Source organism: Notamacropus eugenii, chromosome 1 (genome assembly GCF_028372415.1).
Source record: "Notamacropus eugenii isolate mMacEug1 chromosome 1, mMacEug1.pri_v2, whole genome shotgun sequence".
Classification (NCBI taxonomy): Eukaryota; Metazoa; Chordata; class Mammalia; order Diprotodontia; family Macropodidae; genus Notamacropus; species Notamacropus eugenii.
The window spans coordinates 636,234,253-636,356,148 of record NC_092872.1 but is presented as its reverse complement, the minus strand read 5'-3'; the positions used below and the strand labels follow the sequence as shown (position 1 = coordinate 636,356,148).

The 121,896-nt window shown below is 37.0% G+C and overlaps 1 protein-coding gene and 1 long non-coding RNA gene across 7 annotated transcripts; one reads left to right on the top strand and one right to left on the bottom strand.

The window, feature by feature from the left end:
* Nucleotides 1–248: 248 nt before the first annotated feature.
* On the bottom strand, nt 249–56,807 carry LOC140520920 (uncharacterized). Of its 3 annotated transcripts, none has more exons than XR_011972704.1 (5): nt 56,679–56,807; nt 5,881–5,955; nt 5,681–5,778; nt 4,142–4,246; nt 249–607 (listed from the first exon to the last, which is right to left on the bottom strand). It is a non-coding gene; the product is annotated as an uncharacterized lncRNA (long non-coding RNA). The 3 variants fall into 3 exon arrangements; XR_011972705.1 differs by lacking the exon at nt 56,679–56,807 and adding an exon at nt 55,461–55,653; XR_011972706.1 differs by lacking the exons at nt 5,881–5,955; nt 56,679–56,807 and adding an exon at nt 55,461–55,682.
* ETAA1 (ETAA1 activator of ATR kinase) lies at nt 51,854–66,719 on the top strand. Of its 4 annotated transcripts, none has more exons than XM_072635381.1 (6): nt 51,854–52,031; nt 57,594–57,731; nt 58,001–58,077; nt 60,777–60,883; nt 61,121–63,210; nt 65,538–66,719. In XM_072635381.1, the coding sequence occupies exons 1-6, from the start codon at nt 51,938–51,940 to the stop codon at nt 65,654–65,656; spliced, it is 2,625 nt and encodes an 874-aa protein (XP_072491482.1). In that variant the 5' UTR covers nt 51,854–51,937; the 3' UTR covers nt 65,657–66,719. The 4 variants fall into 4 exon arrangements, with proteins under 4 accessions (XP_072491482.1, XP_072491483.1, XP_072491481.1 ...); XM_072635382.1 differs by lacking the exon at nt 51,854–52,031 and adding an exon at nt 55,554–55,642; XM_072635380.1 differs by lacking the exon at nt 51,854–52,031 and adding an exon at nt 55,979–56,422.
* Nucleotides 66,720–121,896: the final 55,177 nt, after the last annotated feature.

Here is a 121,896-nt window from a genome sequence, read left to right as displayed (position 1 = left end):
ACACAATAGAATCAGAACTGCAAACAGACTGTGAAGATACAGATGAAAATGATCACATCTTCTTTTAGTTACCGGCTCACATTGTTTGTAACCAGTTTGACAAAGCAAGAATGGGGAAGGAGATGGGGCACGGCCACAGTATCATGAACTAGAAGGGTCTCTTTCCTGATCCTGAATCTTTTGCTGTGGTCTAAAGCAAGTAATTTTACCACTGTTTCTAACTCTCCATTTATAAAATCAACAAAATCTTATATCTATTATTTATTTGGGAATCATGAAAATAATATATGTAATGAACAATTTTATAAACTCTTCTATGCTTAGCAATTTATTGTTCTAACTCCAGATATAGGTGAGTGATTTATTTAAAATTAAATTTTAAAAATGTGAAATAAGAGGAGGTATGCCTTGAAAATGGGTTTATTCCCAAAGCTGGCAAGAAAAAAAAATCTTAAGAAAATAATCTTTTTGCAACCTTCCTGGGTATGAAATATACATCTTTAAGTCTAAGAGAGATGAAATCTTGTCTCGACAGGTTTCAGATCCACTGGAATTGATTTGATGAAGCCATTTAAAATACCCAAGCCTGTTGCTCTCCAACCTGTACCTGCAGAATAAGGGAAGGATGTGGTTATTTAACTTGCCTCTTTAAAAAAAAAAAAAAGCAGTTGGTTTTGCATGTAAGTTGAATTTCCTAACTGTTCTGTCTCCAAAATTTTAGTCAATCTCTTTAAAAAACATATTTTTTAAAGCACCTCCATGTCTTCCTTTTTACCCTAACCCTCTCCCTCCCTGCCTGGCTTTTCTGAATACCATAGTTCAGAGTGAAACCCTCTGGCAATAAGGACAGCACAGGAGTGATAATGTATTTTCCTTCCTTCCAGTCAATGGTAGCACTTGAGCCAGCAATGCATGCCAGCTCAGTGGCAGAAGGATGCTTTAATATTTTCTAGAGGTAAAAGGACTGGTTCAATTTACTGCCTTGGCCAACTCAGCAGTTTCATTCAGTTGTGGCACAGAAATGGATGTTTTAAACAAAGTTAAAACAAAAGGGGGGGGGGGGAGAAGAAAGAAGAATCGGCCTCTTGGTTTTCTGAGTTTTGTGTCATGAAAGCAAGGAAAATTGATTCTTTCCCTCTCCTGAGAAAATGCTAGAGCTCTCCACAAAGGAAATAAGGAGTTAAAATGAGTAATATCAAATAAAAGCAGAGGCCTTAAAGAAACAACAAGCAATTTATTTCTATGGTAATGTAGGCTCTCTGTGGAGTAAGTAATGGGGGACCATGGAATAATACATTTATCCTTCCTGGATAGCTGCTGATCTTTTCCATTCACCTTTGATAGCAAAAAGAAATGTCTCATCCATAGTGAAGCTGGCATCAGTGCTAAGAAAGCCTCAGTCACTTAGAGTGCCTGTTTGGCGAGACAATCCTAACACTCCCATTTTTAATGGATGGTGCATCATCCTGCTAAGGTAATAAACCTGAAACCAAACAATAGTTCTATCCAAATACTTGTTATTTTAAGGAGAGGGTCAATGTGATTTGTTAGCTTACAAGAGCAAGGGAGAGACTATTTGCTGGAGTTTAAATAAAATTGATTTTCTCAGCTTCAGGACCCAGATCATTCATTGTGCTAACAGTGTTTCAAGGCCCACTGAATATACAATTTATAAAACTCAGTATCTATTTTTTTTTGAAGATGCTTTGTTTGCTAATGTTAATTCCATCTCACTGTGGTTCCATAACTTCACATTAAAAAAAAAAAGTGAGGTAAACTATACTAGACCTTGCGATAGGCTAGGGACCAAGAGAGCCATGCTTCTGTTAATAGTCACTAAACATTTATTAAGTACCTACTATGTGCCAGGCACTGTGCTAAGTTCTGGGGATACAAATATATATTTTTTAAAAAGACAAGCCCTCTCCTCAAGGAGCTTATAATCTAATTGGGAAAAAAACACACAAAAAGAACCTGAAAAGAGGTAGGGGAAGGGAGAAGAGTGAAAAAGTCAGTCAGAGAAATCCCAAAGGAGTACAGAAATGCTATGTCTAAGCTGAGATTTCTCCTTAAATGGAGGTCAGGACTTCATGGCCCCACCCTCCAATCAGAGAGGCAGAGAGTAAGGATGAGGCAGAGTACTAAAGCTGATGAGATCTTACAGGATGATGAGGTTCTGTCAATACAGATATGGTTGATGTATGGTTGATAAGTCAGTTAGTGGTAGTATAGCCACATGGGGAAATTGGGTAAGAAGTTTAACCATTTTAATTCAGTTTATCTATAAATAAAATTTGAATAATGATGCTTATTCCATAAAGGTACTACAGAAATTAGTTTAGTAATACTTTCTATTTCTTTTCAAAGTACAATGACTATCATTTGAAATACATTGAGGGAAAAGAAAAATTAAAAGCAGTAATTAGAAAAAGCAAAATTTCCTGTAAGTGAATTGGAGGTCCTTCCATTTCTCTGCATTTCCATTCTCTTCTTTCTAAAACAACACTACTATCTTCAAAAGATGAATGAGAGAAAGACCAGAGCTCCATAAGTTAATGCTTGCCCATGGTTCATCTATCTGGAGTTAGAGAAAATGCTAACAACAAGACAGGACATGAATCTGACTGGGCTTAGTCCATTAACAGTTAATCAAAGCCGATTACTATGGAATTTTTCCTACTATGATTAAAAAGGTACCAATAAGATACTACAGAAGTAAAATCTTTCTTCATTATTGGATCACTTTGAATATTTAATTGTTGAAAATTATCAAATAAAACAATTAAAGAATGTAGGGAAAAGCCAAGTTCTCTCTAAAATCACTAAGGTTACTGTCAGCCTTTCTCAGATAATACCAGCAAGAACAACAAAGATAATAACTGGCATTTATAGAGTGCTGCAAAGGCATTATCACATTTGATACAACTTTGAAGATCAACTGCTACAAATATTATACCCATTTTATAGTAGAGAAAACTGAGGATTAGAGGAGTTACCATATAATATGTGACCCAGGGTCACATATCTAAAGAGCAAAATTCAAATCTAGTTCTCTCCTGACTCACTGTACCAACCGGCTCCCAATAGAAATCTATGAAGATTGGATAGTTTATTAAAATGAGGGCCTGAAAAGGAATGTTTTTCATGAAGAGTGTAGCATATTAATAAAAGAAATAAGGCTTATTGACAGTTATCAACAATTAAAAGATTACGTCTTCTTTTTTCTTGGACATAACTGGTATACCTTGTCAAGATGAATATTCAGGGAATCACTTTGCTCTGTTTTTTATTTAATTTTTTTCATTAATATAGTCCACTTCCTCTGTTCCATCTTTGATTTCTTATCATGGTGTGAAGACCACCTTGCATACTCAAAGGCTATGCTAAGACAGCATAAGCTCAGACAGATCTTAAACTAGAAATGCTTATATTGCAAGCTCAGTAATAGAAGGAGAGCTTACCTACCTAAAATGAGAGAGCCTTACCCCGAGAACATTAAAGACATGGTGATTATTTCTATTTGAACTCATATAAATAGGGAGAATACCAACGCTGCTGAAACCATAAATCTTATGAAGCATTGATGGATCTATATTATCTCTTATAATATAGAAATGCCTACAGTCTTTTGAGGGAAGAGGTGGGATAAAAATTCTAAATAAATAAAAAATAAAGTATGGGTGAGGGGAGGATTGATCCCTGACCAAATTCCCAGAGAAGGATATAATAACAAAAAGTAAGGATAAGATATCAAGGTGTTAAACTTAGTATAAAAATGTTTTTCTTCCCCCCCCCTCCCCCCCACTCCCCAGCTTCCTCTACAAAGTATGAAAAATGTCTGATTTAATTGGTAGGAGAACATGACCATTGACTGAGGGAAAAAAACTGGCCATGCCTCCTGATAGTCCTTAAAAAGCCAGTATGTAGCTCTGCAATTACTCCATATGAGAACCAGCAGTGGAGGACGAATCCAGTCTTTGAAAGGGAGTTGCTTTTCATCTCTCTCTCTCTCTCTCTCTCTCTCTCTCTCTCTCTCTCTCTCTCTCTCTCTCTCTCTCCTCAGAATTATAGGGGGATGTTTTGTAGCTGTTAATCTTCCTATGTCATGCTTTAAGCTTATTATGTCTACTGGTTCACTTACCAATAGAATCGGGAGTGCTTGTAAAGTATAATAATAGGGGCCCACAACCTAAAGCTATCCCCTTGAAATCCATGGGTATAATAGTCACTCCCCTGGAGACCAAACCTGAAAGAAAAAAAAAAACCCTGAAAACTCATGAATTGTGGAGGTAGATCAGAGGGAGCAACACAAAAATATTAGCTTTTGATAATGTTACAAAACATAGTAGAAAAGGCATACTAAACATTATCTCTTCAACTAAACAGTTTTTAGGTATCTTCCATCAGATAATTTACTTTGTGCATTTTTTTTTGCATCAAAAATAAGCATCTATAGAGTCTCTGACTAAGATTGAATGGACCTTGGAGAAAAGAAGACCCAGATCTTATTATATATATAGATATATAATAACTGTATTCAAATATTTAAGGGGCTACCATATGAAAGAGGGATTGAACTTATTCTGTTTGTCCCTACTGGTCTAAACAAGGAGAAATGTGTGAAAGTTTCAAAGAAGGAAACAAGCTTAATATCAGGAAAAATTCCTAATAATAAGAGTTCTCCAAAGGTGGGTGGGTTGTCCTATGAGGTGATAGATTCTACCCACTGGAGCTCTTCAAGGAGAACCTAGATAACTACTTATCCAGCATTACAAATTAGAGATTCATTTCATGGATTGAACTAGATGACCACTGCGGTTCCTTCCAAAATTAAAATTCTATGATTATATGACTCTCTGGCTCATTTTCCAATTGGACTTTATTCAGGACACTATATTGATGAAATTGAGCCCCAGAACGCTATGGGGACTTTTCAATGATATCCATGCTTCCTTAAAAAAAGATTTGTCCAGTCATTCACAAAGGAAAAATAAAGTGGATGAAGACTGAATATTGCATAGATTATTCTATCCAATTGGATAATTAGCTCATTAAATTCATCCATTAATATCCCTTGGGCAGGAACATAAAGAGTTAATGAGCTATACCCAGAATTGAATAGAAAAAATAAAAGATCATATGTGTTCTAATTTAGGTAAGTGAACATCATTTTTAATTATCTCAAACTGCATATTACCAGAAGCCCATCGTTGTAAGAGTATTATTGTCCTGGTGATATTGTATGACTATGGGTCATAGATTATGATTTCAAAAGAATCACAAGTAAGCAGAAAGATAAAGGAAAGAGGAAGGATGGATATAAATATGCTTTAGAATATTATCAAGATGATTTCTGTGTACATGTTAAATGGCATCAAATTCATTATCAGTGAAATTTATGATTGGAAAAGAAAGTAGACCAAATTTGTAGCAAGAGCTAAGCATAATAGAGGGAGGAAACTTAGATGTTTTGCTGGCATCCATTTAAAGAACCTGAGTAAAGCTTCCAACACTCTGAGAGAGCCTCCTTGGTAGACTTATGAAAAGGCAGGAAGATAAAAGGCTTGGATGCATGATGATCTGAACTGGTGGAGGAAGTACTCATACCATACTCATTTTGCCCATGGGACAATAAATACATTGAAGCATTTTCTGAAGCCAATTTTTAATCCCAGGTTACCTCAGTAATACTATCCAGATATTCAAGTAAGAGGATCAGTTACCAGCCATGTGCTCTTGAACAAAGTGCTTAACTTTTCTGAGTTTTATTTTTCTTGTCTGCAAAACACGAATAGAATATTATGATTCATAGCCAAAAAAGCACATAGAGTTCATGCAGTCTAACCACCTCATAATGCAAACGAGGAAACTGTTCCTGACCTTCTAGATTTCAGAATCATGCCTGTATTACTAGTTCATCCTAGAACTTCCCACAGCACCTGGATCTCCCTTGCCCTAGAAAATAATATATAAGTAAAACAATTAAAATTCTATGTAAGTTCATGTTGATTGTCTTAATTATTATTATTTATCTCACTATCATTTTTTGGTGAAATGATATATTACTATGCTATGTTTCTAACTTTTCATTTCATAATCTTTGGCATTTGATAAGTGTTGTTTACTTAAAGTTAACCCTTTTGTAATTTCTGGTGGTTATGATTCACACCTGAATTGCTTTCATGAACTCTTCTACTTCTTTAAATGAATTTGTATGATTTGGTCATTCATTCAATATTTTCCTGTAGACATGCTGGTTGAGTTCATTTGTATATTAAATATGTGTGTGTACATCATACATATATATACATATATATGGACTCATCTCCAGTGATAGATAAGAAAAAAAGAGATGACATTGCATCTCATCCTATTCTCACATGGTTTTATATATTCTCCTAGATTATAACATTTTGAAATCATTTCATCCGTAATGTAGCTTAGATATTATGAGTTTTTGAAATGGAGAAATCTATTTGAAATGTTATTCTTAAATTTTTACAGATCAATGTTGTATCTGAGTCATTGTAGCCAACAATTCTATTTGTGATAATGGTCCAGTTTCAGTAATTTATTAGATGAATTATCAAGGATAATTTAAAGTATATATTTAAAGCATGATGATTATTGTCTGTTAATTTATGAAATATCAAGCTCTTAGTGTATAATTTTTAGGCACCAGGTTGTGTCTTGCTAGGTATTTATTTTGTAGGTACTAAAATTTTGCAGCCTATAGTGAGGCATTACACTAGTTCTATCTTTTCCTCTTCATATAACCTGTATTGATTAATAAATCTGAACTTTTTAAGGGTAGTCTGTATGTAATTGCTGGTGTCAGTGATCTGGTGCTGAATTGCCCTCACAAATCCCCTCTATTTTTTTATCTTTAAAAAAAATTATGTAACTATTTGATCAATGCTCATTTGTCAACATATTTTTGATTGAATTCAAATATATGTCACCCTTAGAGAACCTTGGGACTCAACTCTTTGATCTTGGGCACTTAAGTGCCCTATCCAGAGGTAAACTACTTCCAGTTACATCAAACAAATACCTTGCAATATATATATTCTACAGCCTTTCTTTTTTTGGTGAAATTATGCCTGCATGTTCCCAAAATATCTCTGAATATTTTTAACTAGTTTCTAATGTGATCTGAGAATATCTAGTAATCTGCTTCCTCCCTTTCGACTACAATATATTCATCTTTACAAAGGTTTATCATCATCATTCTTTCTGTTTTTCTCTCTAATTCTCACTTTTTTTTTGGTGGAATTAATATAGAAATGGCCCTGGGACCATCACTATTCTGCTATTACTCTTGAATTTAATGTTCTACATATTATTATAGATAAAATAGCTAGTCAACGTTGTTAAGCATGATGCTGTCCCAGAGCCATTTCTATATTAATTCCACACACAAAAAAAATAGGTGAGAAGAAGAAAGATGGTGATAAACTTATGTGAAAATGAGTATTTCTTAGTCAAAAGGGAAGAAGTAGATTTCTAGATTTCTCAGATCACATTAAAACTAGTTAATTGAAAACTGTTACAACCATCATTTCCTCAAGCCAATTGGCTATGTAAATAAGAGATCTTAGGAAATATCAATATTAGGAAAAGACATGTAATTTAGAAAGCAACTCTACTTTTAAGTAAAAGATGGAAATAAGAGAAAACTCTAAAGTCAAATATAAGGAATTTTTAAAATTATTCTGTTGATTAGGACCTTTTAAGACCCTTGATCTTTTTCTCATTAGATTGTAGAGTTAAAATGATTACAACTCTATTGCCTTCTAGAAAATATTTATTTAGAACACAGCAAGAGAAGTTTACACCTAAGAATACAGCGGAATTTTTTTCAGTTTTCCTTCAAAATTTGCAGTAAAGAAGTTTATGTTTATATCATAGATATAAGATATAACATCTTTTAGAATGTAGAAATTTATAAATAAAACTAGAAAATCTAAAATAACTTCACAAAGTCTTTAAATACAGTAGGCATACCATTAGTGGCACTAGTAAGAAGTTGCTACATTAGAAAGATAACAGTGAGGTTAATTTTAACTCAGCTAAGGTGACCTTATATGGCAACATAAGTGAAGCAGAATTAGACTTATTAGTATATGAACAAAGTCAATGCCTTTAATCCCACTTATAATTGTATTTACATGTGAAAAAAACAGAGAAAAATAAATTAAATTACAAGTTCATTTTCTCATAAAGAGAACTTTGAACTTTTCCATGTCCAAATTCCTCAGATTGTGTCTGGCAAAGAAGAAAACTTCACATGTGATTAAAATAGTAGGCAATCTGATCCTCAAAAGAGCAGAACTAGTATCATTGGGTAAAAGGTAAAAAGAAGTAGATTTCGTCTTGACTGAAGAAAAAACTGTGTAATAATTGGAATGATCTTAAAGTGGAAGGAACTACCCCAGAAGGTAATTGGACCCTTCTCAATACAAATCTTAAAGCAAAGACTTAATATACAGTCAGTCAGTATATAAGTATTTGTTAAGTATTTTCTATATTCCAGGCACTGTGCTAAATGCTGAAGACACAAAGAAAGGCAAAACCAAAGTTACTGCCCTTAAGAAACTCAGAATCTAAAGGAGGAGACATGCAAATAAACATACACACAAGATATGGCAATAACAGAATGTAATCTCAAAGAGATTTCTTAGATATGCTGTATAAAGTTGTTCTTTTTTTCAGGTATATGTTACAATAGATAATGTATTGAGGTTCCTTCCAAATGTAACCTTCTGCGACTGTGATTCAGTGATTTGTTACATTGTAGTGAACAAAATGCTTAGCTAGTTATTACCTTACCTTATCTGTCTTTTCTCCATTGATTTTAAGGAACAACATAGGCACTGAGTTCAATAACATTACCTTAAAAACACTGAACTAGGGATAGCTTCTGGTATCACCCTGGAATCTCCCATCTAGCAATATACATTGAGCGTAGCATATACTCTGGAATCAAAGGTCAGAGACTCTTGTCCCAACTCTGCAGGCCATTATTCAGATTCCATAGGTTTTTCTCTGGATGCGTGTAGCATTTTCCATCATGAGTCTTTTGGAATTGTCTTAGATCACTGTATTCCTGAGAAGAGCTAAGTTTATCATAGTTGATCTTCACACAACGTTGTTGTTACTGTGCACAATGTTCTGGTTCTGCACACTTCACTCAGCATCAGTTCATATAAGTCTTTCCAGGTTTTTCTGAAATCTACCTGCTCATCATTACTTACAGAACAATAGTATTCCATTACATTCATATACCACAACTTGTTCAGTCATTCCCTAATTGATGAGCATTCCCTCAATTTCTAATTATTTGGCACCGCAAAAAGAGGTGCTAGAAATATTTTTGTACACGTGGGTCCTTTTCCCTTTTCTCTTATCCTTTTGGGATATAGACCTTGTAGTGGTGTTGCTAGATCAAAGGGTATGTACAGTTTTCTAGTCCTTTGGACATAGTTCCAGATTGCTATCCAGAATGGTTGGGTTAGTTCACAACTCTACCAACAGTTCATAAATGTTCTAATTTTTCCACGTCTTCTCCAACATTAATCATGTTCCTTTTCTGGCATATTAGTCAATCTGATGAGTGTGAGGTGGCACCTCAAAACTGCTTTAATTTATTTATCTAATTATATCTATTATATTATCTAATTATATCTATATAATTATATATATTAGACATAGATTATTTAGATATAATTATATATATTATATATAATATATATTATATATTTATACATATAATATATTATATATTATTTAGATATAATTATATCTAATTATATCTATATATCTAACTTATTTAGCTAATTAATTTATCTAATCAATAGTGATTTAGAGCATTTTTATATGACTATACATAGCTTTCTTCATCTGAAAACTGCCAGTTCATATACTTTGACAGTTTATCAACTGGAAAATGACTTGTATTCTTATAAATTTGACTCAGTTCTCTATATATGTGAGAAATGTGGCCTTTATCAGAAACAGTGGCTGTAAATATATATATCAACACACACACACACATATATATATATATACATGTATATATCAGCTTTCTGCTTTTTTTCTAATCTTGGTTGTATTGGTTTTGTTGGTGCAAAACTTTTTTAATTTAATGTAATCAAAATTAGCCATTTTTCATTTTGTAATGTTATCTATCTTGTTTGGTCATAAATTGTTCCCTCCTTCATAGATCTGACAGGCAAACTATTCCTTGCTCTCCTAATTTACTTATGGTATCACCGTTTATGTCTAAATTGTGTACCTATTTTGACTTTATCTTGATATAGGGTATAAGATGTTGGTCTATACTTAGTTTCTGCCTTACTATTTTCCACTTTTCCCAGCAGCTTTTGTCAAATGCTGAGTTCTTATCCCAGAAGCTGGAGTCTTTGAGTTTATCAAACAGTAGAATACTATAGTCATTTCCTAATGTGTCTTGTGTACCTAACCTATTCCACTGATCTGCCACTCTATTTCTAAGCCAGTGCCAAATACTTTTGATGATTACTGCTTTATAATGTGGTTTTCAATATTGTATAGCTAGGCCACCTTCCTTTGCATTTTTTTTATTAGTTCTTTTGATATTCTTTACCTTTTGTTCTTCCAAAAGAATTTTGGGGGTTTTTTTTAGCTCTATAAAATAATTTATTTATTTTCAGTGTTCCACAATCACAGCCATACAACCTAGATTATTTCTTTCCCTCCCCCTCCCTCCCTGACATGGCATACAATTTTATATAGGTTCTACACATACATTCTTATTAAATACATTTTCACCATAGTCAAGTTGTATAAAAGAATTAAAATGAATGGGAGAAATCATGTAACAAACCAAAATGTAATACAAAAGAAAATGATCTGCTACAATATGTGACTGAATTCCATAGTTCTTTCTCTGGATGTGGAAGGCATTTTGCCTTAAAAGACCACTGGGAATTTTTTAAGTCCTTGCATGGCAATGAAGTTCTAAGTCTACCAGAAAAACTCCTTGCACACTGTGGTTGTTGCTGTGTACAAAGTTCTCCTGGTTCTGCTCCTTTTGCTCAGCATCAGATCATATAAGTCTTTCCAGGCCTCTCTGAAGTCTTCCTGTTCATCATTTCTTATAGCACAATAGTATTCCATTACATTCATATACCATAATTTATTCATCCATTCCCCAATTGATGGGCATCTCCTTGATTTCCAGTTTTTGGCCACCATAAAGAGAGCTGCTATAAATGTTTTTGTACATGTGGGACCCTTTCCCATTTTTATGATCTCTTGGGGACAGAGTCCTAGAAGCAGTATTGCTGGGTCAAAGGGTATGCACATTTTTGTAGCCCTTTGGGCATAGTTCCAAATTACTCTCCAGAATAGTTGGATCAGCTCACAGCTCCACCAACAATGAATTAGTGTTCCAACTCTCCCACATCTTCTCCAACATTTATCATCTTCCTGTTCTGTCATATTACCCTATAAAATAATTTTTAGTAGTTTGATTGGTATGATACTGAATCAGTAAAACTAATTTAGGAAGAATTATCATTTTTATTGTATTAGCCTGGCCTACCTATGAGCAATTGATATTTTTCCTTTTGCTTAGATCTGACTCTACGTATGTGAAAAATGTTTTGTAACTGTGTTCATATAGTTCCTGGGTTAATCTTGGCAGGTAGACTCCCAAATTTTTTTTGTCTCCATTTATTTTAAATGGAATTTCTCTTTCTCTCTCTTGTTGTTGGACTTTGTTGGAAATATATGCGTATGCATATATATATATATTTGTACATATATATGTGTATGTATGTATACATATATATGCATATATAGGCTTATTTTATATCCTGTAACTTTGTTAAAATTGTTCATTGTTTCAAGTAGTTTTTAAGTTGATTCTCTAGGATTTTCTAAGTATATCATTATATTATCTACAAAAAGCAATAGCATTGTCTCCTCATTGCCAATTCTAATTACTTCCATTTCTTTATCTTCTGTTATTGCTAAAGTAAACATTTCTAGTAAGATACTGAAAAATAGTCATGATAATGGGGATCCCTGTTTCACCCTAATCTTATTGGGAATACTTCTAGTTTTTCTCCATTACATATAATGCTTGCAGATGGTTTTAGATAGACAATGCTTATTATTTTAAGGAAAGCTCCATTTATTCCTATGTTCTCTAGTGTTTTTAATAGGAATGGATACTGTATTTTGTCAAAATCTTTTTCTGCATCTATTAAGATAATCATATGATTTTTGTTAGTTTTGTTATTGATATGGTCAATTATACCAACAATTTTCCTAATATTGAATCAGCCCTCCATTCCTGGTATAAATCCCACCACGTTATAAGGTATTATCCTGGTGATAAATTGCCATAATTTCTTTGCTAACATTTTATTTAAAATTTTTGCATTTTCCCCTATATTCATTAAGGAAATTGGTCTATAATATCATTTCTCTGTTTTGGCTCTTCCTGGACTAGGTATCAACACCTTGTGTCTTAAAAAGAATTTGGTAGGATACTTCTTTGCCTATTTTTTCTAAATAGTCAATGTAGAATTGGAATTAATTTTTCTTTAAATGTTTGACACAATTCTCTTGTAAATCCATCTAGTCCTGGAGATTTTTTCTTAGAAAGTTCATCAATGACTTGTTCAATTTCTTTTTCTAGAATGGGATTATTTAAGCATTTTATTTCATCTTCTTTTAATCTGGTCAATTTTTATTTTTGTAAATATCCATTCATTTCACTTAGATTGTCAGATTTATTGTTGTACAGTTAAACAAAGTAACTCATAATTATTCTTTTAATTTTCTCTTCATTGGTTGTGAATTCTCCTTTTCATTTTTGATACTGGTAATTTGATTTTCTCCTTTTTTTCTAAATCAAATTTACCAAAGGTTTATCTATTTTATTGGCTTTTTCAAAAAATCAGCTCTTATTTTTATTTGCTAGTTCAATAGTTCCTCTTTTTTTTTTTTTACTTTCAGTTTTATTAATCTCATCTTTGATTTTCAAAATTTCTAATTTGGTATTTAAATGGAGAGCTTTAATTTGTTCTTTTTCTAGCTTTTTCAGTTGTGTGCCCAATTCACTGATCTCCTCTTTCTCCATTTTATTCATTTAAGCATTTAGAGATATAAAATTTCCCCTAAGAACTGATTTAGCTGCATCCCATAAATTTTGGTATGTTGTCTCATTACTGTCATTCACTTAGATGAAGTGATTGATTGTTTCTACGATTTGTTGTTTGACCCATTCAGTCTTTAGGATTAGATTATTTTCTTTTCAATTAATTTTTAGTCTATCTTTCCATGACACTTTATTACAAGAAATTTTTATTGTATCATCATCTGAAAAGGTTGTGTTTAATACCTCTCCCTTTCTGATTTGGAATGTGAGGGTTTTGGTTTTTTTTTTGCTCTGACACATGATCAGTTTTTGTGTAGGTGCCATGTACTGCTGAGGAAAATATACATATCTCTCTATACCCATTCAGTTTTTTTCAGAGGTCTATCACATCTAACTTTTCTAAAATTCTAGCCACCTCCTTAACTTCTTTCTTATTTATTTTGTGGTTAGATTTATCTAGTTCTGAGAGAGAAAGTCTGAGGTCCCCTACTAGTATAGCTTTGCAGTCTAGTTCTTCCTGTAACTAAGTTTCTCCTCTAGGAATGTGGATGATATACCACTTGGTGCATATATGTTTAGTACTGACACGACTTCATTATCTATGGTACCTTTGACCAAGAAATAGTTTCCTTCTTTATCTTTTTTTTTTTAATTAGATCTGCTTTTTGCTTTGCTTTGTCTTAGATCAGGATTGCTATCCTTGCTTTTTTTTTTTTTTTACTTTAGCTGAAGTATAAAATATTCTGCTCCAACCTTTTACCTTTACTCTGTGTGTATCTCTCTGCTTCAAGTGTGCTTCTTGTAAACAACATATTGTAGGATTCTGGTTTTTAATCCACTCTGCTATCTGCTTCTGTTTGATGGAATAGTTCATCTCATTTACATTTACAGTCATGATTCCTACTGCCTTTCTCTCCATTCTATGTCCCCTTATTTATAATTTTCTCTCTCATTTTTACCTTTCTCTCCTCACCAGTATTTTGCTTCTGATCACCACCTCAGTCTGCCCTCCCTTCTTTCAGTCCCCCTTCCTTTTCTTTCCCCTTTTCCTTCCTACTTCAGCCCTCCCTTCTATCAGCCCCCCCCCTTTCTTTCTCTTTCCTCTATCCCTTCCACTTCTGCTAAGATAAATTTCTATACCCAACTGAATGTGTATGTTATTCCCTCTTTGAGACAAATCAGATGAGAGTAAAAATCAAACAATGCTCACTCCCTTCCTTCTTTCCCTGTACTGTAATGGACCTTTTGTGCTTCTTCATGTGATGTAATTACCCTATTCTGCCTCTCCCTTTCCTCTTGTTCCAGTACAATCCTTCTTTTTTTACCCTTAATATTTTTATATCATCACATCAAAATCAATTTGTATCCACACCCTCTATCTATGTATACTTCTTCCAACTGCCCTAATAGGGATGCAGTTCTCAAGAGTTACAAGTATCATCTTCCCATGTAGGTATGTAAATAGTTTGATTTTATTGGATAATATTTTTTTTTGCTTTTCTCTATTTAATATTTTATGCTCCTCTTGAATCTTGTGTTTAAAATCAAATTTTCTGCTTAGCTCTGGTCTCTTCAATAGAAAAGTTTGGAAAATCCCCTATTTCATTGAATGACCATCTTTTCCCCTGAAAGACTATGCTCAGTTTTTCTGGGTAGTTGATTCTTGGTTTTAATCCAAGCTCTTTTGCCTTCCAGAATATCATATTCCAGGCCCTCCAATCCTTCAACGTAGAAGCTGTTAAATTCTGTGTAATCCTGACTATGGCCACACAAGATTTGAATTGTTTCTTTCTGGTTGCTTGTGGTATTTTGTCCTTGACCTGATAGTTCTGGAATTTGACTATAATATTCCTTGGAGTTTTCATTTCACCATCTCTTTCAGGAAATGATTGGTGGATACTTTCCATGACTATTTTACACTCTGTTTCTAGAATATCAGGGCAGTTTTCCTAGGTAATTTCTTGAAATATGATGTCCAGCTTCTTTTTTTATCTTGGCTTTCAGGTAGTCCAATAATTTTTAAATTGTCACTTGTGGGTCTATTTTCCTAGTCAATTGTTTTTCCAATTTCACATTTCTTTTTTTTTTCCTTCTTTTGATTTTGTTTGACTGTTACTTGATGTCTCATGGAGTCATTAGCTTCCACTTGCTCAATTTTAATTTTGAAGGAATTATTTTCTTCAGTTAGCTTTCATACCTCATTATCCATTTGGCTAATTCTTCTTTTAAAGGAGTTGTTTTCTTCAATGGATTTTTTTTCCTATTTGACCAATTCTATTTTCTAAGGAGTTGTGCTCTTCAGTCAAATTTTGTGCTTCCTTTTGGAAGCTGTTGACTCTTTTTTTATAATTCTCCTACATAAATATCATTTCTTTTCCCAATTTTTCTTCTAACTCTCTTACTTGATTTTTAAAATCCTTTTTGAGCTCTTCTAGGACTTTTGGGCTTGAAACCAATTCATATTCCCTTTTGAGGCTTCAGATGCAGGCATTTTGACATTATTGAACTCTTCTGAGTTTGTGTTTTAATTTTCCCTGTCATTATAGTTGTGCCAGGGTTCCAGGACTGGCAATTTGTCTTCTTTTCTGGGACCAGCGTCTTCACAGCTGATCTTCTGTGTGACTAGCCTGCTGAGTCATGACCAAGGGGCCTCGATTGCTGCTCTGTGCTGTGGCTGATTTGCCTGGACATCATCTGTAATGGGCTGTGCTCTGCTTTTACCCAAGTGAGACAGACCTTTCCTGAAGTCCTTCTAAGTTATCTTAAGCTGGAAAATTGTTTCATTCTGTCTTTCAGTGGGTTCTGTCACTCCAGAATCCATTTATAGGCTTGATTCAATGTTGATTCTGAGGGAAACTGGAGAACTAAAACAAGTTCCTGGCTTCTCTCCACTACCTTGGCTCCCCCTCCCCTTCTACAACTCCTAAAAATAATACAATGAATCTTAAAAACAAGATAGAAAAAGCAGAAGCAACCTGGTTACTTTGGTCTAAATGATGAAAAGATAACAAAGTCTCCCTGACTCCCTACCAGGCTAGGAATAGTATAGTTAGGAATGAGAAGACAAAGTGGAAGCCTGGAAAGAGCATTGTTTTTCAGAATCAGAGGACCTGCATTCCAATCCCACCTGTGAAACTTACTGTCAATCGAACCATTAGCCAAAAAAAAAAAAACCTTGCCTGGTTTATCACCTGTAACATACACAGGTTAGACTAGATAGCTTTCTGAAGGCCTTTCCATGGGATCTATGACCTATAATTCCAAGAAGAAAGGCAACTCTTTATGCCTCTTCATTCTATTTGTCAATTCTAATAACAAAAAGCTAGACTTTTTTGAGGAATAAACAAAAATGAACAAAAGCAATTCTTGGGGTAAAATGTCAAGGACTTAGCATTTGCTAAAAAAAAAAAAAAAGACTGAGAAATCTAGAGAAGTGTTTTCTGGAAAATGAGGAGTGATTTGGAATCTTTTATTGGGATGGTCATTTACTAGCCTTAGAAAACAGGATTGTTGGGAAAGTATTGGGAAATGGAATAGGGGCTTCTTTGACATAGCAATTCAATAGGAATATCAAGAGAGTTCCTGCAAGAATAGGTCAATTTCATGAAAATGCTTACTGCTTAAGAATAAAAATATCCTCACAGACAAATATGAGTGCAAAATTTTAAGCAACAAAAGTAAGAGTGGGTCAAAATGATGAAAGAATCACCAATACCATCAGAGGAGAAACAGCAGGTCAATGATGATAAATATCAGATTTTAAATAGAAATGAAGATTGATGAGAACACCTAATATGTGAAGACACTCTGACCTGCAGCCTTCCTAGGGTCTTTCTTAAGACCATCATAAAATGTCCTGGAAAATTCAAGAGTACATATGAAATGCAGAGACCAATTTATTGGATTATGATTTTGAAGTTAGAAGAGATCTAAGACTACCCCTTCGTTTTTCAGATAAGAAAACTGAAGCACCGAGGTATTAAGTGATTCACTCAGTATCACACAGCTAGGAAGTATATGGGGTAAGATTTGGAATCATGCCTTCCTAATCCCAAATCTAACACTCCAGTACACCACATTGCCTTTGCCTATCAGTGCTCACTGAAGTATAGTTCTCACTGCTTTCTATTCATAAATTCTCACTGTCATCCTTTATCTTTTGAATTACTTCTAAACCTCTTAATGTGACATTCAAGACTCTTGATGTTGAAGTTTCCCCCTCTTCACTTCCCCCCCCCCCCAATCTACATTTCTAGGCTAACATTCAACTGTGTACATAATCTCTGCTCTAATCTCAGTGAACTATCTGCCACTCCTCAAACATGGTGTGAATTTTCCCTCTGGGATTATAATTCTAGGACTGGAAAGGTACTCAGAAGTTTTTTCATCCAACTCCCTCATTTAACAGATAAGGGAAGTAACTGAATTGTCTGAGAACATACTGGTAGAAAATACTAGAGGTAGAATTTAAACCCAGGTTCTTGGACTCAAAAGGCAGTGCTCTTTTCATGATATCATGCTGCTTCCTCAATGCCACCATGTGTATGTGCACACATCTATAAATGTGTGTATGTGTGCATGCTTAATCTGCCTGGAAAGCTATCTTGCCTTGGAGGAGACTTCATCTCTAACTCTCAAAATCCTACCCATCCTTCAAGATCTGGTGCAAATGATACTTTTTTCATGATTCTTTCTTCAGTTCCTCTAATAAAATGTTACCTCTCCTTCTTCTGAACCAACATGAAATACTGTACCTATCTTAAGGTACTTGTACCATTCTGTCCCACGTTATCATTATTTGTTTACTCATTTTACCTACCTGATAAAATCATCAAGTACTTGAGGTAAAAAGAATACATATTATTCATAGTATCATAGATTTAAAATAAAAAGAACTTTAGATACTATCTAGTCTAACTATCATTTTACAAATAAGGAAACTAAAGCCCCAAGAGGTTAAATAATTTGCCCCAGATTACATGGGTAGTAAATGGTAGAGCTAGTATTTACACATAGGACATCTGAATCCAAACTCACCACTCTCCACAATCCCCTAGTGCTTTGCACATGGAAGGTGTTTAATATACACTGCTGAATGAGGTGATCATTTAAATGCCACCTCCTCCATGAATCTTTCCAATTAACACATCTACAAGTGATCACTTCTTCCCCTAAATTTCTTCTGCACTTTGTTTGTCCATCTCAATGGCATTTATTACTAGACTACTGACTCTTTGAGAGCAGAAGCCATGTCTTATTCATTTTGCATGCCTCACAGAGTGCCTTCCACATTGTTAGAATTTAGAGATATTTAGAGATGAAGTAAAATAATGAATAGTATGTACTCAAAACACAATTTATTGAGTGAATAAATAGATTTTGTATTTAAAGTGGAAACAGACCATAAAATATGAACTTGATCATGATTCCACTGTTATGGTCACAAAACTCTTTAGACTTGATATTCATGTAAAAACAATTAAAATTAAATTAAATTAAATTTCACAATTATTGACTGAACCCATCACTATGGGGTGAGAACTATGGCAGAACATGTGAGATATAAAACAATATGATAAACACTATTTTGCCATTAAGTAGTTTATAGCTAAGTAAAGGAAAGCTAAGGAAAGCTAAAAAGGAAATCAATCAAAAAGTGCTCAAGTAGAATATCTTTCATTGAATTCACTGTTTGGACTGAAATAACTACAAGCTTTGCATTATATTCACATAACTCTAGTAACTCCAGGAAAAACACATTCTCTCCATATATGGCCAAGTTGTTAAAGAGCATAGGATCTCTATTAATGTTGCTTGAATTAAGGTTTTAAAAAACTCTTAATTTTTTTTATTAAAGAAGGAAGGGTAACTTACCCTAATGTTATGACATGCATAGTCTCAAAATGGACTTGCATGCATATCCTCAAATGTCCCCCAATTTCAACTACTTATTTGGTGGGAAGGATGAGAATAGAAGAGAAAAGAGGGAAGAAATTGAAGAGGGAGAAAAGGGGAAGAACAGAAAAGTCAGTTGATAGTAGTCCCCTGGAGAGTTCCAAAAACTGATAGAATAGAATTGACATGCCCAAAGGGAAGAAAATACAGGATACACAGTTTCCACATAGCAGATAGTTCCTGTCATGCCAAAAATCTAGGTAGAGTTTCCAAATGGGGCAGGTCACTGCTATCCCTGTTCCTTCTTGAGAAAGTATAAAAAACAACAACAAAAACAGATCATCCTGTAGACTACTGGAAAAATAATCCTGTCTCCAAGAGTGGACAAGCCTTGTGCTCTAGGCTTGTCCATTCTTGGACACAGAATTATTTTTCCTACCATAAAAATGCCAGAATCATATACTTCCATCCTTCTTGGCCAGGTGTTGTAGACTTTTTCGTTTGTTTGTTTGTCTGTAATCTATAATGGAGTAATGCTGCAAATATATCATTTGAAAGTCCTTACTGTTTTATGTATGATAGCTGAGATTTGAATCAGGTCCCTTGTCTATAAAATCAGACAGTTTTCTTCTGTGCCATTTCAAATATATTGTTCTATATCACTCTGGTTTCAAGTGCTTATTTTTATTACTTCCACACTGAAAAATGAATTCTATTGGGAAACAAAATGTGAGCTTCTTCACTCCAACAAATCTAAAAAATTATCCTGAGTTTTGACCAGTAAACTTTATTTTAATTCCTACTCACCTGTTAATTACTCACTAGCACCAAAGGCTTCACAACTGCTCTCCTTTCAGTAGCTTTGTTTGCAAAGTGTCTTTGGCAATTTTTCAATGCTTTATTATCCCTTCTTTTTTATAACATTATTTAATCAATAGGGTAATGCCCTCATATCAGCAAGTCCCATGACCATCTTGTCACTAGTGCTAAATGAATGAAACAAATAAAAATACTGCACCATGGCTCCTATTTTAATAAAGCTTAATGAGGATAACTATACAAAATTCATTCATTTCCTTTGGAAATTCAATCGTTGTACTAGTGTTGAAAAACAATCCTCCATGATTATATTTATAACATCTGCTGTGTACATAGCTTATCAAGTTAGCAATGAAACTTGGAGGATTTCTTCCATAGCATTAGAAGTCTCTTCTAGGGAGTCACTAGGCTCACTGAAATATTATGAAAAAACAGTCATGAGAAAAGCAAAGAAATTATGACACTTAAGGATGCTACAAAGAAGTAAAAAGGGAATATATTCACAATATCTCAGAATTTGAGAAGGATAAGCCAGTGTGATGAAGATTTTAATGAATAGGAAAGTATTAAGAAAGCCAAATATTCAATTTAGTGAAGAGTGATTTGGGAGAATTTAAGAAACTGAAAGAGGAGAGTAATTGGAAAAGTAGCCCACGGAGGAAGATTCAAGTTGTAGCAGAAATAGAAAGACTAAAAGGAAAGTAAGGTATAAAGGAAAATGACAAAAGGAGGAAGTAGATAAGAAAAGGTAAGATAAAGTTGTAGGATAGTCTGAAAGCTTGATTCTGATATTCTCTCAAACTATCATCCTATATCTCTTCTCCCTGCCATAGCCAAACTTGTGGAAAAGGGAATATATTTCCTTTCTAAATACTCTTTTCTCCATCCCTAGAAATCTGACTTCTGACTCCACTATTAAAAAGAAATGGCCCTCTTCAAGATTACCAGTGATCTCTTAGTTGCTAAATTCTATGGCTCTTTTTTCAGTTCTCATTTCATTTGACCTCTCTGAAGATTTTAACACTGAACCATGCCTTACTCTTAAAAAAAATCTAAGTGACACTGCTCTCTCTTATTCCTTCTCTTGTATAAAATTCCTCAAGCCTCTGTACTCCACATCTCCTCCACTTTCTTTATATTTTCTCCCTTGGTGAGTTCATTTGTTTATATGGTTCAATTATTCTCTCAACAAAAAGGACTCCCAAGTCTATATCCTAATCCTAATCCTAATCTCTCTCCTGAGCTCCAGTACTACATCACCAACAATCTGCTGATAATTATTTCCTTTAAATATCTCAAAATCAACTTATTCAAGATAGAATCCATTGTATTTGCTTCCAAATACTGTCCCTCCTCCATATTTCCCCATTTCTGTTGAAAACAACACCATCTTTTTAACCACCCAGACATAGAAATCTTGGAATCATCCCTGATTCTTCCTTTTCCCTGACCTTCCATGCCCTATCTATTGTCACACTTTGTCAGTTCTATCCCCAAAACATCTCTCTCAAATGTCCTTTCTTCCATTGGAGGAAGGTCCTACCATGCATCTGCCATGGACCATCATCTCTTGTCTGAACTCTTTCAATAGTCTTTTTCTTGGTCTCCTTATAAGCAATCTCTCCCCTCTCCAATCCATCCTCCAGTTTCCAGATTGATATTCCTAAAACATGGATCTGATCAAAGCCCAGATGTCCCTCTTGTCTCTGAGAAATACAGATGACACAACCTAGCATGTAATGGCCTCCAAAATCTGACTCCAATCTACAAATTCCAAATTATTTCCAAACTTTTTTCATATTAACCTCCTTCATTCATTGTCTTTTTCAGTCAAACTGGTCTTATCACTATTACTCATACATAAAATCTCATCTTCTGTCTCCATGTCTTTACAAAAGCTGTTCCCTCTAGCCATAACGTACTTTCTCCTCACATTTGCCTTGGAGAAAACCCTTTGCTTCCATCAGAGCACAACCTCGGAGCCACTTCCTATACAGGGCCTCTTCTGATTCTCCCAACTGTTAGTAGTCTCTCCTTTCTAATGACTATCTGCATAGCTTTATATGTACTTTCTATTTACCTTGCTGATTATAGAATGTAACATACTTGAGGACAGCAACTATTTTGATTTTTGCCTAGATCTCCAGCATCTATCATGGTGCTTTTCACATATTAAACACTTAATAAATGTTTGTTGAATTGAATTCAACTGAATTCAATTGTCAAGGCACTAGCAAGGTTAAAGATAAGGAAAAGGACAGCTCCAGAGTTGAAGATATCCACAAGCAGTTTGTCATAATCATTTTCCAGTAGGGAAAAGAACACTAGGAGCCACTAGGGAGAAGAACAACAGATTGAAATTCTCACTTCTACATATGGAAGAAAGGAGAGGAAATGGCATATTTGCGAAATTAATACTGAGTTCAGAAGATGGAAGCTGAGATAGGATTTAAATTATGACCACAGTTTAAAATATAGTGATGACAGACTCCTGTTAAAAGATGGAATGAATCAAACAGGGGCTGATTATTAATTGGAGGAATCAGGAAAGTCCTTGCATATCTAGAGTCTTACATATCTCATCAAAAGGGCTTTAAACCAAATGAGGACTATGTATATCTACCAGGATAGATGCCAAAGAATGTGGTATGATATAGGAAGAAAATAAGTAGAAATATACAGAAATTCACAAAACAGAAAATATAATGCAAGAAATCAGACCACAAAAAACTCCATATCCTGAGATATCTATCTGCATGCAAATGCTATAGAAATAAAGTATAGATAAAAAGTGGTATGAACTAAAGATCCTAATGCAGTGAAACAATTCTTAGTAGATATCATTGGAATCTGGTAAATGAGACCATTATAGGAATGTGGCTTTGGAAAGTTATATTACATACAAAAGAAAGAGGATAAATAAAGGAGGATGTATGGGGAAGGGCAGATGCAGAGTTACAATGTACGTATAGACGAATGTAATGAAATCTGGGAACCAGAGAGAAGAAACATAATAGAAAACCTTTGGGTGAAGATGAAGATGGAGGTGTGTAATGGGGAAGTGGAAAGAGAGAAAAGGAGAAAGACAGAGCCGCAGAGGCAGAGAGAGAGAAAGAGAGACAGAAACAACAGTACCGCATGAACAAATCAACAATTCAAAGGTTTTAGAAGCACATCACAAGCCTGAAGCATGATATATCGCAGTCGTGGGGAACTCTTCCATTAGATGGGTATCTATCTGATGAAGTCTTCTTTATGGCATGATAATGATAGTTTCAACCTTCCGTATGGAAATTAATAAAGGGGACATCTACTAGGAATCTGATTCTCACCACCAGGAGACTGTTTATTGGGATGACAATGATATACATCTTGAAGTCATATCCCATAGAATCATAAGTAGAGTGAGGCAACTGGAGTTTCTGATACCTACTTTACAGAGTTCTTGTGAGAATCAAATGAGGCAATGCATGTAACGTGCTTTGTAACTACAAAACTCAAGATAAATTAATGGTATCGCCATTGTTATTTTGATAAGCCAGAAGGTTCCAAAGAAGTAATTACAGCTACTTCCCCAGAAAAAGGAGAGAGAATTAAAGGAGGCAAATGGATTTAACTTTAAGAAGAAAACTTTAATAACTGCCATGAGTCTGTTTTAACAGACTCAGAATACTTGTCTTCCATTAGAAAAGGTGTTCACAATTTTTTCTTCCAATGAAAATGTAAAACTAGTCATTCAAAATTGCCTTGTGATGGTGATGGTTCTGCTGTGAACTCGACAATTTCATGGCCCTTTGGGACATGTTGATCACTCATTTTATAGGTCAAGCACAAATGCACTTATTAATGTACGCTCTGATCTATCCCACATCTCAAGATTAACTTCACAGTGCATGATCAACGATACCCAAATTAATGAATTCATCAGTGCTGCCCACTGAGACACCCTTGTCATTTATACTACATTTCTTCTAATTTATAACCAGTCAGGCAACCTGTCTTGTGAAATATTAAAGAAGAATCACTCAAAATGAAGAAAACACAAATTTTAATCATATCATCATCTAGACAGCTTCACTAGAATTAAACTATAAAAAATAAAATCTACATTCTCTAAAAAAATAAAAAGATATCCATATGAAACCAGAGCTTAACTTCTCCCCCACCCCCCACTCTGCCCCAAATTGTAGACTCCTTGAAAACTAACCCAGGATCAGCATGGTTTGGAGTTAATACTCATTCAAAATGACAAGCCCCTACTTATATGTCTTTTCCTTCAAAGGAAACAAAGATGAGTTTTCAATTTTTAAAAATTTTAAATGTAATTGAAATCTTTTGTTTTACTTCACCTTTACTTCTGACTATATCTCTCCACTTCTGCTGTCCAGAAAGCCACCAAATGTAGCAAAAAAAGATAGAAAAAAGAAAAAGAAAGCACTTATTTCAGCAATGCTAACCAATGCATCAACAGAATCTAATGGTATATGCAATGTCCCAAACCTATAACTGCTCATCTCAACAAAAAAAGGAAGGGCATTGGGAAAGAGAAGGAAAGGAAAGTCTCTTCTTGAAGAAAAGTTTGGATCATTGCAATTACCTGATGTTCTATTTGCACTGCTTTTGCTGTTCTTTGTACTTACATTGTTGTAATCATTATAGACGTTGTTTTGCAGGTTCTGATTACTTTACTCTGCATTTGCTCACGTGTGAGTCTTTTCACCCTTCTCTGAATTCTTCATCTTCATTGATTCTTACACAGGAATGTTTCATTAGATCCATGCACCATAGTTTGTTAATCCATTGCCCAACTGATTGGAACTACCGTGTTTCTTGTTCTTTGAGAGCATAAGAGCATTGTTATAAATATTTTTTTGTACATGTGGGATGTTTCTGTCTTTTACCTACTTTGGATATATACCTAGCAGTGGTGTCTCTGGGACAAAGGCTATAAACATTTATAACATATCATTTTATCTACTATATAGATTTTATGAACATTCTTACCATGATTTCAAATTGCTTTCTAGAACATTTGGACCAATTTCACAGCTCTACCAACAGAGTATTACTTTCCATGTTGTTCCAGAGCCCCTCCATTATCGACTTTTCCTATCTTTTGCAACCATTGCCAATTTTCTAGGTGTGAGATAAAACCTCAAAGTTGTTTTGACTTACGTTCTTATGTTATTACAGATATGGAGCAAGTGTTTTGATTGCCAAGGATTTGCAATTCCTATTTAAGAACTATGTTCATAAACAATGACTATTTTACATTGAGAAATGGCCCTTGACCTTGTGTATTTTTATATTATTTCCCTGTACAATTTGAATATCAGGCTCTTATCAAAGATACTGCATGCAAATTTTTACCCATTTTAAAGCTTCTCTTTTTAAGTTGTATTGCTTTTATTAGTGTAAAAGCTTCTGAATACACCTACTCACTAGCGTAGTGCCTGGCACATAGCAGAAGCTAACTAAATACTTGTTGAATGATTGACTTGTTGATTGAGTTAAATGGAATTAAAATTATCTATTTTATCATTTGTGATTGCCTCTATTCTTTATCTGGTTAAGAACTCTCTGCCAAGTCAAAGCTGTGAAAGGTAATGTCATTTAGCTCTTTTCTAATTTTTATAATAGTATAAGCTTTAATCTTCAGCACATATATTCATTTCAAGCTTATTGTGGCCTAAGGTTTAAGATGCTGGTTTAAGTTTATCTTCTCCCACACTGCTTTCCAGTTTTCCTAGCAGTTCTTGTCAAAAAAAAAAAAAAAAAAAGATGGGAAAAGGGTAATTTCTCAAATAATTTCTGGCCCTGAGTTTATCTAACACCGAATTGATAATCTTTTTTTTTTTTTTAATAAAACCATCCGGAGTACAAATTATTTCAAAGCAATGACAATTAAATGGGACAACAAAATAAATGAGAAGAAAAATCACCCCTGCTATAAACTCAAAAATATACTCCATATGTCATTATGCCATGATGAGAGAGGAAACATAAAAAATACACATACATATATGTGGGATATACACATGAATAGAGAGGACACAGAAGTGAGAACACATGCACTTGGTGCAAATTCACATTCTTAGGCAATCCTTAGGCATTCTTAGAATCCTTCTCTGCTTTTACAACTGCTTTCCTACTCTCTCCATGGAGTCATTTATATCACCTGTTGGTCCAGTAATACCATCAAGCTACAAGTTGTTGTGTGGAATTGGGTCACCATACAGTCAGAAGCAGGCAGAGATTTCCATATCTCACACACCCAAATTCTGAGTCACCAAATCCCTAGAATTCTCAGAATTTTCCAAGGAAGCACTGAGTTCACATACCCTGGGATAACTTCTACAAGGTAATTAAATCCCTCCCACAAATGTTTAAATTACTATTAATATTACTACTAATATCGTGGCTTTTACTACCAGTAGACTATAAACTCCTTGAGACAAGGACAATTTTCACATTATTGTTGTATTCCTAATATTTAGCACATAGTAGCTGAATAAATACCCATTGAATACCAACTAGTCTACAATCCTAGGACACTAAGCAAGTAAATGTTTAATCCCAAATTGAAAGTACTAAGTGTAATGGCTATGGCCATGCATTTTTCTTTGTCATGACTAGTCAAGCACAAGCTTCTTCTCAGATCCCTTCCTTTCAGTTTTTCTCCAGTTGATCTTGAGGCTGTTAATCACTGAATCAGTCTTAATATTCCCTGGGGTAATCTCCAATAATCTGAATTGATATCTGACCTTTGGAGATGACTCTGGAGGAGAAAGTGAGGCTGGTGACTTCACATAGGCCTTCCTCACTCAAACCAAATTCAACTGCAAGTCATGTCAACACCTCCCTGATGTCATGGTCCTCTTGGACAACGAAGGACAAGCCATAACTACACAACCTAATAATGCCATTGCTCTAACTTCCTTGTTGTCCTCTTACCTCTTATATAATCTCCTTTTTTCCATTCCTGAAACCTCTTCCTCTTCCCCACCACTCTTTTACCCATTCCCTGCTAATTTAAAAGCAATGCCCTAAAGGGGAAAAAAGCAATTGGTAAATGCTGTAGACTAACAGATTTGAAAGTAAATGGATTTTTTAGTCTTTCAAAAAAATTATACAATCTAGGAGATTATTTTTCTTTTGAACCATCTTTATTTCTTGCCCTCCTTTTCCCCTCAAATTTTACTAGTTGAAAAGAAAAAGCATATACTACTATGATCCAAGAACTCTTTTCCTAAATAATAAAAATGCCAGAAATTAATGAGTCTCTAATTTCGCAGCTCTTGACTATCCCAGTGTTTGTCCTTTATTCTTCTTTAATATTCATCTTTATTAGACAGCAAAATGGTATAATGGACACAATGCTAAGGCCTACAGTCAGAAAGACCTGAGTTCAAATCTAGCCTCAAATATTTACTAGCTGTGTAACCCTGGACAAGTCACTTAACCACTGTCTGTCTCAGTTTCTTCATCTGTAAAAATGAGGGCGATGATAGCACCTACCTACCAGAGTTTTAATGAGGATCAAGTAAGATAAAAATCATAATGCACTTAGCACAGTGCCTGGCATAGAGTTGTTTTTTTTCCTTCTTTTTCAAAGAGGACCAGTGACATCAGGAGTGATAGTCTGACTCAGCTGTGAATTGGATTTAAGTGAGGCAGAGTTGCACGGTGGTCAGCCTCACTTTTCCAGAGTCATTGAAGTTTAATGGCAAGATAAAAGTCAAGAAGACTGGTTATGGTCTAGGATGCAGTGGATGACCTTGGCATCTTCAATGTCTGACCAAGCTCAAAGTACTCCACAGGACTTGCTTCAGCTGCCTTCAGAGCTGTTGGAACAAATTTTTCTCATCTGTGCATTTGTCCAAGGGAAATCTTCACATGCTTGGGGTAGACACCCCACAAATTCACTGACAGGTTTGAGGCTCGTCTGTTATCCTCAACCTGGTTAAGTCTGTCTGCTGAGAGAGTTTACTGGTACTGACCATGCTACAGCTTCTTAGAGCCAGGTGAGAATTGGGCGAAAGGTATACACCTTTGTGGATAAGCAGCCCTGAAAAGGGCTCAACAAGCCCTAACACCAGAGGTGTTAGTCCTCCTGGAACATCCCATACAGCACAGAGTAAGCACTAGATAACTGTTAGCTATCATTATCACATAACATAATGAAAATGGATGTTGCTCATCACCACAAAAACCTACCACCTTTTTTAGTCTGGAAAAAGAAATCAAAATGGCCTAGGAATTTTCAAAGTTGTATGTTAATTATAATGTCATTGCCCATCTTACTCAAAGTTGGGTTGGCAGTTCCACCAGCTGTCATTGACTGCTACCAAAGCTTTTCAAGGACGCTAACATAAATGAGGAATATTAATGAGGTGTTTGTTAGTAAGAAAAGTATGCTTTGCATCACACGCTATAAAGTTGAGCTAAAGCTGACATACTGCTGCTGCTGTTCCTTAAAGTATAAACTAAGTAGGACAAGGTCTAAAATCTCTAATTACACCCAACCAGCTCATGATTTTTAGCACTTTACTCTTTAGGTGTGTTGTGGAAATGACAGTGTGCCAGTCATCCAAGCTGTCAGATATCAACTAAGAAATGTTCTGAGCCAAAGTAATTTGCACTCAGACAAACACCTCCCAAGAAGTAATCATTTAAATTCCTAGGATTTCAGGTGCAACTTAGGCCAGTAAGATGGCTTCTATAATGAACCTGAGTTATCAGTCCCAAGTCCGGGGATATTTTGATTACATAAACATAAATAAGATTTCTTCTATGTATGTTGTGGGGAGCCAAAGACCAATATTAAGTGAAAAATGAAGAAAGGAAAAGAAACAAATAAGGAAAACTTCTAGATCCTTGGGTTTTTCATGTGTAGAAATAATGAGAACTCAGGTACCAAGCAATCAGTCAACAAAGATTTGTTTGCCATCAAGCAGTATATGTTCTATTGGAGGACACTACACATATAAGAATACACAAGATATATTATACAAAGTATGTTGGAGGAAGGACTATAATTTGGGTGTATCCAAAAAGACTTTATGCAGAAGGTGACCACTGAGATGAGCTTTGAAGGTAACTAGAATTTCAAGGATAAGGCAATGAGGAGGAGGGAGCACATTTCAGGGATGGGGAAACAGCCTCCATGATCGATGGAATATCCTAAGTGAGGAGCATTATGAAGTCCAATTTGACTGGACTGAAGAGTGAATGAAGGGGAGTAATGTATGAGAAACATGAAAAGGTAAGTTTTAATGAGGTCGTAAAGGTATTTAAATGCCAAAAAGCAGAGGAGATTATATTTCACTTTCTATGTAACAGAAAGCTAGTGCAGTTTATTGAGCTGGGGAGTGACATGATAAGACCTGTCCTTTAGGAATGTTACTCCAGCAGATATGTGGAAGGCAGATTGGAGAAGGTAGAGACTGGAGAAAGAAAAACAATTTCAGAGGCTACTGAAATGATCTAGGCTAAAACAAGAGTGAACACAGGTAGTGACCCTGTGAGTGGAGAGAAGGTAGATGCAAGAGATGTAGAGGTACATTGATTAATATGAAGAGATTCAATTTCATTGAAGTGCTGAGGCCTTTCCTGATCTCCCCAGTTATTAGCAGTTCCCTCCTTCCCCTTAGAAAATTCTTTGTACATAATTTGTTTTCACTTACTTGAGTACATGTTGAATCAGCTCAGCAGAATATAAACCACTTTAGGAAAAGGACAATTTCATTTTTCTTTGCTTCTCTAAGTGCCTAGCACTGTGGCTGGGACATTGTAGGAATTCAATATCTGACCAATTAATTTAATTGAATCCAATGAGATCAACATTTAGATCACAGTGAGTATCATTGTGTCTTTTCCTTTTTTTTTCCAACAAAGCCCTATATATATTTCATCTCTGCAGAAGTATCTCAGGAGTATGCTCCTTTTGAAGGCTATCCTAGAAAATGAGCATTTAAGAAGACAAAATAGCAAAAAAATGAAGCTGGTATAGAATAAAAATCTGACGTCAGGGGAAGAGGAATTGTAAATCAGGTATCCAAGTTACAAAGAAAGAAGTACTGAATTGTCCTGATTGAAAAGTTAGCTAGAGATGGACATTTTAGTTACTTTTTCTGTTCAATTTCTTGTAGTCTATGGAATTAAAAATGAGAGTTACTCTGTGGATTTAGTTTTTGTTTTTCCTCTAAGCTCACTATTCCTCTCTTTTTCAGGGATCTTCTCTATTAATTGCATTGACTCTGTAGTGACTGATACACTAGTGATCTCCCTTGGAACTGTGATTAATTCCATTTTTTGGATTATCTCATGAAACTTGCTGGCAGAGGCAAAAATCCAAGCCAAAGATCACTCCATCTCTTAAATGCATAATCTCATATATCTGAAAGGAAGGCAAAATCTTTCTAAAGTAAGCTATGATGTGCCTTAATTCCTTCCTTTCTTTTTACTCTATATTTGTTGTTGTTATTTCAATGTTGTCCAACTCACTATGACCACAGTTGGGGTTTTCTTGGCAAAAATACTGAAGTGATTTGCCATTTCCTTCTCCAGCTCATTTTACAGATGAGGAACTGAAGTAAACTGGGTTAAGGGACCTGCCCAGGGTCACACAGGCGGTAAGTGTCTGGCCTTGTTCTATTTGATATCAAATTTGACATTTGATTCTAGAAATCAAAAACTAATGGAAGTAGTATCCAAATTTGAACTATTTTTAATCATTGTCTATGAACAAGGAAATGTCCTTGATCTAATGGTTGAAAACCTAGAACTGGTAGAATTTCAAAAGACCCTAGTATTCCTTAGTTAGTAAATTCTGTGGGAATAATGGGCAAAGAGATGCAAAATAAGAGGACTCTCTGGGTTTCAAAGTGATGATAATTTTGTAAAAATAAAAAATATTAATAACTCCAAATGTATTCAACAAATTATGGTAATTTTCAGGGGCAAATTGATGTCCCTAGCTATAGCTTTAAACAATTATGAATATTTCCACAGAAATAGACATACAGTAAAATCATATCAGACTTATTGGAAAAAATAGCTGGCTAATCAGGTAAAACGATTTGGTTAACTAAGAGCTATGTTCAATAATAGGATACCAGAATCATCAACTTTAGAGTCAAAAGTAACCTCGGCAACCATTTAGTCCATGCTACATGTAAAAAAGAAAACTCAATACAATTCACTAAAGAAATACCCATTCAATCAATCCAGTAGAGGGGGTGGAGGGTAAACACAGGGAATCCACTGCCTCCCAAGGCAGCTTCTTACATGTTTGTATAGCTCCAATCATAAAGCAGTTTTGTTTTTCTTTAACATATTAAGCCAAGATTTTCCCTTTTGTTTCCACCCGTAATTCCTTTTGGAGTCAAAAAGAACAAGTCCATCCCCTCTTCAAATGACAGCCTTTCAATATCTGGAGACTGCCAATATTTGCCCCTGAACCTTCTCTGCTTCATCCTAAACTTTTCCAGCTCTTTCATCTGACCCTCTAATTGCATGGAATAAAGACTGCTTACTTGACCACAAGAGGTATGGCACTATTCTGACCCTACTGCAAGGGATGGGGGAGGTGAGACAAAGAAGGGGGTAAAATCCAAGGTTGGTAGATCTCTTGAACTAAGGAGCTCTGAGCTATAGCAGTAGGTTAAGACACATGCGGGGTTTACACTAAGTATGGTGACAGTAATGTGAGCCTACAGGAGTAGGAGACCACCAGGCTGCCTAAGGAAGAATGAGCCATCCCCATTTAGAAATGGAGCAGAAAAAAGCTCCTATGTCTGTCAGTATTGTGATCAGGCCTATGGCTGTTGCAATTCCAACCTGAGTGAGACATAGAAGACCTAGTCTCTCTCTCTCAACTAACTAGAGAGATAGATGGATGGATAGATAGATAGATAGATAGATAGATAGATAGATAGATAATAGATAGATAGATAGATAGATAGATAGATAGATAGATAGATAGATAGATAGATAGATATACATACAGATAGATAGACAAACTTCTATCCTGGTTGTTTTTCTATGGATTCTTCTATGGTTTTCTAACTTTAAAATGCACTTTCTTAAAATGTGGTACCTAGAGCTGAACAAAATACTTCAGACACTTTCTGACCTGAATGGAGTATAGTGTGAATTACATCCTCATTCATGAGAACTCTACCTCTTTTAAAGTAGTCCAAGGTCTTTTTGGGGGTCTCCCCGCAAAATGCAGGGGAGGGTAGTAGGGCTACCATAAATAACATTGACTCACAATCTTCTAGAAGTCCATTAAAACCCTAGATCATTTTCAGATAGATAACTGGCTAGCTACGCCTCCCTCAATTTTTTACTTAAGTTGATTTCTTGGACCCAAGTGTAACACCTCAGATTTATTCCTATTAAATTTCATCTTATTAGTTATGGACCAATGCTTTATTCAGTCAAGCTATTTTTAGAACCTGACATCCAATGTGTTAGCTATCACTCTGAGTTCTAGATCATCTACAAATTCAATAAACATGGCATCCATGGTTTTTATCCAAGTAATTGATAAAAATGATAAACAGCACATACAGATCCCTATAGAACTCCACTGGAAACTTCCTTCCAGGGTAACATTGAAACCTCAATGAAGCATTTGAGTACTACCATTTCCTAATCCATCCAATTTCATTAACATCTAACCCCATATTTCTCCATTTTTTCCAAGAAATCTTAAAAAACACTAATCTGGGTACTTTTCAACTTACTAATGTCATTCATGAAATGTGGCACCCGGAAGTTTACACAACATCCCAGGTTTCCTAGACATCATCATTCTCTTAATCCAACCCAAAATTATACTTGGCTTTTTTGGCTGCCAGGTCTTTTTGCTGATTCTCAGTAAGCTTCCAGGTACTTTCCAACTACCCTCTTTTTTTTTCTCCTCACCTCTAGTGACATATCAACTACTGCCTATTGGACATCTTGAACTGAATTCCCTCTAGACATCTTAAATTTAACATGTTTAAAACTAAACACATTATCTTTTCCCCCAGATCCTCCTCTCTTTCTAACTTCCCTATTAGTCTGAGGACAAGAGTACTCTTTTCCCAGTCACTCAAGGCTCACAACTGAGGTGTTATCCTCCACTCCTACCTTGCACTCTCCATCTATATCTAATCTATTATCTAGTCCTACAGTTTCTACCTTCACAACATCTCTTATAGAACCCTTTCTCTCCCATGACATTGCTATCACCCTTGTACAGGTCCTCATAATCTCATATTTGTATTACAGCAACAGTCATATGGTTGATCTCCTTGCCCTAAGTGTCTTCTCAGTCCACTCTATCCTCTACTTGGCTACAAAATTGATCTTCCTAAAGTATATGTCACTCTCACGTACACACACACACACACTCACACCCCCATTCAATAAACACCAGTAGCTCCCTATTAAATTTTAGAACCTCAACTTGACTTTTAAAACCCTTAACTACCTGGTCCCTTCCTGCTTTTCTGATGTACTACCACTTTACTCCCCTCTTACTCTGCAATGTAACACTGACTTTCTTCCTGCTTCTCAAACCAGCCATTCCATCTTCACTCTGTGACATTTTACTGGCTTCCCCCAGGTCTGGAAAAGTTTCCCCCTTAACCTCTACGTCCTAGCTTCCCTAATTACCTTTGAGGCTCAGTTCAATTCCCATCTTTTCCAAAAGGCTTTTCCCACTCCAGCTATTTTACCCTGTATATATCTCTGTGTGTATATGTATATACACATATATGTACATGTATAAACACGTGCATATATATATGTTTATGTTACATATATAGTATGTATACATACGCACACACATAGCTGTTAACATGTTGTCTCCCCAATTAGAATGGGAGCTCCTTGAAGGCAAAGACTTTGTCTTTACTATTCTTAATATTTCCAGCACTTAGCCCAATGCCTCCCTCAAACACAGTACCTACTTAATAACTGCCTGTAGACTGACTCAAAACCATTTTTAACTTCCTAAATATAAGTTCTCTTTGAAAAGCCTATCACATTTCAAAAACTGTCAATTCTATCTTTTTGTCATTGAAATCTTGGAGTATTTATGGGATAATTAGAAGCCTAGAACTTCCAGTCTATTGTTCAACACCTGCTGTGTAGACATAGCCATCTCCTTCCTTCCCTTCTTTTGGACTCCCTGCATCACAACATTTTGATGTCTACCAAAGTATGAACCCCTAGGGGCTAATTCCTATGGTAGTCAGGATGACTCTGATTGTATCATCTGGTTATCTGATTGTAGTAGAAGGTAAATGAAGATTTCTAAAATACCAAAAGAAAAAAAAAAAAAACAAGGTAAGAGCCCAGTTGAAGGAAATTGATAAGCTTTGGCCTTAATACGTAGGTACTTTACGCAAAATAACTTTTACATTTTTGAGGAGTTTCAGAAGTCTATGACAAAGCAGCCAGCAGTGATTACTGTGGAAGCAAAAGTACGTGTTATTTTTTCATCAGAATGCACAATGGTTCTTTCTGCTTTCTCCCAGGAATTTAGGGCAATTTGACCAAAGTGAAAAGAGTTAGCATGGACTGGGCTGTTTTAGGAAAAAAAGAGAAGAATATGAACTGCTCCCAAGAAGTTAGTCATGGAGTTCCTTAGGCTACAAATAAGACAAAGGCCATCTCCATAAAGGTCACCTGCAGAAAGTTTAACACCAAGGAGCTACAGGAGCACTAGGGGAAACCCACTGATGTAGTACGAAAAAAACTCATATTTTTCTTCTTAGGGACAGTATAACAATGCAGAGATCATATGGGGTTAAGTAATGAAGTCTTATCAAGCCACGTGAATCTGCCAAAACCACAAATCCTTCCAGTTGCCTATATTTTCCTAGATTGAAAACAGGGACATTAAAAAGTGAAGTCGATGTATTATTTCTGGGAGGTACGAAACTAACTTTTAATCTGCTATTTAAAATCCTTAATGAAGCAAGAGGGCAGCTTAACAATTGTTATGTTACAATAAGTTTCATTAAGGCATGACCTAAGATAAATTTGGGGAGCTGCAACAAAATGAAAAAAGTATTACATGCCTCCTTGACAGCTGATGAAATCTTGGCCTTGTTATTAAGGATGATGGGGTCAGCTACCAGCCATTCACTTTGGGGGTTTCTATTACAAGGAAATTATAATGTAACATTTCATAATAGTAAAATACCTGATTCACTATTAGAAATTTTTTATCTCCTTTTTATCCAGAAAAAAAAAAAGAAACAAGGCATTGTTGCATAAAGCAATATTGAGCTGTAAGATACCAATAGAAAATTGCCTATCAACAATTATTTGGCTGAAAAAAACTCCAATATCCCTACCTCCCCCACCAACTACCACCCTGTCAAATGAGGAAATATATGTAATGTACTTTGCATAATTTAAAGGGCCAAGTAAATGTCAGTTGTTATAATTTGAAAGACAGAATAACAGTGCTTACAATCATGAAATCCTGAATTCAGATTCAGCTTCAGAAATTTACTACTAGACAAGTCACGTAATCTAAGTTTCCTCATCTACAAAATGCAGACATTAACACTAATTACACTTAATAATAATGAGGTTGTTGTGAGATTAAAATAAGATAACATAGGTAAAGCAGTTTGCAAAGTAATACACAAAAGCTTGCTATTATTAATCTCTCCCCCCCCAAAAAAAACAAAAAAAAACCTCAGTAAGCATAAATTAAATATGTTGACTAGAATTGGATGCTTATTATAGCCTCTGTATCCTTCAAGTGCATTTTCTTATAGAAAAAAATAGAAGAGACATCCCTTGAGGATGAAAATTTAGTTGCAGTGAAGTGCAAAGCTTTACTAATTTTTTAAATTTAGATTATAAAAACTAGTAACATTTACATAGTGTTTAGATATGTTGTCTCATTTGAGGCTCACAACAACTCTGACATGGAGGCGATGTTATAATCCCTGTTTTAGAGATGAAGGAACCGAGGCTAGCGCTTAAGGGACTCAGTTACAATCACACACAATTACTTATTGAGGCACTACTTGAACCCAGATCTTTATGACTCCACGCCTAGGATTTTATCCATTGTGCTCCCCAGCTGACTATGCCAGTGAATGGAGGAATGAAGCAGAATGAAGGAGAGACTATTCACTGTTAACTATAATAACAAGTTTTAAAAGATTTGTCTAAGGGGGAACTGTATTGCATATATATATATTATATACATATATGTATACATGCATATTCATATGTGTATATATTTACATATGCATATATATGTATGTATTGCTGTATTATATGTATGTGTATGTATATGTATATATGCATGTATATGTATGTATTGCTGCAAAAAATAAACTACTGCAATTTCAGTAATTGTAGGCAAGAACTCTGATCTCAAACTATTTCATATTTACATGGCAAATCTTTTTCTAAAAAGTTTCCTCTACTAAAGAAATTACTCCAGTCTCTCATTGTGGCATGGAAATGAATCTAGTTGATTTTGATAGATATACCAACAGAACTCAATTTGTAGCAGGCTCCTACCAAATTGTGAAAAGGGCCCAAAGAACTACCCTGTCTGTTGACCAAAGATCATTCTGCGTTTAGAGAGAATCATCCAGCCATTGTATAAAGACCCTAAGTGGTAGAGGGGTTGCAATTTGTATGTATGAAAGGCTATAGAAGTTAATATTCTCATTAATACTCCAAATAACCCTTAAAGATAGGAAAATGGCTCCTATTACCACCTGCATTTTATAATTTGTCAGACTTGTGAAGAAAACGTTATTTTCTTACCCAAGATCATAAATCTGGAAGTGAAGAGATTAGAAGGCAGCTAGTCATTTTATAGATAGAGAAACTGTGGCTCAGAGAGGTTGTGATTTTATAGACTGATAGATCTACACCTGAAAAGAAGCTCAAAGGCTATCAAATCCAACCTCCTAACTTTACAATTGAGAAAACTAAGGGAAGTGACTTGTCCAAAGTCACAGTTCCAAAGAACTCATGATGACACATGCTATCCACCTCCAGAAAGAGAACTACAGACTCAGAGTGCAGACTGAAGCATCTTTTTCCATTGTTTTTTCTTGCTTTTTTTTCTGAACATGGCTAACGCAGGTATTTGTTTTCCTGGACTTAATATTAATAATGGCTTTTGTATTCCTTGCTTTTTCATTGGGTAGGGAAGGAGAGAATTTGGAACTGAAAATAAAACTGATTGTTTTTAAAAAAAGAGGAGTAAATCTTCTGAGAACAAAAAGGTGATTTTCCCACCATATGTTACTGAAGTTCAGTCTAGGGGAAGAGAAGAACCTTAAGATAGCATAAGATTTTGAAAGTTAGGGGAAAAGATTATGGGAGCCTGAGCATATGACTCCAGTGTTGAGGTCTTGGGTGCTTGGGACCTCAAAACACGGACACCCCTGGTTCTGCCCGAATGAATTCAACTCAAATCTTCTTTTAGCCAAAGAAAAACAAAGGTTATTGAAGATCCACCATATTGGGTTGATTCTTAAGAAGCTTCATCATTTGTGAGGTTTGTATTGATAAGTGGGTCAAATAGAATCTGAGCTAGATTGAATCTGAGCACCTCCATGGAGACAGAAGGATCTTATATACAGAAAGACTGTGGGAGGGATCTGGGGAGTGGTCTAGTAGTCTGGGATGATGGGAGGAAGGGTTTAGGGAGGGTCTTGAGGAGGATATTGAAAGGCCTGGGGTGTTAGAGGTCAGAACCAAGAGAGTGGGATTTTGATGTGACTGAGGATGGGAAACAGCTGGAGGCAAGAGGTAACAGGAGGTAACAGACAATGGAGGACCAAGCTAGGTTAAGGGTATTTTGATAGAATCAAGGTTGCAAGCAGCCAGAAGCAATTGGACAAAAGGATAATGAAAAACTTATGTCCTCAGGTGAATGCCAGATCAAGTGGGAAGATTCATGGAGAGTTCAAGGGGGTTCCCAGAGTCTGTACCCCATCGCTGGGACTAAATAGATTGAAAAGAGCACATTTCTTAAATCCTAGTCCTAATACAAAGGACAAAGAAGTAAACCACTAAGAAGGCAGGGAAAATCCTTAAAACCAGCCTAACAAATTTTATTCAAATCAAATATAATGGGAAAAAAATGGGTCAAAGATAAAGTGTTTTTCAAGCATAAGTCATTGACTGAATTGTCTAAGTCTTCGACTTCACAGAACAAATTCCCTTAATAAGAGGATTTGTTCTGTAAAACTTGGACCCAATCAAAAGGCTGCACTCCAGACCTAGAAGGCCACATGTGGCCTCGAGGCTGCAGGTTCCCCACCCCTGATCTAAGACAATGTAATACAAGCACTCTTCATTTTTATTACACTTCACTTCACAGAAACTGTGTTTTTTTACAAATTGAAGGTGCGTATGGCAACCCTGCATCGAGCAAATCTATCAGTGCCATGTTTCCAACAGCATGTGTTCACATCCTCTCTCTCTATGTCACATTTTGGTAATTCTCACAATATTTCAAATTTTTCCATCATTACTGTATTCGTTATTATACTATATTAAAGATCAGTGATCTTTCATGTTACTATTGTAATAGTTTCGGGGAGCCACAAACTATACCCACATAAGATAGTGAACTTAATTGATAAACATGTGTGTGTTCTGACTGCTCCACTGACCTTCATTCCTCATTTTCCTTTGCCTTGAACATTCCTATTTCCTGAGACAGAACAATGTTGAAATTAGGCCAATTAATAACCTTACAGCGGCCTCTAAGGGTTCAGTTGAAAGAAAGGGTCAATCTATGTGGTAAACTTCATTGCTGTCTTATTTTCAGAAATTGCCAATCACCCCAATCTCTAGCAACCACTACCCTGATTCATCAGCACCCATCAACATCAAGACAAGACTCTCCACCATCAAAAGGACTGGCTGAAGGCTCAGATGATGGTTAGCAGTTCTGAGCAATAAAGTATTTTTAAATTAAGGTATGTACATTATCACACATAATACTATCACACATTTAATAGACTACAGTATAATGTAGACATAACTCTTATATGCACTGGAAAACCAAAAAATTTCTGTGACTTAGTTCATTGTGGCAGTCTGAAAATGAACCTGCAATATCTCCAAGGTAGGTCAGTAATCACTTACCAAGGTAAATACAAAATTTCTTTGGAGTAGGATTCTTTCTAGACATCTCTTTTTCCTTTCTTTCCCCTTTCTTTTCTTCTCCATTCTCTCTCTCCATACACAGCAACAACAATTTGAAAAGCAATGGCGAAAGAATGCAGATTTCAGGGAACAGCAGGTATACCAGTTTGATTGAAACCCACAGAACAGATGTAAAGTAAGCCTGGAAAGGTAGTCTGCAGTCACATTGTACTTTATGGCACATTACGTTCCTACCATAATCCAGTCAGCTATGAGACTCACCCTTGTTTAGATCTACTAGGATTAGAGGCCAAGTGAATCAATTACACTCACCCTGAGGCAAAGTGGCTTGGATTGGAAGACAACTGAGTCATTGCTCATTGCAGCCCCCCATAACTAGGCCTTCTTAGATCATCTATATCATCCATTTGTCCACCAGGATACCAGATCTCAGGCAAGAGCCATAGGCATCTCATGCACCACTATCAACACCACCTCCAACCTCTGCTTTTCACTTCTTGCTCAGAGAACAATAATCAAATAATATGACCACATCTTTTAAAAAGTACAATGATCTACTGACCTAGGACTCCACTCACAATCTCTGAATCTTTACCACAGTTCCCTCATTTGTGTAGTAGCCCTGGCCCACCATTGGCAGGGAAATGTAAACTCCTTGAGGAAAAGGACTCCCCAACTTCCGTATTTGTATTTTTAATATCTGGCACGTAGTAAGCACTTAATAAATGTTTGTCAATTGATTGATTGATAATAGTCTTCCAGATGTTTTCCTCTCAACAGTTCTGTGAGGTAGGTATCACAAATATTACATCTCCTCCTTTACAAATGAGGCTGACAGAGGTTATGCGACTTAATCAGTGTTGGAGAGGTAGAAAGTAACAAACACATACTTAAACTTAGCTCTTCTGACTCCATACCAAGAATTATATCCACAATTCTTACTGGCATCATAGAGTATCCCTAAATGCCCAAATATTCATAATATCCCAATGAATTTCTCCACAAATATCTTTCAAATAAATTGGAAGAACTAGAATTCTCCTGGTTCAAGGAAAACTCTCAGGATAAGAGCAGAATCCATGAGGATGGGCTTACAACTGGGTTTTATAATTATACTAGCTAACCAAATATTCATAAAACTCACAGGTTCAGCTAAATATAATTCTGTACTTAACACCATGACCTCATCTGGCCAATATATTCTTTAATTTCAATTACCTTCCACAAGACTTTTTTAAATTAGTCTTTCCCCACATATGCCCCCACCTCCTGCAATTAATGATCATTTCGTTTCTCTACTATCTCCTGACTCTCATACCCCAAGGGAAAAAAAAGTAGAAAAACAAATCCCTTGTAAGTGATATAGTCAAACAAAACAAAACAGACTTCTCAAACACATGATACTTCAAACTTTCTATTTGCTTGTTCAGATATGCAATACTCAAGTAAATCATCATCTCATTGTTCTGGATATTTTCTCCAGTAGGCTACATCCCAACTATGTCCTGCCCATTCTCTTCAACTTTCATCAGTTCCTTCTATCGGTTTCACTCCAGGGTGTCCACTTACCTTGCTAAAGGCCATCCTTCTTGATAACTGAAGGATACCAGAGTTATCCCTTGCTTGCCTTTACCAAGTAATGCCTTTTTTTCTTTTTGAAAATCCTTGATAACATCATTTCCTTGGGTTCTTATCCATAGGTCTTCATGGGTTACAGCCTGTTCCACTAAATACCTTTCCACCATCTCTGAGTAATACTCATTTTCATTCTTTGAGGACTATGGGGTTCTATAATTCACAACCACACAATATTACTGAATAGTAATACCTAGCCATTAACACAAAAGATACAGTGTTCTTACTGTTGTTGTTTTTAAGTAGATCTTTTAATATGAAAATTTGGGATAAATATATATTATCTGAAGCCCACTTAAGGAGAAGTTCTACATCAGAATCATTTCTACTTGGAAACTCTGATGGCAGACTAGATACTGCAGTTTCAAGGAGGGTCAAGGACATGCTTTGAAATCAAGCCACCTTCCTACTATTCATAAAAATGAAAGCAAACAGCAGATGACTGCATTCCATTATGGCCAGGAACAAAAAGTTATTTACCCTTAATTAGACATTTCAGATCTGTTCAGATTTTTTAAAATGTTTCACTTAAAGCAATAGACTAAAATGCTTTTTAGAATTACCTCTATGCCACCCACAGCTATTATTACTGGGTAGTATTTTCTTTTTTGTAAAAACTGTAGACCAGATGGGGGCTGCTGGTACTTCAAATGATCAGTGGGGTTGAATTCAATTAGTGCTTTTGCTAAATGGTGCCTGCGGGAAGTTTAAGATGTAAAAATATGTCCCACTCCAGAATCATGTAGCTTTCTTCACTGCCATCCTCCTACTGACATCCAGGGCCTGAAACACTGGAAATATTCCATGGGGTCCCTTAGTTAAAAAGCCTTCTCCCTCCACCCTCTCCACAGAACTTTCTCTCTTTCCCAGCAACCATCCAATTTCTGTCACAGCAAATTGTCTTGGGCTTTATTTTTTCTTTTAACAAGTACAGCACGACTTCAGTTTGAAATCTGAAAGCTATGTTATCCTCTTGGTCCAGTCCTGGCCTCAGGCACATATTGAGTAAATATGAGGTTAATGAAAAATTTGGAGAACAGGTTTTCTGAGGCAAAGTTAAATGAACTGGGGGCTATTCAACTTACAGAAGAGAAGGCTACTGAGAAGTAGTTTTCAAATAAATGATGAGTCCAAGGAAGATGGGAACTAACTGTCCATCTTCAAAGGGTGCAAGATAAAAGGGATAAATACAAGAGATAGTAGATGGGATTGAAGTTAGGGTTTAAGAAAGTGTCACTGCAAATGGCTGAGGGTTGGTTTGTTTATTAATCACAGTGAGTTACTCAAGGAGAGTATTAATTTGTTTACTTTTAAGGATTTTGTAAAAATTAAAATGTAATGGACTATCACACTCTTCTATTTGTACTTTTTGTACCTAGCACAGTGCCTAGAATGGGATAAAAGATTCACAAGTCACCAAATAACAAATACCATAGCTATAATGTACATAGCACCTTACAGCCATTATCTCATTCAATTCTCACAATAATCCTGTGAGGTGATTATCAGAAATATTATCATTTTCATTTTACAGATGGAGAAATCAAAGTTAAAATGACTAGTCAGGCATCTACTACCAGAGAGGGGATTTGAATCTACCTCTCTCCTGGTTATACTACCACTCAATAAACTACTGAGGTTCCCTATCATCCCAGGCTCAAATATAAAATCCTCTAGCTGATTTTCAAAGCCCATCATAACCTAGCCTCCCACCCCCACCTTTCCAGTCTTCTAATACCTTACTCCCTTCAACATAGTATTCAATCCAGTGAAACTGGCTTCCTTGCTGTTCCACAAATGAGATATATAAGATGACTGTAGGCATTTTCTCTGTCTGTCCTTCATGCCTGAGATGCTCTCCCTCCTCATCTTTATCTTCTGACTTTGATGGCTTCCTTCAAATCCCAACTATAATCTCAACTTCTAGAGGTAGCCTTTCCCCAACCTTCTTAATTCTAGGGTCTTTCTTCTGTTAATTATTTCCTATTTATATTCTGTATGTAGATTGTTTGCATATTTTTGTTTGCGTGCTAGATTTTGAGCTACTTGAGGACAGGGACTGTTTTTTGCTTCTTGTCTCCCTAGTTTTTAGTATAGTACCTGGCACATAGTAGGTACTTACTAAATGGTTACTGACTGACTGGTCCATCATACTTTCCATTTACCCGTCTCTTAGTAATCCAAAGATAAAGTCAAAGAGAAATGATGTGACTTTTACAAAGATAAAGAATATCATCAGGCTTAAGATAAAAAAGAGATATAGTATTAAAAGCCACAAAGCTTTTTTCTAGATCAGGAGGTGGCAAATGTTTTCTTTTAAAGGTTAGATAATAAATAATTTAGGTTTTGCAGGACAAGATGCAAAATTAAAGATATCATGTAGATACTTATACAATTAAAAAAACAAATTTCCACATTATTTTACTAAATTCAAAAGATGATAATGATGATGATATTAAAATGTTTTTGTAATATAGATCCACTAATAAAAGAATACTCTTTTTATAAGTGAGTGAGAAGGGAAAATTTATTTCAATTGGTAATCAAAATTAGTTTTCTTTATCATCAAAATCATCATCTGTTGATGCTAATATATGTTGACATTTTAAGTTATTTTATCACTGAAAATATCTTTTCACAAAGACAAGTACTGCCACATACTTATATCAATCCACAGGCATACAATTTTAATTGAGTATATTCATTGCTTAGAAGACATTTGTAGATTTCTATTGGATCTTTCCCTTGATAATTGCTTTTTAGCACATAATTACATCGTAGATTTGCCACTTCCAATTGAAGGTTAGGTAGAAGTTCCTCAAATGAATAGTTAAATGGATTTTGAAATATGGAAATTTCTTTTGCACTTGCATCAAGGTCTACCAAATGCTGCTGAAATTGTAGTTCAGCTCAGAAAATATGTCTATGGGGGGCGGAGCCAAGATGGCAGAGTAGAAAGATAAACATACTCTAGCTCTTCCCTCATAGCCTTTAAAATACCTGTAAAGAAAGACTCTCAACAAATTCTAGAGCAGAAGAAACCACAGAACAATGGAGTGGAGGAGATTTCTAACCCAGGGTGACCTGAAAGCCCAACAGAAAAGTCTGTCACACCAGGCAAGGAGCAGAGTCCAGCCCAGCCTTGGCAGCTTGGCATCAGGAGGATCCGTACCAAATAGGCTTCGGGGGCAGAATCCCCAGTGGCAGCACAGATCCCTCAACCCACAGGCACCAAAGATCAGTGAGAGGGTTTTATTCAGCTAGCCAAGAAGGGAGCAGAATGTCCCCATAGCTCCTGCCTCAGGCGGTGGCAGCTGAGGCAGCAGCAGGTAGGAGAGAGGGGGGAACTCCCAAAGCAGGCAGCAGCCCACACTCATTGTTGAAGGCCTCATTGTAAAGCCCCCAGGAGAAACTGTGCATGTGATCCATACCTTAGCCCTGTGTGGTAACCCTGCCCCCACCTAAAGCTCCTGGGGGAATTGAGCAGCTGATTTGAATCTCAGCCCCCAGTGCTGGCTTGGCAGAACTGGAGGTGAGGTGGCTGTGGAGAGGAAACTTTACTACACACAGATTTTGGGCACAAAAGTTTCTTGTTGCTCCCAGTGTACAGGCTTGATTGTGACACCTTGGAGGAACTGAGATCTTACAGGTCCCCAGAGTATACCCTACTCTTGACAAAGGACCCAAAAGTCAAGTAACTGGTTGGGAAAATGCCCAAAAAAGAGGAAAAAAATAAGACTATAGAAGGTTACTTTCTTGGTGAACAGATATCTTCTCCCATCCTTTCCAATGAGGAAGAACAATGCTTACCATCAGGGAAAGACATAAAAGTCAAGTCTTCTGTATTCCAAACATCCAAAATAAATATTCAATGGGCTCAGGCCATGGAAGAGCTCAAAAAGGATTTTGAAAATCAAGTTAGAGAGGTGGAGGAAAAATTGGGAAGAGAAATGAGAGAGAGGCAAGAAAATCATGAAAAGCAAGTCAACAGCTTGCTAAAGGAGACCCAAAAAAATGCTGAAGAAAATAACACCTTGAAAAATAGGCTAACTCAATTGGCAAAAGAAGTTCAAAAAGCCAATGAGGAGAAGAATGCTTAGCCAAATGGAAAAGGAGATTCAAAAGCTTACTGAAGAAAATAGTTCTTTCAAAATTAGAATGGAAAAGATGGAGGTTAATGACTTTATGAGAAACCAAGAAATCACAAAACAAAACCAAAAGAATGAAAAAATGGAAGATCATGTGAAATATCTCATTGGAAAAACAACTGACCTGGAAAATAGATCCAGGAGAGAAAATTTAATAATTATGGGACTACTTGAAAGCCATGATCAAAAAAAGAGCCTAGACATCATCTTTCATGAAATTGTCAAGGAAAACTGCTCTGATATTCTAGAGCCAGAGGGCAAAATAAATATTGAAAGAATCCACTGATCACCTCCTAAAAGAGATCCAAAAAGAGAAACTCCTAGGAACATTGGAGCCAAATTCCAGAGTTCCCAGGTCAAGGAGAAAATATTGCAAGCAGCTAGAAAGAAACAATTTGAGTATTGTGGAAATACAATCAGGATAACATAAGATCTAGCAGCTTCTACATTAAGGGATCAAAGGGCATGGAATTGGGATTAAAACCAAGAATCATCTACCCAGCAAAACTGAGTATAATACTTCAGGGGAAGAAATGGTCATTCAATGAAATAGAGGACTTTCAAGCATTCTTGATGAAAAGACCAGAGCTGAAAAGAAAATTTGACTTTCAAACACAAGAATCAAGAGAAGCATGAAAAGGTAAACAGGAAAGAGAAATCATAAGGGACTTATTAAAGTTGAACTGTTTTCATTCCTACATGGAAAGACAATATTTGTAGCGCTTTAAATTTTTTTCAGTATCTGGGTAGTTGGTGGGATTATACACACACACACACACACACACACACACACACACACACACACAGAAACAAAGAGAGACAGAGAGAGACAGAGAGCACAGGTAAGTTGAATAGGAAGGGATCATATCTAAAAAAGTAAAATTAAGGGATGAGAGAGGAATATATTGGAAAGAGAAAGGTAGAAATGGAATGGGGCAAATTATCTCTCATAAAAGAGGCAAGAAAAAGACTTTTCAATGGAGGGGAAAAGGGGAGAAGTGAAAGGGAAAAGGTGAAGCTTACTCTCATCACATTTGGCTCAAGGAAGGAATAAAATGCACACCATTTTGGTATGAAAACCTATCTTACAATAAAGGAAAGTGGGGGAGAAGGGGATAAGCAAGGTGAGGGGGAGGATGGAAGGGAGGGCAATGGGAGGAGGGAGCAATTAGAAATCAACACTCTTGGGGAAGGATAAGGTCAAAAGAGAGAATAGAAGAAATGGGGGGCAGGATAGGTTAGAGGGAAATATAGTCAGTCTTGCACAACATGAATATGACAGAAGTCATTTGCAAGGAAGAGAAGTTGGAACTCAAAGTTTTAGGAACAACTATTGAGTATTGTTCTTGCATACAACTGGGAAATAAGAAATACAGGTAATGAGGTATAGACATTTATCTTGCTCTACAGGACAAAAGAGAAGATGGGGATAAGGGAAGGAAGGGATGTTAGAAGGGAGGGCAGATTGGTGGTAGGTGTAATTAGAATGCTTGGCGTTTTGGGGTAGGGAAGGGGAGAGATGGGGAGAAAATTTGGAACTCAAAATTTTGTGGAAATGAATGTTGAAAACATAAATAAATAAATCTTTAAAAAAAAGAAAATATGTCTGCTACTAATTTGTGTAGGAATGGAGATCTTGCTTCTTGTTTTAACTTTTGATAGCCTAGAAAGCAGTTTGACATTACTTGCAATTCAAACATTAGTTGTCACTGAATAGACTTTACTACAGATGTTTGACATATAAGACATAGAAGTTTTGACTTGTAATTGATTTACAAATTATCAAGTCTTTAGTACTTTTAGGTAAGTAGTTTCTGCTTCACAAGGTTGTTATGAGAATCAGATGAATATTTGTAAAGTACTTAGGATTGTATCTGGCACATAAAAGGCAATTAATAAATGTTTACTCCATCCTTCCTACAGAAAAAGCAAATTTCCAAAACCATCCAGCGTCTGGTAATAATGGTTAAAGGTTGTTCTTCAGAAAAATGTCAATCTCAAAAATCATAATAAAACTTTTTGCTCTTCATTTCTTCATGTTTTGATAAACCAGGTATGCACTAGCAACTAAATAATGATAAAATATCACAGCAATGGCAATATGCATGCTATTCAAAATGTTGTCAAGTTATAACAGTGTCATTGAGATTTGTAGTGCCCCAAGCAACAGAGGGAAGCAACAAAAAAGGCCAATAATCTACTCTGATGTTATAACAGGAAAGCAGTCATAGACAACACATATGCAAATGAGCATGAATGTCTTCCAATAACTCCTTATTTATAGTCAGTGAAATTCAAATATCATATCATTTTCACAAATCATGAAATTGCATTCATCTTTTGGTTGTTTTCAACCATTTAAAATGTAAAAACCACTTTTAGTTGGCAGACTATACAAAACAGGCAACAGGTCAGATTCAATCCATGGCTCATAGTATACCAATCCCTGCTCTAGATTGTAAGCATTTTGAGGGAAGGTATCATTTTTATCTTTACAGCCTTTCATGGGATAGACATTCAATAAATATCTGATCAAATGAATACCTTTGCCTGTGTGTTTTCTTGTCTTTCTGTTAACCTGTTTATCGAGCTGAACTGCCAAGCATTCAAACTATGCTTCAGAGAGCACAACTCTGATGGGTGGGCCATGTTGTTTGAATGCACAATGTGCACTTGCCAAAAAGACTATTTTATGGAGAACTTACATGAGGCAGGAGATCACATGGTGGTCAGAAGAAGCGATACAAGGACACTCTCAAGGTCTCCCTCAAGAATTTTGGATTTGACTGTGCAACATGGGAGACACTGGCAGAGGACCACTCATCATAGTGTGCCCACATCAGAAAAGGTGCTGTGCTCTATGAGTAAAGCAGAATTATGACAGCACAAAGTAAACATAGGATGCACAGATTTGGAGTACCCACCCCAAAATTCATATGGACTATCTGTGCCCAACCTGTGGTAGAGCATTCTGAGCTCATATTGGTCTGATCAGCCACAGTCAGATACAATGATACTTCACTCTATCATGGTGGTGTCATTTTGGTCCTCTTCAAAAACGAAGGACAATAACCAACCAACCATCATATGTTTCAGGACAAAAAAAAATTCTTTAGTCTAAACAATAAAATCCTTTCTAGTACTATTCACATTGATTTAGATTTAGATTTTAGAGCTATTTACTGATAATGGCTTGTTTGTAAGATTGTTATATATAATGTAGAAATTGCAAATATAATATATAGAAATAAAGTATTTCACTACTGTGCCCCTGTTCCGTGGCACCTCATAAGGTAGTAGGCATCAATCTGAGTACTACTCTTAATCCCAGACTGGTGGTTTTATTGCCATCCCTTTCCTTGAACTTTCAAGAGGACAGGATTGAACGAAAGTAATCATGTTTGAATTACTTTAAGAAACTTACTTGCAAGGCTGTTAAAACTTTACTAACTTTGTTACCCATTCAGCTTCCTGCCAATATTATCCTGATGGATTTGGAACTGGAGCTCAGTATTCTTTGTGTTAGAGCATTATGATTTTGCAGTTATCTCATGAAACAGAGTCTTTTCACAATTAGCCATTGATCCAGCAGTTAGTACCATAATAAGAGGACTCTAATTCCCCCCTCCTAGAGGCAATCACTCCACAGAGAAACTCTTCAACAACATGGGCTCTTTCTGCCACACATCTTAACTGAGTAATGGGTATCAAGTTTACAGACAATTTCCACAAGTGAAATGGGGAAGGATTTCAACTTTAATTCATTAGGAATCCTAGAATTTTCACTCAACTGGTTCAAGTATTCCCTATATACATATTAATAGCTAATATTTTTGAAGGGTTTTACAATTTTTGAAGCTTGTACATAGCACAGATGTTATCCCCATTTTATAGATGAAGAAACTGAGATTCCATGTATTTAAGCAATCTGCCCACAGTGACACTAAAAGTATAAATTGAGAGATTTGAGATTTAAACTGAACTTTTCCTAACTCTATCCGAGTTCAAGTAAATGAAAATGCTGAGTCTGAAGGGAATGAAATCCCTCTGGGATTTTATCTCTTGGTTCACCATGAAACCATATTACTATGAGAAGATAGTTATGCGTTTCAGCAAGAAGTGAATCTTATTCCAAGTCCTTCTACAACTGGAATAGACTGTTGTCTTACAATAGCATTCCAAAAGATAATGGCTACCAAGTGTAACTGGCTGGGTGTGCTCAGACCAGAAGCTACAAATGTTTCCTTATTTTACTACTGCTATTTCTCAGACTGGTGACTTGGGATGGTAGAATATGGCCAATTATACAGAAATATTTACCATATAATTATATTCAGTGAATTAATGTAATACAGAGGCTCACCACATGGTTGTTATGGTGACAAGGCTAACCTAATACTTTAGATACGTTAACCATTGTATATGAGGGTAAGCTAGATACTTCATAACATGCATTAATTCTTTCAGGCCATTAGAATACCTAAATATAGCTTTTTTTAAAAAAATGCACTGGAATATCATTATTTCCTAATCAGGAGGGAAAACTGTGTGAACTGAAAAACATTTCTTTTAAAAATACTGAATTATGGTGTATTCTTAAATTTTAACTTCCAAGTGTATACAGTGATTCAAAGAGCTAACAAAATGTCACTTCTTCAATCTAATCCATTTGGCAATTTTAAGCACCTTATATGTGCATTTAGTGAATCAATCAACAAGAATCTATTAAGCATTTTTTCTTTTTAAAATTTGAATTTTCTTTTTTAAAACTGAATTTTAAATTTCTTACTTTTGGTTCCAAATTCTTTTCCTCTATTCCCTCCCCTATTTATTGAGATGGCAAGAAATATGATAATCATATACATATAAAGTCAAAGCATGTTTTCTTAAAGATGGGAGAGACTTGGGTATATTTGAAGACAATTGCAAAGAAACTAGTACATAGAGAAAAGATGCAGATTCCAGAGAGATGATTGAGGACCGGTTCTGGCAAGGAGAATGGCCAATTCTTTGTCAGAGACTGGGAAAATGAAGGAGGGAATGGAGGATCTTCTCAAGAAGTTTTGATGTGAAGAAAATGGAAGAAGCAGAAGCTTACAAGGAATGAATTTTTGCAGAAAAGTGAGATGCAAAGTCCTCAACTAAAATGTGGGGGTAGGGAGAAGAAAAAAAAAACTTTTGAAATAGATACTGTGGAGACTGTAAGCTAGGGAATCAACTAAAGAGGAATAAAAGGACTTCCTAGCTTCAGTAAGAGTCCAGTTGAAGTGAAACAATAAGAATTTACAATGTACCCAGTTGGCATAGTTTTGGGATTTCCTCCAGCTGCATTCAGCAAACCTATGAGTAGAAGCTGAGGAGGCAGATTGTGCAAGTAATTCAGGGCAAAGGTTTGGCAAAAGGTGAGGACTGATAAGATGAAAGGATGAGATTCAAAAACAGAGGAGAGCATGAAGTTGAAATGGCAAGGAACTGTGCCAGGCACAAGGAACATGCTAAAACAAACCAACAATCTCTTCTCTCATAGAACTTAAATTCTACTGAGAGGAGGGGAAATGTAATATGTATGTAGATACACATTAATTTGGGGAAGGGAAGCACACTTACAGTTAGAGTCCTTTAATTAAATTCAACAAGCATTTATTGAATGTCTGATTTGTTTTCAGGACTATCAGGAATAGAGGGTATACCAAAAGTGGAATGATTAATAATAGAAAGCAGACCTAAGTTTTTAGCCTCAAGTTCTATTACTGTGTGGCCTTCAGAAACCATTTAACCCCTCTGGGATTCAGTTTCTTCATCTGTAAAATGAAGGAACCAAACTAGATGATTTCTAAAGTCTTTTGTAGTCCAAAATTGTATGAGTCTGTGGTAGTTGAAGTGCTGAGCATAAAGATGAATAATGCACAATTCTTGTCCTCAAAGCAACATAAAATCTAGTATATCTGACTGATGTTTCAAACTGGGTAGAATCTCAAACTCGATATGTTCACATCAGAAGTTATAATAACTTCCCTCAAAACTCCTCTCCCTTTCTGAACTTCTAAGTCTCTGTCAAGGGTATCCTGATTCTTCCAGTCACCCTGGTTTGCAACATCAGAACAGAATTAGACCCAAGTTGTATTTTGATGATTTCCCTGCAATAAAATTCTAGGGTCAAGGACAAAAAGAAAATCTGACCCTGCTGGAATCAACCCACGATAGGTGTGGGCTTAGGGTCTTTGGGTGGGTGAAGGGTGTTACTGGGACACATTATAAGAGATAGGAGTGATAAAAATTTGGTAGTTGATACTAAACAGAGGACTATAGAAATATGAAAAATAGAAAAATATGTGCTACCTTTTGAATTATTTAGAGAACTGAGAGAGTTATTAAGGATGAACTTCTTGGGTTGTTTTGGGTTTTGGTTTTTTTTTTGTAAACAACTGAAGTTAGTCTTCCATTGCAATGGCAGAAATTAGTACAGTCAGTCACATGCTAGGAGTATTTAGCTAACATCCTGGCAAGTTCATCAGATGGCAGGTGGGTATAAAAGCAGACACTTCACAGAGTTTATTCTTTTAGATTGGCTAGGTGGAGGAGTAGGAGTATGGAATGTTTCACAGGTTGTCAGAGGTAGTTGTTGAGTCAGTTGGTATTGTTTAACTGCTTTTAACTGTTTTTCTTTGCACAGAGAGGGATTCACTGGGCTGGGGAGGAGGAGGGAAAAGGGAAGAAGAGAAGGAAAAGGTACAAAGAGCAAAACTTCAACTACTCCCTTCTCCATCTTCATGGGATATTGTCCTACCCAGTATTCATCATTCTCTTATTTAAGTTATAGTCTGAAGAAAATATGATTTTTATTTGGGGAGAGATGTTATAATATTAGTATTTAGCATAAAGCTAAGATATTGACTTCCATTCATTCATTCATTTACTGTTTGATTGATTGGTTTTGCCTTTTGTCAGAGAAATATCCTCACATTGGAAAAGGCAAGAGAAGAAAACAGTCAAAAGGAAATCAAAGATAAGAGAGGAACTAGGAAAGCACCTACTTACGTTCAATTATTTTCGTTACCCAACTAGAGATTACATCACAGGATTAGGAAAGAATTTATAAAGGCAGTCACTAAACCACTGTATGAAACCTTTGAGAAACTTTGGAGCACAGGAGAAATACCAGAGGCATGTGGACAATTTTCAAAAGGAGGGAACAGGTTGGATTCCGCAAACTGGTGAGTTTGATAACCCTGCCTGGCAACATGCCATAACTGATATTAAATGGATGGATTATGAGCATTTGGAAAGGTAGATGATGATCATTAAGTTTAGAACAAATTATCGCAAAGGTAGAGCCAAACAGAAGTAGCTTGTCCAATGTTACAATTCGAATAAGTGTCAGAGATAAAATTCAAACCTAGATTCTTTGATTTCAATTCCTATATTCTTTCTATTACCTAATACTGTCTCTATGACTGGAAATTATTTTTTGTGAAGGCAACGTGGTATAATGGAAAGACTGCTGAACCTGGGGGGGTTGGGAGAGACCTGTAGTTGAACTCCAGCTCCAACTCTCAGCCTTAGGCAAGTTACTTAAGGATTCAGAATCTAATTTCTTATCTGTAAAATGGCTTTGAGAATACCTGCCCTGCCTATCCCCTGGGGTTGTTGGGTGTAAATTCTGGCTGTTCCTACCACTCCTGCCATTTATGAAGTATCCAGTTCAGTGTGAAGCTATGTTCCCTTAAGATAAAGGGTGTGGCTTATCATCCAAATCCAACATACATTTATTAAGCAACCTCTACATGGAGCTAGGCTCTGTGCTAGGTATTAGGTAAATATGACACCATCCCCATACCCAAGGAGCTTACAGTTATCATTTCATCTACCATCACATCCCTGTCATCTGGCCTGACTACCTTCCTGGTAGGCCCCACCTCCTTAGATCCCACTCTGGGATCTAAAATGTTACTCCCACACTTTCCCCCTTTCCAATCAAAACAAGGCTACCCTTGTTCCTGGAAAGGGCACACACCAAACCAGAAGCTATTGCTCTAATTGTGTTGTTCCCAGCCCTCCTTGCCCCCACCCATTAGAATTGTTTTCATCCTTCATTGCTGAAGACCATGCCATCAGAGAAATGATGACAAGACTTGCACTTGACTTTGTTTTGAGTGAGGGAGGGCTGTGCAGGTCACCAGCCTCACTTCTCCTCCAGAGACATCTGGGTCCAATGACTAGATATTCAATAAGATGACTGGAGATGATCCAGGATGCAGAGGGAGGCCTTGGGGCCTTTAGGCCAAGGTCTTTGCAGGTATTCACTTAGGGTGAGGTAACACCCATTCATTGAATAGGCCTGTTTAAGAAGTAACTAGGGCATTGCCCCTTTAATGAGGCATAGAAAAAGAATCAGTTATTATTGATAATCACTCTAAAGCTAGGAGGGCCCATCCTGGGTCATCTCTAGCCATCCTGATGAATATCTGATCACTGAATTCAGATGGCTCTGGAGGAGAAGTGAGGCTGGTGACCTGAACAGCCCTCCCTCACTCAAAACAAAGGCAAGTGCAACTCATGTCATCATTTCTCTGATGGAATGGCCTTCTTTGGCAACAAAGGTCGTATATAATCCTGTGAGTAGACGCAGTTGGTTGAATGGGATCCCTGCTAGGTGGGTAATTCAGCTTCTCCTCTCCTGTCTGCCTCCCCCTTCTCTTCCTCCCCCTCTTCAAATGAAGGTAAATTTGGATGGCCAAAAGGTGCCCAGTTGGCTTGGGTTTTACTGGCCTCTTTCCTTCCTTTCCCTTTCCTTCCTTTCCTTTCCCCCTAAACTCATTACAATGGAAGCTCTTTCAAAGCAAGCATGGTTTCTCTTTCGTAATTGTATCTCCAGAAGTTAACTGTATCCCATAGGGCCAAGCACTTTTTTCTTTATTATTCATTATGATGACATTTATCAGATCCCTCTCCCTGCTTCAGTACCTAATGAAAGTAATCCTTGTTTAATGTCCAAAACATCATCCTTCCCCATGAAATCTAATCCTTTTTTAACTTCTTTATTTCTTTCTCATGGCAACATCATTGACCCTGATTCCCAATATCCATATTCAATCGGTTGAAAAGTCTTATAAATTCTACTACACAGTATCTCTTCCATCCCTTCACTCACATAGGCACCAGCCTAATTAATGACCTCATTACCTATTGCCTAGTGTTGTTCATTCATTACAATCTGGTCCAACTCTTCATGATCCAATTTGGGGTTTTCTTGCCAAAGTGGTTTGCCATTTCCTTCTCCAACTCATTTTATAGATGAAGAAACTGAAGGAAGTAGGGTTAAGTGAGCTGCCCAGGGTTACCCAGTTAGTAAGTTTCTGAGATCTGATTTGATGAGAACTTGGATCTTCCCAACTTCAGGCCCAGTGCTCTATCCACTTCAACACCTAGATGGATATATAAACCAGCTCCTAAATTTATGTGATCTGTGATCTCAGTGACTGGAGAGTTACTAACAAGGATGTGTATGACAATGAATGAATTCACTCTGAGCATCACTGAGAAAATCAGAAGTCAGAAAATCACTCTAAAAAATGATTTTTCACAGAGTGAAAATGAAAATCATTCTGAAAATGAAATCATTCTGAAAATTTGCCAAAGTTCTGGGGGCACATTTATGTCTATATGAAATCACCAAACCTTCTGTCTATATGAAATCAATGTAGCTCCTGGGGAAGAAACTTCCTTTAGCAATGTAGATTTTCGATTTCCCCAGAAATAATGCCCTTATTTGAGTAGCCTAGAAGCACACAGGGCTGCTGGGTGGCTCTGTGGGCCTAGAGGCAGGAACACAGGAATTCAAATCCTGTCCCAGGTAACAACAACCATGACCCTGGCCAAGTTACTTTACCTTTAGTGCTTCAGTTTCCTTATCTGTAAGCTGAGGATAATAATAATAACACCTATCTCCCAAACTGTTTTGAAGATAAAATATTTCTAAATAATATAATACTTTTAAAGATAACATTTCTAAAGATGTGCTTTGTGAACCTTAAAATCGGATATAAATGGTAGCTTGCACGTTATTTACCTAGGGCTACTCATATAATCAGTATGTAGCAAACAAGAGATATTAAACATTTAGGAATAAAAGTAAACTGTGTATGTCCTTCTGTATGCAGGTGTGCACACACACATGTACGTGTGCGGTACGTTGGCATGTAAGCGGTGCTCAAGAAGGGCTGGCTCCTCTGGTGCCAGGACTTGCCCAACTCTTTTCAAGGCTTTGGTGTCCCCTGGGCGCTCAGTTCTCACCTGTGGCCGCACCCAAGTAAAATTACCTTGGCAGGCAGGTTCAGCCAGGTTGGTTGGAGGGCCTGGCACCACAGGTGAGTTAGGGGGGTGTCTACCCCAAGCACGTGACGACCTCCCCTGAGGGAATGGCCGGATGAGAACAGTTTGCGCGAGGAGGGGCCTAGAGCTTGGTCAGGCGTTGAAGATACCAGGGTCATCCACGTGCCTGGGCCCGCTGCCCTGCCCTTTGTCCGGCCGCCCGGCCCGCCCGGGATGACCCTGGCAGGCAGAGTGGAGCTGAGGACTTTGTCCAGCCCTGCCTCCCTTAAACCCAGTTCCCACACACGCCGAGACCTCCCCGCTGGACATACCGCTACTCTGGTGTGCGTGTAGGGCCCGCACAGTGCGTGTGCAGATGGGCACGCTTCCGCACCAGCGGCTAGATAGCAAACCCACGCGTGTCTGTGGAAGCACAACACCCAGATGCGATTTGCAGCTGTGCAGCCCTCGTCCCGTGACTTAACCTCGCTGTAAACCTTCTCACGGTATAAAAGTAAGTTTAACAACCTCCGCCTGACTCGCGGGAGCATTACACGTGGCATGGGGTGTGCGTTGGGGGTGGGGGTAGTTTGGGGTGAATAACGTGCTTCGCAAACTTTGAAGCTCTTTATAGATGTCAGCTATTCTTGTGCTTGTAAGGGACCGAAGTTAGCCGCGTGAGGCCCTTGGGGGGGGGGGGGGGGGGGGACAGGAGGACACGCCCCACTCGGGGACACCGGGCAGACGGAGGAGTGCAGGACGCGGCTAGAGACAGCGAAGGGGAAAGGGCAACGCTCCTCCTCCGCTCTAACGGCAGGCAGGGAGCTCTCCTCCGCCCCCGGCCCGCGGGGCTGCGTGCGTACGTACGGCGTGACGTAAGGCCCTCATCCCGCCCTCCGGGGAGCGGCAGCCAATCATCAGCTTCCCTTTAAGCCGCCGGTCCGGTCAAGATGGCGAAGGCGCTAGCGAAGGCCCTCGCTTGGTGGTAGTGCCGGTGTTCTCCCCTGCCCCCACCTCCCGGGAAAGATGTGAAGGGAGAAGAAAGAGAAAGAGCACGCAGCGGGAGGGGGAGGCCCCGGCTGGGGGACGATGCTGAGTCGGCGGAGGAAGCTCGGCGGATCTCCCGGCCCCAAAGGGTCGCCGGCCCCGCCGCCTCCGCCGACAACCCCCTTGGCCGGGGATGAGGACAGGCCGCTCGGTGGGCCCGGGCGGCGTCTGCGGGGCCGGAGGCGGGCGCAGAGAGAAGTGGCCCAGGCTTCGGAGAGCTGCGCTCCTGTCAGTAAAAGTGCCGAGGGTGAGGCCTTGGGCGGCCCTGCCGACGAGGGGCCCACGCTGCTGCGGGGAGGCAGGCCGCACGAGCGCCTCCGGGGTTCAGGATGGGGGCGCCCCGCTCGTTCACTCAGAAAACACCCCTTCCCTTCCCGCGGACGAGCCTGAAGCGCGGTGCGGCCCTCGGACGGACGCCCGGCCTGGGGCCCCGCGGCTTCCGGCGGGCTTGTTGGGGGAGGGACGGAAGCCTTGTGGCCCGCCGGGTGCCCCGACCTGCTTACCCCAGACGCCGGCCGCAGCCACGTTGGGATGGGTGGGTCCGGGGGAGGGGAGGGAGCGCCACGTGCCCGCCCCAGCCCGCCCTCCCCCTGGGGCGAGGTGGGAAGACGCCTTCCTTCACAAGCGTAATCACGAGCTGCACGCAGGTGGTTGTCTCTGGAGTCCCAGAGTCTTCCTTGTTCTTTTAAATTTGCCTTCGAACATGCAGCCAATGTTCCAGTTAAGTGTTTTTTACCTATGAACCCCGGTAGTGTACACGTGCTTTTTAATCCTATAAGGGAAGAAGTTTTTTTTAGGACAACTTGTAATATTGAGGTTTTCGTCCTCGAGGTGTAGTGGTTCAGATTCTTAACCCCTTCTCCCGAAACTGAGACATTAGGTTATAAATTCAAAAGTGGGGAAAATTAAATCCATTTAATAGAAGAACCCGCCATACAACCCCTGATAGGAGAGTGTGTGTGATGCTCATATTGTATATGTGTGTGTGGGGGGAATATCTTTTTGATTCTTAATAAGTATTCCAAAATCTTTTTGAACCAGAAACTTATAAAATGGTTCATTGATAATAAATAAGAAACTATTGACTTACACATACACACATATATGTATATATGTGTTACGTATGTGTATGTATGTATGCACACATATATATGTATGTACATATATGCATATGTGTGTATATCTGTCTGACTGCACTCAAATATGTTTCTGGCCAGGGATGCAGAAATATTTAGATTTTCCTGGTGTTTAGTTATACATTGATATATAAAACATCACAACCTTCTTTATTGTTTTGGAAGGAAATTATCACCATATCTACAGAGTAACCCAATCAAAGCTATTTAGTTATTGTATTGCTCATATAAGTAGTCCTTTAAATGTAATGTTTATTTTAATTATATCTTATATTTATACAGAAATGTGCTTGTATAAAACTCCAAAGAGATTGTTGCAATCCAGTTTTCGATCACCTGTCTTCAGTTCCCCATGTAATGATACTGATGGACAGCAAGAAATATTTTGGGATCCAAATTCTCCAACGACCTGTCGATTAGGTAACTTGTAATTGGAAAAAATTTATATAAAACTGATTTTTTATAATATTTGATAGTTGGGCTTGAATGGTAATTATTTGGTAAGTGAGGTCAGAAACTTGTACAGAGCAAATATTTTTATGACAATATTGATCCTTCTCAAAAGCATACTGTGGTATGGACTAGTCATGGACTTAAAGCAAGCTATTTAAATTCCTTTTTCAAAGGGTCATAGTATTAACAACTTAAATGTTCTTTCATAACTTATTGAAATGCTTTTTCGTTTTTAGATGAAAGAAGAAATAAAAAGCTTGACAGGAGATGTAGTGTTGCAATTTCAGATATTGTTAACCGTATTGCTCCTAAGGTAAATACAATTTAATAACTTTATAGTTTGTTACTGAAACACTTATTAACTCAGTATATCTAGTCAAGTCACTTAATGTCTGGGAGCCTCACTTCCCTTATCTGTAAAATGGGTATCATTCTCACATTGTCTTTCCCAAGAGATTGCTGTGAAGAGGGACCTTTGTAAACCATGAAACACTATATAGTTGTTAAGTAGGAAAAGGTTTCCCAATATTATGTTGCCCTTCATACAAATAATTATTTTCTCACCTCTGTATTTAAAATAATGACAAGAAGGATTACTTTGTAGACCTGTGTTCTCAGCTCTACTTGTAAGGGATGTTTTAGGTTTAGGATTCTTGTTCAACTGCCAGTTAGACTAAATGACCTTTATAGTCCCAACTCTGAAATTCTCTGATTGGCTTATGTTAGTTCATATAAACATTGTCAAAATCCCTCTGATTTTTTTTTAACTAATTATCGTGTTTTTCAAGTTCTAGATAGAACAGGAAACTAAATCTAAACAACATCATAAAGTATTTGCCTATATCTACACCAGATCCCTAACCTCCATCTACTCAGAAATGTTGTTCTTAATACTGATTCTTAAAGACCTTAGTTGTGTGTTAGAATCTTTTACCAAATGAAAGTTTTTACAAAAATTGTATTTCCCTCTTCTCCCTTCAGTTCCTGTTACTAGTATGAGTGAAGTTAAAATGCCAAATATCTGTAATGTCAGGAAACAATTAAATCATGTCCTTTATATTCTATTAGATTGTCAAGAAATAGTAACAACTCAGTGGAAGATTCCTTTTGTCTTAAAACTAAGCACTTATATCTGCCTTTTTGCCATTTTTCTGTAGGGTGTCCACACTGAAAGAAGCACGATGTATATTCACTAGTAGGTGATAGCATCTTCATCATATGCTTAAAAGAACATTGGCAATTTAGTGAGGGAGGCAGGAGAGTGAAAGAGTTTTCCTGAATCCTGTGAAATACCTGAAATAACAAATAAGCTCTGCATCTTATATTTGTCTTAGAAATTCATTTTACAAATAATTAGTTAAGTAGCATTTATGTCATATTGCCATTTTCCTTAAAAAGTTAACAAAAAGATCTTCATTAATTGTGTGTGTTTCATATGAATCAAAGAAGCACAAAAAAATGTCTTTGGACTGTACAGCCTAAACATTGATAGATATTTGAGTAAAGTTTTGGTCGCCCTACCTAAATGGACCTGAAATTATAACTCACATAAAGTAGCAGCAGCCTGAATTTTTGCTTTTAAATTTTAATTTATTTTTTTAAATTGGCGTTTTTTTGTGATTTTTAAATTTATGAGTTTAAATACCAAAAAAGGAACACTTTCATGTATTCAGCAGAACACAAAAAGATGATTGTTTTTAAAAGTTTCAACTTCACCTTTTTTTAAAATTCCATACATTACTTTCAAAACTGTCTGTGCAATGAAGGATGAACACAACAATGTATACCAGTAAATTCCATGCATGGAGGCACATAATGAAGATGTACCCCCATACATACACAGATAAAAAAACAGTACCTATACTATTGAAAGGTTGATGACTTCTGACAAATATCTTTCCAAAATGCTGTTTTTTGCTTTTAATGATGGGTTGGTTTTCATACTTGTTTAGAGTTGTAATCTCCTGTTAAATTGTAATCCACTATTGCATCAGACAAAAATAATGGCAGCTAACCCTCCAGTCCTAGGCAGCTAAGTTGCACCATAGCTAGAGTACTGAACTTGGAGACAGGAAGCCCCCAATTCAAATTCCACTTCAGATACTTAGTTTGGCCTTGAGCAAGTTACTTCATTTCCTGAGTCTCAATTTTCTCAACTAGAAAATGAAGATAATAATCACTTACCTTATAAACTAAGTAAAAAGTCATGTAAAGCACTTTACAAAATTCAAAGCACTATAAAAATTCTAGCTGTTACATGATTTTCAAGTTCTTTTATCATAAATTCTGTATCGATATTAGTTGATACAAAATGAAATACTTCAATTAAATGAAATGAAAGAAGTGTTTTAAGAACACATGACCATTTGTTGGCAAAGCTGAGATAGAACTCACATTTCCTGACTTCTAATTCAGTACCCTTCGAACATTTTACTACTTTTTCTACTATTTTTTCCATCCAAAGTAGATAAACCCATAATGAAATACTTCAGTGGGGCATAGTGGCACGTAATTATAATGCCTTTTAACAGGGAGGCCCTTGCTAGTGAATCACTTGAGCTTAAGAGTTCTGAGCTAGATGAGGGTAAAATGGATTGGGTGTCAACCCTAAGTTTGACACTGTTATTATGATAAACCCCAATAGATGCCCCCAGTCTACCTAAAGTAGGGCCAGTTGACCCAGGTTAGAAACAAAGCAGGTTAGAACTTTTAGAGCTTGGGATTATTCCATTCTGTAGCTGTTGCAGTGCCAGCTTGGTTGAAATAGGGAAGCAGGGAGAGAGAGGGAGAATGAGACTTAAGTTATATCAAATAAGCTTACATTATGTTCAAGGTTGATTTTATAAAATATCAATTTTTCCCTTTTTTGAACTTTACTTACATCACCATTGTTTCTTATTTCTAGGGAATTCATTTTCTCTTTTCCTTATGTAAAAGATAAACTATTTGTAATTCATACTGTTAAGATATTAAATACAATCATTGTAAGCATTTGTGAATCTCATTTTCAAGGGTGAAAAACCAACAACAGACTCCCTTCTAGACATGTGGATTGGTGAAGATGCGATTCCATGTACTCCTGATATAACAAAAATGAAATCTAGAACTAGTTATGTAAAGTAAGTTCTTTATTTTGTTGTTCTAAGCTGATGGGAACTGGATAATGAAAATTTATGTTTAAGTTATTAATATATTGCCAGATTTAACATTTCTCTTTAGTTTCCTGTTTTTAAATTTAGTTTGAAGATATTGAGGTGTTTAAGCTATACTAAAATATTCATCTTCACAGTAATTTAAAAAAACTATTTAGACTTAGTTCTTAAGTATCTTAATTTTTCTTTATGGTTATTTTACAGGTTTAAAGCACAAAGTAGCGAAGAAGAACTTATAAAGTTGGCTAAACAATTTGATAAAAACATGGTGGAGCTAGATGTAAGACAGGAACAAGACAGTGAGACTCATGATTTTGTCCAGACAATTTCCAAAGCACAGATTTTAAATAATCATAAAGAGGATGTACAAGCCCTTCAGTCAGTCTCTGATGAAGTTCCTCATACAGATTTTGCTGTGACGTTAAAAGGGAACTCCAGTATGTCTGAGAAAGAACAGTATAAAAATAACAGTCAGACTCATTTTGACCCAAATGCTGAAGCATCCCTTATTGCTCTTTTTGATGGTTCGACTCAGAAATGTAGTGGACAGTTTAGCCAAGGTTTGTCAAATGCTTCTTTCGCTACTAATCATAGTATCCATGGCAAGAATAACACTTTGAAAGAAGAGATAGACAGTTCTACTGAAACTGCGGTCACTGAGAAACACATGAATAAAACTTCATGCCCAGTGACGGTTACTGCTGCATCAGACTCCCTTGTAATGGCAGAGTCAAGTGTAACTTCCTCTATTGCAAAGTCAGAGATTAAACCTAGGGAGTTAGATGCTAGCATTGATTTTGATGATGATGATGATGACTGGGAACACATGCTAACTGATGACTCTTTCATTATGCAAATTTCTCAAGCCTCTGAACTTTTAACTACTTCTAATACTTCTCAGCCAACTGTTCAGAATGATATTTTAATACTTCCTGCCAGTAAAACTGACAAAGCCAAGGCAGGAATAAATGGAGATTTGACTATTAGTAAAAGTCTTTCAAAAAATTTTCAAGGTCTTTCTTCAGATACAAATAACAAAAATTTCTCTGATCCTATCAAAGGTCTGTTTCCTCCAAAGCCAAATAATGAGCCAATGCAATTGGTACCCACTGAGAGTGAAGTGAAATATGAGAGAAACTTTAGTAAGACAAGTTCTCCCATCAAAATTCCTGATTATCCTGAGCCTTCAGTTGCATCTAATATCCAGAAGACAAAGGAGATTATTTACCCTAAATTTGGATCAAATATGAAAGTTTCTGCAAAGGAGGCTACTTTGGTTGCAAGATGTACCAGTCTTCAATTAGAAACTGGCCGAGATGGCAAAAATCCACCCAACTATTATCAGTCATTTAATGTGTCTGCTAAAAGAAATGCTAATAACTCTACAAGAATATCTAATGAAAACAATTTTTGTAACTTAAATCAGGAGGATGCACCAAAGCAATGTTCTTTATTTGATGACTGGAGTGATCCTAAGCTTGCTAGTGAAGTTATTGAAACATGTCATGAATTAGAGAGGTCTTGGGATGCAGATGATGATGATGATGATTTGCTTTACCAAGCATGTGACCATGTAGAAAAGCTGACCCAGCAACAAGACTTGAAAAAAGACAGCCAGGGGCCTGAAAATAAACAGAAGGTCAATTATAATTCCTATTTGGGGATGGAAACTAATTCATTTACATCTGAAAAAGGACACCAGTTGCTGCAATGTAAGCATTTGAACATGGATAATATTTCTGCACATAGAACATCATTGAGAGAAGTACAAACAGGCAAGTTAACGTGTAAAGACAGTACAAATTATGGAAGTTTTACTAATTCTACAAGTACTAAAAATCTGAGTAAAGACTACAAGTACCCAACTTATCAGAACGGTAATCAACATGTTTCTTGGAATAATTCTAATGTTTCAGCAGGGGTGAACAAGTCCTCAGTTCTTACAGGAAATTTAAGTTTGGAAATAAGTTCAGGCTACACATATACACATATTCCTTCAGGAAATTTACACAATCAGAGTCTATCTCATAGTAGAACAACCCAGACTGGTTGTCATGTTAATAAAACATCAGTTCCAACATCCTCTGATTACTCTTTCACAAAGATTAAAAATCCTCAGACTCTTCCTCAATTTAGTCACAGTAGCATACCATCAGGAAGCATATCTGACACCAGAATTTTACAGCATTCAGAGAAAAACAAAACTCAGTGTGTAAATTCTTTACTTGGGGAGACTGTGCCGCAGCAACTTTTGAAGAGGCAATTTTCTGAATCCTGTAAACTACCTACAAAAGGTATGTACAAAAATGTTATTTTAAGAATTGTTGTCTTATAGTATAATTGTCATGCTGGGGATAGAGGTGAGGTGAGACATTTATAGCTGTAATAATTCAGTCATCCAGCTATAAAATTATTCTACGTAGCAGAGAGAAGGCAGCATGTTTTGTACAAAGACAGTTTCTATCAGGACATTTTCTCCTTAAGACTTGCTGTGTGACCCTAGAAAAGTCAATTTGCTTCTTTCTGCCTCTGTAAACTCCCTGGGATTTACCTACTTAAGACATGATACCGTGAGAAAAACAATTGATTTGAAGTCCAGAGGGTCTGTATTTGAGTCTTGGATCTACCAATTATTACCTGTATTGTCCAAGCACAACCTCTTTAAGTCTCAGTTTCCTCTTCATAAAAATAACTGCTGATTTGAAATTGTTTTGTATTAGAGGTTAAGAGGGCATTTCTGTAGTGCTTTGCAGTAAACTTGAGATAATGCACTTTTTTCATGTGTATATTATAAGAACTTAAAAGGGTTGAGCTGAGATGGGATGGAAATAATAAATTATTTGTCTTGTACTTTTACTGGAAGTTAGTTCCCAAACCAAATGTTAATAGCATGCTGAATTGTTTGCCATTTTGGATTAACCAAGCACCCCTGTTAAATCGTACAGATTTGGATAATTAAAAATTAACTATAACGTTTTTTTTTAAATTCTAAGTTTCTCTTAGTATTTCTTTTTGTGATTGTTACTTGGCATTGAGTTAGTTCTTATTGTAAAGATCATGCTAATCTTTTAAGGAAAAAAATTTACTTTTGATAATAAAGGAAATAGACATAACAGGTATGGCCTGGTCCTGGTTGTGAAGGCTATTTACCTACCAAAGACTCGTCCAATTTGTATTAAAATCATTGGAATTCTGACACAGTTACCCAGATATTAGTCTAAATTAAATTATATTCTTGCTGATAATATTAGGAATTTCTGTTGACTGTTTTGTAAAGCTAACGTGAAGTAGACCACTTTATTCTGTAATTACAATGTTGTGCATATTCATAGAATATATTAAGCATGATAGTCTTTCATCAAAAAGGAATATTCAAACTAGAAATAGTTTTACTAATTTAAATATTATGATTCTATAGAAAACACAAATTTCTGCCAGATTATGTTAGTGCAGTATTTTAGACTATCCAGGGTCTAACTCAGAATAAAATTTAGCTCACTTTTTTTTTATTTTGATTAACTTTCAGAATTAAATATTGAGAATCAGTGTCTTTGTCTCCTTACATGGTGGAATTGAGTGTTAATTAGTGGGATTTTTTTCCTTATCGACTTTATTTGAAAAGACTTGGGCCAGTTTTCTGACATGGCTTTCTGAAGTCGTATACCTAAAGTATATGCTGTATAGGAATACATTTATGCCTTAATATGATTAAAAACATTAAGTTTTACTTTAGATCCCTTAGATTTTTTTTATTATTTTCTGACATTAATTTTAAGATAAATTTAAAATAATAAATATTTAATATTCAAGATAATTTTAAGATATATATTGTAGTCTTTGAGTACCATAAAGTCAGTCCAGGCAAGGGTTGTCTCTCCAGAAATGATGAAAAGAGATGACATATATCTTGAACGCTAGTATAGTGATATAAAGTTCTGTACACTTGTACAATAATACAAAGATGTGATGTAATGATAAAAGGCTTCCAAAAAGTGAATTTTTAAAAATTTTGAATTTTAAAAACAGGTAACAGTGCTATAAATTTCACCTGTTGCTTTGACCTTGAGAGAGCAACAAGTGGTCAAAAATACATTTATCAAGATAACTAATCTTAAAAATCACTCTAAACAGTTCTTTCCTGAGCAACAAATTAATGCTTGAATTTGAAAGCCTGATGGAGAAAAGAGTTGTAAAAATGGTATCTCCCAACGTAAGACTGTCAAAATTTTTGTAGGTTCTTTGTTACTATTTTTTTTTCAATCTCAGTACCTAGTACAGTGTTTTGTGCACAATATAAGTGCTTAATATTAAAAATTAAATTTTCACATTTTGTAGTTCCAGTTTACATTTTTAATATTGTAGAACACAGAAACTAGATGCAATTAATTTGTCACAATTGGTGGGTAGTCAGATGTTATTTGAAGGTAGTGAACATTCCCATTAACTCATAGCAATACAAAGATTTATTCATTGGTTTTCTTTTTTCCTGTAGCACTCAACCTTTATTTACTTCTGTTAGGTAAAACAGTATGGTAGATTTAAGTACAGAGTAGGAGTATTTGAAAGGATACTTCCCATATTCATTTAAAAATTTTTAAATTAGTCTTTTTTTGATTTGCAGAGGAAGAAGAAAAAAATAGAAAGTATTCACCAGAAGAGATTCAGAGAAAGAGACAAGAAGCTCTGATTCGAAGAATGTCTAAAGCACGGACATCATTTGTGAATGCAGCACATACTTAATTTAATTTTTCTGAATGAAAAAATCAGTTTGAAAGAGAAGACATGTAAAAGACTTTACACCTATCCTTGATAGCAAATATTGTTTGTTATTTGGTTTCTCTATGAGAAATTTGATACTAACTTATAAAGCATAGCCTTCTATTTTATTATTTAATGTTTACAATTGTAAACGAACTTTTCCTCCCAAATATATTCATATGGTAGTGAACAAAAGTTTTGCAAAGTCCAGAAAGGTTGCAAGATTTAAAGTGTTCATGTACATCTTAATTATGTACTATAAGTTTATGAGCAGAATTGTTAATAATTTTAAAGCTGTGATTGTGGAGAATCATCTCTGTTTCATGAAACAGGTAGCCTTTTTCCTGTTACAGAACTTGGGTCTTAGCATTATGATAAAGGTCTGGTTCTCTGATTTTTTTTTTTTTTTGCTCAGTATCTGATTTGCTTAATGTTTTTCTAATAAGTTCTCAAGTTTTTATACTACTTGCATTGGGGGTGATAGAAATAAAGGATTTAATTCCATTGTATTTAATTAACAGATATTTTCCGTTTCAAACCTGAAATAACCTTTGAGTTTCAGTATCTCTTAAACATTGTTCCATTTGAAATTTTTCTATTCCTTTAAGAAACTGACCAATTCAGTGGCCTAGTTTAAGAAGTCTTTTTTTTAATGCTAACTATAAAAGTGTTCTAGTGAGCAGCATACGTATTGTGAACAGGGTAGAATACAGAGGAACTGTCATCTTTATGTTTTGTTGTGGTTTGGGGGTTTTTTGGTCCCTTTGGCAACATGAATACTATAGACCTCTTCTCTGAATAACTATTTAAAATGCATAACATAAAATACGTAGGATTACGGAGGAAACCAATTATGTTGAAATATAGTTATCAAAATATTTATTTAGAAAGTTCACAGACCCCAGGTTAAGAATTTCTGCTCTAAAGTTCCAGAGAGTTCATAGATCTTATTAAAGCAGCCCTATAGTGTCACATGCAACCAATGCAATGCCATCCTCAGACAGGAGTATCTGAAGAACCTTCAATAAAAACCTTCTCTATTCAAGGTTTTGTCCATGACCTGTTTCCCTGTTTTTGCTTCCTTGATACTGATATTCATTATATCATTAGAGTATGAGTAGCAACTAGCTTTGTTATTTTATTGGTATAGGAAAGTGTCAGGAGGAGAAACCACCCCTATTGATGCAGTACAGCCCCTTGTCTGGATGTTCTACTCTTAAGAGTTGTCTGGATCCTGCAGTGGTTCTTAAACCATCTAGACTCACTGTTTAAGAAGTGCTGAAGGAGTCTCCAGTAGTAAAAAGTTTTAAGAAGCCCTTGTCTAGAGCCCTAACAGGGTAAGTGATTTGCATGCTCACGGTCTGTGTCAGAGGCAGTAATTAAACAGGGCTTCCTAGCCTCTAGCTTGCTACTACACCATGCTACACAAATATATTATACAATGTTATTTCTATGTTTGCGTCAGAATCTCCCATGATACGTATGAAAGATCCTTAGTTTGAGGAGGACCTTTTAAAGGCTATGTTTCCTCAGGTGCTTTTAAAAAAAAATAACAGGTACAACAGGATTATATTCTCTACAGCCCTGTCACCACATTTTTGCCATTCACTTCAGTATCCATTGTAGATAACATTTTTTTAAGCCTGAGTCTTCATATGAAATGAGAAATAATGTTACCACCCACCCCTCCACAGGTTTGTGAGAAAGTAAATTCTAAAGTGTGATTATGAAAATAGGATATGGGACCAGGCTCGCTTTTGCAGATGGCAGTCTGTAGTAAACCACATTATCAGCTAAATTACTGAATAAGTCTCGTAGCTAATTCATTGGTTTACAGATGTTAAAGACCATCTGATAACCTTTCTTTTTCTGTTGAGCCAGAAATCAGACCAAGTAGCAAAATGGACAGAAGAGTGGTTTAGTAGTTACGTATTGCCTTCCAATTACTCAAGGAGAACAGAGATAGCTTTAGTTGGGAAATTCCTGTTACATGGTGGTGTTTACCAATAAACCACCTTTAGAGAACTATTTATCTGGAATATAATATAATGACAATTAGTTGCATCCTTTTATAAAAAAAAAACTCATTTTAAAGTTTTAATTATTAAAATCTATTTTCTTTCCCTCAGTGAAATAGAAAAAAATAAATTCTTTTAAATGAATTTGCTTCTCATGTTCATCCTGATAAGGGGGGGTATAGAAGTTATAATAATGTCTTATGGGAATGGGAAGAGTATGTTAGAAGAAGCCATTTGGATTAGGTGGTATAAATATGGTAAATTTGTATGTTGATTAATAGAATGCAAAGTCCCCATTGGTAAGGGTTTTTTCCTCTGTGTCCCTGTTGTTGCCTTAGAGACAAAATGAAAATCATCAATATTTCCAGCTGCCCACTTTGGCAGATACTCAGAGGACTCTGTCACAAAAGTGGTACCCTCTAGCACTAAGTACATATATACTTCTGACCTAAATATCTCCTGAGGAAGGGGGAGTACTTGACATCTGTGTAATATATTCTAATATTCCACTTTTCTGTTAGACTTAATCACATGCCAGAAAACATGAAAGTATAATTTAGATGATTATGACATTGCCCAGAAGCAATTTCCTCTATTGTATACGAAAATAAAGATAATGCTTCAATGTAGGAGAAAGCACATAGCTTCCATTTCATCACATCCTGCCCCAAGAATGAAAGGAGAGGGAAATAGTGATCTCTGGCCATACCTTTTGGGTAAATTTAATCATCAACTGTCTAGAATAAAAAGATGATACAAAAGATGAGAGGGGCTAAGGTAAGTAGCTGTATCCAGTTAACTACTGAATCTTATGCCCATCTAAATTGCTTAATTTGAAAAGACTAAGCAAGCTGACCAAGTTTTTCTGAGTACACATTAAGTGTTGGAATATCTCTTAAAAGAAGGCCCCATGCCTATTTTACATGGACCCCTGGTCCTTTAATAATTTTTTTGAATTGCTCATCTTGCTGATGCTGGATGGAAGAGGTTGGGTTGGGTGTAGGCCTTCTTAAGAATGTTAATCTCCCTACCAGAAAGGCTTCTCAGGAAGAATACTAATTCTGTCTTCAGATATAAATGGAAGTTTCTACCTTTAGAGTTTATATGTTAATGGAAGATAAAAAAAAGGGAAGGATGGGAAGATAGTCTCATGGGGGCATGGTAGAGAAATCTAAAGAGGTAAAAGAGTTGGCAGGGCAATGAAGTTGTGGCTGACATGGTGCTATCCCCAAAATGGAGGCCTCTGGAGGAAACTCAACAGTGATAAAATGAAGAGATAAGCTAGAGTCTAGAGGGACAAAGGCAACTGAGTCATGGTAGCAAATTCCAGAAAGTTGGGAGTGGAGACGGAGTCAGGGAATGAAGAAAGCATGACCGTCCTGGATTAATGTCCAGAATGGAAATTCTCAGAAGGAATTCACCAATGGGAAGAGGGGGGCCTGCATGGTGCAGAGATGTTCCACAAGAAAATCCCTATTACAAAGACAAGTTTCAGGGTGAGAAGGCAACTGAGTCATGGTAAGAGATTCAGAAGCACAACTTGGAGGGGAAGTATTGGATTTCCCTGAATCTGAATCCTGGTTGTTTTCCTTATGTGACTTCGGTATAGTGTGTTGACCAAAATAAAAGAAAACCACAAAATTTAATAATTTAATAGACACTATGCTCACCCTTTGTCAAAGACACTGGGGTGATTTATTATTCCTGCTTTCAAATTACCTATCTCAATGAAACTATGCTCCTCTTTAGCTTGAAAATGAAGCAACACAAACACTTCTGTGTCTCTTGCTTACTTAATGCAGCAACATATCAAGGGTATATTCTCCATAGCCAGCTGATCCTTAAGATAAAGTGTGGTGGTTCTTGCCCTCAACCTCATGCATAAATTTCAATTCTTCCCAAGAGGTATATACTTCCAACCCTCCATAGTTATGTGTAGAAATTAGGACTTCTGTGGGGAAAAGATGGTATACGTGAAAGGTCAGTCTTGGTACTTCTACATTTTAAGGGCCAAACTCGGGGTGCCACTTTTTCTCACTTTAAGATCTATGCCTAAAGGATTTTGTCACCACAATTGGTTAGGGTCTTTTGAGATAACCATCTTGATCAGTCTCTCCAGTTAGAGATTTACAGTATTCCTTGTTCTTCCTCCATCTGTAAAGTTTGGAGCTCTTCAAGCTCTCTCTTAGATTTCCACCAAAGGTGGGGAGAAGGGGAAGGCGATCTTTTCACCTTCCTTCACCTTCCATTCAACAACACCCATATGACAATGAGCGTATGTGTTAACCTTAGTGAGTCTGAGAAGACCTCAAGTCCATAGCTGCTTCTTCCACTTGTTTCCTTTCCCACCCATTGGCAAACGAATAGTGGTCCTGAAATGTATGTTTCTAGACTTGGTGTTAATATCATGATTTAAGAAACTAAGAGCTGAGGGTCTAGATGCTGATTGCAAAGCAAGGGGAGATTACAATTTCTTGGAGTAGATGACCACAGATGAGAGGAGCCATGCATACATGACTGGCCTAAATTTATGTACCTTTAATGAGTTGAGAGTGTGAAACACCTGTTTAGAAGTTCCACAGTGGAGGCAGCTAGGTGCAAGAGTGGATAGAGCACCAACACTGGAGTTGGGAAGTCCTGAGTTCAACTCCAGCCTCAGACACTTGACACTTACTAGCTGTGTGACCGTGGGCAAATCACTTAACCCCAATTGTCTCCACAAAAAAAAAAGTTCCAGTGTTTCATGTAGCAATACTTTAAATATCAAATATCAAAGGACAACATAATAGAAGTTATGAGGAATTATTTCATGTTTTTTATATTTGTCAATGTAAGCAAAAACAGTTTATTTTTTTAAGCATATCCTTTATGGTGAGGAAATAGCCATCTTATATTTGAAAAAAATAAATCTATGTTTTGGAGTCTTTGGATATTACAGTTGGTTAATAGGATAAAAAGAGAGCTGCATGACTTATGGTTAGCCTTCTGTCACTGGTCTAAATGATCTTGATAAAATGGAATTTTTATACTTAAACATAACTTTATAGGGAAGCTGTAGTGGGCTCCAGTGTTCTCCCAATCCCCTCCCCCCCCCCCCAGTTCTTTCACAAGCCATCCATCACCTATTTATCAGCCACACTTTCCTCCTTTCCCTATTTTTCATATCTTTGGTGAATCACTTCAACTCAACACTATCCACTCTGTTCATGTCTTTGTTCTCTCCTCCAATGCTAGTCATCGTCTTTGAAACCCCTACCAAAGGATTATTCCTATCATTCCTATTCATGTGCTGCTAAACTGAGTTAGAAGAAAACACAAAACTAAGTCAACTACAAATTTATTACATAAACTCTATTGGTCCTTCACTGCAGCAAGGCAATTCTTTTACACCTCCCTACTGAATTAGCTATCTCACCACAGTGGCTACTCCAAACATTCATATCTTCCCTCAAGTCCTCACAGTATCCAGTGCCTTCACTCTTTCAGCTGAGGACCTCACCTCACACTTAAAAAAAAAAAACAACCAAAAACTGAGGCCATTCATTAAAGCACTCTTCCTCCCTCTTCTTTGTTATACCTTACAGAAATCATCCACTATTTCCTCCTTCACTCCTCTCTCACATGAATGAGTGGGCCATCTTCTTGACAAAGCAAATTACTCAACATACACCCTTGATCTTATCTCTTCCCTCTTCAGCGGATTGTCACCTGCTACTCTCATCATCATCATCATCACTCTCTCTAATATTCAATCACCCTCTATCTACTTGCTCCTTCCCTACTGTCTACAAACACATCCATTCCTCCCCATTTACTCCAGCTCACCTAGCTAATTACCATGCTATATCTCTTTTTCCCTTTGCAGCTAAACTTGAAAAAGCTATCTACACCAGGTGCTTGCACTTTCTCTCTTCTCACTCTTTTGAAACCCCCTTTTTCATCTGTCTGCAGCTTTGCCGTTGTTGATCACCCTATCTTCCTGGTTATACTCTCTTACTATATTTTTATGGATCTGCTCCCCTGATTCTTTTCATACCTATCTTCTTGGTTTCCTTAGCTGGATTTCCATCCACGGAATGTCTACTAGTTGTGGGTATTCCCAAAGGTATGTCCTAAGCCCTCTTCTCTATTCTATCTCATTTGGTGGTGATCTCATCATTTCCCATAGGCTCAAGTATCTTCTCTGCAGATGATTCCCAAATATTAACACCTATCCCTACTATCTTTTCTGAGCTCCAGTTTCATATCACTAACCATCTTTTGGATATCTCAAACTAGATGTTTCATAGACATCTCAAACTTTTTATGTCCAAACAGAACTGACTATCTTTCTCTCCAAACCCTTCCCTCTACCTAATGGTCCTATTATTCCCCAGGGTACCATCATTTTCCTAGTCACTCAGGCTCTTAACCTCAGTGTCACCCTTCAAATCTTATTATTTCCACATTCACGATATCTGTCATATACTCACTCTTCTTTCTGTCCTCTGACATTGTCACCATTGCCTCTCATCTGGAGTATTTCAATAAGTTTCTGTTTGGTCTTTGTGCCTCAAGTCTCCATATTTCAATCCATCCTCTACTCAGCTTCCAGTGATTTTCCTAAAGTGCAAATTTGACTTTTGCCAATTTGCTTTTAACTCAGTAAACTCCAATATTTCCCCATTACCTCCAGGATCAAATATAAAATCCTGTTTGGCATTTAAAATCCTTCATGCCTTGGCCCCTTCGTACCTTTGCAAGTTTCTTACACCTTACTCCCATCCATCTCCTCTAAGGTCTAGAAACCTTGGACTACTTACTATTTCTCACATTTGATACTCCATCTCCCAACTTGGTGCCTTTGCAGTGGCTGTTTCCTATTCTCCTATTCCTAGAATGCTCTCCCTCCTATGGAGGCTTTTACTAGTGTCTCCTCCCATCCCACAAATATACACGTACCTACATACACTACTAGTTCCTTCCCCTGAAATTACTTTCCATTTACACTGTGTATATGTGTTTGTGTGTGTGTACGTGTGTGTGTGTGTGTGTGTGTGTGTGTGTGTGTGTGTGTGTGTGTGTAATGTGCATAGTAATTTGCATGTTACCTGCCCCATTATAACTAGGGAGGTAATGTGTCTTTCTTTGTATCTTTCGCTTATCACAGTAACTGGCACATATTAAGCACCTAAAAAAATGTTTGTTGCCTGACTCCACTGACTAGTTTGCATGGCACAGCTAGAAATTCCTTTAACATCATTCTTCAAAATCTCCTCTTTCACTACACTCTTTGATGAAGAGGTAACTCTTCTCCTTGCCAAGAGCAATCCCTCTATGTTCACATTTGATCCCGCTTCTCATTTTCTCCAGCAGATTGCCCTGGCTATCACCCACACTCTGTTTTCAGTCTCTATATATTGGTTCTTTTCCTGTTTATAAATATTTCTATGTCCCCCTCATCCTTACAAAACTGTCACTTGATCCTTCTATTACTCCTCACTTTTGTCTTATCTTTCCTTCTTTCTCTGCTACATTCTCTTCTACTTGAAGGTTATTGCTTGTTTTCTGAGTATTAATTAGCCTGTTTTGCATCAAAACTGACATTTTTAAAAAAATTGTCACCTACACTTTTGCTCTTCAGTGCAACTGATCCTGTTCACTATGGGCATAAATGATCCTTTGGACACTTGATTTTCCCTTACCACTAACCACAATGTCTCTAATAGTCATTGAAATGTACTCTTTAAACTCTGCAATTTTTGTCTGTTTTCTTGGAATAATAACCATTCTTAAAAATCATAGAATTAAAAACAAAAAAGAGCAATAAAACTTATGTCCATGCTAGAAAATCTAGTTCATAACTAGTTAGAAAACTAACTAATTCAGATTTATCTGATCTTAGTCAGACTTCTACATCATTCTAAGAACGTTATAAGAACTTAAGAGATGCAGAAAATATTTCATCATTATATAAATCATTGATGTTTCTTTGCTATAATTCCTTATAGATGCAAAGATACATACTATTCATAAGGATGCAACAATAAAGATGGAGGTTCAAAAATAACATAAGAAAATTAGTTTTTAAAATACAAATTTTATTTTGATAGGAAACTAAAGAAAATTAAACCAAATCCTAAGTAATAACAATATAGAGTACCCATGTGATACTAATTATTTGACCATTTGTTTCTTTTTTAATATCCACTTTAAATGGATAGTGAAAGGAAATTAAGCAGCTACAGTATAAATGTGAGGTATTGGTTTTATATTTGGGGTGTAAAATCAAAAGAGGAAAGCATTAAGTATACTAATTTATTCTCATCTTTAAGGTGTCTCATGTGATGGGCAACTTCATTTCTTTTTTCCCCCATTTTACAGATGGGAAAATGGATCACAAATAGCTAAGTGTATGTAATTGTGTATGTGTGTGTGTGTGTGCACATGCTTATAAGTGTTTTGGGAGCAGGGGAATGAATTAGTGCTTTGATCTCTTGGGCAGAAGGATCCTCTCTAATTCCAAGCCATAATAATGGCTGTCATTTATTATGCACAGTAAAATGACATTCACAGTGGAAAGGAATGGTAGAGCCAGGATTAGCATCCCATTTTACAGGCACTCCAGCCTGCTAGCTCATCTTTCTGATGGTATTCTGCCCCACAGGAACTCATTCATATAATCCAACAGTCTTGCAATCCTGCTATAAATTTCATCACAGTGACATTTTCCTCAATGGTTTCATAGTGTTCCTTAGAATACAGCAACTGGCACAGCCAAGCTAGTCAATTACATGACTCAGTTGATTTTTCTATGGTAATTCTACTTGGTCAATTTCTGGCAGTGATTCTAAGGACAGGAGCACATTGTAGCAATCCTTTTCAGCTTTTTTGGATTGCTTTTTATGGAGGTATGAATAATCATAAGAGCAGTAGTTGGTTTTTTCATCAGCCAAAATTTTTCATCTATATTTGAATATTTTAAAATATGCTCTGTAGCCAGAAGGTCTATGTATTGTGCTGAATTTTTCAGTCTTTAATTTTGGCTTTGTCAGCTTATAGGTAAGAAAAAAGTTTTAATGCATTTGTTTCTCTTTCTGCCCCTAAATTACTATATAACCTTGAGCAAGTCACAGTATTTTTCCACCTCAGATTTTTGTTGTTATTCTGCACATTAGGAATCATTAAATTTATTGTCCTTTTATTCATAGAATGAGGGTCATGTAGTATAGTATTGAATTATTCAGCTTATAATTTTACAGAATGCTTGACTCTTCAACTGGTATAGAGGATTTATTTAACCTATTTCCTGAAATGTGGAATAGATGACAATAATAACTTGGGGAAAATAAGTCATAATTAATTGATATATATGTCTCTATTTTAATTCTAAAAAAAAGTTTTTACAGGAATAAGAACAGGGTCTTTTATAGTGCTTCCTTATAAATTCCTAAAAGATGTTGAATTAATTAGAAATTTTGTTTTGTGGGTGTCTATTTTTATTTACTTTTTATTTTTCACTGTTTATCTCTTAGACAACTAAGCTACATTCCTTGAGTTATAATTGCTTCAAGCAATATTTTTTCTGGTTTCTTTACCCAATTCTAGTTTGTCATTTTGTTTAAAAAAGTTTATTGATTCTACCTAAATCTTTACAAAAGTAGGTTATAACATTCTGAACAAATATTGCCAAATCAGAATGCTACTTTCAGAATGATTTAAAATGTTTCATGTTCCACAAGAATCAGATTAGACAATAAAACATTTATCCATGAAAAGGCAGGTTTTAATTTCTAAAATAGTTGGAAGATCTGACTTTAAGTCCTGACCTTTGTCACTATTTGTAGATATGACCTTGGACAAATAACTTAAAAACTCCAGGCCTCAGTTCCTTATCCGTAGACCAAATGATATCTAGGTTTCTTTTTAGCTTCATAATTCAATCATTCTGAATTGGAAAAGGATCCATTATTTGAAATGTTAAGTTCTTTTAAAAACTGTAATTTGTGATATCTCTTTCATTTGTTGTGATATCTCCTTCATTTCTGCATATAACCCATTCTCCTCCCCCCCTCGTCAGACATCCCTTATAATAAAAAATAAAAATAAGAGAAAGATAGAAAAAAATGGGAAGGAAGGAAGTAAAAAAGAAAGGAAGGAGGGAGGGAAGGAGAGAGGGACTGAAGAAGTTCAGCAAAACTAATCACTGTAACAGTTGAATCTAAAAGTATTTACCAGTGGTGTCCAAGATGGGGCCTGACCCTTGTGGCCTGACCCCAAGGGGTATGTGATCAACCAATTAGAATACAGGAAGATGGGCTACATCTTATCCTCCTCATAATAGCCAGTTGTGGTGTTTGTCTCCAACACCATAGTAGCTACATTTATTCCCTAATACTCCTTTTCTCTTCTTTCTCTCACTACTAGGTAAGCTTCAAAAATCTTCTCCCTACCCCACACGTACATACAAACACTTTTGACACTGATATTGGCAGATATTGGTCCCTCAGGGCAGTTATAAGTTAAGGGTTATACAGGTGCCTATAGCAGAAACTGCACTGGTACCACTGGAGAAATTCCAATCCCTCCTCAGTATCCCACCCTCTCTCTTTCAAAGCACATGTGCTCCACAGACATGACCAGTCAGTAAGATCTCCATAGCTCTCCTTTTTCTTTTTGAGTGGGACAAAGTGGATTCCCTAGGATGCGTAGGCATCAATGGGTTGAAACAGATCACAGTTCTCATCACATTATCTTCCCCTCTTGCTTCTAAATTTCCCTATTACTATTAAACTCACCATATTCTTCCATTCAACCAGGTCTGCAACCTCAGAGTCAACTTTGACTCTTCACTCTACCTCACTCAACACATCCAATCAGTTGTCATTTCTACCAGCACATTTCTCATATCTGTCCCCTTTTTTTGTATTCACACAGCCATCACTAATCCAAGCTCATATCACCTCTTGCCTGAACTAGTACAACAGTCTAATAACTGGACTCCCTGCCTCAACTCTCTTCGGTCACCATCTCTCCTACACATAGCAACCAAACTGACTTTCTTAAAATAAAGGCTTTATCATGTCACTCACTACTCTCAAAAAATTCTAGTGACACCATACTGGCTTTAGGATCACATTTTATTTCATCTTTTCCTCATTCTTTTAAACTGTCCATTTTTGTATAAATTCTTCTAATCACAAATTATTAATGTCATCATGTATGCATATAATTTATAAATTTGTATATACAAAATTTATAAATAATTAAATTTATACATGTGGTGCCTATTCAAAAGTTTTCACTGACAGGAACACACAATCAAAATAGTTTGAAGACCATTAGTATAGGCAGTGTTACAGTCATAATCCCCACCTCTACAGTGAGGAGAAGGGACATTTTCTCATCTCTTCATGAACTGGGTTATTATAATTATACAGCATTCAGTTTTTATTGCTACCATCATTTTTCTTTCTATGTACTGACTCAGGTATTAAAAAGAAATATTTGGGAAGACAGTGGCATGTCTCATTTCAGAATTTGTATCTGAGAGGAAACAAACAGGTAAAAATTACTTTATGTAATAGGTGTTCCTAAAAAAGGCATATAAAATTTATCTTTTTTAAGAAACTGAAATCCACTAAGAAAGCTTACTATTCCTTTTTAGGAATCTTTTTTTTTAAATTCTTTTTCTAAGTATCATAAAACCTTCCCCATTTATCTTTTGAATACATCTGAATTTTTATGTTGGGTCTGTTTTAAATATAAGATGTACCTTTGCTGTAAGTTCAGCTATAAATGATAAGGTTTCTTATGTTGTATTTTATGGTAACAGTATCCTGTATGCTTCCCTCCTCCTATGGAGATTTTTGACCAATAAAGTCTCTAGATCACTTTAATTAATTAATTTACATATATGCAAATGTAGCTTTTTCCAAAGATAACATTTCATCATATACACCAAGATCTTTCAGAGTGCATATACAAACAGTGCCAACCATCTTTAAACACATTCTAAATTAAATTATGACTTGTCATGTTTCATTATAGCTTAATTTATGACTGTTTACTTAAGCCCTTGTCTTCCATTCAGTACTGGTGCCATAATTCTTGATGTGAGCATTGTAGTCACTTATTTACTTCAATATAAATGCGATTCCCTGTTTGTGCAGATATAGACCATCTAGGTCTACAGTTTCTATTTTGAGGTAGAAGTTATTGTTTCATTACTTGAGCTATCAACCACTCTAGTCTGTCACCAAATTTAGCATCTTCAAAAGGAGCACAAGTGGGGAATCTTTTTCCTCTCCTTCATGTCTGCTGACTTGTTTGAAGTTTTAAAAGTATACCAAAACTGCATAGCCAGCCATTCCTAACATTGTCTCCTAGAATGTGTGTGTGTATGTGTATGTGTATGTATGTATAGATGTATATATACATACATGTTTTAGGCATATTCTAGGTATATTCTCCCTTTACATATACAAACATATATATGTATGTATATATATATATTTATATATTAGTGGATTTCTGCCCACTTTCCATTCTCCAAAAGTTTAGGTATTATCTATTGTCTTTAGACTTTGGTACCATGAAAGAAATGTTAGATGGATTCGCAATTGCACAGTTAGTTTAGAGTAATAGTTCTCCAAGTGTGGTCTAGGAGATCTGCAAAGGTGAGAACTATTTTCATAATATGAAGACATTTTAATGAAAATTAAAATATATGAAAAATATTGATAGATATAACGCATATAAACAAAAACTCTCTGGAGGCAGTCCTCAGTCATTTATAAGAATGTAAAGGGATTCTGAGACTAAAAAGTTAACTAGTCTTGAGATTTGCCTGACCAAGAAAGCTAGGAGTAATTAATAGCAACCTAAATAGTGATGTAGCCAAAAGGAAGCTGAAGGAAAAGGACACCAAGGCTTCTGTGTTGTCTGCCACATACTTCAGTGATCCCTCCATTTGTGGATCAAACCAATGGAGAGAACATAAGAAGAGCTGAAGATGACAGTCTGAATAAGTTGCTATCAAAAATGAAGCTAAGAATCACCTGACAATTACAATTTCAATCACAGCTGTAATTCTTGTTCAAATATCTGCTAACCATTTATTTAAGTATTTTGTTGTTGTATCATTTTTTTCTGATGGGGGTTGAGTACGCTAAGAAACCTTGGCTCATAAAAAAAGTATTTTATCCAAATATGAAGTACTTCAGCAAAACAAAAATTAATGGTTTTGGATTGTCTCCTTTTGTCAGAAACTCAGATTCTAGTTTCAATTATCATTCATGGAGTACCTTTAATGAAAAAGGACAGCCAGTAAGCTAGTTAACAAGCATTAATTAAATGCTTACTGTACTGTCAGGCACCTGGAAATGCAAAGAAAGGAAAGCAACTGTGATCCATTGGGAAGTTTCTGTCTAGAGGATAATACACTATTTTGCAATGTCCTGGATGCTTTTGGTCATAGAATTCTCTTAAACAAAACAAAACAAAACAAAAAGGTTTCTGAGAAAGAATTTCAGTATTCAGAGCTCTGTGTAAACTAAGTGCTTTATATATTTTGTCATCCATTCAATCATTCATTCATAGCCTAAACCCAAGAAACTGCAATTTTAATCTCTAATTTTCCAGAGTGGCCTTATGGAATCTTTGCACAGAGCAACAACCTGAGTTGTGTGTCTACAATTCCATTCAAAACATGGAAGTCAAGTCTGGGGTCAATAGGCCTGTTTCAGGAAGAGGTTCAAATTTTTGAGCCTGTGTCAAGGAAGGCAAATAGTACTGATGAATAGCCTACCTTGGCATGGCAGAAAACAATGACACATTATTGATATTTGGAAGTTTTTGCACACATCTGAATATTTTCTGGCTTCCTCATTTGAAACTATTTAAATGAATTGTGATTTCAAACCTCATCAATTATGAATCTTTCTCCAGACATATAGAATTGTTGATGCATAACTTAACCATCTATATTTGGCTCTCCTTAATGTCAAAGAGCAGCTAGGAGCTAGAGATCTAAGAATTGGGTGAGGTTTCACTGAGAACTTCTTAGGGTAACATTCACTTAATAACTTTTCATCAGAATTGTTCTATTTCCCCCCTAACATCAACATTTCTCTTCAATTTCAGTTATTTTAATATAGTTGGGGTTTTTTTTATCATACTTCAACTTAATCTCCTTTTGCTGGAAGTTGAGAATAAAAAAAAGGCCTGGTTTCCTTAGTTTGTTTTGCTTCTGCTAGGAAAGAGAAAATTTGGAATCAGAAGACCAGGAAAAGGTCTGAGTCTGGCTACTACACAGCTTCAGGCAGGTCACTTACATTCTATAGGTCAGAGGTAGGGAACCTGCCGCCTCACAACCACATGTGGCCCTCTAGGTCCTCAAGTGTGGCCCCTTCACTGAACAGTAACTTGATGACCTAGCTGCACTTGAGGACCTAGAGGGTCATATGTGACCTTGAGGCCACAGGTTCCTCATCTGGAAAATGAGAGGGTTGTTTGCACTGTATCTCTAAGGTTCACTTCCAGTTTTTTGTCATTTGATCAAAGGAAACCTGGAATAATAGAATAAGTTTTATTTGAGGAAAGCACCTAAGATGTTCATAATAAGCACATCTAATGATAGATTGAGAACTCTACCTTTTGACATTTAGTGAGGTCAAGCTGAAAGGCAAAAAGTGGTCGCCAGAATATGTGTGGTTCTTTGAGATATGCATTTACTCTTTTATCACTAATGAAAAACAAATGATATTATTCCAATGCCCTGAAGTAATATAAGCCAAAGACCTGAAAGAGTTAATATTCTTTCCACTGTACCTCTCTTACATTCCAGGAGTTACTTATTCATGACAAGGGAGTTTACCATTCAGTCCTAAATTCAGAAAAGAATGCTAAGGACAAAGTCATTTTTTAAAGCAGCAATTGAAAGTAACCAATTTTCTAACCAGGAGACAGAATGTCCTTTCCTCCAAATGTCTCATAAGCCACAGAAACCATGTCTTTGAAAAATTCTTTTGCATGAGAGGAAGCCTCTTCCCTCCACCCAGAAAAAATGTGGATTATGCTTATTGGGGTGGGTGGGGGTGGGGAGGGAGAATTTAATCATTCATGGAAGTAGAGCTGGCAAAATAACACTTGTAAGTATTATATGTACAAGAGAGAAATAGATCTAAAACACCAAGTGAAGTTAAAACTTTCTCCCATGACAAAGATAATAAACAGCTGAATTGAAAACAATCTTCAAACCCATAAATTTTAATTTTGTCAATTGGAAATAATGTTACGGCCTGTAGCCGTCACCATTACCATGGATTATCATGCCTCCTGGGCAATGGTTTATTGGTTATGTTTAGCTTTTTAATCTGAAGTGCTATGATGACTCATAATAATTGTACTAATTAGCCTCTTGGAAAAAATGACTTGGCATATTTCTATTTCTGGCTTTGTCCTAAGAAGGAATAATCTTTGTGCAAAAGACAGATGTGTTGATGGTAGAATGATTAATTAGCCAGTGACACAATTCCTTCAAGGAAAGAGAACTATATGAAAATCTTGTTGCCAGAGTGAATTTTGTCTTAGTGTAAGGAAAAGGGGCAAGAAACTATATCCCAACATAAGTATCTACCACAAGGCTATAAGCTGACTTACACATGGTTTGATAAAGTTTTCACAGAATTTTCATCACAATGACCTTTCAAGGGCATAGTTATCTGCATTGTACAGTACAAATGAGGGAATAAAGCTTAGGTTAAGTATAAGTAAAGTCAGTAGAAAATTAGGCGCAGGATAGGTAGATTTGAGAATCGTCAGTATAGAGATGGCAATTGAATCCATGGGAGCTGAGATCACCAATGGAAGTTGTATAGAAGGAGAAGAGAGCATGTAGACCAGGACAGAGAGAACCCGGAGGTTCAGTCTCACTTTCTTGCTGGTTTTCATAGCTTACAACGTTCAATACTTCCCAACTCCCAATTTCAACTTCTTGAAAAAATTCTGATGTCACTGTATATGAAATTTCTGTATAGCCTTTAGCCTTTCTCATTTATCAGTCCTCAATCATATTTTGCTACTGTTCTCTGCTACGCCCATTTTCTTACTGATATAAAATGTGTCTTAAAATATATGCTGATTTAATTGGGAAGATCTTACTGAGTTCTTTGTAAAATCTCTCTATGTCCTCATTCTCTACAATATGTTGCCATATAAGCTTAATCAGCTCTACAGCAGTCTTTTAGCAAATAGTTCAATCAATCAACCAATAAATTGATAAAAATTTATTAATCATCTACTATGTGCCATACACTGAGCTATGTAGTGTGGATACAAAAAAGGCAAAAGATGGTACCTGCTTTCTAGGGGCTTACAATCTCATGAGGGAGACAACGTGCAAACAAGTATATACAAAAAAAGCCATATATAGGATAAATAGGAAATAACACAGGGAGGGCACTGAAATTAAGATTGGGGTTTGGGGAAGGCTTCCTGCAGAAGATGGGAATTTAGTTAGGACTTGAAGGAAGCCAGGGAAGTCAGTAGTCAGAATGAAGGAGGGAGAAACATCTAAGAAATTTTCTCAGATTTATGAATAAGGGAAGAGTTCATGAAAAAAAAAAACAAAGTATAGAAAAGAAAAGAAAATGAATAATTTTTTGTTTTTAAAAAGGTTTTGCACAAACAAAATCAATGCTGCTAAAATTAAAATGGAATTAAAGGGATTTTTCTAGGGGAAAATCTTTGTAAATAGTTTCTCTGATAATGGTCTCATGTCTGAAATATGTCAGATACTGATCCAGATTTATAAAAACAAGAATCATTCTCCAATTAATAAAAGGTCAGAGTATATGAATAGATGGTTCTCAAAAGAAGAAATCTAAACTATTAATAGTCATATGAAAAAAAAAATGCTTCCAATCACCAGTAACTGAAGAAATGCAAATTAAAGCAACTCTAAAACATTTCACCAATTTGATTGGCAAAGTTGATTTAAAAAAAGAAAAAAAATGCTGAAGGGACTGTGGGAAAATGGGTACATTAAGGTATTAGTGGAAGACTTATGAACTGGTTCAGCATTTCTGGAATGCAATTTAGAACTGCACTAAAAGTTTGTAAGCTATCTAAACCTAGTGATGCCACTAGTAGACCTATACTTCAAAATGATCAAAGAAACACAACAAGAACTTCTATGTACAAAAATCTTTATAGTCATTCTTTTATGGTGCAAAGAACTGGAAACTGAGGGAGTACATACCTTTTGGGGAAAAGCTAAACAATTTATGGTATATAAATGTGAAAGAATAGTATTGCTCCATAAGAAATAATGAAAGGGAAAGTTGCAGAGAAACCTGTAAATATTTGTATGAAGTAATGGAAAGTGAGCAGAACCAGGAGAAGAATTTACACAATAACAGCCTTTTTTTAAATGAATAATTTTGAAGACTCTGATCATCTCCTAACAGAATTGATAGATTCAGAATGTAGATTGAAACATACACTTTTTGTACTTGGCCAATGTGAAGATTAGTTTTGCTTGATTATACGTATTTGTCCAAAGGAATTTTTTTCTTTTTCAAAATGGGACAGAATATTTTTATTCATTGAAATAAAATAAATTTAAAAAGAAACTAAATGTATAGACATAGCAGAGTTTGAAGAGTTAAAAGGAGGAGGAGGAGGAAGAAAAGGAGAGAACAAGAAAGGAAAGAAAGAAGAGAGACAAAGGAAAGAAGAAAGGAAGGAGAGAAGGAGGAAAGGAAGGAGGAAAGGAAGGAAATCTCTTTTTAGAACTCAAGTCTACTTCACTACCAAATGAGTTTTCCAGTGGGACTTTAAGAATCTAGACATATGCTCTCAATAATTTATTCTAAAGTTTTAGAAAAATCAAAATTACTACTGAACAAAACTTGAAAGTTCTAAAAATTATAGTTTTAAAGTTTTCTCAGCCACTTATTGCAGTTGAGGCATTTTTAGTAAAATTCTGGAAACGTTGACTGTCTGAGCACAGCAACTTTCCTATTCTCAGGTTACTTTAAAATTAGATCAGGAAGAGATTTTATGAAGGAAAAAAATCACCTGGTTTAAGTGCACATCCTTGCTCCCTGTTTTACTTCTAATTAATGAAATTTTTTGCTAAAGAACTTTGCTTTAGGCAATACTAAGCATTCAGAGGAAATTTGTGCGGGTTCAATTTAATCTGCTTTTTACCATGAGTTTGGTATCAGAGTGGGCAGGTCCATGGGCAGGTACATAAGGCAAACAGCTGCCCTCTAAAGCAGCTAGCTGCAGGAGAGGCAAAGCAAGGTGGAAAGATCTCACCGTTTGAACGTAGAAACTCTGCCATTTACTATGATGTGGGCAAAACACAACCTCTCTAAGCCTCAGTTTCTTCATCTGTACAATGAAGGCATTTGGGCTAGATAGCCTTTAACATCCTTCCCCAGTCCATGACTCTTCTGGGAGTAGGTCACTCCAAAACTACTTCACTTTTTTCAAAAGCCAGGAAACCAGATGGAAAACAATCAGTGCTATTATCTTTAGATGACTAGACTCATCCGCTTAAGACACAAATGTGGGTCTTCTCTCTGCCTGGAATATATCACCAGAAAAATGTCCCTAGTCCCAACAAATGAGGCCATGCAGTTTAGAGTTCAGGCCCTGGGGCTAAGTAGTACTGATTAGAGAGTGAAGTCAAGGGACAGACAGACATGTTTGTAAGAAGTAGAGAAGCAACCAGGATACAGGAAGAGATTGAAGATAAGTGAGAGTTAGAATGATGGAGGAGGCATTTACTGGAAAAGACAGGATGGAATGGGATCACTTGTTTATGCAGAGGGGCTCGCCTTGGCAAGCAGAAGGGATGGATGTCTCTTCATGAGAAATGGGGGTGGAAAAAGGGAAAGACATCTGCGATATGAGATGAGATTGAGGGGTGAAGAGGAACCTCTCAGCAAATAGCCTCATTTTTTAAAGAGAAATATGAAGCAAAATTCTCAACTCAGTCAGTGGAAGTAGGGGGAACTATGGGATGGTTGAGTCAGAATGAAGTTTGGGGGAACCTGCTATTATGAATAGGATAGTGAGTCAATTAGGGAGATGGAAAAAGCTTACCTTGCTGCAGTGGCAGCCCAATGGAAATCTGCAGTGGACCTCTTCAGCCCCTTTTCATGATTTTCTCCAGATTTGTTCAACAACATATGAGTAGAACTGAAGGTAAAGATAAGGAGAAGGGGGTAAGGGACTCAAGAGAAGAGAGGAGTGTAGAGTTGAGCTGGTTCGCTAAGGAGATAAGATGGGGAAGGGAAGAGAGTACAGTTAGCGTAGGGGTGATGGACGGAAAAGTACTGGAGGTCACGATGAGGACAACAGGGTTTGGGGTTGCAGAGGAAGACATAGAATGATAACATTGTGATCAGATAAAGGAAATTTAGAGTTCAGTAACATAGAAGTGGAATGTTTGTAGGTGATGTCAAGATCATGGATATGATCACTCTAGGTAGCAGAGTTGAAGTAGAGGTGTAGATTCTGGGAAATGAATAAACTGAGGAAATGGGAGGTTAAGAAGTTTGAGGGAAAATCAAATAATATGTATGTTGAAGTCTCCCAGTATGAAGGCAGGAGTTAGAGAGGAGAGAAAGACTGTGAGCCAGGCATTGAATTCATTGAAGAAAGAAGACAAGTATTGTTTTTTTATTATTCATTTATTTGTTTTCAGTTTTCTACAATCACTTCCATAAGTCTTAGATTTTCTTCCCCTCCCTGAGACAGCATGCAATCTTATATGGGTTCTACACATACATTCTTATTAATCACATTTTCATATTATTCATGTTGCATATAAGAATTAAAATGAATGGGAGAAACCATTACAAAAACCCATACAAAATGAAACATAACACAAGAGAAAATATTCTGCTTCATTCTGCATTCTAGTTCCATAGTTCTTTCTCTGGATGTGGATGGCATTTTGCCTCGAGTCCTTTGGTAATATTTTAGGTCCTTGCATTGCTGTGAAGGGCCAAGTTCACCAGAAAAATTCCTCGCACACTGTGGTTGTTACTGTGGACTGAATGCAAGTATTCTGAAGATTGGTAGATTATAATTACCATAATTCTGTTTGGGTGGTAAATATGGATTAAGTGAACCTCAAAGGAATAGAGGTTACTAGGTGATGAAGACAGAAGGAAAACTTTTATTTTTAATTCGTTTGAGGGAAAACTTGGAAGTGGCAATGGGGAACATTTCATATTCCAACTTCTCAATCTTGAGTGAGTTGAGAGGAATAAGTAAAAATACAATCAGTGTTGGAAAAAGATAGAGACTGTCATGAGAAAAGAAAATATTTAAAATTAAAGCAAATATGTTACCTATGAAGCAGACATTCCAGAGAGCACAGTAACAGGCATAGGTAGTTTGAGAATGGGACATTGGCAGGAAGTGAAGGAGTTGTGTTGAGGGGTATGGAAATGAGTTGTAAGAGACAAAGGATGGGGTTTGTATTATAACAACTGGCGATTCAGAATCCCTGGGCTGGATGGGAACAGGGTAGGAGTTAATCATTCAAGAATGAATTCAGGTGGGTTATCCACATCTCCAGGAGTTTGACTTCCGGGGAAGGGTTTCTCAGTGTGTGAGGAAGCTCAGACAAGGGGACCAGCAAGGGAGGAGATGTAATGGTGTTTCTTTTCCTCCCTTTTGGGAAGGAAAAGGTCAGGCCAGTAGGTGACAGGAGAGTGCAATGATGTTTCTCTCCTCCTCCTGCCAGCAGTAAGTGACCAGGTGAGGAGACTAGCATTTAACACAATACATGAGTGACCAAAACCCAAATTGTACACTCTATCTAGCAGAACCTAGATCACATGATCAGGCCTTGCTTCATATCCCATCCAGTCACCTACCCTGTCATCTTGTAACCCTCCTTTGTCACCACAGGTTTATCTCTTCTGCTTTCCACCTCTTGCCTAGGTATCAGGAACCCAATCAATACTACTGTATTCCCATTGTTCCTGGAAAGGGCATGTCAATTGATTGCCCTTATGGGTCACCTAGTAATTCTGTTGACTTCCCAGACACTTCCTTCCCTGGCTACCACTCCCATCTATTTGCTATCTTCTCTTATTAGAGTGAAAGTTCCCTGAGAGCAGGGACCATTTCATCCTTTGTTTACATAGTGCATGGCACATAATGGGCAATTATTAACGACTTTTGAAACAGCCTAAGTCAGGCAATGTGGTGTGGGACCGGTACACTCACTCTTTCATTTTGTAAGTCATCTTTCTGTATCTGCAATTTTAACTGATGTTCTTTTTGCAATGAAAGAATCAGATCACTGCAGGTATCTCTCACATGCCACGTCTAGCAACAGTTTTTTTCTTTCTCTTCACCAGTTGTCAAGGCCTTGATGGATTGGGAAAACTGGAGTATTCGTTAATGGCTTAGTGTTAGAGACAGATAGCAAGAGAGAAGATGGAGAGAGAGAGAGACATACAGACAGACACAGACACAAAGAGGCAGAGACAGAAAGAGACAGAGAGAGAGATGTCTTTTCCTCATCACAGCTTTGAACCTCCATTCTCTGGTGCTATATTCAGTGTATTTGCATTCTGTTGGCATAGTTCACTTATATGTATAGACCACTAGACCTAACCAATTCTCACTTTTGGATTTATACATTCTCTAGCAGAAGGAAAAGAATGGCTGCTTCTGACCTTTCTTAGAATTTTCCTATGTATATGGTGTACTGTCCTTCCCTGGTTTCTGCACGAGGAGCCTTGGGGCTAGTAGTTGACAAAACATGCCAAAAAGGGAAGCACAAATTCCTCTGTCTGTCTCTCAAAGTATAAGGTCTATATTTAGCTTTATAACAAATAGCTTATTCTTTCTGTTCTACACAAAGCCCCAACTTACCATTGACAATTTCATTACTTCTTCAGAATCATTCCAGAGTCATACAACACACATACACACACACACACACACACACACACATCTCACTTTAGTTTAAGTAATCCATATTAGGTTAAATAAGCTAAGATCCCTGGATCTTTGGAAAAGCTTAATTGGATACTTTCCTTTTTTAAACTAGATTTTACATAGATATTTTTAGTTTTTGTGTCATAAATTTTCCCCATAGCCATATCAAACACATAATCATCCCTTATAGCATATTTTTATGGAAAAAAATTAAAATAAAAAGTGGTAGAAGAGAAAAAATGCAAAATCATTGAATACGTTTGTAAAGGTGGGGTCAAAATCAGCTTAACCCATTTTAGTTCACTACATTAATAAGGTTGAGAGCATGCTTCAATGCAGCAATCAATCAAAGAACCTTAGACTGAGTGTCAAAAAGCCTTGAGACTGGAATGACACTGTGCAAAAATTATATTTCGCTAAGCGGAGGAAACCTGATGATATCTCAGGGACCTTGTATAAATAATCAATCAAGTTTAGAAAGGATGAAATTCCAGAAATTAGAGTGAATGTAGAATCCCTGTTGAAGAACCCTTAGTTGAATCCCTGAGAAAGAACCATTTTCCCTTTGATTAGAAGAACCATGTCAATTTTGAAGGATCAAAAGGATGTTGAATCTCCCCACATTCCCATTGTTGTCCCAGAATCATACAACTGGGACAGCAGTAACTCCCATCTTCCTATTGTTCTCCTAAAAAGCACCCCCAGACTCTGCGTCTGTAACATTAGGAGACAAGGAAAGACTGAAGCATGTCTAAATAGGGAGCTCAGAAAAGAAGCTATACCATGTTGAAGGATAACTTCTTAACCGCCGGTCAGGAAGGTGATGTCATGACTTGCAAGTGAATTGAATTTAAATGAGGCAGGGCTGTTCAAAGTCACTAGCCTCACTTTCTCCTCCAAAGTCATTTGGGTCCAGTGGCAAGATCAGGATGACTGGAGATGGCCCTGGATGCAGTGAGAGGCATTGGCTTCTTTAAACTAAGGCCTTTCCCAGGTCTTCACTTGCAAGTCATGACATCACCTTCCTCATGTGATGGCCCCCTTCAGGAATGAAAGACAAACAACAAGTAGTAGCTGCCCCAATGGGGACCCAACTAAGCAGTTTCAGTTAGGCAATACAGCTCCTTTCTTCTTTCCTTCCTTCCTTCGTTCCTTCGTTCCTTCGTTCCTTCCTTCCTTCCTTCCTTCCTTCCTTCCTTCCTTCCTTCCTTCCCTCTTTCCTCTCCCCATGTCCACATAGGAAATCATAACCTTACCTCTGGGTGCTCTGCACAAAGAAATATAAATTTTTATCTCTGAAACCTCACAAGATATCTTGGGATTTACAGGCTAGATTTCTTTTTTTAAGGACCATGCCTTAAACCCAACCAGCAACAGGTCCCAGTCTAAGCAAATTGGTCATTGTTTGGGAGCTGATGGGTCAGAGTGAAAATAAATAGTAATTGTTTCTGTTTTGGCCAGAAACCCTGAAGGTCTTCCCCTCTCAGACTGATTTGTTTTTGTTTTTATTTGACTAGGTAAAAGAGGCCATTCTTTGCCTCCTTTCTTACCTAACTATAATCCCTGAATGGGCATTGCCTCTGTCAAACTGAGACCTGGGAAAGACCTTAGCTTAAAAAGTCCTCTCTTGCATTCAAAGTCCATTTTCCTCCCATAGAATTAGACAGCTTTGCAGGGTAACTTATTCTTAATATGAATCAATGTCCTTTGCCCTTTGGAATATTATGTTCCAAGATGTCCTCAGGGCTTTGGGAGGGGGCGGGGCTGCTAGTCAGTGTGTTCAGATGCTCAGGTGGGGCCAGGGCCGCCTCACGGGCTCAGTTCCCTCAGGGGGTTTATGCGGAGACCTTCAACAATGGATCCAAGCTCCTGCCTGCTTTGGGAGCCCCGGTCTGCTACCACCTGCGCTGCTGCCTCCCGAGGGGGCCTGAGTTATGGGGACACCCCACTCCCCTCTCGACCAGCCAAAGAGACCCTCTCATCAACCTTCGGCACCTGTGGGTGGAGGGACCTGCGTGGCTGCCGGAGATTCTGTTCCTGAAGCCTGCTCGGATCTGCTCCTCTCGGTGCGCGGCCAAGGCAGGGCTGGGCTCCGCTCCTGGTCCAGTGCACGACGGATCTTTGGTGTCTGTTTCCAGGGCTCTCTGGAACAGAAATCTCCTCCACTCTGTTGTCTTGTGGCTTCTGCTGTTCCCAAATTTGTTGGGAGTTCTTCTTTACAGGTATTTTATGGGCTGTGGGTTTCAGAGCTAGCATATGTGTGTCTTTCTACTCCACCATCTTGGCTCCTCCCCGCTTTCAGTCTACTGAAGGAAAAGGAGAAGGAAGTTGATAAAATGGGGGAATGGAAGGTGGATATACCTGCCAAGGTGCTAACGAGGTGAGAACAAGAGTGGCAGTTACAGAACTGAGGACCTCCCACAGTCATCAACATTTCTCTTGGGGAAGCTGGTCTCCAGAGCTCGCATCAAAGAAAGACAAGATTAAAGGGGGGGGGGGGGGGGAATTGTGTAAAGATCTTCACAACATCCATGAAGTTTGTCTTTATGCTTCTGCTAAGTAAAAGTCATTTATGCTCATGGTATGTAAAGGCTAGTCTACTGCACAGAATAAAAAGTCAGGAATCCTCTGCATTGTCTAAGTTATCAAGGAGAATGAAGTGATTCATTAAAAAATGGCAGAAGCATTTCAATATAAAAATGAAGAACAATCTTTCACCCTTCCCTCTCTTCCAGCCTTTATATCCCATAAGTTGATGACTTATCCCTTCTACTCTACATCTCTTGTATATATCGCCTCCCCATTCATACAGAGCCATCATCCTATTTCTATTTCAGATTTTCTCTTTACCTGGTCACCTCTTACTCAGACCCCTGTGGTAGCCTCCAAATTGAGCTCCATGCCTCAAATCTATCTGCACTTCAATTTACTTCCCACACCACTACCAAAGCAATAATCCAGCTCTGAGATTTTGTGCTGACCAGCTTACATGGTTCATTTCTGCTAATGATACTACCATGCTACTAGTCACCTGGACATGTGTTCTAAATATTACTACTAACCCAGCCTGAGCACCCTGACTTCTGACCACAGTCAGTCAAAAGATACTTGTGCCTTATGGGCCATCAGTAGACAGATGAAGAAAAAAACACAGACATTTCCATGAGTCCTCCCTTCCCCCTTCTTCCCCAACCCTAGTCAACCCTCAATGGACAGAAGTTTCATCTTTCCAAACTGAAGACCGGGTCTCTCTGGAATCTCCCACTGTGACCATGGCAAGAAGGCACCCATTTTAGATCACTGGTTACTGATTCTCTCCAGCAGGAAGCAGAGGCCATGCTGTAACTTCAGGTGGGTGACAACAGGAGTCTTTTTTGCTCAGTCCATCATCACATGGTGATTAACATGTTATACTAATCATATGGTTGGTTAATCAAAATCTGTGACTCATTGGTTATAGAAGGTATCCTTTTAAGGCTCTTGGGTTAATGTTCCCTGCATCACTTGTGCACTTACTCTATATCCAAAAGTGAAATAGCTTCCTTCAACAGCTTGCATCAAACACCAGGTAAAATTTATTTCTAATAAAACTGGAAAGATTTTAAACATTAAATAAACACTAAGTACTATTTTTTCCAAGGTGACTCTTGGCTCACCTTCCTTTCTGACATATTTCAATGGGAACCGGAAGTTACAATTCCAGAAAACTATATGTAGAGTCAAAAGAGAGCAATGAGCATATCCATTGCTCACCCTTGAGCTACACAAAGCTTTAGATATGGTGCTACACAAAAGATTTGACCATAGGTAAAGGGTAAAGCATTTAATTAAAAGATCTGACTAGGATCTTATAACACAGTTATGTGTGTGTTTGTGTGTGTATACATATACATACAAGTATACACATATACATACACATATGTATATATATGTAAACATGCACATACAAATGTGTATATATAAAAATATGCATGTGTATAAATATATATACGGTGTGAGTATGGGCATATATATGTGTATACGTGTGTACATGCATACACATTTATATACATACATGTATATATGTATATATAAATATGTATATGTGTATGTGTGTATATATGGTGTGGGAATGTATGTGTATATATATAAATATATTTGTGTGTATGTGTATGTGTATATGTGTGTGTAGTATGTAAGGAGCCATGCTAGGTCCTGGGGATACACTTCAAAGAACCCCACAATCTGTTGACCCACACTGTTCCTTGTGTACTTCTCTGGACAAATCTTGGCCATCTTGCAGGATTCAGTTTGAATACCACTTCCTGCACGAAGCTTTCAAGTCTTACTCTCTCACTTCCCAGGAATCCTTTGTCCCTACTCTGAATTCTCATAGCACCTTGCTTCCACCACATGTCACACTCTGCATTGTAGCAGTTATGTGCATACACTTCCTCTCAGTCTTTTCTATGAAAGCAGGCTCCATTAAGCTCCAAGAAATTCTTCTGTATTTTCTTGCGAACCCAGAGCAGAGGTCATTGTGATCTAAGGATACCCATGAATTAAGTGTAAGAAAAAAAAGTAGCTGCTTAAGGACACGTACCATCTTATTCCCAAAATTTATTTACCCACTGAAGTCTAAGCATCTCACTGACCCTGAGAATCATAAAAATTGACATTATTACAGTTGAACTTTGGTATCTGAAAAGTAGTTACAAGGAACTGCTGAGTTTCTTAAGTTTTAAATTTGGCATGTGTTTAATGTATTGTGTGAAACCAGGAATGAGAATAGCAGGAGTAAAGCCACACAAAGAACCCCGCCCCACTCCCCTTAGTCAAGCATAAAATTGACAAACAAACCAAATAAAAAACTGGTTGAAGTACACTTCCCTCTTTTCTGTACAGAGGCAAAGGACTATGGATATGGAATGCCACACATGCTATCAGTTATGGTGACTTTACTGCTCAAAATTGCTTGTATCTCTCTCTTTATTACAAGCAATGGTTCAGTGTGGGGATTGAGGTGGAGTGGAAGGCAGGGGAATATTAGGAAAAAAATAGTTGTGTAAACCATAAAAGGCATTAATACAAATTTAAAAAATAAAACTAATTTGACTAAGTGCAATGTGATGACAGACCAATTCTAAAAGACAGATGTTTTGTTTTGTTTCCCACCTCAAGTAAACTGGACACTCAGGGCCAAAAGAAATCTATACTTTGTAACCTCTTTTAGTCTTTCCCTTCATAGTGATTTATAGCTTATGCCTGACAATTTACCATCCTCTAAGTTCTTAGTCTGTTCCATATTTTAAATGTTTGCATTAATTTTAATATTATCTTAAAATCGTTTCTTTCCTATGTTGATCAGTATTAAGAAAATGTGGTGAGAACTCTCGTGAACCTGTATACCATCTAACTCTTTCTAAGACTTGACCCTCCAAGGTCTTTTGTACCCCTTCCCTGTATTTGTCATAAATCCAAATGCCCTCAGGGCCCCCATCATTCAAGTTTCTGTCAGTTTTGCATGCTTCAATGAGGTCATCAGAGGCACACCTAGTTTCTTTAGCCTTTCTCTATGATTAATTTCTTTGAGTCACTGAATAACTTTGGCTGTCTTCTACTGGAACTCTTCATTTTCTGTAATATCCTTATTTGTAATAAGTCAACCAGAATCGAGCACATTATTCTAAACATGGCTCCTCTTCAACAGGGCTGAAATAATTTCTTCTGACTCATGCTTGCCCCTGTAAGTGAGTGGTGACACAGGAGCTCATAATGGTTTGCTTATTTAAGAGTTTTTGTGTTAGATTATTTAACTGTTTATTTCATTGGACTTCCCTGAAGAGTTCTCCTTTCCATGACATCTTGTTATCATTAGAGTACCTAACATAGCCTTCTCTTGATCTAAGTGGTACAAGGCATTACAGAGTTGAAGGTCCATGCTCTTGTGATTGTCCACTCTCTCACTGTTCCCTAATGCATTACCTCCGATCTTAATGGGGATTATTAAACTCTTTTTTGCCCTTGTTTCCCATATATCAAGGTGACTTTAAAATTAATTTCTTTCATGTGGAAGGCTCTAGGCCTATCTGTTTGGGTATTTGCCTTTTTTTTTCTCCTATGACTCCAGATGAGTGTTAAAAAGTGACTAATTGTTGTGGCAATCTTCACATCATATATGTCTCTCGGATTATGAAAGTTACCAGTCACATGCACTCAGTGTCTTCTTCTTCCTAGCCAGATCTTTTTCTTAAATGCTTTACCCTTTTCCTATGGCCAGATCTTTTGTGTAGCACCATATCTAAAGCTTTGTGCAGCTCAAGGGTGAGCAATGGATATACTCATTATTTTGGACTCTTCATATAGTTTTGTGGAATTTTAACTTCTGGTTCCCATTTAAATATACCGAAAAGGAAAGTAAGCCAAGAATCCCCTTGGAAAAAGTAGAACTTAGTATTTAATGTTTAAAATCTTTCCAATTTTTTTTAGAAATAAGGTTTACCTGGTGTTTAATGCAAACTGTTGAAGGAAGCTATTCAACTCTTGGATATAGAATGAGTATAGAAGTGATGCAGGGGAATATTAACCAAAGAACCTTAAAAGGGCAACTTCTACAACCAGTGAGTCACAGATTTTGAACCAACATTCATGATATAGTACTTGCTGAGACTTGAATTTTTTATTTTATTTGCTAAGGCTTTTAAGAGTCAGAAAGCTTTTAGAAGATCTATGCCCCACAATCGTCCTCATACACCTAACATCAAAATGAACCAGAATTACATAGGATGGGCTTTTTAAATCCTTGAGGTTACAACTTCATGTTAATAATACTTGTTTAAGCAGGAGAAAAAAAAATAAGAAAGGGAGTTTTCTATATAAGCGTAAGTGCTCTGAGACCAAATGAACATATAATGGAGTTGGGTTGGTTCAACCAAAGAGATGCTACTGAATGATGAGATTTTTAAATTTGAACACTGAGAGCCAGAAAGAAGGTTTTTAAAAAATCTTCTTCAAACTCTGTTTGATCATCATCATTAACCTCATAAAAACAATAATAATAAGCACTTGCTAAATTATTACATGTCAGACACTAAAAGGCAAAAAGATATTTCTTGTCCTCAAAGAGCTCATATTCTAACGGAGGAGATGGCATGAAAACAACTAAATATGTATATTTACAGAGGAAATGACAGATAATCTCTGAGGGAAGATACTACTTGGGGGAGGGGGAACCAGAAAAGGCTTCTGACAGAAGGTGAGATTCAAACTGTCTTGAAGGAAGGCAGGGAGGATAGGAAGTGAAGTGAGGAGGTAGAGCTTTCCAGAAACAGGGGACAGTCAGTATAAATTAATAGAGTTGGGAAATGGAATGTGTTTGAGGAATGACAGGTAGGCCAATGTCATTGAATGATAGAGCATGCAGAGGTGACTAAGGTGGAAAGACTGGAAAGCTAGGAGAGTGTCAGGTTGTGAAGGACTTTAGAAGTCAAACATGAGATTTTGTGTCTGATGCTAGGGTTAATTGGGAGCCACTGGAGTTTATGGAGTAGAGTGGGGACAGGTGAGATGGTCAGACCTGTGCTTTAGGAAGATCACTTTGATAGCTGAGTAGAGGATGGGCGTACCTTGTACAGCCAATAACCACATGAATTCCAACAAATTCCAACAGATTCTCTTCTGAGGCCAAATGTGTAGGAATTGTCCATGGCCTTTTTGGTCTTACAGAACTCTGAAAGCACAGACAGCCAAACACTATTCATGTTCTCAAAAAAAAAACAACGGACTTTCATTTTTTATCCTTATGTCTCAAATGCTCCTTATTCTCCCTGGACCTCAATTTTCTCATATGTTAAATTATAAGATAAGACTTGATAGAATCTGGGGATCCTTCCAACTCTAAAGCCATGAGAGGTATATAATAAATATGTTAATTGAATGAGTGTAGTAAAAGAAGAGAGGCTAGAGTACCTCCTTGTCCTTGAGAGTTGTAAACTCCATTTGGATTGTCCTTATGGTGCCAAGGGTTCCATAGAGAAACTTCAGGCATTGTCTGGTATACAGACTAAAGACAAATGTTCCTGAACCTCCAAGTAGACACCTACGGTGAAATTTTGGTGTGCCCTGTGTAGAAAGAGGTACCTAGAAATTTTGTTTATACTCAAGTTTATGCTCAAGTGAATAGATTATTTACAGTGGAATCATGGAAGAATTTTGCTTAGGACATTTTGTTTTCTCCCCTAATGAGTGAGTGTGTGGCTTTCAGTTGACCACAGGTCTCTAATGCCTGTGAGGAAAGCCCTACGTATTCTGGAATTTCCATTGTGACAAAGTTTTTCTTCTGACCTGGGAACCTTGATTTTTTTCAAATTAATCAATAATTAAACCTGGAGAGTTCCAATTTTGTTGTATTTCATACATAGATGACCCCTGGATAGTTGTAGCTGTTGGGGAATTTTCTTGACTAAGAGGAATGGGATCTCTTGGGAAAGGCAACTGCATCAGTGGGTGTCTGATGACTGTAGATCCAAGATAACAAACTGAAAGTTAAGAAATATATTTGTGCATGAAAGAAGATTGCTCTTACTGAATAGATAGCAGCTTCAGCTTCCTAGGTTACTAACCTTTCACACCCATGTAGAATATACAGATAATCAATAGTATTCTGCAACAACCAGGATGGGTAAGTAAAGCATTTCACAGGAGGAGGAGGGGGAGAGAAGTGGTATGATCAGGTAAGGGAGAAAAGGGGAATATGTGGAATGCAACTTGTAATATTTATTGTCAAAATAAGAAAACATTCCTTGTTCAAAGTCAAAAGACAAGGGGAAGTAACAGAATATTTTTATAATTTTAAATGAAGTTCTCCTAGACAAAATTGCAGGTCTCTTATCCAAGGACAACAAGTAGTTGTTGCAACAATGGATTAGACCAGGGGTCAGCAAGCAATGTCCCAAGTGCCAAATTTGGTCTTCCACTTGTTTTCATACGGCAAAATATAAAAACTATTCTTAGCTCATAAGCCATACAAAAGCAGGTAACAGGCTGGATCTGGCCCACAGGCCACAGTTTGTTGACACCTGTATTAAGACTATCTGCTTTACTGTCCTTGCATATTTCAATACATAGTATTTAACCTCCAGATTGTAATATTTAACAACCAGGTGGTTGGGAGGGATTATTCCATCAAAATTTTGCAAAATAATTATAGTTCCTATTTTTCACTCACATGCCTCTCCAGGAGACAGGAAGAGGGCAAGAACTACAGTCTCCCTGGAGCCAGTAAACCCATGTTGCAATGCAAGCACCAATACCAATTGATTTGGTTTCTTAACTGAAGGGTAAGTGGATGATTTCCAGTAAGCCTGTGGTCCCTAGTTCCCATGAAGATAACCCTAGATATTCAGGGAAACTGAAAGAGACTAGACTTTCCATTTGACAAAGGAGGCTTAATTTTCTTCTCTTTTTCCTTTCCTTTTCTATATTGCTTTTGGATTGGGAAAGGCTTTCTCTACAAAACACAATAGACATTAACTTATCAGAACTTTGTAAAATAATATTTGTTAAATTACATCCCATGTATTTGGCAATATGGTAGAATTTTAATTACTGGCTTTGATCAGAAACTATACCGCACCAACTTTTCTGAGACTATTTAATATAAGACACTACTGAAGGCATTCAAGCAGAATGATGAAGAATGCCCTAAAGTTACTAAACACATCTTCAGGACTTGGGACTGCGCACTTTGCCAAACACACTCCTGTAGATTTGCTGAGGACAATAAATATTGAAATGAGACAGAAATGTTTTGTACCAACTGTTCTTACTATACCAATTTGTAAATATCCTTTTCTGAATGCTTTAAATCTGGTTGATATCCACCAATAATCATGATAAGAAGCACATAATGGGGGCTCATGAGCTTTAAAAAGTTTTAGAAATCTTTTTCCCTCAACCCCTCAAGGCTAACTCTAGGCCTGTGATGTCAAATTCAAAAAGAAAAGGATCCCTGCAGGGCTTACAGTGACTTAATACCACAAATTAATATCATCTATAGTTTATGATATTTTAATTTTTTTGGTTGCATATTTCCCAGTTACATTTTAAACTTGTTCCCTCCTTGAGAGTGTTTTAGCCTGATTGACACCTCTGCTCTAGACCATAGGGAAATCCTATATTCCTATAAATTACCTCAACTGTCTGAGCCTCAATTTCCTCATCTGTAAAGTAAGGATGTTGTATTGGATAATATTCTAATACCCCTTCCTGCTCTAAGAATCTCCTCTGGGTCTGTGATTCTAATTGGTTATTTTCACCTCATATAGGTAAAGCTCATGAAGTCTTATTCTATCTCTAATGCTAAAGAAAATTTCCTATTAATGACAAACTTTCAAAAGTAGAAAACTTAGGGTTAGAAAATATTCAGGTATGTAGCTACATTTGTAGCAAAATAGAATAATCCCAAGTCTCTGCTAGCCAGAGTTGCTATTCACAATTCTGAATTAATTCTTTTTTCAAACTAGTTTTACTGAATGATTTGATTCCTAGTTTTTACAAGTGTGAACAGAGGCTTTTTATCAACATGAATAACAATCATTATTAATAATAATTCAAAGTACTAAAAATTGACATTTAAATTTATAAATAAGATCACAGCTACTGACCTATTTCACTGGGGGAAAGAAGAACAAAGGAGTTTGCAACCCATTCTGAAATTGCACCTAAATCAATTAGGGTGTTAAATCCATGCATAAAATAATGTTTAATAAAAATGCTTTAAAGGGGAAATTGTCTGGTTTTAAATTGAATAAATACAAAAGATGACCCAAGGATACCAAATTGCTGCTTGGAGACTCTAAGACACTAGACTCAGTCACTGCTAACAGACACTGACTAATAGTTCAACAGTAATTGGAATATTAATAGAACATGTCATTCTGATTATATAGAATATGCATCAGAGTATTTTACCTAACTCCTCTGGATTGATTTGAGAGCAGCAGAGAATAATCTGACTGTCTAAGGTTTTAGTCTCTTCCTTTCAGATTGTCCACATGCTTGCACATGGTGTTTGAGGACATACTCCAAATAGAGTCAATCCATTTATAACTGGATTAGCAGGACTATATTGACTCCTGTTGGAGATACTCGGTTTGTAGAGTGTTATTGTTTTCACTAACTACCTGTAAATATATCCTGGGTATCATATTGGGTTAATTATAAGCTTTTTCTCCCCTGAGGGAGCTGAGCTAACAGCTGCTCTGTGTCAAAACTGCTATCCTGAGCGGCTCTGAGCTAATTTTCTTCTCAGTAAATAGGAATAAGACTTCACACTTTCATATCATTGCTACTCAATCCAAACAAGGTGCTACATTCTGTACAGAATGAACCATGAAAAATCATTCCCACCCAATGGTCTTACAGTTTAAGTTAAAGACAAACAGGACCTTTTGAATAATCAGCTACCTGTGATTAAGGAATAAAAATGAGAGAGGTGAGGAGTTCAAAAGTAGTGTTGTAAGCCCATAGTCTGACTGGGGAGGTAGACTCAGTCACGGGTCCACATTATGCCTATTCTGGGAAAAAGCACTGAGTCTTTAAATTTCAGATGGCTCAGGTTTACCCACATTTACCATATTTAAAAGAAAAGGGGGAGGAAGGGTGACGACCAGGTCATATGTTATTTCGACAATGCCTTGACATAAAAAATAATGGACTCCATGTTTGTATGTTTAAAGCTGGTCATTATTCTCTGATTAGTTAAAGGAAATCAGTGAACTTTGCTCTCAAAATATGCTAGTGTTTCTCAAGCCATGGCCAAGGGGCAAGATCAGACTCTACGGATAGCGATGAAAACAGGGGACTAAAGAATTCCTGTAGATTTTAGACATGAAGCTTTGCTTCATGGAAAGCTTCAGGAAAGTCATTTGCTTTCCTTAGGACAGTATACCCATTCCCTGTAAATAGAGGGAGATGCCTGGGAGTGGGAGAAAAGGTTTAATTAATCTTAAATATCTTTACAATTTAAGTATTGTAGACCTGGAACAGTTTCTGTACTAACATGATTAGCAAATATTGACTTTTGAATCCAATAATAATGTGTCATCTGAAACCCTTGATAAGTAACGTAAGTACTTCCTGAGCGTGCATCTTATTAAATTAGGCGAGGTATGGTGGAGGCACATGACATAAAGACATTGAAATGAAAAATCAGGCCTAAGGGTTTTAACATTGATTTTTAAAAGAGCAAAAACTCACAAAGAAAAAGAAAGCATACTTCTTTCAGTCTTCTAACCTAGGAACATAAGCTGTCTATTTTCTCCTGATTGGGTGGGGGGAGTGTAATAATTTCATGGGGCAACTCTGGTAAACATTCACTATTTGTGACTTTTTGACAGCTGTAATCAATCAACAGATTATGTATGATGACCATATAATTTTAGTTTTATGGAAGGTTAACTTACATAGATTATGAGCTTTTGATGTTAAAATACGGAAGAAAGAGCCATGTCACACTAGTACGCCTGTGAATATGGTAAATATAACTTATCCGACTCCCTTCATAAGGTTTAACTTAAAAATGTGTACAGTAAGTCAACCAAGAAAAGAGTTAAAAGATGTGATCCTGTTCAGCTGCAACCTGACAAATCTTACTGTATTGATTAGTTTTCAAAGGCCATACAGCATGTGTACTAGACTTACAATGGGGCTAGAATGGGGGGGGGGGGGGGAGAAGCTCCTGATGTCATCAAAGTAAATGGCCTGTGAATGTTGCTTCAAAGCTTGTCATTAGTTGCCAGAGTATTTTTGCCACAAAGCTTGTAAAGAGGTTTTCTTGGGGGGAAAGTATGACAAAATACATTTCTTGGCAAGATGACTTTTGCTCAAATAACAAGACCCATCAATTCTTGCTTGATATATAAAATTAATTGAAGATTAACATTCTTTATGAATTTTTGCCAGAATTTTTTTCCGTAAGAAAACAAACAAACCAGGAATAGACATCAGGCTTTTTCTGTACTCTAATGAAATTGCAAATTGACTTGTATTCAAATGGTGCTTGACCAAAATGAACAATTAAAAATGTATCACTAACAACAAAAAGGTTCAGTTGAGGTTTTAAAGATTAATTAGTTCCCTGAACTATCTTCCTTATGTATCGAAGGAAAAAGGAACAAAATATTTGTGATTGGACACAAAATTAACAAAGGATTAGACAGGTCAAAATATCTAGCAATCTCTTTATCATCTATCTTTTATGTACCTGTCTAGTGAGCTATAGATAAATTTATCTGTATATACCAGTGGGGGAGGGGGAGTGTATAATCATAGAGATATACATGCAAAGACTTTTATACAATTATGCCATAAGGCAGAGTGACTGACCCCACTGATGTTATTTTTTCCACTTGAAGTAGAAAAGATTTGACTGTTTCTGATTAGCAATCCATTAGCTTGAAGGCAGCCAACAGACTTAACTGATCATTATGTATTATTAGGAATAAGAAATGCTTTAGGCATTTCAATATTATACACAAAAAAACTGAGTTTTATTTTTTAATTATCTATCTGTACTAACTTTGAGAGGCAGCATGGGGTAGTGAATAGAGAACTGGCCTTGGAATGAGTCATAACTGGCTCTTAGTCTTGTTTCTAGCATTCTAATGATGTAATAATGAGGAGTGAAGGGGTTGGTGGTGTATGGTCTAGTTCAGCTCCAATTAAACAGAAAACCTATCTACAAAATCCCAGTTGGATGCAAAGGTAAAAGCACCTCATCTGGAAGCAGAGGAGCTGAGTTCCAATTCCAGCTCTCCTACTTATTACCCATGTGATTCAGACATTTGATCTCCCAAACATCTCTGGTTCACAGTTTCCTCACCTACAAAATGAGAGGGGATTAAACTACATAATTGTCAAAGTTTCTTACCGGGTCTAAATCTATAATCTTCTGAAAGTAATTTAACCATTTAGTGTCTCCAGACAGTTCTCTAAGTTATAGATTACTTGCCTATCTGCATTTGGGGAGGGAGTTCCCCATGCTAATTAAATCATAGGTGAGGGCAGGGGACATACAATTCTCTGAACCCCCTCTCCCCATCCAAATCTTTGCCTACTCATAAACATTTGCTAAGGACATTCCCAAATTTTAAAGTTCTCCCGTACATATTAGCAAACGTCTGGGTGTCTCTTGGTAATAACCTCATGAAACCTGACATGCTTTAAGGTGTATGATGATGTTTTGAGTCAAATGGTGGGAAGATGAAAAGAATTGTGCTATGAAATTGTTATCAGATACACACCAGCATAGACTGTCTTAAGAGAGATCACTAGTTTTGTTTGGCTAAAGCAAAGATTTCAGATACAGTAGGAATAAATTGGAATCCCTGGAGTCCAGTACAGAACTTTAGACAAAAAGGACATAGTTTTCTTGTTCAAGAATTTCTCTCCTTGTTTAAATAGGCGATGCTTTGGAAAATGTCATTTTTTTCTTTCGCTGCCCTTAAGTCAGATTTTCTCCCTGCCAGTATTGTGCAGAATCAGCCTAAAAGGCAGATTTAGTATTGAGGGAGTTGGTAAATGTGACTTTATTGTGCTTCATCCTCCCTACAGGGCATTCTGAAGAGATGAATAGTAAGTGTGAACAGGGAGAACAAGTTTCCATTCCTGTCAAATTAATTAGACTAGTGTAGAATGAAGTGAGGTTTGCCGTTAGGTAAGTTGAAAACACGTAAAGAAAATCACCCAGGCAAACTCCAAACTATTCTCCATGTATATTATCTCTGGATGTGTGAGATATACGTAGAGCTGAATATAGATGAAGTGGCTTTGTGTAAACAGATAGTAGAATAGTATAGTATAATAGATCTACGTACATGGGCATATATTCATGGTTGTCTGTTTCTGTATCTATAGTTCTCTATATAATTTATATTCATATTCATAGCCAAATCTATATCTGCATCTGTATGTAGAAGCTGAGAAGAAAATGGAGGCCCAGAAATAAAACAACTTGTTTTTCAAAAACAGAGAGAGGAAGGAAAGAAGGAAGAAAGGGAGAAAGGGAGGAAGGAAGAAAGATGACTGTGTCCAATCTTTTTTACTTAGAGGAGGAAAATGTTGCCCAAAGCCTAATTCTGCACTAAGGATAGTGGCAGGTAGGGTTATAAAGCACTTCATGAGTGCAGAGGGAGCAGTGCAATTTGGTTGTTGCTTTTTCAGGTTACAGTCAGGTGCTCTTTTATACAGTTACACCCGCAGTTCCTACAAAGCGAAAGCTATGGGGCAGATAGAGAGAAAAGCCAACTTAAAGGTACAATTCCAGATGCAGAAGTTGTTAATTATTAGATCGTTTTAGTTGTGTCTGACCCTTCATAACTTGGAAAAGATACTGTTGTGTGTGTTTTTTTTTACCATTTCCTTCTCCAGCTCATTTTTACAGATGAGGAACTATGGCAAACAGGGTTTTTAAGCAACTTGCCCAGGGTCACACTGCTGAGTAAGTGTCTGGGGCCAGATTTGAACTCAGGAAGATGAATTGTCCTGACTCTGGTCCAGCGCTCTATCCACTGCTCGCTAGATGCCTTAGAGGCACAAGTAGGATGAGGCAAAAGAGCCACTTCATTTGTGTGTGTATGTGTGTGTGTGTGTGTGTGTGTGTGTATGTATGTAACTTAAACATCTATTTTGGTTTGTTTGATTTTAATAGATTTGACTGCTTCAGAAATTTTATTTTGACTATTGAAACCATTAGTGCCCTCATCTGTTGAATACTGACAGGATTTAATTATTTTCACAGCAGAGTCATATTAATCATCCATTATATCCATAAATTCAATTCAACAAATAAGCGTTAACCACCTATTATGTGTACTGCATTGTGCTAGGCAGTGAGTATATTAAGATAAAAACTGAAACAGACCTTGTCCTGAGGGAGCCTATGGACTGGTTATCTTCATGGAAACTGAGTGCCCATCGCTCTGCCTACCTCCTCAGAGAAATGCAGGTTTCCTCTCTAACCACTTTCCCCTTCTACTTAAATCCAGCACACCAGTATATTTAATTCAGTTCAATTCTACCATAACTTCCCATTTATTGTGTACAGAGCACTGGATTAGTTTTCCAGATTCAGAAGAGAAAACATTTAGATAGTACATTGATCCTGCCTTCAGGGAGCTTATTGTCTAGTAAGGATGCATGCCACATACATAAGTAGATACACCACAACACAATACGTTAAGTGTATCAGGGAGGAGACGCATATGTAGCACTTTAAGGTTTGCAAAGCACACATATTCATTCTTGTTCAAGCTTTATCAGAACCCTGTGAGACAGTTACTACAGATACTGTTAGCCCCATTTTACAGATGAGAAAAACCAAGACTCAGAGTGACTCTGCAAGAGACTCTCAAAATCCCCGGAGCAACTATGTGTCTAGGGCAAGACTGAAACCCTTATATCTACCCAAATTCCAAGATCACCATTCTTTCTACTATACCAGACACGGTAAAGAAAGGGCATTACAGTTTGAGGGTATCAGGAAAACCTTGGAGGAGGTAGCATTTCAGTTGGATTATAAAGGATGGGCAAGAATTCCTTAGGGTAGGGAAGAGTGTCACTCTCGGCACCAGTGAACATACTAAACAAAAGCAGAGGCCAAAGAAAGTGCATGGTGAGGGTAAATAGCTTAGTTTGGTTGGAGTCTAAGAAGACGTGGAGAGGAGTGGTAATGTATAGAGAAAAGTGCCAGCTTGTTATATTGAACCAAAGCAGTTTTGTGAGTGTAAATAAATTTCTCTTGGAACCCTTACTAAATGAAATTGTCTACTTAATCACATGAGGTCTTATAAATGAGTTTTATTCTTTGTGGGACTACCAGTTCCTGGAACTGTGTTCCCATAAATCGTCTTCCTCCTTTAACCTCTTTGGGAGCCATTTTGTCATGCCCTTCCTTTTAGAGCTCAGTTTCACCAGCATCAAGCAATGGCGATAGAACACATTCATACCTGGCAATCTTTCCAGGAGCTTTTCTGTCCCTGAGAACAGAATTGGTAATTGCAACCAATCTTGTCAGCTGCTTTATGGCCCGCCCTGCTGCATCTAGAATCTTATCTTCAATAAAATTCCAATGGTGAGAAATGAAGCACCAGCCCTCAGTTAGTGCTCCACAGTAAATGCCAGGAAGGGAGCTATTTTTTACCATTTTTCCTCTCCATTCCACCCCACAATTCTTCCCCTCCCTCCTTTTCCATTCTTTTTTTTTGTACAGGACAGAGGAAAACAGACAGCCGTCCGCTTTTCCTTGCCCTAGTCATTGATTAGAACTAGTGAAAATGATGATGATAAAAGATAGTTCCGTGCTAATTTTGACACATGATGCCAGGACAACAGAAAAGTGTCTCTGCCCTTTGAGTGTCAAAAAGCTTGACTGGACGCCCCCCCCCCCAACTCCCCCTTTTCCAGAGTACACACAGCTGTCCTTCAGTCTTGTAAGCAGGGTCTGTCATTTCCTAAATGGAAGAAATTAATGCCTACAGTGAGTAACATTTCAATTAAAATTCATCACGGACAACAGGCTTTATATCTTCTTTGAACAAAGTGAATCATTTTTGTGCCGGGAAATGGGCTTCATAAACCTCTATTGTCGTGGAATGCTTACTTCCAGTAGAACTTGTTTTATATCAGTAAATAAAACATCATATGACATTTTTGTCACTTCTTATGTCTGGATGCTGAAGAAAATAATGGGAATGCTCAGAGGTTATGGGACATTGTTTATCAAGGAATGTGTGTGACGCCACAAAGTATAAGTAACGCTAGATGTCTAGATGATTGATCCCTCCTGCATATTTTAAAGCTCCTTTCATTGCTTATCGAAACCTTTTAGGTAATGCACTCCTCTCAGATATCATTTTATGTTTGAAAAGCTTTATAATTCATAATGAAAAGTTGCTAGTTACCCCAGTGAATCCATAGCTTCAATTATTCTGTGTGCAAATGGTTGGACTGCATTTTGACCAATGTTTATGGTGTTTGGCAATTTTTCAGTAGCTACTTTGCTCTGATATGATTAATTTCTTGCATAATATGTGGCTTTCCATGTATGGGACTGGAAGTAAGCAGAAAGGAAATGAAAGAGCTTCTGTGTTTCAGCTTTGAAAATATTTGAAATATAGCACCCCAAACTTAGCAGTTCCTATGATGATGCCAGTTAGAAAGAGATAAAAACAATCAAGAGAAATATGAACTTGTTGCCATATGAAGACTAGTTCAAAGAAATGGGGATGTTCAGAGTGAAGAATACTGAGGGAGAATATGATATCTATCTTCTATATTGAATATCTGGTTCAATTTGAAAAACAGTCAGAAGATGAATTAGGCTTAAAGAAAAAGCTTCCTAATAATGAGAGTTCTCCCCAAATAGTATGGTCTACCTCAGAAGGTTATGAGTTCCCCCTTACTGGAGATTTGCCAACAAAGGTTGGATAATTACCCATCAGGGATGTTATAGAGTGGAGCCTTGTTCCAAAGTGTGTTAGATCAAATCGCCTCTGAAGCTGCTTCATATCTAAGATTCTGAGATCCTCTGCTGATGAGACTGTGGTGTCAAAGCACTACTTTTCCATCAGATGTGTCAGCCCTTTTACTCTATCATAAAACCAGGATTTCCAGGGTGAGGAATGAGGGAAGCCTTACAGTTGACCAATACAAATTGTAACTGCAAAGGGAATCTGAGTGTCTTTTTATCAATGTGTCTCTTCTAACATTAGCTATGAGAATTCTTGTCAAATTACATAAAGCCTGTCTTCTCATATATCCTGTGGCCCTATGTGCTTGGAGAGAGGGAAGGGAGAGAAAGTATCCCCTTATAGAGAAAAAATACTAGTACTCGAAAAAATGTATTCTAAGGCATCCTATAAGTGGCAGACAATTTGAAGTGAACTTGTCACTAATGATCAGAACAAGCTAGAGAAACATTCAGCCTATGATATGGGTACAGCTGATAGGGTAAAAAATAGAATGCTGGACTCTCAACTCAAGAAGAACAGAATTTGAATCAATACTTAGACACTAACATTTTGTGTGACCCTAGGCAACTCTCTTAACCTTTGTCTATCTCAGTTTCCTCCTCTGTAAAATGGAATCGACAATAGCATCTACCTCCCAGGGTTGTTGTAAGAATGCAATAAGATAATGTTTGTAAAGCATTTTGCAAACCTTAAAGCATTATGTCAGTGCTAGTATTATTATTACCCCCACCACCATCACCACCACCACCACCACCATCACCACCACCACCACCACCATCACCACCACCACCATCACCACCACCATCACCACCACCACCATTACCACCACCACCACCACCACCACCACTACCACCACTACTACTACTACTACTACTACTACTACTAGTACCACAGAATTTGTATCTCCTCCAGGAAGTCTCACCTAGTCCCCTTCCACCCATGTTAGTAACAATCTTCCCTATAATAACTGACATTTATAGAGAGTTTAAAGATTTTCAAAGTACTTTACACATGCCACCACATTTGATCCTTATAACTCTGTGAGGTAGAGGTTATTATTATCTCTATTTTATAAATGAGGAAACCGAGGTTGAGAAATGTTAAGTGACCTGTCTAGGGGTCACACAGTTACTAAGTATCTTAAGGTAAGATTTGAACTCAGGATTTCATGACTTCAAATCCAGTGCTCGAATCACTGCACTACCATGCTACTCTAGAACTTTAATAACACTTTGTGTATTTATTTTCCTTATAATGCACTTCTCATGTAATAATGTGCACTATGGTTATCTTTTTCTCATCATTTTACTAGACTACGAGTGCCTTGAAGAGACCATGCCTTATCTAAATTTTGCACCTCCCCGACACCTGACATGGTGCTTTCCTAAGGTAGGTGCTTAATAAACATTTGTTTTATATGTTCTAGGTTTCACTTCAGGTGCTATGTCATTATTATCAGCAATTATACTTATAAAGTGGCAAACCATGGTCAAAGCTTAGGTGCTAGACAGTCATGAATTCATCCCAAAGGGTCTATGCTCATTGACACCCAGGTTCTCATAATACAGAGGGAATTTGCTGTCAGGAAAATGAGTTAAAGGGATATAAATACAGAACTAGAGAAAAGAGACACAAGAATTCTATGAGCTAAGAGCTGCTAATTACTAGAAAACTGAAGAAGCAAGAAAAGTCACCATTAATGGTAAATGTCTAATAGGGCCATAAGTTCAATTAATCAGTCAAAGGGCATTTATTCAAAAGATATGATGTGCCTAGAACTGGGCTAGTGATTCTACTGAGGAAAGTGAGCAGAATCAGTCATTTAGGTAAGAAGAAAACTGTGATTCAGTAGAATCATGAAAACTAAAAAGGAAAGGGTATCCAGAAGCAAAGGGTGGTCAACAGTGTTATACACTGCAGAGAAGTCAAATTACTGAGAAAAGGCTATTGAATTTAGTGAGAAGGAGGTATTTAATGATGTTGGAGAGGACGGACTCAGGAGGGCAGTATGGATGAAAATTAAAAGGAATGAGACTGTAGGTGAGGAAGTGAAGACAACCAATGTAGACAACTTAGTTTAGGGATATGACGTTGAAAGAGAGGAGAGGATTGTCATTGTAGCTTCCAAGGATGGTAGGATCAAGTAAATGATTTGTTGCTGTTGCCACTGTTGTGGTTTGTTGTTTTTTTAAGGATAAAGGGGATCTGTGTATGTTTGAAGGAAGTAAGGAAGGACCTGTGGATAAGGAAGGGTTGAAACTTGGGTTAAGGGAGGGGATGATCAAATAGGCAAGCTCTTGCAATAGGGACCCATTGCCAGTTGTCCTGACCTATGTTTTGCCACTGGACTCTGATGAGTCTGGAGAAGAGAGTGGGGCTCATGACTTTGCACAGCTCTGCCTTATTTAAATCCAGTTCACTTGCAAGTACCCTCCCGATGTCATTAGTTCTCTTAGAGAACGAAGGACAAACAATAATCTTGGAGTAGGACAGGGTCAAAGGCTCAAGCAGAGAGCTTGTTGGTAAAGAAAAGTTCTGCCCTATGCTCTAAGAAAGGAGCAAAGGAGGTTAAGGGAAAGTAAACTGGTGAGGGACAGGGAAGTCTTGATAGATGATCTCCAGTTTTTTCAGTGAACTATGAGGTGAGCCCCTCTGCTGAGAGGGATATCTGAAGATGATGATGTAAGTGGTTTGTGATACCAAGAAAAAAGGAAAAAAATTGAAACAGGAGAGTCCAAATTAAGTAGAATGGCTTAAGTAGGGTCAGGTTACATGTGCACATATGTGGAAAGGACCATAGGTTCCATTTTTTTATTAACACTAATACATCCTGATAACAATATAGTGTCACTTTCAAACACTATCAAGAATAATTTATGTCTGCTAGTAACCATATGTAGAAATGTACAGAAAACCCTTGCCAAGATTCTGGAGACATTTGAGACTGTCAATGTGATTTGGGGGTGAGTTGATAATAATCATGTCAGATTATCTCTCTGATGTGAATGAAGTAAAATAATAAAACAGAGTTCATCAGATGGAGCCTGAAGAAGATAGAGGTGGCTTGGTAATATCGAATCTGCTTAGCTTACGTGAAAGGTGTCCTGGTATGCATTGTTGTCCACACTCTTTTAAAGGGCACTGATGTTGCTGGTTGGCTTTAAATGACTAGATGGTTCAGCCTTAAGGTTGGGCAAGGCCGGTCTCATCACTTAAGGAGAGGAATAGCTTTTTGTGAATAGGTAGGTTTCTGAATATGGGCCATAACACTTCCATCCTAGTGATATGTCATCAGGAAGTGTTATGGCCCATATTTGTGACTATTAATATATTGCCTTTTGCCTCTTTTTGTATCCCCAATGCCTGGCACACAGTTACTTAATAAATGTTTATTGAACTGAACTATTGACTATATGTATACATATACACATAGACATGTATGTACATTTCCCACACTGACAACTCCTTGATGTGCTAAGATATTGACATGCATGTATATTATACAGATAGGTAGATATACATGTATATGTGAATATATATGTATGTATACATACCACTTCTATATTCTACAGCAACTCTGTTTTATAGTCACTCAAGAATTCTATGAGCTAAGAGCTGCTAACTACTAGAAAACTACTACTTGAAGAAGCAAGAAAAGTCACCATTAATGGTAAATGTCTAATAGGGCCATAAGTTCAATTAATCAGTCAAAGGGCATTTATTCAAAAGATATGATGTGCCTAGAACTGGGCTAGTGATTCTACTGAGGAAAGTGAGCAATCAGTCATTTAGGTAAGAAGAAAACTGTGATTCAGTAGAATCATGAAAACTAGAAAGGAAAGGGTATCCAGAAGCAAAGGGTGGTCAACAGTGTTATACACTGCAGAGAAGTCAAATTACTGAGAAACGGCTATTGAATTTAGTGAGAAGGAGGTATTTCATGATGTTGGAGACTCATTCTAAGTTCATCATTTGTTGAGAACCTACTGTGTACTGAGTAATGAATAAAATGAATAAAAGGTGATAGTATTGCTAGACCTACAGTAGTAGGTGCTCTGTAAACGCTGAATAGATGAATGCAGGAATGAAGATGAACACATTAATTTCCCTATGGGGAGACAGTATGATATGCACTAAAAGTACCTTGAACAAAAGGTCAAGAGACCTGTGCTTTATGACCTTAGACAAGTTATGAAACTTCTACGGGCTTTAGTTTTATCAGTGTAAATGAAGACCATATGATTTCTAAGGTCCCTTTGATTTCTAAAATTATAAGATCCTAAGATTTCTCCTTGAGTGAGTCTCTGTTAAGTCTATAGACACTATGAGTCTCTATATTGATTCCTTGTTACTGTTTGTTTGTTTGCTTCTTTCTCCTAATAGTAGAGACAAATGTACCTTTGTATCCCTTGTGAATGGCATATCTTTAGTTGATGTTCATTGAGGGTTAAGAGGTGCATTTGGCTGCCATGACCTCATTGGCCCAAGCGGAACTAACCCATATGGTGCTAGTTAAAGCACAGTATTGTGGTGGTGGTGGTGCCCAATTTTTCCCTTCATACTTTTATCCCTAGACCTGTTAGCAGACTTACCAAGAGCACAACGAGATAGGTTAAAGCTCTTTCAAATGTACCATATTCTCTGAGTACAGAATCAGGGTAGACACAGAGCTGACACTAAGGGCATGATGCAGTCTGATAATAAAGAGTGAGTATCAGGTCTAGCGTCTAATACTCCGGGTTCGAAACCTGTCCTTTGTGGGTGGGTGTTCTCTTGAGCACCACTGAGAACCTGTCTTGGTTCCCTTATCTGTAAAATAAGCGAATTGAACTAGATGATATCTAAACTTCTTCCAGCTCTAACTGTGGGAACTTAATAATCTTTTCTTTTCCCAAATACTGCTGTATCTTCTACACAGTGACATTTGTTTCATTTTATCAGACCTCCAGCACTCACTATGTCAGGCAGATTGTTATAATAGCTTCTATTTTTAAAAAATCTGTTATAAAAATATTCTGTTAAAAGAAATACATCTTATATAGGTTATAATGACAAAATTTCTCTCCTTTTAAAATGAAAGACAGCCTACTCAGATCTCACAGAGGATGCCAATTTTCTCCTTGCCCTTTTCCCCACCCCCACTTGCACCTCAAAGAACAAGAAAATAAAATAAAATTATCACCCTAAAGAAACAGAATCACCTGCTGGAACCATCAGCTAAGTTTATTTGAAAGAGATCCCAAGTTTGTCAACTCTGTCCTCCCTAACAGATGTCCCTGAAATCAGTGGGAATAGGGGATTTCAAAGAACATGGAAGCAACTCTGTTAGCTCAGCCAGATGGAAAGGAAAAGAAAAAAGTCCAGAGGGTGGGGGTGGAATTAAGCAATGAAGTATGACTGCTGAAAAAAGAAAACAAAGAAATATACTCATATTCAAAAATGGATTTTCATCCTTTTTTGTTTGATAAGACAATTTCAACAATGATAAGACTTACATAGTAGGATCAGGAGATAACTTTAAATGGACTTAAAATGACTGAAAATATCTTCATTTTTGTGAGGACTGATAAGGAAAAATAATGCCGTTAAAATGTTCATTGCTGCCCCTAGATTTCACCTTATTTTTTCTTGCTGGCTACAGGCAGAAAAACAGAGTAAAGCAATTAGAAAGTGATGAAATATCCCTGGAAAGGTGAATGCAGGCCTTGCTTTTTCTCTATTTACTTACAGATGAACACACCCTTGAAATAACTATAAACAGCTGAGAACTGTTAGAAAAATTTCACATTTTTCCAACTAAAAATGTCAGAAAGCAATCCTGAGCAGTTTATTGTTCTCAAGCAATATGGTTTTGTGAAACTATTTATGGTAATATATCTCTCATATATGCCAATATATAATATTAATTTATTGGTTGTAATTCCTGATGTGTTTTTAATAAGGAATCTGAATATGTTTACATGGTCAGAAAGTATTCACTAGATTGTGTTGGCAAACATTAAGCTAATATTGGAGGGTGGGGAAAATGGAGAAGTAAATGGAGACACTGGAAAAAAAAATAAATGAGAAAGGGATGCTTCCAAACTATAGGTCTCCAAAAAGAGAGTCTTCTGATTTGTGGGGAGACTTCCCTTACATGAGGTTGAGATTCTTAGTTAAGACTTCCCCTTCAACTTGATTAGTAGAAAGAATCCTCTGTATACCCTTGATGATTTGGTTCACCCCAATTTTTCTGCTTTTCCTCCTTCCTCTCTATTTCTGTAATAAGCCATTTTCCAAGTAGGACACTGGATCCCTGGGAAAAAATAAAGACATGAGTATTGATAATCTGAGATTGATTTTCTTTTTTTAAATGTGTATGTCAATTGCATATGCTTTGCCTCATGGCCATTATGGAAATGTCAGAGTTTAATTGGCAGCTGTGAATAGCAGCACCTGCAAACAGCTCAGGGCTTGTTCCTGTGGTCTGGCAACATTCTTACTTTATGCTTTAAATAAAGGCTTACTCATTGAGACAGAAATAAGTGACAATGGATGATTGATGATTGCCCATCACGCAATGGCTGACATCTACCATTCGCGAAGTCCATTTACAATCTCACTTCCAGATTTCATTAACAGGGGCATGACATCCAGGAATGGGATTGATACAGATGGCAACTCAGTAACCTAGTTCTGAATAGCTAAAATAGACTGAGTTTACATTAAACATGGAAAATAGCTCATTTGGTGGTAGATTTGTTCTCCAGAGTATGTTTTTAAAACCCTGGGTTCCCCCATTCCTGTCAGATTATCTTTTACAGGTTCTCTGACTCTACTCTAAACAGAATAAGATGGGATGGGGAGAGTGGATGTTGCTAGCAAAGGAGTTCTATTTCTAATTATAAAGGTTATTCACAAAACTCTGAAGTCCAATAGAACATTTAGGCAAGCTTTGGGTAAGCTAATGTTTTCTATTTCATATAATGGAGGGGAAAAATGGTGTGAACAAATAAATTCCATGACTTCCCTAATCACAAACATCCTCCTACTTTCCTATGTGCACAAATGGCTAGCATTCAGCTACACACCTGGACATCAATCCACAGTGGTCCTCAAGGTACTGCCAAAAGCATACCAGTAAATGGCGCCCATTGGCAAGAATGCTAGTGTAGCAAACTTTAAATTAAAGCTGCTTCTGCCTGTTCAATAAAACCAAGCATATCTCTGGGCTGGTGTACTTGCACCACAAGATAAAAGCATTGCCCATTTTCCTTCTTTTCTTTTTCCCCAGCCTCCCTTTGCCCAGCCATACAGTTTTGCAATCCACATCTGCTTTGAGTTTTTTCACAATTGGTTTTTGATCTTTTATTACAAACTCACAAGCATTTCCCCCCCAGTTTTCTATGATTGGACTGTAGGCTTTTCTTTTTCTCTTCATTCTAGACAGTTTGTAGAATGAAAGTCCTTGTGTTCAGGGCGGAGAAAGTTATGGGCTGAAGTACTAAGTGATGGACGGACATCTTCTCCGACCATAGTCTTTTACTAAACTACTACTACTACTGCTACTAAAGAAGCACAAAATAAAGGCCAATCTCTTGTTACTTCTTCTGTTCTGGATGTCTTAGAACACATATCCAGGAGGTTTGACTTCATCTTGTGCTTTAATCAGCTCCCTCAGCCTCCTCTGTACCATTATCTCCTTTTATGTTCATAGCATTGTTAGAGGAGAGATGAGGAAGATGGATTATTATTCCCATTTTATAGATGGGCAAACTGGATCACTGCCTTGTCCTAGAAGAGAGGCCTGCATAGGTTCAATGAAACCATAAGCTAATGCTGTGCAGGATTACTCAAGTTGGATAGATCAGAGTGGAGTGTTCTAATAAAAGGTAATTCACTGGAGGAAGAAATAGCAAACCACTCCAGTATATCTTTGCCAAAAAAACCGCATGGACAGAATGATCCATGAGATCACAAAAGTTTGGACAAGATAATGACTAAACAACAAACAAAACTGACATACAGTGTATGTGACTTGCCAAAGTAGGGTAACTTGAATTATTGCGAAGAATGTAGGTAGTACAAATGGTGCTACAAGTTGGGGGCGCTCGGTGAATTGTGACCAACGGTACAATACTTCTAAAGAAAGGCCTGTGAATATAAATGAATGCTACACATTCTCCAGTCACCAAACAGTTTTATAAGCAAGCACCATAGCAGTGCACAAAAGGTGTATTCACAAGTACGTGCAGACTATGGTTAAACCCACTGCCATTCAGAACATTAGTACCAAATAAGGAAGGGCCACCCCACCTCAAAATTGCTACCTTTGAATATGCATCTGTCTAGTCAGTCTTTCAAAGCTTTTTTATTTTTTCCTATAAAATCTGCTGTCTCTTTTCAGTTAATTGCATTCTGTTTTACTATCTGTCCCAGGAAGAAATGCTAATTATAATGTATTTCAGCAGAGACAAAGGCAAGTGTTGTCTAGGGTGAGAATAAAAAACCTTGACTTTTGGCATGATTCGGCTAATACCTTGAACAAATTACTTATGCTGAGTCATCGTGTAAAAAATGACCAGTGTACAAGGCTGACATGACCATTTTATCTAACAACAAAAGGAGTCTGATTGACATGGATCTTGAGGCCATTATCATTGCCAAGGTGGTCAAAAGGACTCAACTAGTTGTGCCTTGGCTATTTTGGGTAGCTTCATATGGTCAAGGACTGAAGCTTATTATACTTTCATTGAGAATCTTTATATCAAACAAGGCTATGTACTCAGAAAACTATTGCTTGAGATCTAGTAGACTGTAAACTTGTTGAGGATAGGGATTATATTTTTTATATTGTATTTGTATGAACCCCTCTGCCCCCAGTGCCTTGCTTTATAAATGTCTCTTAAATTAAACTGCATTAAATCTGGGCAGTATACATATTTTTAAAAAATATTCCTAGAACTATAATAGGAGCAAGGGTAGGATACTAGAATATAGAGACAGAAGAATCATTACTTATTGAGGTCAACCCACTCATTTCACAGATAAATAAACTGAGGACACTTAAAATTGAGTTTAAGTGACTTATACAAAGTCTTACTAGTATAGAAAAGCCCTTAACTCCATTTTTTCTCTTCTTTTTTTGAGACTCTATCACTGGAGAGTTTTCTGAATATGTTCTACTCTGTCTAATGTCAGAAATGTGAAGGTGAGAGATGGGCACCCTAGAATACAGAGAGTGGTTTAGCTTTGCTGAACATTGTCTAATGTTATGTTTCCATGGACCACAAGTTTTAACCAATTCTACTGATGAATTACGAGGGTTAGTTTTGTTCATGAAAATTGGTGATTAACTGAATCTTTCCCTTTTCTGCTAATTATTTTGACCTAACCCTCTATTAGCAGCTGCACATAAGTATTACGCCAACCATGGCTCTTAATTTGAGCTATTCAATGGCACTATGAGAGTGACCATCCCATCTGGATGTCCGCATTGGTATACAAACAGACCACAATGATTAGCTTTGTAGGAGAAAAACTTCAGCTCTGAGCATATCAACACATCTAACTATTGAGGAAATGGTTTACAATGCTTAGATGAGATGAATGAGTGTCACATATGACGGTTCATCTCTGAGTCACATATATTCAATTAAGAGTGGCACCATTTAAAAAGGACATTGATAAGTTGAAGTGTCCTGGGAAAGGGCAAACAGGATGAAGTATCTGCAGTCCATGTTTCATCATGATGTAGATCCTAAGTTCTTGAAGCCTCTGGAAGAGGGGCATGCAATGGCTGGGAAGTCCTACTGAGCTGGAAAGGATTCAAGAACAGACCTAGTGATGACCTTGATGACTGACATCCAAGTGCCAATTTATCCAAGTAGGGAAGGCTCATCACCAAGTTGGCCAGAGGATGATGTATTTCACTGATCATCTGCTAAGCTATATAGGGATTATGATCTGTATTAATGCATGAAGAAAGAACCCACACTGGGAAATTACAGATAAATTTTTTTAAACTAAATATGTTTATCAATTTTGAAATCTTAATTTTTAATTCAATACTAACAACTATTTTAAGCTAGCTATGAAGAAGTAAAAGAATCGAAAACTGCATCAGTGGAGGAAATACCAACACTGATGCGAATAGTAGTATTCTGAAGTATTTGAAGTAACACTGAAGTTATGCCTATATTTCAGTCTAGGGGGATAAATAAATACAATAAAGCAAAAGGAAATAAATAGTGTGATTAAAAATTCTAGTTTGGATAGACAGTATATATGTTGAGAAGTCATGAACCAAAGACATTGGCTCAGAAACACTCATTGATTGTTTTGGACACACAATTTTGGACCACTGATTTAATGAGGAATATTAGAGGAAATCTGGGTTCTTAGTTTCACTCTGCTACTGATTTCCTATCTAATCTTTCTCAAATTACTTAAGACAATCTCTAGACCTTGGTCTCTTGATCTTTAAAATGACTAGATGGTCTTTAAGGTTGCTTCCATCCCTGAGATTCTATGATTTCAATGTCTCAGTATCTAAAGTATCACTGAAAAACTTGTGTCATTGAAGCTTCATTCTAGAAGGGGACCAACTACATCAGCAGGGTGATGTCTTGACTTGCAAGTGAACTGAATTTAAGCAAGGCAGACCTGTGCAAAGCCATCAGCCTCACTCTCTTCTTAGTGTCATTGAAAAAACCTTAAAGAGGTATGGTTAATGGAAGAATTAGTCTTAAAAAATTTTTTACTCTGGTCTTTGCTTTGTTTTCTGATTCTTAAATGTTCTTTCTTTGTACACTACACACTGACTTTATCATATGTATGACCCCTTAATGTGATTACTGACTAAGGTTCTATACTTTGGTAATCTCATTCATAATGACAGTATCTATTGCAACTGCTCCATAGATTAAATCTGTTAATTAAATTAATTAATTAATTAAAATCTATTAAATCTATATTTGAGATTCTAATTTCTCTTTTGAACTTTAGACTCACACCTGCAAGTCTCTAGGCTGTTTCTACATAGACATCCCATGGTAAGCTCAAACTTTGCAGGGATCAAACTCACCTTATTTTTTCCCTCTAAAATCTGCTCTTCCTCTGACTTTTTACATACACATACACACACACACATATACATATACACACATGTGTATGTAAATATATACATACACATATACATACATACACATACTAGTAGAATCTCAATCCCAATTCTTATAGTCCCACATGTTTAAAGATAAGAAGCATTTGATTGTTTTTCTCTTTTTTACCTCTTACATCCAAATCAGTCTCCAAGTGTCACCAATTCCATTCCCATATATGTCTCCTTCTACTTGGTTAAGACCTATGTACAGCCACTCATTACTTCCTATGGCAATTGGCTTTTAGACTCAGAGTCAGAAAGAACTGAATTCAAATCCAACCTCAGACACTTACTAACTGTGTGATGGTGAGCAGCTCACTTACCCTGTTTGCTTAAGTTCTGTCATCTCTAAAATGGGAATAATATAATAGCTTTTCATGGGATTGTTGAGGTATTCTCCACAATGACATCACTCGTGCTGAAAATTCTTCAGTAGCTCCCTATTGCCCACCAGAGAATTCAACTTCCTTTTTCTGGCATTTGAGGCCCTCCACAATCTTGCACCACTATACCTTTTCAATCTTACCTAAATATTATTCCCTTTAGTCCATTCTAATGTTCAGCTAAACTAGAATGCTCTATCCCTGAACATGTCTTGTATGTTCTCATTTCCATGCTTTTGTTCAAATAGTCCCCTATCCCTAAAATGTCCTCTCATTCCCTCTTCTGCTGGATTCCTTTAAAGCCCAATTAAAATCCTGCTTCAAGAAGCCTTACTTGATTGCCCCAGTCAAAAACAATTTACCTTCTCAAACATTATATGGTCCTTTACTTTGTATTTCTGTATATACATATATATACATATATGTACAAACACACACAGAGTTATCTGTGTCTATTCCTTATTCCTCTACTACTCTGTAAGACTACTGATAGCAGGAACTATGTCTTATCTAAAATTGGCATCTTCATAGCCCCTAGAATATTGTTCTGAACACTTTGAGTCCTAAATGAATGTTTTGAGTTGCATTCTAAATGATAGGAAAAAAAAGCACTGAATAGCATTTTGGTCTCTCTGCCATGTTGGTCATCCATCTAACTGGATGACAGAAGCTGGCCTTCTGCTGGAAACACCAATATTGAACTGCTCATATTTCCAGCAAATCCTTAACCCAACAAACTTTAAGTACCACCTGTGTGCAAGGCCCTGTATAAGGTGCTGAAGATATCTATATCTATATAGATATAGATATATATGTATATATATTTTTTAATATGTCCACATATATTGTTCTTGAGCTAACTGAAAGCTGCTATTTTAGCCATTGGCTCTCATACATGGAAATGTTCAAACTCAGGATCATGTTGGCTCAGCAATACATCTGAAATTTGAAAGTTTTTCAGCATGTCTCTAATGAATACTTCAGGGCTCACTCACTAAACATGGTTCTAGTCCACCAAAGAGATGACACATGACCCATGAGCTTCTGAGAGTCTTGCCTGCCAAAATCTGTAAGGCAGGCAGAATATGACAGTTCTAATAGGGGTTTTGTCTTTTTTTTTTTTAAAGTGACAGCAAGGAAAGCATCTTGTTCATTTTTTATGTTTTATGTCCTATTTATTTTACAGAGCAGTAATATCCTTCAAATAATTAATATGAAAACTTTAATGACCCCATTTTGTTGGTTCTTAGAATAGGAGCCTCTTGAAACTTGTATTACTATGATTATTTCGACAGTGGTTGCACCACTCATCCCCAGACATCACCCCCTCCAGGCAAAGGATTCCTCCCTATTTTCATTAAGAACCATTCTATCAAGGGGTTCATCATTTATCCATAACAGATTGCTCTAGGGTGTCATGTCTTTTCAACTTAAGAGGAAATGTTGCTTCGATTAAAAAAAAAGAGGAGGATGGGAGTGGTAAGGAGAGGGAATAAACAACTAGTGATTTTGAATGAATGTAAGATGAAAATAGAGTGACTAGGGATGTTTGGGGAACTCACACATACTAACTCCAAAACAGCTTTGATTTGAAAATTGAAATTTGGCGAGTGATCAGTCAACACTGCCCTCTAATTGCTTTTAGTGTCTTGACAAAATAAAAATGCCATTTTAAATGGCAGAGACATTTCACTTTGAAAAGTGGCTCTGAAGCATGTACAACAACTACAAGGATTTTAACTCTGAATACATAATCCACATGCCCCCCCTTCATTTGCATTGTGGGCATTGGGTGCCCATGGTTGATATAAAACATTTTCATTTAATTTTTTTTAAAGTGCCTAGATATGTGTTTATGTATTACAGTCTACAAGAAGGAAGACACATACTGTCAAGCACCTTGGCTGTAGACATAGCTCCACCCAACAGACCATAATGGAAACCAAAAAAGAAAGATAAAATATGTTTCATTTCTTCAGCAAACCAAACCCCTCTGACATTTGAGTCATGTTGCAGTTAAGTTACAATACTGACACAAGAAAATGCATTCATAGTTAAGGCAGAATATCATTCTTAGTCACAGCAGGTCTAGACACCTCCTACAGCCATGTCTGGTCTCTCGCAGAGGGATGTGTTGCCATCTCTGGCTGGTGGCTTGAGCTCAGAAGGGAATGTCAGCTCCAGAGCTTAATTAATTTCCTTCCATAGAGGAGGCTGCATCACAAGCATGGTTTTGCATATGCTGAGAGGCAGCTAGAAGGGGAAGTCTCAGGTATGTATCTCCCTGATTCCACTGAGCCACAGGTTAAATCCCCAACAGAGCCAAGCTAGCCCTTTGTTCTCCTCTGCTCTGACCTCTGAATCAAGGTCTTTTGTTCTCTACCCTAGGGCTGTTTCAGGAGGGGTTTCATCATCTGAGCCCAAACCTTCAAGAAGAGAAGGGAATGCTTTCTGTAACCTAAGCCTGCTTGGCCAGAGAAGTTCACAGCTTTCTGGGCCACTGGATCCCCTGCCTCCACCCTCAGACATGGCTCCATTTCAATCCAAAGCTGTAAAATGCTGCCATTCAAATCTTCCATGCCAATGTGGCAAATGCTTCCATAACATGCTACATGTCTCCTATTAATTTGTGTAATTGCTCTAGATGCTACTTTAGCTGTCTGCACCAAATAAATCACTAGACCTCCTCCTAATTCCCGATAGAGCACCAGGTAAAATGCTTCCAAAAAGACTACTTGCAAACATCAAAACCCTGAAAGTGGTCTGCCCAAGAAGGCTGAATGGAAAAACAAAACACAACAAACCCCACCCTGGTAAGAATCCTGGTGGTGGAGAAAGAGCATTGGAAGGAATATCAGAAGACCAGCTTACAAAATTTGCTATCTGGGCAACCACACACAAGCCGCTTTTTCTTTTCAAGTTTCAATTTCCTCATCTGTAATAAGGGCTAGTATTTATATAGTGCTATGTTCCAGGCACTGTGCTAAGTGCTTTGTGATTATTATCTTATTTGATCCTTACGCTAGGATTTAGATACTATTTTCATCTCAATTTTATAGATAAGGAAACTGAGGCAAATGGGGGTTACTAAATTGCCCAGTAAGTGTCTGAGGCTGGATTTGAACTCAGGTCTTCTTGATTCCAAGTCCAAGACTCTTTATCGATTGCTCCACTTGGCTGCTACAAAATGAGAATGGACTATCATCAAGCACAAAATTCAGCATTCTTTTCACATCTGAGGTTGAAAGCAGTTGAGAAAGGAGGGAAACCAAAATTAATGAGGTATCCATAACTGGGCATCTCAACCAAACTATTCTCCTAAGGTTTTAAGAAGGCCCACTTGATTATGTTTGCCATTTCCAATTGTTGTTCTCATGACTGTTGCCTAAACAGTTGGGCTAGGTAAGGATTAGGCTATCCTGCTTTTTGTTGGGTACGCATATGTGGGGTGACCAGAGCTCTAAAGAAAATGAAAATAGTGTTTACAGTGATAAGAGACTGAAGAAACCAGTCAATTTCATAAAATGAAAAGCTCTGGTCAAACACCATAAGTGTTGTCCATGACCTATACCACTGCCAGTCATTTGACACACGTAGGATACAAGAAAGATAGTCACAAGACTGTGGATGATTGGCCACAAAACTAGCTCCATTGTTAAACAAACAAAAACAATTTAAAAGACTTGACTTAGTGATGAAGGTTTAGTAGCATTATCCTGTGGATCTCACCAATCTGATCTGGTTACCACTGACCAAGTGGTTTATAGGCATCTCTGGGGAGGTATGGCCAAATTCAACTCCAGTCTTTTTCCCAGATGGAATTACCATGGACAGGAGTCTGGGGAGGGAGCTCCCAAGAAGGCATCCACTTTGTAACAGATCTAAACATGTTCTTCCACTCCTATAATTGCTTCCTCCACTTTATTACTCCATAGGTATCAATCAAAAAGGTTTGTACCCCTATCATAGGGTCAGCAATTCAATTCAGCAAACAGATTAAACACTTCCTGAGTACAGAGCTCTGTGCTAGGTAGTGAGGAAGATACAAAATTTAAATAACTTTGTTATCAGGGTTCCTACCTTTGTGGAATCCAGAGTCTAGTAGATGGATCTGATACAAACACAGATAACAGTAAGACACTGTGAGACCTGATAGATGCATTATGTAGGTATAAAACAAATTGCTACATGGATAAAAGGCTGGCTACCC

Excerpts from the sequence above, each read along its gene's own strand:
- ETAA1 (XM_072635380.1), top strand. The coding sequence starts at position 56,218 with ATGCTGAGTCGGCGGAGGAAGCTCGGCGGATCTCCCGGCCCCAAAGGG. Across the intron at positions 57,732-58,000 it reads TCCAACGACCTGTCGATTAG|ATGAAAGAAGAAATAAAAAG; the intron begins GTAACTTGTAAT and ends TTTCGTTTTTAG. Across the intron at positions 60,884-61,120 it reads TCTAGAACTAGTTATGTAAA|GTTTAAAGCACAAAGTAGCG; the intron begins GTAAGTTCTTTA and ends GTTATTTTACAG.